The following is a 121,896-nucleotide window of genomic DNA, read 5'->3' on the forward strand; positions in this document are numbered from 1 at the left end:
TTTAGTTTCCATAATAAACCATTTAAAATGAGAGTAATCCATTCCCAGGTCCCCATAAAACATATATTTTTACTTAATATGCCTTAAAAATTGGCGTTTGTGTTTATTACGTTTGTTAAAGTCATTATAAGTGCCTTGCACGCTGGGTCCGAGAGGACGGTAATTTCATCTGTGCTGTATGTCATGCACATTACCATATTTGACACTAAAACTGACTTTGACTTGACTTTTAAAGGACAACAGACACCTCCGACACAAGTTGCATCCATAATTTGTAAAATGACTTCAAATGAATTCCCTTCAAATGAAATCTACTGAGCGCATTTTACAAAGATTCCACCACATATAGCTATATTTTATGTTTTAAGACTCGCGCTGAATATTCAGGAAGTCTTGTTTTCGAGTTGATGACGATATCGGAAGTGACGTCACATTTGGTACACCCCTGACCGAGAAAGCGACACACAATGCATTTTGGGTACTTTTTTTGTCTGAAAACACCGTTTTGATTGCAAAATTAGAAGGAAAACTACATAAATAACGTGATGGTGAATCATTGTGTCGCAGCCAATTGCGGTAACACGCATAAATAAGGTGTAAGTTTACACAAATTACCAGCGGACAAATCAGCCAATTTCCAACAGAGCCTTTTTTTTTTGTTTTGCATCCATCCAAAGGAAGAATGAAAATCAGAGACTGCAAGAGTGAGGCCGTCGTCGTAACCACACATCCATCGTGCTGTCGGTGGTTCCTTTTCTTCCTGCTGGCTTTATTGATTTGTCCCCTTTTTCTTTGCCTTCTTCCTTCCATTTGTTTATTTATTTTTGTTCACATACCTTGTCCCAATTTCCAAAATAAAATATCACCTTTGAAAGCCGCCGCCAATTTAACTCATTTGCTGCCATTCCCGAATTTAATCTGGAATTGAAAAGTGACATACAGTGCCATTCCTGAATTTGTTTGGGTTTTGATTTTTCTTGCGGGAAGGTGGCGATAAGGCGCTGGTCAGACCTCTGGCAATGTTTTCCCTTCCATGAGGGGGCGGCATTTGCCTTTTGTTCATGTTAAAGCTGTGTTACAGCTTCCACTGTTGTTAAAGTGCTATATGATGTATGGATTTTATTTTGTACAGACATTTCAAGCTATGATAACTCCAGAACCATATAATTTAGGAATTAACTCTTTTTTTCTGACGAAAGAAGAGAGGCTAGGGTTTCTTATGCGCATTGAATTTTATAATAATAATAATAATAATAACACATTTAATTTCTAAGCGCCTTTCAAAACTCTCAAGGACACTTTCCAGTCACTGGATTTATCTGTTCGGCTGAGCAGCGGCAGCCATTCGCGCCAGCGTTCACTCTACCCAGAATATAGTCCTAAAACTCAATCTTCTGTGTATCCTGCAATTTGAGTGAACATGACAAAAATGCTGTCACTTGAGTGGTCACGTGACTTGTGGACTCGTGGTTTGAGTTAAGAGACACTGGTGGGTCAAATTTTTGCATACCATTCTGGAAATTTTGAATTAGGAGCTGGCTTTAGGTATAAAAATGTTCGAGTCAGGTGAGAATTTTTTTAAAAAGGGGGTATTAAGCTACTGGAATGCCCTTGCATGTGGGCAAAGCCAGCCAGTAGCACCGCTGCGCTTGTGGCAAAAATAATCACACACACAAATACAAAATGAGAAGACTCACAAGGAGCTGCTGTGGGTCACAATTCGTGGCCAATGGCTCGCAAAATTGTGCTATTTTTGAGTGGAAGGTGGGGCGGGAAGGGTTAATGGCCTTTCAATCCATTTTATTTGAGAAAATTGCTTTGCTTTTTGCAAGCTTGACCACAGAATGAATTTGACCATGGTAGCGCGGTTCGACAATGGCTTTGGAAAGATACACTTGTGTTTGGGATGCTTTAGCTGTCGGTAAAAAAAAAACATGTTTTTTTTTTCGCTGCTTTGAAAAATGAAACACGTTGTATTCAGACCGAGACAATGGCAACTAACGAGCGTGGATACAGGCGGCATCACATTGTCAAAGCCTTGAAACGAAAACAAGGCAGTGGAATGAGGTCTTTGTGTGCTTTTGTCGCCGCCGCGCCGCAGCCGGCCGGCGTAGTCATTTGTCCTTTACTGTCGGCCCACCGTGGCAGGCGAGGTGTTAATTATCTCAGGGACTTCTTAAATCAAGCTGTCACGCGGGTTTGCCGTTTAGGACGATAAGGCCGATCCGTCTTTGTCTGCCGGCTTCCCTCGGAGAGCGCATGATGTTTATCAGCACTCGCACTGATGATTGTTTTCCGTTTTTCTGGCGCGCAAACGCAAGTCTTCAGGCTACTTTGCTCCGGTTTTCGCGCCCGACAGTGTCGATCTTGCTTGATTTGAAACGTTGGCGGCAAAGCCTAGTGTTTTGTTTCTAGTTGGTGCTTTGAGACACGGGATGATTAACTCATTCACAAAAATGTGTCCACTTCAGTGCCAGGGTTTTTGTCATTTTCACTCAAATTCCAGGATCCACAGAATATTGAGTTTTAGGACTACATAAACATTCCATGCAGGGTAAGAAACCTCAGACTCTCTTCTTTCATCAGAAAAAAATAGTTAATTCCGAAGTTTATATGGGTCTGGAGTAATATGAGGTGCAAGTGCGGGAAGCTGTACAAAAGGCAAAGGCTCGTGGAAGGGAGAAAAAACATGGGCAGCGCTTTATCGGCACCTAGACATGAAAAAAAGAAAACATGAACAAATTAAGGAATGGCACTCCGCGTCATATTTTCAATTCCCGAATAAATTCGGGAATGGCAGTGAATGAGTTCATTTGTTCGCTCAGGACTTTCGCTATTGACGAGGAATCAGAATAAGAAATCGTCCCATAATGGGGAAATGAAAAATGCATGAAACGAACACCATCTATGGCTCTAAATTCCTAAACAAGTTATTTTATGTCATATACATAATTTTTTTTCCATTTTGGTCGGACGGAGCCGATTCGTCTTTTGATTTTGACGAAGAACACGCAACTGACATGGTCAAGAGATTTTGAAGTTGACAACGAATGAGGACAGAAGTTCAGACCAGTCGGTCTGAAGGTGAATGAAGGTACAGGAGGATCAGGTGGGAGTTTGTTTTTTTTCACGGTGCCAGGGGCGTCTAATGAGGTCGATGATTAGTGTGGTGACCTCTGAAAGAGGGCGTGAACGAAGGTGATGGGCAAACTTACTGATGAGAACATCTGCTCTCGATTCATTTGAAACGCTCTTACGTTGCACAGCTGTTGCTTTGCCCACATGGCGAACGCGTTTGACGGCGGCCATATTTAAAGGGGAACCACGACATAGCCTGCTTTAGCGTTGCCGCCTTTACCCCAGAGTATTAAGCGCCGACTTGACAGTCCCTCACATGCCATGACATTCCAAGTTAACCTAACTTTTGCTTTTGTTTGTTTCAAATGAGCAAAAATATGTTGTAAATCTTTATATTTTCTCTCCTCAATGCAAAGGATCAGATTCAAGGTGGACGGCTAACGGATCGACGTGAACTCCGACTGAAGACGCCAGCCGACGTCTGCCTGACAGTCAAATCGGATCCCTCACCAGATCGGGCGGCTCACAATTACCCGTCTTGCCGTGTGACCATGACCTCCAGTCGGGTCGGATTAACTTCTGCTTTGAATCTCGCTGCAGCGGAGCACGCCAGGAGGCGAGGGCGCCGCATAATTTACTCTGGATTCAGATGGGGGAGGGCATGTCCAATCACCATCGTGACTTCGATTCGTAAGTGTCTGCTTGATTTCCGTAACTAATAAACCCTAACTAATAAACCGAGACGATATTGGTGCTCGCTTCATTTGTGATATTATCATTTCATGGGTGTAAAAAAATATGTGACTTGAACATATTTTTTGGGGGGGCTATACTGTATAAAGAACAAAACAAAAACTCAAGAAGGGATTTGATGGCAATATAATCTTTGATGAACAGCTATACTACACCCCAATGAAAATGTTTCAATATGTTTAAAGCAGGTGGAAAACTCTAAAAAAAAGACAGCCTCTATAATGTTAATTTTCACCTATTGCATAAAAGATTACATGTTGAGAAGATTAATTCTTTGGTGGACACAAGATTAAAAACAACTATTCTATCTTCTCCGCAGCTTCTAATTTTGTAACATGTTTTTTTCACGTGAAGTTCATACATCAGATTAGCATAAACAGGCTCAGTTGTGACATTGACAAATAACATCTCGTGTCATTTGGCGTCCATCATTGGACTGCCAAGTAACGTCTGCTTCTTGAAATGTATAATAAAAACACACAAATACCCACACGCACCCTGAGAGCATAGCTTAGGCAAACGCCTCGTGCCAGTACATTGAAGCCTATCGAAAGGAGCTTATTATCATTCCGGCGACCTTTGTAGCACTCTTGAAAAGTCTCAGAGCACGAGTATCTGACGGTGTCACGCCTCGGTAAACAGCTCATTTAGGAACCGGCGCATTTGCATCATCCATGAACTATAAATAAATATAATTAATATATTTATGGTGATATTTTGTTTTATTTTTAACATGCTTCAGACCCCAAATCAAAATGTCATTCATATGTCAGGTTTGTGGTGATATCAGTGTCACGGTATCAATGCATGTTTACACAGTTGCAGTGTTTAAAGTCAGACATTGTTTTTCACAATAAAAAATAAATAGTCATAAATATATTAAAAGTCCCTCGATAGTATTACGGAAGTGTTAAGGGTTATTTCTCCTTGGCATTGCAAAAAAATCCTCCACGACACTTACCTGAGCATTTTCCAGAACACTTTTCCGCTTACAATAACCATGTTAATTTGTTGTTGTAACATGAATAGCACGATAGAAATAACAGATGAACTTACACAAAGCAGAATGGTCATTCCTCATTTTTGACTCCAGTAACTGGACGTTCAGAGCTAAAACGGTGCTTGGGCGCCCTCGATTGGACGGCAAGGAAAGTGCATCAGGCAATCAAAATTGGGAGGCTGATGGTGTGGGAGAGGAGGCAGAATGAACGTTCCTGGATTTATTGAATTAAAGAATTACATCTAAAATGTATACTTCATGTTGCTACTTTAGAAACATCACGAAGTCCAGATTACTCACCCAAAATACACCATCGTCGCGTGAACGAGGGTAGCATCATCAGTGTTGCTCATAAAGAACAACCAGGTGAGCGAGGACCCCACTTATTAGGTACCCCAGCGTGTGCCTGATTTAATTGACCAAATAGGTACCCAGCGTGTGCCCGACTTAATTTGTCGGTTACTTGCCACAGCCACAAGGATTTCTACGTTCATTCCCACCACTAATGTTAATATTTGCAACAATGTCTAACAATCCTGGATTGTGGGGATGCCATGAAAATGTTGCTGCAATTAAGTTTACACAAAACAGACAATAAGCCAGTGATTCTTGTACAATTTCCTTTATAGTGCGCATTGTTTTCAACTGATGAATGACATTTAAGCTTTCAGGGCACTTTGCATTTCATTATTGGTGTACTTTGTGTTAAGGGGTCACAAACCCAAAAAATAAAATTAAAAACACACTTCAGTCTATTGAGGTAGTCAACAAACAAACTAAACATGCAACTAACTGTCACGCAAAAAAACATAATTGTACTTGAATTCACTCATTTCAAATTGGGTAGAATGGTCATGATGGAGGTACACAATAATAGTGGAGCACAAACTAAAAAATGTCATCATATTAACTCATGATAGTACAAGTTCGATTTCCCAGTTGCTGCCATAAAAAGGTCAACTCCATGCAAAACAAATTCGTTCACGCAAAGGCAAACACGTTTTTCAGCAACCAAAAAAATAAAGAGCAAAAGTGGTGTCTTGGTGACAAGGAAAATATGTACGAGTTGAAGAATCTCATTCGGATAAAAACAGCAATTTGTTGTCATCTTCTGGCCTGTTAGCTAGCGTGTGCCTTTTTAATCTTTATGGATGTTTGCTATTCGGCGGCGAAGCGCTGCTTTTTTTCCATGGCGAATAGTCATCAGCTGCTCTTCAGTCTCTTGGCGTGAAGTACAACAGAGGCGTCATGCTCTTGGCCGCCGTCGCTTGTCCGTTTCTGCTTGAGCTCCCGTCGCTCTCGTCTCTCCTCCATTTCCTCCAGATCCTCGGCGAACAGTGTTTTGAGTGCCGGGATTAGAGCTGGGAGGACCTTCAAGTCTCCCAGGCGTACCTGACCCATACAAATGGACCAATATCATTATTATAGTGAACCCCCGTTTATGATAGGGACACCCATCCCTGACAGTTGAAACGCGTTGTCACCAAACAATTGAAAGTGGTATTTAAAGACAATGTCGGCGGGCAAACAGTCGCCTCACCCGCATGTGGTCGAAAGAGATGCCCACTCGCTCGGTGAAGTCGTGACTGAAGAGCGGGATCTTGGCGTAGCGCTGGCTGAAATGATTCAGCATGATGAAGTCGGCCTGCATCCTCATGCCCACGTCGATTGCCTGCGATGTCGTGCTATCGGGGCCAGGAAGAATACATTAACAAACACTGAAATAGATACATTTGTAAAAATATTAGCCACTTCAAATAATTCTTTGAGCTGATTACTATGATTTTGGCTCCGGAAAGCCAGCACATTTTAAATTCAAAGATAAGAATATGGTACATTGAAATCAAACCATCATTATTTAATGACGAAAGCCAAAGTGGCAGAGGGATGAAATAGTGTGATGTTATTGTAGTAAATTCAAGCTAATATCTATACGTCTCATATCTATACATCGATAAATTTACATCTATAGATCCATACATCTATATCTAACGATTTATACATGTATAGATCTATATGTCTATACATCTAGATATAATAAAATATTAATAATAATAAAATAATAATAATAATAATAATAATAATAATAATAATAATAATAATAATCATCATCTTCATACATTTCGAAGCACCTTTCAAAACTCTCAAGGTCACTTTACATCCCATCCATCCATTTTCTGTACCGCTTATTCCTCATTAGGGTCGTGGGGGGTGCTGGAGCCTATCTGGTGTCTTCGGGCACGAGACGGGGGACACCCTGAATTGGTTGCCAGCCAATCGCAGGGCACACAAAGGGACACACCTACGGACAATTTGGAGTGGCCAATCTGCCTGCCATGCATGTTTTTGGAGTGTGGGAGGAAACCGGAGGACCCAGAGAAAACCCACGCGGGCCCGGGGAGAACATGCAAACTCCACACGGGGAGGCCGAACCGGGACGTGAACCAGCGACCTCTGCACTGTGAAGCCGGTGCGCTAACCACTCGACTACCGGGCCGCCCTGGTCACTTTACAGTCACAGGATAAGTTTTTCTGTGGGTGAGCAGTGGCAGCCACACGCGCCAGCGTTCACTCAACCCGGAATAACTCAAAAAGATACAAAGCTAGCTAGCGAATATAATGCTCTCTAGCTAGCTAACTAGATAGCTAATATGTTTCCTGACTCAAATACATAGCTAGCTATCCACATTGCTAATAGCTCGCTCTCTAGCTAGCTATATAGTTAATAGACAGCTTGCGAGCTAGATAGCAACCTAACTCGTCGAGTTGCAAATAGCTGAAGAGTTGCTAGCGTGCCCAGATAAAAAAGGCTAATGTCAATCACAAGAGCCGTCTGTTGCCATGGTAATCACTGTCTTCTTTTTGTCACACACACACACACACACACACACACACACACACACACACACACACACACACAATCTATAAATCTATATCTATACATCTATATCTATACACCTACACCTATGCATCTCTATCTATCCATCGATTTTGTTTGCGACGACAGCGTGAAGTTTATCCCAACCTGTGTCGTTTGTCCTCCGCTTCCTCCTCCAAGCCGTCCTCCAGCGTGGCCTCGTGGATCAACAAGGTGGCCTTCTTCCCTAAAAGGCATAAAACAAAATGGTGGCGAAAATGATGAGAGACCTGTACAGGAATATCAATCAGTCAGTCGCCATCGCCTCCGTCTTGGCTTTCTGCTGCCACTTTACTGATGAGGACACCCGAAGGGAAAGGACGGTATCGTCTTCCATTGACAGGAGGAGCATTGTTTGTTTACGTTAGGGCGGTGCGAATGGACTCACCCATGCGCACCAGGGCGTCGCACGGCATGGTGTCTCCGGAGAAGACTGCCTTCCAACCCGACTGGTGAGTGAGGCTGCAGGCGAAGGCGTTTTTACAGTGACGAACTGTGCACGTCTCAAACTGATAAGACAATAAAATGTTGGTGTTAGTGCAGTCAACAGCAAGTGAAAAGAAAAGAAACACGTCACAAAAGAAGAATTACAAAAAAGCAGATGGGTCAGACTTTTTTTTTTTGAAGGATAAAGTGGCAAATGATTTGGGGGGAGGTGAGCTGTGTGTAAACACAACAGCCGTCGGATTGGATTTGGATTGGATTAGCCTTTATTAGTCTCGCAGTGGATACATTTACATTTCACAGTAGCAAAGTTATGAAAGGAATGACAGTAGAAAAACCAAATACAGGACAATATTTTCTTCCTCACAAAAATCTGATTGTAAACCTTTTTTATTCTTTGCTCATCAAAAACGCAAATGAGTCAAATGACGTTTGAGAGAAATTATCCAATTATATTTCTTGAGGCATGTATATTTTTAATTCAGAAACGTTTTAAATGTTCAACAACTTTACATCATCAACTATGCCATCAAACTGACTCGTCAGGTAAAAAAAAAAGATGTGGGTTAAGTGAACGCTGGTGCGTGTGGCTGCCCCTGCTCACCCACAGAAAAACTTATCCTGTGACTGTAAAGTGACCTTGAGAGTTTTGAAAGTCGCTTATAAATGACATATATTATTATTATTATTATAAAGAGAATTTGTTCAACTCTTTATATTCATTTTTTTTTTTGTTTTTAAAGACGTCACCTTTTTCAGGGCGTTGTCCTTCAGTAATGCCTCGATCAATGCTTGCGTCCTTGGTTTGGGAGTCTCAGCATTATGGCGTAGGATATCGTTTGGAATGAAGCTGAAAGAGAATAAGGCTTTTCATAATGGGCGGGTAGATATACAGGTAACATCCGACTTATATATATATATATATATATATATATATATATATATATATATATATATATATATATATATATATATATATATATATATATATATATATATACACACAGTAAAGTCTCATTATAAGCAGTACTATCGATATAACGAGACTTTATTGTGTGTGTATATATATATATATATATACACACAGTAAAGTCTCATTATAAGCAGTACTATCGATATAACGAGACTTTATTGTGTGTATATATGTAACGGAGTTGTGCACTTAGATTATTAAATTATGAAGGAAGTGACGCAACGGCGCACAGTGTGGCACTATGTCCCGCCCATAGTTTCCAGAACAATCTCGAGGAGATTCAGGGTGAGTCGCAATTTTCTGTTGGTCTTGATTAACGCGCATTTTCATGACAATATCTTATTTTGTTTCCCCTTTTTTACTGTCTAGTGTTATCTAATTAGTTCCCTTATTCATTTCGAGTTCAGATTACTTTTTGTGTCATTATTTACTTCACGTTTTGTCGAGTGGAACTTAGGAATATGCGCTTTTCTATCGCAGTTAATCACAAGACGAAACCCATGCGACTTCACCCATCCCTTCTGCCATACTGTGTTGCAGGTAATAATTGTTTCATTTCGTTTTTATTGAACAATATTTAGTTTCTTGTGTCGTGTTTCATTTGCCCGTGAGTGTCCGTGGCTGGTTGAACTGTGCGCCAGCCATTACAAGCGCACCATGTGTTCTGCCGAGTCTCCGCCCATGATGCGTTCAGGGACATCTTGTAAATAACAGTGAACTTGTGTTGTATTCTCTTTTTCTGTAAATAACCACTATACGATCACACGTTGTTAATTCTGTTTTGTTATCTACAATGTTTTGCATTTGAGAACAATCTCGAGGAGATTCAGGTTAATCACAAGACGAAACCCATGCGACTTCACCCATCCCTTCTGCCATACTGTGTTGCAGTGTTGCAGAAATAAAAGAAATAAAAAGACACATCCACGAGTCTCGTCTTCATTAATACGGCAGCATCGTGGGGATGAAGACAGTCACTGTTGTGACACCCGTCACATATATATATATATATATATATATATATATATATATATATATATATATATATATATATATATATATATATATATATATATATATGTCTGTATGTGTGTGTGTGTGTGTGTATGTACACACACACACAATATATATATAAATGCTGCTGAGTTGAAAATATCTCCAGGCAAAGCTACGCTAATGTCGTACTTGATATGATGGAGAATCTCCTCGCAGCCGTCGTGATACTGCCGCAGCCAGCTCAACATGTCCCAAGGAGCAAGCAGTGACACGGGACTCCAGGCCTTCCCTAAAGTCGCCTAAGACACCACCAGTGGGTGCCATCAAACAAACGGCAATATGCAGGGTTTCAAAAAAATAATAATAATAAAATGAAAACAATTTGTCTGGCAAGGTAATATGGTTGCCGAAAGAAAGTATCATGAATTTTTTGGGACGCACCAGGGCACGCTGTCTTTGGTACAGCAGCTTGACCAGACCCTGGCAATGAGGCAAAACCAAACGTTTGTACACTTTTTTGTTTTGTTTTTCCATGACGTGCTTTAGAGCCACCTCACCGTGTGATGGTCGGCGTGCATGTGTGACACAAACACGGCCGAGATGCGCGCGAGAACCTCGTCCACGCCGTCGCCATAGTGTCTGCACAGCTGACCGAAGGTCCCCTCGCCGCAATCCAACAGCAGCGAACGATCCGGACTAAACAGGAAAAACAACGCTTATTATTGAAATTGCTCATTTTGATGCTATAACTTATGTTATAAAGGTCCACGACAATACCACAATACAGTAAAGTCTCGTTATATCGATATTCAAGGGAGTCCGAAAAAATATCGATATAACCGGGACGATCGATATATCCGACCCTGTTTGCATGTAATTTTCTCCGTGCGTGCATAGAAATATTATCGATATAACCGGGACTATCGATATATCCAATATCGATATAACGAGACTTTACTGTATTTCAAGAAATGTTATGATTAATTTCCATGTGATGAAAGCAAGATGGTGCAATGCCCTCAAACGCAGGCAAGGAGAGCCATTTATTAGCAAAAGGCTTTTTTCAGCTTGTGTTTGTTCCCACCAACCTGATGTTGACTAAAGTGCTGCTGACGTTTCGGATTTTCATGGGCAGGGCGGATCCAGTTCCCAGGAAAACAAACTCAGGATATTCTGCTTGTCCTACACAACACATAAAAGACAAAAATACCATCAATACAATAAGATCTTTGAAATGGTTTGATCCCTCCCACGCTAAAACCCATTGAAGACATTTTTAAACTAGTCCTACTTTGGATGAGAAAAATTGAATGAGTAATAAAATTTTCAAGTTGTAGTCCAATGAAAAAGAGACCCATATAACAAAAGACACTGTATATTTTTTTTAAACAAAATGTCAAACAAAAATCATAAAAGGTCAGCTAGCTTCATTCTAGCATTTGAACCAATACACCACAGACAGGCTCACAGAACATTGACGTTGCGGTATAAACCGTGAAACAAGTGCACCTTTGTTTGCAGATGACACATCAACATACTCAACAAGAGATAATTTTGTGTATCTTTGAACAACAACGTCAGCTAATTCTTTTTGCTGCTAACTGCCATTGACGAATTTATTCGTGAATTGAAAGTATGACGTACAATTCCATTCCCAAATTATTATTTTTTTTTTTCTTGCTTGGGTGCCAATAAAGCGCTGGCCAGACTTCTGGCGATGTTTTCCCCTTCCACAAGGGGCAGTATTCCGCCCAGTTTCCCATGTTAGCGCTTTGTTCCAGCTTCAGTTGTTGTAAAAGCGCTATAAAAACCAATATGTATGTATTGCATTGTATTTTGGACAGTTGCCCTCATTTCAAGCTCATATAACTCCGGACCACATAATTTAGGAAATAACTCTTTTTCTCTGATGAAAGAAGAGAGTCTGAGGTTTCTTACGCTGCATGGAATGTTTATGTCGTCCTAAAACTCAATATTCTGTGGGTCCTGGCACTGGATTGCACACATTATTGCACGTCTGGCAGTGAATGAGTTAACAGGTTACAGGGTGCATAAAATAGTGACATTAAAAAAACGTTTTGTTTGTTTGTTTGAGGGGAGTATAAATCAGTCCACCACATGCTCCCATACTGTCGATGGCTCGTGGGCTAATATCATATGATTGACAATCGTGATTTCTTACGCTGCATTCAATGTTTATGTAGTCCTAAAACACAATACTCCGTGGGTCCTGGAATTCGAGTGACAAATGACAAAACTCACCAGCAGGCGCTGCCGACGTACTTGAGCGCAAATGACGACATTTGTCCACTTCCTGCAAAAAGTTGGGGACATCATTGGCCTCTTTGACGAACTCCTCGTGATTGCAAGGAGGGATGGCGTCTCTAAATCAAATAAAACACAAGAAGACATATCCCTTTTTTTAACTTAGCAGTCATTTTTCTCTTTCGCATTGACACAGAACTCAATGAAATGCAACATCGGCAAGTTTGTGTGCACCTTCATTGTCAATTTTTCAAATGGGACAGACATAATTGCTTTTAAAAAAACAGGGCTGGGAGAAGCCAGCGTTGTGCTTCACTGCCCTGTAGTGTCATTCCGCTATTCCCTTTCACATACAAGCGCAGACTGACCTTTGCCACTCGATGACCGGTCGCAGCTGAAACTTCATCAGGCATTCGGCTCTCACCGTGGACGTCTCCAAAGATGCCCGAGGGTCCTGTCGGCATGACGACAAATAAACTATTTGTCACAATGACGCTAGCGGGAATGGTGAACAAAAACGAAGAGAGGTGGACACAAATGTCCAATCGAAAGTCGCGCTTGTTACTTTCGGCGTGTAGGTGGTGAGGTGCGGGAAGACGTCAGGGTGGATCATGTTGAGCTGTGCTTGGATCTTGTAGCTGCGGACGTTGTGGGCGGAGCCAGAGTGCTCGTTCAGGATCAGGTGCTCGGTGCTAGCTGGGAACCTGTGGCAGAGGCAATTCATTTGCAAACTGGTCACTTATCACCATTTTTTGGACTCTGTCTGTGAAAGAAAATGGCTAACAAGAAAATGCACCTTTTCATCCAGTCTTGGTATTGACCCGTTTTCAGCAGCACTTCTGGGGTGATGTGCACAACGAGAGCAGGGGGGTCTTCCGGCCCCCCGTTGTGATACCTGCAGGTGAGGGGAAAGCTTATGTGTCTGGATAATTTTTTTAATATATATATTTTTTAGCTGCTTCAATAGTTGCGAACTCCTTTGCATTGACATGTGCTCCTTCCACTTAGGCTGACCTTGAGAAGTGCGGACTGTCGCAGAGAGGCGTGACAAACTCCTCGGACGGACACTCCGCGATGACAAACACCAGCCCCGGATCGGTGGGCGTGCACACCTGCTCCGGTCGGATCTGACGGAGAGAACAAAGGTTTATTTCAAATCCCCCACATTGTGGTTTGGGAGTTTTGAGTCATTGCTTCCGACAGTCAATGATACGATTGTTTCTTTGCAGATATTCTGGAATGGGCGAATGATTCTGAGGTGATGCAGACACCATTGCAACAACATAATCATGATTTTTTTTTTCCCAAAGTGGACAAGTTGCGAAAAATCCCGTGATGAAAAAACGCACCTCTTTGCCATCATATATGATGCTTTTCCCGCTCTTCAGACTGGCAATAAGTGGACCGATTGCTGCTGTCCCACTATGAGATGAAGAAAAAACTTTTCTTTACTTTACATACAAAAAAAACAACAAATGAGTCAAAGCCAAATACAAGACCACAAATGCACGTCAATCCATCACACATCTTTGAAAATTATCTTGAATGGGGCAGAAAATAAAAAATGTGGAATTGATTTGCTGCATTAAATTTGAATCTGAATCAAATTTGTTCACGGATTCTGATGCAGTATAAACATGTGCTTAAACAGAATAGTACTTGATATGCAACCGTGTTTGTACAGACACTGTCCTACTTACGAACATTCGTGTTGCGAATAACGGTACATAACATTTTTTTGTAGTTACATATGTAGTATTCTCTCCAGTTGTACATGTACATAACTTTATAGATCATATAGTTCATTAAATATTTATTTTTCAGCACAAACCAATACAAGTTACTTATACAAGCCTTAAAGGACAACCGACGTCTCCGGACAAGTTGTGTCCATAATTTGTAAAATGGCTTCAAATGACTTCTACTGAGCGTAATTTACAAATATTCCACCGCATATAGTTATATTTTACATTTTCAAGACTCGCGCTGAATATTCAGGAAGTCTTGTTTTTGAGTTGGTGACGAGTCCGTACGTGACGTCACTAAAGGACCGTCCTTGACCGTAAAAAAGACGCATTCTCGCGGTCCTTCCATCACGTCAATGTATTTTGCTGTACTTGTTTGGTCTGGGGACCTCGTGTTGCACCCAAAAGCCGCCAGAAGGCCAGAAGAGGGCGTCCAAGCGCCATATAAGGAATTTATCAGCCTGTGGAAGCGGAGGTGGCCACTGGAGGTCGGCATTTTGTGCCTCTTTTTTTTGGGGTGAGAGATTTTCCCCCAATGTTGCCTCAAAATGGCACATATAATTATTTCATCGATTGCAAACATGTATGCTTTCCTCTTCAGAACTATTTGAATCATATTCATAACTGGATGTGTAACAAGAAAGCATATTCTCCGAATCTGAAGCCATTGTTTTGATTCTACAGCAATGCAAGACGTCTTGGGGTGACGTCACGAAAGGGGGGCGGGACTTTCTGAAAATGCCCAATTCGCAGCTCAATTTTTTTTGCAGATTTTGGACACTAAGTCATTTTTATTGGTGTTTTGCATTTGACTAAAAATATCATACTGCGTGTTTTGGGTATTTTAGATGCTATAAAACGTTTTTCTGGTGTCAGTTAAAAAACAAAAAAGTGACGTTGGTTGTCCTTTAACACACTTAAACATACATTCCATTCAAAATATAGCACTGAAGCAACTTCTGAATGAATTCACCTTACGAACAACCGTGCGGAACGTATCTCGTTCGTAAATTGGGGAGTGTCTGTATGTGGATATTTATAAAACACACAAATCCATGAAACAAGCTTCCTCCGAGGAGGCCCAAAAGTAACTCACACGGGAAGTCCAAGTTCTTTGGCCTCGAGCACCAAGAAGTTGCCTTTCTTGGGATGAAGCTGGAACACAACACAAAACGGCAGTTGACTTCAAGAGGTGACACACAAACGTGCACACGCAGGCACGCGCACACACACACGAATTTGCCCTACTTTGCATATGAAAGCGACCACCAGCGACGGGTCTCTCGTCACCGTACTTTTGTCGCCTGCAAGAAAAATTACATAGTCGTTAGCAACAAACATCGTCCAAAGTGCAACAGTTCAACAGGAAGTCATTTCAATTATGTTTAATACACGTTATAAATCACCTGCTTTGTTTTTGGCATTATCGGGCTGGCCTCTCCAGTGGGAGGTCGGGCTTGGGGAGCAGCTACGTGCTGGAGAGGGCTCGCTATTCTTATTATTATTATTATTCCCTTCTGAGGCTTTCGACACAAAGGGTGACGAAAGAGAATGAGCGTTAGAAAGGCCAGAAACGTCCTTGATTACTGAAAACACGCATACTGAGTTTAATGGTTCTAACTCACCAAAGATGGGAACTTGCATAACAGTCATGGTGTCATCCGTGTAGGTTTGGTCAGTGTAGGGACGAACGGCTAATGAGGGGAAAAAACAGCAACAGAAAATTCAAGGCAGAAATTAAAGGAGAAACTAGTCCAGATTAGCAAAGGCAGATGACGTACAAAGTTTGATGCTGTGCAGGGGCCCAGAGAAAGTCTTGATGGCCTTCACATAGCTCTCCTTCAAACACAAATGAGGACGGTCAGCAAAACATATGCACTGAACTAATATACTTAACACAAATGCACAAACAGCGCTAACAACAAAAATGGATGTCCAGTATGTTTCTTTTTTGACGTTTTGGCAATGAGTGGAGAAAAATATCACACAGATTCATTAAAATTCCAAGTAGTGGCAAAAATGTGATTTATAAACACACACGCGTGCACACATAAACCACCTCAAACATCGCGTATGCGGTCTTTCCAAAAAAGCAGAAGCAATAGGAGCAGAAAATTCTGAAATTGCAAATTTTCACAAGCACTTGTTAGCGTTCCAATTTTTATTCGAGGGTCTTTTTCACCAGCTGAGGGGGTCCGGAGAGAACGCAGTCAGGGACGCCGGTGTCCTTCAAGGTGAGGATCATTCCAGAAAGCCCGCCCACGTTTTCCCAGCTCATTCGGGTCAAGAAGATATTGTCCAGTCTGGATGCTCGCAGCCTGGAAATGGGAGTGAGAAACAAGACCAAACACTGTCAGTGTACCAAAAATATGAACAAAAATTGACTGGTCGCCCAGCCAAGTCGTTATTACAATAATAAGTAATTATTATAATAGGATAATCGATTTTACTTGTGTTCGTGCATGAGTCTCTGCGTCCCTTCTCCACAGTTGAACAAATACCTGTCGAAGACATCAGACATAATCAATGACACCATAACGCGTGTTCGTGACGGCTCGCACACGCACCCACCTGTTGTATTCCGAGAAGACGTAAAGTGACGCAGCGTTGTCTCGACTTCCAGCGCCGACCACCTGCAGGTACACGGTCGAGGGGCCGTGCACGTCGCCGCGTTTGTTTCGGATCTCTTTGCTCTTCAGCTTCCGTAACGGCTTCGCTTGTTGCTTGGCGGGCCTCTTCTCCATCTTGTTGTTGTTCTTGTTGTCGGCCATGGAGTGACAAGATTTCCAGGCAGGCCGCAGTAGAGGACAACGACGCTGGACGAGGAGAAATTGACGGGCGGTGGCGGACACGCTCAACGTGACCGCACTCAGCACGTTCATAATATTTAGAAACCCGTCAATAGAAAAACGCCGTTATGTGGATTCTTTTAGGTCAAACATTTTGCAGCCTTCATCCAGGGGAAAAATGACCTCATAAAACTTTCCGGGTGGCCGACAAGCACGCTCGAACCATGGACTATTTCAGAGTTGACAGAGGGACATGTGAGGCACATTACTTCCGGAACGTGCTGATGACGTAAAGAGGATTCACCCAATGGCTTCGCGGATTTCCTTCCCCTCTGGGCTAGTCGAACATGAGGGGGAGTGGTTTGACTCAAGGCGATAAAATGTAATGCCATTTGCGGTATGGTGGAAATACCTGTACGACCAAATCGGAAAAAAGTGCTGCATTAAAAAAATATATAGACTATTATTAAATTAACATTAGAAAAGCTCGCTTGTTACTGAACTATTTGTTAAATACGTTAACTAATAAAAGATATATCCATTGGCTAATAATTCTATTACATATGACTAATCCAGTACTGCCGTTGTATTGATGAATACATATCAAGTTACTTTTATAGATTTTAAACATTATACATAAATCGTAAACATCAGACGTTTTGTAAATTGTACACACCAGTCGTGGCCACTGATGCTGTCCTTCCCAACTTGGACTCATTGTACAGGGCAGTACTATGGCATAAAGACTCCTTTGCGCATCACACAAGAATATTTTTACACTGTTATTGCACTGGTCATACATATATTTTATAGGGTGGAAACAATCAACACATAACATGAAACAACACATAACATCAAAGCATATGGTATTGATTATTCTTCTGGTCTTTATTTAGAATTTCTCAGGATATCCTGGTTGACATATTTTACAACTTCAGCCTCTCACTTCAGGCTCGTAAAGGACAACCGACGTCTCCGGACAAGTTATGTCCATAATTTGTAAAATGGCTTCAAATGACTTCTACTGAGCATATTTTACAAAGATTCCGACGCATATAGCTATATTTTACGTTTTAAGACTTGCGCTGAATATTCCGGAAGTCTTGTTTTTGAGTTGATGACGAGTCCTCACCCTACGTCCCTGAAGGAACGCCCCTGACCGAAAAAAGGACACATTGTAGCAGTCCTTCCATCACGTCAATGCATTTTGCTGTACTTTTGTCTGAAAACGTCGTGCAGGACCAAAAAGAGGCAGAAGAGGGCGACAAAGCTCCATGTAAGGAATTAATCAGCCTGTGGAAACGGGCTGATTAATTCCTTACACGGCTTTGTCACCATTTTCTGCCTTTTTTGGGTGCAACATTTCCCACCCCTGATGCCTCAAAATGACACGGAATAAATTCTTTAATCGATTGCAAACATGTATGCTTTCTTCTTCAGAACTATTTGAATCATATTCATAAATGGATGAGTAACAAGAAAGCATATTCTCCGAATCTGAAGCCATTGTCTTGATAATCGAGCAAGGCAAGACGTCTTGCCGTGACACCACGAACATGGGGGTGGGACCTTCTGAAACTGGCCACTTCCGGTTCCAAACTGAAGTACTTTTTAGACACTTTAAGTCATTTTTATTGATGTTTTGCATGTGACTAAAAATATCATATGTTTTGGGTATTGTAGATGCTATAAAACGTTTTTCTGATGTCAGGAAACAAAAAAGTGACGTCGGTTGTCCTTTAACTTACTTCTGACATGACAAGTGTGAGAGGAGACCTAACACTTGATTGCTTTCAAATCACACGAGTACATGCAGTAAGCATGTTTCCAGCAGGAGGCAACATTTACTATTTCTCAATAATAATAATAATAATAATAATAATAATAATAATAATAATAATAATAATAACAATTAGCATTCATCTGGATATAGTCGTTATGTTGTGTCACTGAGACACACGCACATCACAACGATGCGTGTGCGTTCGTATGATGTGAAAGAGATGATCATGTATTCTTTTTATTATTCTTGCAGATTTGCTTTGTTTTGCGTCTATCTTAAAGTCTTTATTGTTGCAATTAGGTGAACGAACGGATGTGTGCACGCATTCATTTTGCTCGTGGTCATCAGTCCATGTACGAAGGAGAGATGGGAGAAGCCGGCATCTGATCCAGAAGTCTGCATACGTAAGCTGCTACGTCCACAGGACGCTCCTCATACATCTGAATAAACGGATCTTTCTGGAAGCAGACACACAAAAACGGGATGTAAGAATGCATGGTGTCACATGTTGATAGCCAAAGTCAACTCACCAGCAGCTCTTTGTATTTTGGCCTTTTGGACTCGTCCTTAGTAAGGCTTTTAAGACAGGAGAAAGTTATCATTATAAAATTGAAGAGTTATGTTTATAGGACACCATTTTAGCATACTGTCTACTCACAAAACCTTTTATTTTTGGAGTAATGATCATGACATTAATAATAGGGACAAAAATAGATCGCCTTCTTACCACACGTTGACAAAAGAGATGAATTTGGGTGAGAAGCGCCTCTCGTCAGAGTTGCTGAGTTGCGGGGGGTCCCCTCGGACCACCTGAGTCAGCTGATCAAACACGCTGTTCCATTTGGGATACGGGAAGCGCCCTGTCGCCAACTCGTACTGCAATGCAAGCACGTGCACGCACATATAAAGAAGAAATACTTCTGGATAGCCATCATGCCGCTCAAGGGTACAAGCTCACCAATGTGATTCCTAAACTCCAAACGTCCGAGCGCACGTCGTAACCTTGCCGTGACGCGCAGGGGTCAATTCGTTCGGGCTGCAAAACAAACAAACACACACACACACACAAACAAACAAACAAACAAACACACACACACAAAAACTTTAATATTGTGATCAGAATGTCCTCTTTTAACAACAAACTAGCTCAATGACTGAACAGCACCTCTATAGGTTGAAGTCAAGTACTGCATGATCACAGAGAAATCCCGTATTTACGTATGTACAGTATAAGGCACACCTAAAAGCCTTAATTTTCTTCAAAAGACAGACTTATACACAGGTGCGCCTTATATGTGAAGTAATATTGAGCCACAGCAGGTCTCGCAACTACTGTCAGTCGCCACTGACTCCATTTCCCCCTGTAGAAGAAATAGTGCTTAGCCCCAGCCTCTACTGTAGCGCCTTATAATGCGGTGTGCCTTATATTTGGAAAATGTATTCATTCATATATTATATTTGGAAAAAATTTTTCATTCATTGAAGGTGCGCCTTATATATGTAAAATGTTTGAAAATACACCATTCATTGGAGGTGCGCCTTATACACCGTAAAATACGGTAATCCATGGAGCAGGGAGAAGCTAGCATACAGCAACAAACACATCCATTCCGGAACCAGCGTGAGACTTACAGCCATATATGGTCGGCATCCGGCATCGCGCGTTTTGGCGATGGAGTCCACCAACTGGCCGCTGATACCGAAGTCGCACAGTTTGATGTTCCCGTTTCTGTCCAGGAGAATGTTTGACGGCTTGATGTCTGAACAATAACATCAAATACATATCGGTTAATTCATACATCTGGACAAAAGGAATAACTTTGAAACCTGCACACGGACGGCTTGGTGCTCGGGCCTCATTAACCCTTTCAGGGACAGCGGTTATGACAGTGGACATCTTATGTTATCAAATTTCAGGTTGAATGAAAGGGTTAATCATCAAAAGGATCCCATTATAATATGTTTGCAAATTTCCCCATTTTGGGACTATTAAAGGCTTTCTGATTCTGAAGGTGTCTTACCTCTATGGATTATTTTCAAGTTTTCTTTAAGATGGTTAAGTGCTTTCACAGTCTGAAAGTAGGAAAAAGGAAGTTATAAAAGTTAGGGCGGAAAGACTGACGATGGTCACGACGGCAAGGTAAATAACTCACGGCTAAAGTAATTTTCCCCAAGATTTCCTCAGGAATGACATCGTCTAGTGAGCAATACACAAACTTGTAGAACTTGTCTAAGGAGGTAGCCATGAGTTCCATGCAGATCCAGCAGTCACCCTACAACACAGGTGTCAAAGTCAAGGCCCGCGGGCCAAATCCGGCCCGCCACATCAATTTTTTCGGCCCGCGAAAGCAAATCAAACTTGTTAAATTCCATGATGATTGCTAAAATCTGAGCCAAAATTTCATATTTTTGGATGTCAACCACAATAAAAGTCATTATTCTTGACTTCAGATTTGAAAACAAGTTATTCATTAATTTGCTGTGTGCTCTATATGTAATATTTGAAGGGATTTAAACATTCTAATGGGTTCCCCAAATTCATAACGGCCCTCGAGAGGAAACCATTACTACAATGTGGCCCGTGGCAAAAAATAACTTTGACACCCCTGCCCGACAACATGAGGAAGATTCCACAACATTTTGGTTCAACAGATGTTGCAACATCACAACCTTCAACGTAGACCACATCTGGAAAATATTCACGGCTCTTAGCCAGGCAAACTTTCTTGGAGTGACAGAAGGCAAGAGACGGTACTAGAAGATAGAAGGGTCCTATTTGTGGGTGTTTACACGAGTCCGTCCAAGACACCGACCTCTCTGAAAAGAGCTCCGTAGAACTGCACAATGTAAGGACAATCGCTGCTGCGCATCACCACGTCCAAGTCCATGAGGAGCTGCTTCTGCTCTTTCTCGTCCACCGTCGAGCGGATCCTCTGGAAAAGAGGGAGATGATTGTCTCGGAATGATAATTTATTTGAGGGCGGAACCAAAGGGAAGACGGGTGCGGCTACCTTAACCGCCATGATTTGGTTGCTGGGCTTGTGCACCATTTTGTTGACAGAGCCGTAAGCCCCGCGACCGATCTCGCCCAAGTCCTTCAGGTCTTCTGCCGTAAAGTCCCAAAGCTGCTCGGGTGACAGCTTCAGCTTGCCAGATGACTCGATGCTGTGTGTTCGCAGCCTCTCGCTAGGGCAGGGAAAAATAACATGTCACATGTATATGTAAAAAAAAATATCATCTTCAAAAGTTGAATGGTAGGTAGGAGGTAACTGAACTGTATTGACTTCCTGTGTGAAGTTTGCATGTTTCATTAATATTTAGAATTTTAAAAAAGGGGCATCGCTGTTCTAAATTTACTCATTCACTGCATTTCACAAATTTATTCGGGAATTGAAAATATGACGCAGAGCGCCATTCCCGAATTGTTTTGGGTTTTGTTTTTTCATGCTTGGGTGCCGATAAAGTTCTGGCCATGGCCTCTGGCAATGTTTTTTTTTCTTTTCCACAAGGGGGAGCATTACCCTTTTTTCCATGTTAGCGCACTGTTCCAGCTTCAGCTGTTGTTAAAGCGCTATAATAAACCAATATGTATGTTAGATATTTTGTACAGCCGCCCCCATTTTAAGCTGAGATAACTCCAGACCTATATAACTTAGGAATTAACTTTTTTTTCTGATGAAAGAAGAGTGTCTAAGGTTTCTTACGCTGCATTGAATGTTTATGTAGTCCAAAAGCTCAATAGTCCGTGGGTCCTGGAATTCGAGTGACTATGACAAAAACCCTGGCACTAGAGTGGTCACATTTTTGCGCATGTGTGGCAGTGAATGAGTTAAATGTTGACGTGAATTATGACTTTTTTTCCAAGGATGACTGAAGAAACAAGGTGTTTGCGTCTCACATGTGCGGGTTCTGGAAGGGTTGTCCTCCCGTGTTCAGTGTGAATCTGGTGTTGGGTTTGACGGGCGGGTTGGCAAAGTTCAGCTTGAGGGCTTTACGTTTACCTGCGGGGTGAAAAAAAAGTCGATCAAAGTCAACAACTGTCACCATGGATCATGAAGGCATGAAGAACATGAGGCAAATAAAGGATGAGTGAGGGATGCTCCATGCCGCACTGACATTAAGTTAGTGACCACGCAATAACACAACAACTTTATTTCAGCCTGCGCTGACACAGGCAAAGGAAACGAGCGCTATCTAAAGGCAGGAAACGTCAAGTCATGCTGCGTTCAGGTTCCAAACTCCCAAAATAACATCAAACCACCATTTCAGTCAGGACCAAAAGAGTTAACTTTGCCACTGTTCTTTGACTTTTTCTTTGGCTTTGGAAGAGAAGAATATAGACAGGAAGTGAACGTTTGTAACACACGAGAGGGGACATTCAACTCATTCACTGCCATTTCCAAATTTATTCGGGAATTGAAAATATGATGTGGAGCGCCATTCCCAAATTTGTTCAGGTTTTGGTTTTCTTGCTGGTGGGTGCCGATTAAGCTGGTCAGACCTCTGGTATTTTTTTTCCCCTTACACGAGGTGGCAGCATTTCTCTTTTGTCCATGTTAGCGCTTTATTACAGCTTCAGATGTTGTTAAAGCGCTATATAAATCAATATGTACGTACATTGTATTGTATTTTGTTCAGCCGCCCCCATTTCAAGCTCATATAACTCCTGAGGCATGTGATTTAGGAATTAACTATTTTTTTCTGATGAAAGAAGAGAGACTAAGGTTTCTAACGCTGTATTTAATGTTGATGTTGTCCTAAAACTCAATATTCTGTGGGTCCTGGAATTTGAGTTAAAATGACAAAAACCCTGGCACTGGAGTGGACACATTTATGCACGTCTGGTAGTGAATGAGTTAATAATCACTGGAATTTTCAATGTGTCTGACACAGATAGTCACTTAGTGTGGCGACCTCATTAATCATGAAATCCAACAAACAGTAAATATTATTTTAAGGAGTTGTGAAAATGGTCTCTGTGAGCAACACATTTTAAATACTGTATTGCCTCTTTACACACCAAAAAAGGTCAAATCCTGCTTTGTGGGGACATCTGCTGGTCATGTTTTCTTCCGTTTAAGTTTCCTCTGCGTTTCTCAGTGAGCAGGGTTTCCTGCTGGCAATCATAATCCACAGTATGTGCCAGGAGTACTTCCCATCTTCCATTTGTTTCCACTAAGTATTACCTTCTGCTGAGCCAAGAAAAATGATGTTCCACATTGCGAAAAATACACATGGCAGGCTAATTAAACACTTTAAATTGTCCCAAAATGTGATTGTGAGCAACAATGGTTGTTCATCTATGTGTGCCTTGTGATTGGCTGGCAACCAGTTCAGAGTGTACCCGCCTACTGATCAAAGACAGCAGGGACAGGTTTTAGCAGATCCAGTGACCCTTGTAAGAAGAACGTCTGTGTAAGCTCTCAGTCGTAGAGGAGTGGTCCATCGATGAAAAGGTTTCTTCAGCCGTCATCTGTACTTCTTTGAAGGTGTCGGACGTTTCACTTCTTATCCAAGAAACTTTGTCATCAAACTAAAGTCTTACTGGTAGTTTAGGCCATATATATATATATATATATATATATATATATATATATATATATATATATATATATATATATATATATATATATATATATATATATATATATATATATATATATATATATATATATATATCCCTACTGTCCAGACATGGCGGTGCCGGACTCCGCTATGATAGGTCCCTGCTCTCAGGTTGGGGGGAGCAGAGGACTACTCCCTGCACCTCCACTGATGACTTGTAAGAAGAAGCAGATTAGAAAATGGATGGCTTAATCTTATTGTGGCAGTCTTTGAAATGGTACATACATTGATGAATTGAGTATAATAGGTGCAGAAAATGAATGGAAATTGTGCATTTCATCTTGTAGGCTTCCAGGAAGCAGACAGGTCCCTTGCACAAGCCTGCTCTCAACATGGATTAGCAGCGAGCAGCAGAACACACACACACCCACACGAATATTAGAAGTTGTGAGCGCTTGCACAGACACACGAAAACCCGTGCACGCACACACACGCACACATACACGCTCACATGTTGGTCTTACTTGGGGGGGCTCCAGACAGGTTAATCTGAAAGCCTGAATGTGAAAACACAACGTTTACTTCCTGCTCAACTATTTCTTGTTTGGATCAACATGCACGTGCAACATCCAACATGCCCAATGTGGAGCGGTATGGTTGAAGCGGGCAAACACAGGTGAAAAAAAGATATATAATTTATCGAAAGTGACCAGAGGGTGTTCTCCTTGTGGCCAGTCTCACCGTTGTTGCGCATTAGCGAGCGTTAGTTAGCAGCATGGAAGAAAAAGTCAAAGTAGGATGAGAAAACATAGAATCATCATATTATACAGGAACACTGAAAGTAGTCTCCGCAAGAAATCATCACCACCAAGAGCTCCACGCCCTTGGGTGGGGGGGAGGACCTCCGACACAAATTTACTTCAACTTGTAAACCAAAGTAGAAAAGTAAAAGGTTGACTGTCATCACCACGTTTGATCAAGAAAATATGCTCACAGCTCGTCGCCCTAAAATCACGATTGTTAATGATATCAGGCTGCGAGCCATCGACAGTATGGGAGCATGTGGTGGACTGATTTATACTCCCCTCAAACAAACAAACAAAACATTTTTAATGTAACTATTTTATGCACCCTGTAACCTGTTAACTCATTCACTGCCAGACATGTGCAATAATGTGTGCACTCCAGTCCTAGGGTTTTTGTCATTGTAACTCAAATTCCAGGACCCACAGAATATTGAGTTTTAGGACGACATCAACATTCAATGCAGCATAAGAAACCTTAGACTCTCTTCTTTCATCAGAAAAATAGAGTTAATTCCTAAATTATATGGGTCTGGAGTTATATGATCGTGAAATGAGTGTGGCTATCCAAAATACAATGCAATATATACATATTGGTTTATATAGTGCTTTAACAACAGGTGAACAAAGCACTAACGTGGAAAAAAAGGAAATACTGCCCCCTTGTGGAAAGGAGAACACATTGCCAGAGGCCATGGCTTTATCAACACCCAAATAAGAAAAAAACAAAACCAGAACAAATTCGGGAATGGCGCTCTACGTCATATTTTCAATTCCCGAATAAATTCGGGAATGGCAGTGAATGAGTTAACATGATAAGCTGTCCACTGGAGTGGGGACCACCGGTGTCGGGGATGAGGCGGCCATTGAATATGATGGCACTGATTGGCAAGGAAAGTAACGATCAAGTCAAATAAACAAGGTTGTTGTTAATAACATTTTTTTTGTTTACGGAAAGCTGGATGAGCATTGTGCAAGTTGTGTTAATTCCCAGTTTTTTTTCTTATCGGCTTATTCAGATCACACGTCAGGGTATTTTCTTCCTTTTATTGTGGAGACAAGATCAACATGCAACTATGTAACCAGAGAAATCAAGTCGCCGTGTCAATAAAGTGAAATTAGTCAAAGATCAGAACGGGGTCAGTAGGAAAGCTCATCTGTTGTTACCTTCTCAAACTTTAAGTCAATTCAATGAAATATGAGTATTACCTGTTTCACTCTGACACCGCCAGCACATGTTGGCATCTGAAAAGGGGAAAATAGTTCATCAGGTTCCTTATTTCACACTGCGGGTTTAAAGATAAATGTTCAACAAAGCTTCAAATCGTATGAAATTTAAAAAGAAGACATTTTAGGATCAATTTATTAATTTCAGATTTAATCAAGGAATATGCGTAAACTATGAAGAGCCACGGTGAGAACTGTCTCACTTCCTATCATATCTGATATGAAATGCTGGCAACCGGTGTGGCCGTGAATTTTTTGGGATGGTTTGGAGTGTCAATAAAATGGACTTGTTGTCCACTCAAGTGCCATTGAGTGTGTTCAAGTGCCTCAAGAATGAAGCCAATTTTAGACACAACCTGAATGTCAAGGGTGTTGCAGTTTAATCGGAAAGGACTGCACAGCAATTGAGGTAGTAAAGACATCAATAGGCATTGTAAACAGATGTTATTTAAAAAAAGACCCCCCCCCCCCCCTTGGACACCACTTTCATTGATGAAGATCTGACATGTCATGAAGAATGAAAGTATCTCAAGGCCCAATAAATGTACAATATACCAGTCATTTAGGGAAATTCATTACATTGTGGCTCCAACAAAAAGAGAAAAATGACCCCAGACACCAGTTAGACGGATGGATGTTCTTTTAAGTAACAAATACAAAGGATGTTCCAGAATGACCACAACGTCGATGGAGTAGCATCGCGTTCAGAAAATATTTGACCACGGATTTGTTTTGGTATCGCGCAATTTTTGAATGGAGTTTAGTAGAATTGTTTTGAACGAACGGGTAATGCGATATATTGTAAATATTTGTTGGTTGGTGATATTTGACCCGACGACCGCTCCTTGTAACGCCCCCTCCCTCCGCGAGAATGTTCTCAGTCCAGGAGAGCAGCCGGTCGGAGCCCCCCGAGGCTAACACCCGAGCTAGAGTTCACCTTCGCCGGCATTCATCCATCCGTCCACTGGCTGACTCACTCGCCCACCCACTCACTCACCCTGCAGGCTGCTCACGCTGCTAATGTGCTGCAAAGGCGGGTGATGGCCAGCAGTGGTGGCGTTCACCGTTCCGCCGTTGTTACTGTTGGCCGCGGAGGTCTTGTTCGGACATGGACTCGTCATTGTCGTATGTTTAAATTCCATCAGCGGCGCCGGGTCGGCTGCGGCGGCTGTCTGGTTGTCAAGCTGCCTGTCTGCGCTCAGACGCCTCTGATGTTTCGGTCCGCAATCAAAAATGTCCGCTCCGCAGCACCATGCAGCCCCCGGGAGGCTGTTGGTGGGTGCGGGAGGCGGCAGAAATGGAGAAATGGTGGTTGAAAAACAGCTTGTGAGGAAGCTAGGTACCTATGAAGCAAGGTGGCGCTCACAACATCAGCGAGGCGAGGCGAAGCTAAACTAAGCTAAAGCTAAGCGAGGAAGCTTGCAGCGATCAGCTGACCAAGTGACATTGACATCTCTTACTCCCCTTTCTCTTTTTTTTTCACACTAACAAATCTTTTTTTCTAACTAAAAGTATTTTTTTCATTCAGTGACACTGTCATGCAACATTGCCCTGGACATTGTTGTATTTTTTCATTCGACACTTTAGAAATATAATTTGCTCAATTTTTTTTACATGCATTGTGTTGATATGTGGTATATTTTTCAATTTTGACTTAAACCGCCCACGCGCACTTGCTTGCTTGAACACATTATTAAAAACGGCCATAATTTTGTTCCTCACTTGGTTTTGAAAACACTTGTTATCCACTTTGTTTACATTGATGTATATTTTTTTAAATTAGAGACGTTGCTTTTTGTTTTTGTGTTTTTTTAATTGTCCGCACATGCCATTTGATCAAAACAAACTCAGAAGTGAGTCTAACAAAACTTTAGAAACGTATTAACGTTTTTCGACAATGGCAAGGCTTTTGCACTGGCTACCTGGTTGACGTTTGACATGTCAACGCCTCACAACACGAGCGAATCACACTCTCGATAACCAAATAACCCGGAAGTAAGGTTAAATATAAACTTTGCACTTCAGACCGATGCCTTGATTCACATCTGCCAAACGTAACTTTAGTATTGGAGGTTACTTAGTTTAAATGATAACAATAAGAACTTTTCGGTTTGCTTTCATGATGATATTTGAATCTGTATTAACTCCACTATCATAAGCTGGTCTCTCCGGTCAAAGGTGATAAATAAAATACAAGATAACGTAATTGTTCAAACGTACTTTATGAAAACAAAGTCCACTATTTTACAAACTAGGTGACAGTACTCTTGAGCGCTCGCGATGATTGAACCAAACGGACATGGACGACAGTGAAACGGCAAATTACAGTCAGATCCCGACCAGAGACTCGGCGGGGACCCTTGAAAAAGGAAGCCAGGACGTCTCGTGCGGGCGGGCGGAGACGAGCATGGCACTCCAAGTCAGCGCTTACACGGCGACCACCTGGATGCTTGTTGTTTGGCGAGCGTGCAATGGGATGATGGCTTTATTCTTTGGTTTGGCGACCTACGTACAGGTGAGCTTTTATACTTGAACAAAGTTACTCAGCGTTCAAACAACAACAGCACCACCGTGAACTTCTGTCTGTGTTGAGCAGATCAACGACCCGGATGCCGCTTTGTGGATGGTAAATAATAAATACATAGAATGAAGCATAAAGGCATAACTTTCAAGTCGAAGTTTTCGTTATAGTGATCACTTTGCGTGATGTTTCTGTTGTAGTTCGGCTATGGCGTTCCTGCCTTCCTCTGTGCCCTCATTGGGCTCAAACCCCACGTGACAGGTACACAAACCTCATTCTGATTGACCCGTTGCTGCCATACGTCGACTCGTTCGCCATGTTGGAAGTGTCATGTCTGTCTCCGCGACTCAACGCAAGAATATGGAATTTAAGAAAAGTCAATCTACAAATTGATGACTCATTGTTGCAGGAATACGATGAGTGTAATTTTTATTGATACAAGTTTTGTGCACAGTACTTAAGAGTGAAGCACAAAAATCAATCTCTGTCTGCAAAATGTTAAAATAGCCAAACACAATGAAAAGTAAATGTTAATTTCAATTAAATCTTAACATTTGATTGCTCTGTGTTGCTGTTTATGGTTTTACAGAGATGCTAGCATGGAGACGTGTGGCTGACTTGCACATGATGCTGTGCACAGGCATGCTCCTCATCATTGGATGGAAGCTTTACAACCACAACACAACAGGCCCGTTTCAAGAAGAGGAGGCCAGGTAGGTGAAGACTATACGATAAACCCCCAGACCTGCTTGGATTATGGGATCATCTACGTTTTCGAGTGATCATGATACAGTATATGTAACTATTTACAGTGTCTGAATCTCATGACAAAAAGTTAGCGGACACGAGGGCAGACAACTCTGAAAAGTTGCCTGCCGGGCCATAAAGTTGTCTGCCCCATTCTTCACAACTTGAAACACAATAAGACGACCAATTGCAAAAGAAGAAGAAGAACAACAACAACATTGTTGCAAAGTAGAAATGATTTTTTTTGTTAAATTAAGGAATTGCTTGCTTAATTTATGGTAAATATCCCTTGGATTGGATTGGATTTGCCTTTATTAGTCTCACAGTGGAGAAATTTACATTTCACAGCAGCAAAGCTTGCTGAAGATTTTAATTCCAGTTGTCGTTTGTCGTCATGGTCCATAATGCAATGTTTGCGTTGCGTTGTCTGCTAAAAGCCATGTGCCAAACGAACATTCGTTTGGCACTTTGCATACTTGGCACGGCAGCCAATCAGAAGCCTGTTTCGTGCTTAGGACTATACCGTGTCTGTAAAGTGTGCTTGAGAGTTTTGAAAGGCGCTTATTAAGAGGAGTCCACGTGGCTTATGGCAATTTGCTTGTAGCTTTTGCTTTATTGAAAAAAACAAACGTTTGATTTGGAATTGTTTTATTTTATTTTATTGTTTTGAAGAAGTTGTCGGCCACCCGGGCCAAGATGTTTTGAAAGTTGTACGCCTGACATAGTAGTTGTACGCCCCGGGCCTCTGGGAAGACGTTATTTCAAACACTGCTATTTATTTAGTATCATGTATAAATGAAATTAAAATACATGTTGAAAACGTTTATGCCTCATATTCATTTTAATGTTTATGTATTTATTTTTAGAGAGTTTGGTGGTGTAGTGTTAACAATTTTGTGGCTTCTGCTGTGTCGTCACTCTGGAAGGTGCAGTCAACATCAATACATTAACATGTCACAGTTTTATTGCAATACATTGACATTTGATTGACATATGTCTACCTTTTGGGGTTCTCCAGGACAGCAGTGGGCAAGTTGAGAGTGTCGGCCGCCATTCTCGTCACACTGTTTCCATTTGTGTGCTGGTTTTACTTCCACGCCCACGAGGAGCTACGTGCCAACTGGCCGTCACACTGCAAGACTGCACTGTAATGGCAACAAAAGGACATTTTATTTGTTGTATGACTGAACATTCTAAACTAATACCATTTTCTAATGAAGCATGATGTTTAATTTTTTTTTCTTTTTTTATTGTATAACTCAATAGATACAAATGCTTTGTTCCAGTGATTTTGTGTTTTCAGTACCGGCATTACATTTAGTAAAAGGGAAAATATTTTTGCACAAATTTGTGTTCAATTATCAAAATGAATATAACATGAAATTGACAGGACATTTAATGTCATTTTGTGTGAAGGACTTTTCATTTCTAGTCTACTTTTTCCTTTTATTTTAAAATAAGCAGTCAACTAAACTCAAGTGTTCAAACAACCAACACTGCTCACATCGTGCTGTACATGGACCAACTTTCATATATACATACTGCAATAAATCAGTCACAAAGACAGTAGAAAGGACAAAGGAGTGAAACTAAGATCAAATATGAGTTACGTTGAGTCTAATGCCAGAGTGTTTTTGGTATCCAATAATTGTGCCACCTCTAAAACATAAAAAAAAATAACAGTGGCAGTTGCGTTTTCATTCTCTAGAGTGCAGCACAGAAACGTAAACTAATGGCAGCCACGAAGAAGACCTTAACTATCCCCCCACCCTCTCTGCAATTCGCTGATCTGAAACCAGCCTATGCATCTTTTTTTACCCCTGTCGCCGAAAAATCTGATCTGAGAGCAGCATGTTGAAAGGGCGAGTTCCGGTTTCCCTTTCGTCACATTTTATAAACTTATAGGTTCGGTAAACGATGTCACAGCGGGTTTTGTTTTACCATGTGGGCTGTAAACGCTTTGGCGGTTATGATAACGTCTTTCAAAGCGTCAAATTCTTCCACCGGCTCATACGAAGGGACCTCGAACCAATACGCACACGGTCACGGCTGCCGACGAGCGTCTGCTGCCGAGTAGGTCATTTGACAATTTGACCACCAAAGTCCTTAGGAAAAGCTCCAATTTAAGTTTGCTCTTGATTGACGGTGCTGGCGAATTTTTGCTGCTAACTTATGTCTAATATTGTAGTTTTACAACGATACGGCACAATGTCCAAAGGTGTTTATTATCTAGTCAGTGCAATTTAAGCGTTTAAAAGCCTCAGTGTCCTTGGTTGAATGTTGACTTGTCCACACTGCTGTAGTGTGGAGAAATAAGAGCACGTGCTCAAAATGTATAATTACGGGATTAATTTGATAGACAGGTGAACATGTCAGATAACTCATCCACAATGTGATTGACAGGTGAATGTGACGCAGCGGCACTCCTGCCTCGCAACACGATGTCAACATCTGCAAAGCGCCAAGTGGTTTTCCACAATTCCTTCACCACCTTCGTCAGGAGGCAAATCCAAAAAGTCTGCGGTGGGTCTTTTCGTTTGTAAATTTTGTAGAGAAAAAGGCACCTTCCATCATTCCTGTGCGTTGTTATTTCTGTCACCACTGAACGCCTGTTTATCACTGTTTAACATCAATATTCTGATTCTGATCGCAGTCAGTAAATTCAGATCACAGCCTGGAAATGATGAAATAATAACATGATTTTTTTCCTGTGAAGCCTGTCACGTGGAAATCTTTAGCAGTAACCTTCGCCATTGGGGGAGCTCTTCTCGTCGGGATGAAATACTTAAAGGGTGAAAAAGAAGAATGTAAGTTACTGTGTACATATTTAACTTGCCTTGGCTTATAAACTTTGGTACAAAACAAATTAAACATCTAAGTCAAGTCCCTAACGACGCAACGGGTTGGCAGTGATGGAAAAAGAACGAAACAAGTCGATGGGTCGACCGGCGCTAGGTGGACCGTTCTTACTGGTGGACCACAACAGGAAGTCGGTGAGCAGCGACGACTTCTTGGGCCAGTGGGTGCTGATCTACTTCGGTTTCACGCACTGTCCTGACATCTGCCCCGACGAGTTGGAGAAGATGATGGAAGTCGTGGACGAAATTGGTAAATAAGATTCCTGTAATTCCGGTCGTGCGCCACCATAGGTTGGTTCATGGTGATGTACTTTTTTAGATTTTATATTTGCGATTTATTTGTTTGTTTTTGTGACAGCGAAACTGATAGAATACTTAACTCGTTCACTGTCATTCCCAAATTTGGGAATTGACAATATGACGGAGAGCACCATTCCCAAATTTGTTTGGGTTTTGTTTTTTCTTGCTGCGGGTACAGATAAAGCCGGTGCAGAGGTCAGATCTCTGGCAATGTTTTGCCTTCCACAAGGGCAGGCATTTCCCTTTTTTTTCCATGTTAGCGCGTTGTTCCAGCTTCAGCTGTTGTTAAAGCGCTATATAAATCCACTCCACTGTGAGACTAATAAAGGCAAATCCAATCCAAATGTATGTATTGCATTGTATTTTGGACAGCCACCCTCATTTCAAGCTCACTCAACTCCCGACTCATAATTTAGGAATTAACTCTTTTTTTTCTGATGAAAGAAGAGAGTCTAAGGTTTCTTACGCTGCAATTAATGTTTATGTAGTCCTAAAAGTCAATATTCTGTGAGTCCTGAAATTTGAGTGAAAATGACAAAAACCCTGGCACTGGAGTGGACACATTTTTTTCCACATCTGGCAGTGAATGACTTAAGGTGCAGTGTACACAAACACAAAAATATACAGTTGTGATCCAATCCTCATGCCTTTGTTTTTTTTTTAAATCCAGACAAAATCAAGTCTCTGCCCAACCTGACGCCCATCCTCATCACCATTGACCCTGACAGGGACACACCGGAGGCCATGGGGGCTTACGTCAAAGGTATGGCATCGTGTGAGAAACCACAGAGAAAAAAAATATTACGGAGTAATCTTTGATATGGACTGAAAGGGGAAAAAAGGAGTAATACACTGTTAATTTGCTGGCACGTGCGCAAGGAGAACCATACTAGTTGTTTATTGATCTTGGAGTCAAATACAAAAATAGAGACTGACACACGCATCCTGCTGTAGACCACAACTCGCGCCCATGATTCTCACATTCAGACCAACCAGCCAAGATGACTTATGTAAATTGTCACAGCGGACTTGACGTCCCTTAAACGGCAATTATGCTAAACCTTTGTGTGAAAGGGGCTTTTCGGGTCAGTCATGCTTATTAATCGTCATCTCTGTGTTTGTCTAGAGTTTTCTCCCAAGTTGATAGGCCTGACGGGGACGACGGCTCAAGTGGAGCAAGTGTCGAGAGCTTACAGAGTTTACTTCAGTCAAGGACCCAAAGATGAAGACAACGACTACATTGTGAGTCAGCGCAAACAATCATGGAATCGTGTCGCTCTCCCTTTTCCATATGTGCCATTGTTTGTCATTTTGTTAGGTGGACCATACCATTATCATGTACTTGGTCGGACCTGACGGACAGTTTTTGGAGTATTTTGGTCAGAACAAAAGAAACACGGAGATCGCCAATGCCATAGCAGCTCAAATGAGGAAGTACAAGACAGAGAAGAGATTGGAGATGAAACAGGACAAATAAAACAAATGATATACACAAGAATGAAAAGTAGCTTTTGTTGTTACTGTAAAAAAACAAAATTTGAGTCAATGTTTCGTGACCTTGACTCATCTGTTTGATGACTGCACCTACAAGGAGACCACTCTCCATCCACGAGTAACTGACGCACTTCCTGAAAATGTTTCATACTTGCTTACTACTACTACTACTAATAATAATAATAATAGCTTCTGTGTTTTGCTTTTCTACTTTCATTTCTTTCACAATTTTGCTAATAAGAATAAATTTCATTTTAAGCGCCTTTCAAAGCTCTCAAGGACACTTTACAGTCACAGACAAGAATAGTTACTATCATAAATAAAATGTCACACATAGAATGCAATAAATAAAATACAATTATAAACAGAAACAAGAGAGAGAGCTACACAGAAAATGCAATTTTAAATAGGTGGGTTTTGAGATGGGACTTGAAGTTGGGAAGAGAATTGCTGTTAGGAATGTTGGGAGGAAGTGAGTTCCAGAGTTTGGGGGCAGAGCAGCTGAAGGCTCTGTCACCCATCGTGCTTAGACAGGGACGGGGCACAGAGGCGGAGGGAGGAAGAGGATCTGAGGGAACGAGAGGGAATAGAAATTTGAAGAAGGTCAGATAGGTATGGGGGGGGGGGGCAAGGTTCTGGATAGCTTTAAATGTATAAAGAAGAATTTTAAAGTTGATTCTATATTTGACCAGGAGCCAGTGGAGCTTTTGGAGGACAGGGGTGATGTGGTGAAAGGATGAGGTTCTAGTGATGATCCGGGCTGAAGTATTCTGGACGAGTTGAAGTTGGTGGAGAAGTTTCTGAGGGACACCAAAGAGAAGTGAATTGAAATAGTCAATCCGGGAGGTGACAAGACTATAAACGAGGATAGCAGTGGTGTGAGGAGTGAGAGACGGGTGAAGACGATTGATATTGCGTCGGTGGAAGCGAGAGCATCAAAATTCCTCAAATCACATCAACGTAGTCGTTAGCCTCAACATGCCACAATATGGTGACAAAATCAGAAAATATCAGAAAACCTTAAATTCGTCCCACAATGGGGAAATTTCCAGTCCACAGCAGCAATTTGAAAGGAGATGGGGTGGGGGTGAAAGGATAGAAAACAAGATATAAGCATAGCAAAATAAAAATGTCAACTGTATACTGTGCAAATGTAAATGTGCAAAACCGTTTCATAAAAAAATTGTACATAGTGCAAGTATCAAGAAAGGCATATTGATATATGTAGCTGTATTGCATCATCCCATATTTACAAGTGTCCAGTTATGTCTTCTTGTGCCGGTCCCACGCCCGGATAAATACAGAGGGTTGTGTCAGGAAGGGCATCAGACATAAAAGCTTGGCCAAAACAAACATGCGGATCAAAACTCTAAAGATGGAGGACATTGATTTGCTGTGGCGACCCCTTGAAGGGAAAAGCCAAAAGGAAAAGAAGAAGAAGATTTGATCATTGAGAATTGCGAAGCCTGACAGCAGTCGGTAGGAACGAGCGGCGGTACCTCTCTTTCTTGCAGCGCGGGTGTAATAGTCTCTGGCTGAAGGAGCTACCCAGTGCTGTCAGGGTGGGCAGGAGGGACTGTCCATCATAGCTTTTAGTTTAGCTAGCGTCTGTCTGTTGCCCACCTCCTCCAGAGAGTCCGTCCAGTGAGCAGCCCAGGACAGAACAGGCCCTCTTGACAAGGCGCTCCAGTCTTTTCCTGCCCCGGGTGATGATGCTGCCTGACCAACAGACAATTCCATCGTGGATGGCTGAAACCAACACAGAGTCATAGAAAGTCTTTAAGAGTGACCCCTCAACCCCAAAAGACCTGTTTCCTGAGTAGGAAGAGGCGACTCTGTCCCTTTTTGATTAGGGCATCCGTATTTGTAGTCCAGTCCAGTTTATTGTTGAGAGTAACACCCAGGTACTTGTAGGAGGTCACCCTCTCAACGTCCCAACCCTGGATGTTCAACGGTGCAGGTGAGGATTGTTACCAGCTCCTTGGTTTTCCCGGTGTTGATCTGGAAGTGATTCTGCTGGCACCAGTCCACAAAGTCATTTGTCAGTATACTTTTATTGATTTGACCTGACCACAAAAACAGTAAAATGTCTATTTCTTTTTCTCAGCGAACGCCAGAGGAGGTCTGCCAATTTCCCTGTGGAACACATCCGAACAGCACATATAATAATACTCAACAGACATCGCAAAAGACGGCTTATAAAGGGGTCACTTCAGGGGAATGTTAGAATATATGCCACCACAGCATTATTAACACAAGTCTCAATTACCAAAATGAAAGTGTGTGAGGAATCCCAGATGAAGGGTGAAAATTACGGCGTAGCGCCTGCGTCTGTCAGCGGGAAGCTGATGAGCGAGTGGTGACTGATGTTAACGTCCGAGATGAACTAGTAGAGGACAGATGCCGTTGAGTGACCTGTCATCGACCTGTCAGCTCACTGATGCCTGTTGGCCAGGATTAAAAACAAGCTGACTCACAAACTTAATGAAGTTTTTGGTTTTGATACTGCTTCAGATACGTTTTTTTTTATCCTGCATATATTCGCGTATTTGGGTTCATTTTTGTGCAGTTTAACAGCTTCTATAATTGCAATGTCATCGTAATGCTCTTAAAGGACAACCGACGTCTCCGGACAAGTCGTGTCCATAATTTGTAAAATCACTTCAAATGACTTATATTGAGCGCATTTTACAAAGATTCCAGCGTGTATAGCTATATTTTACGTTTTAAGACTCGCGCTGAATATTCAGGAAGTTTTGTTTTTGGAACGCCCCTGACCGAGAAAGCGACACACAATGCATTTTGGGTATTTCCGTCTGAAAACATCGTGTTGATGGCAAAATTAGAAGGAGAACTACATAAACAACGCAATGGTGAATCATTGTGTGTTGCAGCCAATTGCGTTAACACGCATAAAGAATGTGTAAATTTACACAGCGGCCATTTCCAACGGAGCTTGTGCACCATCTTGTGCATTTTCCGGGCGCTATATTGGAGTCCAGACGGCTTGAATTGATACGGAAGAACTACTTTAATCGATTGCAAACATTTGTGCTTTCCTCTTCAGAACTATTTGATAACTATTCATAACTAGATGAGTAACAAGAAAGCATCTTCTCCGAATCTGAGCTCTCTGAAGCCATTGTTTTGATTCTGGAGCAAGGCAAGACGTCCTGGCGTGACGTCATGAACTGGGGGTGGACTTTCTGAAAATCCCCAGCTCCGAGGTCATTTTGTGGCAGTTTTGGGACACTTTAAGTCATTTTATTAGTGTTTTGCATTTGACTAAAAATATCAGCCTGCGCCTTTTGGGTATTTTAGATGCTATAAAACGTTTTTCTGATGTCTGTAAGGAAACAAAAAAATGGTGTCGGTTATCATTTAAGAGTTGGATTACGGTGAAGAAGTCCCAGGAACCAAATAGAATGGCCACCACTGTTGTTCACACTCGTGGTTTTCACCTTGTATTCCTCTGCGCCAAAAGATTAAGTTTCCTACACTCTCCCCGGCTAAATGTGGCCCACATGTGTTCTCAGGCGACACACCGTCACCCTCTAACTTGGAGACACGGTGGGCTGCTAACCTTGGCCCGGGGTTGTAACAAGAAATCATTCAATTCCACTATAATCAAGTCTTCCCCTCGATATATTAATCAAACGTGTTCAATCTGACATTGGAAATCTCACAGAGCACAACACCTAAACAAATAACACAAAAAGTATCTTCATAGTTTTTTTAGTAACTCAATTTACTCATACATTGGACATCCCCCACGCATTGGTGGTTTCGCATCCATATACAGTAAAGTCTCGTTATATCGATATTCAAGGGAGTCCGAAAAAATATCGATATAACCGGGACTATCGATATATCCGACCCTGTTTGCATGTAATTTTCTCCGTGCGTGCATAGAAATAGTATCGATATAACCGGGACTATCGATATATCCGATATCGATATAACGAGACTTTACTGTATTTAGCTATTCATAGATGTTTCTTTTTAAACTTTTACCCTAGACTAAAAAAGCTCTTTGCCCGTGTTCTCATTTTGTATTTTTGTGTTCAATGTGGTGCGTAATAGACGTCTGAAAGTGCATCTGCTCTGGTGGTCATCGACCCCTACTCAACATAAATCAATTAAATAGATCAACCAAGCACCAACGATATTTAACTCCTCTAGGGACAGTTTACAAAAGTGGATATCTGTTCAAATGTCTTATATTAATTCATCTTAATATCACAGTTCTTCATCAACCACTACAATGAATGGCCTTATGTGTGTACTGTGTGCACTAGAATCCACTGCCATGATTTTTTTTTCATCCCTAAAGTACAAACTGAAAAAAACTTGGTGTGCATTATTTGTGATTGGAATGTTTTTTTTTTATTGTTAGGTGGTGGTGAGGCCTATCTTGTACTTTGTGGCTGAAGCCACAAAGGGGTCTTGAAATGCCTCTGACCTTGGTTTTTAACCTGGACTCAAGGACCACCTGCTTTCTTGGATTTAAAAGCCTTAGATGCTAAGGCAGTGGTCGCAATGACAGTGATGCGCCCTTTCAAAACGAACACCACAAAGTCAAACTTTGGAACACAACTACTGGCAACTTGCTCAAACACAAAGATCATGATTTAAAGGACAACCGACACCATTTTTTTGTTTCCTAACTGACATCAGAAAAACGTTTTATAGTATCTAAAATACCCAAAACAAACAGGCTGATATTTTTAGTCATATGCAAAACACCAATAAAAATGAGTTAAAGTATCCCAAAACTACTTCAAAATGACCTCGGAGAGGGCGAGTTTCAGAAGGTCCCGTCCCCTTGTTCGTGACGTCACGCCAAGAGGTCTTGCCTTGCTCGAGAATCAAAACAATGGCTTCAGATTCGGAGAAGATGCTTTCTTGTTACTCATCCAGTTATGAATATGATTCAAATAGTTCTGAAGAGAAAAGCATAAATGTTTGCAATCGATTAAAGAAGTCCTTCCGGATCATTTTGAGGAGTCTGGACTCCAATGCAGCGTCCCAGAAAATTATCAAGATGGCGTCCAAGCTCCGTTGGAAGTGGGCTGATTTGTCTGCTGGGAATTTTTGTCAGCTAGTATCAAATAATAGTCTTGTTGCAACACACAACAATTCACCATCGCGTTATTTATGAGTTTTCCTTCTAATTTCGTCATCAACACAGATCAACACAAAGTTTTCAGACCAAACAAAGTACCCAAAATGCATTGTGTCGCTTTCTAGGTCAGTGACGTTCCTGACGTGACATCAGGAATTGTCACCAACTCGAAAACAAAACTTCCTGAATATTCAGCGCGAGTCTAAAAATGTATAATATAGCTATATGCCATGGACTCTTTGTGAAATACATCCAGTAGAAGTCATTTGAAGTGATTTTACAATTTATGGACACAACGTGTCCGGAGGCGTTGGTTGTCCTTTAAGAGGCTATTTTATGACTCTTGTGGCAAACTGGAAAATTGCAATAAACGTTGCGAGGTGAAAGTGCAATTGCGATTTTGCTTTGTGAAGCATGTTTTGGTGCTCATTTTGCTCTAATTATGAGGTAAGTGTTCTACTTTGTATTTGGTGGCTGGGAAGGATTCGAATGGCATTTCAATGGGTAACATGAATTCGATCTAAGTAGTATATTAAAGCCAAGATGTCAATGAAGTAGCCCATGACAGCAGCGGGACGACATAAAAATAGAGGTGAAGGATCATCACCTGTTGCCAAAGATGCCTTGCTGTTAAGATCCCAGAAGAACCATTTTAAGGTGGCTAAGATGGGTAATGCAGACGGATTGACATTAGGAAAGTCACATTGCCAAGTTTGGGATGCCCGCTTTGGCGTGTCCAGCACATGATGCTGATAAAAGAAAGCTCCTGCTTTCCATTCATTGACTCACGCCGAAGCTTCTCATTCAGACCGGTGTCACAAAGTATTGCCGACTGCGCCATTCTGACACTAAGGTGAGTGAAAAAATAGTGCTTTCTGTTTTTATTTTTGGAGGGCAAAAGAGGCCTGTAACCCTTTTTTCAACTTGTGTGGGTGACAACACGAAGTAAACGGTGTTAATTGCAAAGTTAAAGGACAACCGACAAAATTTTTTTGTTTCCTAACTGACATCAGAAAAACGTTTTATATCTATATCTAAAATAGCTTTTATATCTATATCTAAAATACCCAAAAACATGCAGGTTGATGTTTTTATTCAAATGCAAAACACCAATAAAAATGACTTAAAGTGTCCCAAAACTACTTCAAAATGACCTCAGAAAGTTTCAGTTTCAGAAGGTCCCACCCCCTTGTTCGTGACGTCACGCCAGGATGTCTTGCCTTGCTCGAGAATCAAAACAATGGCTTCAGATTCGGAGAAGATGCTTTCTTGTTACTCATCCAGTAATGAATATATATTCAAATAGTTCTGAAGAGGAAAGCACAAATGTTTGCAATCCATTAAAGAAGTACTTCCGTATCAATTCGAGCCGTCTGGACTCCAATATAGCGCCCGGAAAATGCACAAGTTGGCGCAAAAGCTCCGTTGGAAATGGGCTGATTTGTTTGCTGGGAATTTGTGTCAATTAGTATCAAATAGTAGTCTTGGTGCAACACACAACGATTCACCATTGCGTTATTTATGTTTTTTCCTTCTAATTTCGCCATTAACACGGATCAACACGAAGTTTTCAGACCAAACAAAAGTACTCAAAATGCATTATGTGTTGCTTTCTCGGTCAGGGGTGTTCCAGACGTGACGTCATGTCAGGCATCATCATCAACTCGAAAACAAGACTTCCTGAATATTCAGCACGAGTCTTAAAACGTAAAATACAGCGATATGCGGTTGAATCTTTGTAAAATACGCTCAGTAGAAGTCATTTGAAGTGATTTTACAAATTATGGACACAACTTCCCCTTTAAAAAACACGACTGAATATCAAAATTAAACCAAGTGGCCCGTTTTTCAATTTTGTATGAATGAAATCAGCCAGTTGTTTGATATTGTGCACTAGAATTAACAGCAAATACCTCTTACACGGATTAAAGAGAAACAAGGTTGACATCTTTGGGGTCTTAAAATAAATTAAAAAAACACAACAGCAACAAGGAGGAATGTTAGTTCAAGAACACGAATGACCAAAATGCAAAGCTATAATCAAACTAAAGAACTTGAATCAGAATCTTTGCTCGTCTTTTTTTTAAATCAAATAATTTACACTCCAAGCCAAGTGTGTGAAAGCCTTTGCAAAATCTTCTTGTTAATTTCTCGACTGTGATGTGCTTTTGACATTTTCACAAACAGGCGTCGCCATGAGCAGTGATGCCGAGATGGCCCAGTATGGGCCGGCCTCCATCTATCTGCGCAAACCTGAAAAGGAGCGCATTGAGGCACAGAACCGACCATTTGACGCCAGGACCGCCTGCTATGTCCCGGATGCCAAGGACCTGTACATCAAAGGTGTTGTCCAAAAGAAAGAGGGTGGCAAAGCCACTGTGAAGACGGAGTCAAATGAGGTGATGAAAAGGGCCAAAAATATCTGGATGAATTGCATCTAAAAGTGTTGATTATACAACTCACGTATGATTATTTCATATATTTAATACACATCCACCCATTTTCCAATCTGCTTTATCCTCAAAAGAGTTGCTGGGGGTACTGGGGCCTATTCTCGCTGTCCTCAAGCAGTAGGCGGGGTGCATGAACAGGTTGCCAGACAATCGCAGGGCACACACCGACGAACAATCATCCACGCTCAAGCACACCTTGGGGCAATTTAGTGTGTTGAATCAGCCTGCCATGCATGTTTTTGGAATGTGGGAGTAAACCGGAGTACCCGGGACAAACCCACGCAGATACAGGAAGAATAAGCAAACTCCACACAGGAAGGCAGGGGTGGAAATCGAACCTCCAGCACGTCTGCAACCCTCTTGGGGATAAGTGACTAAGAACATTTTGTCATTATATTTCTCCCACTGTAGACTGTAACAGTCAAAGAAGAAGATTGCCACCCCATGAATCCTCCAAAGTACGACAAGATCGAGGACATGGCTATGATGACCCATCTCAACGAGCCGTCTGTGCTGTTTAACCTCAAAGATCGTTATGCGGCGTGGATGATATACGTAAGTTTCGAGATGGGCCTGAGGCCTTTGCAAGATTTCCAACATTTGGCTTGAAACTGACGCACATCGACATCCTCTCCCTAGACCTACTCCGGACTCTTCTGTGTGACTGTGAACCCTTACAAGTGGTTGCCGGTGTATGACCCAAAAGTGGTGTCAGCCTACAGGGGCAAGAAGCGCATGGAGGCACCACCTCACATCTTCTCAGTGTCTGATAACGCCTATCAGAACATGCTCACAGGTGAATGTACAGGATCAGGGAGAAGACAAATACTTTTTCCCAACACTGGATGCTTTGTGTATTGAATGAATTTGTCTTGTGTCCTGCCAGATCGTGAGAACCAGTCTGTCCTTATCACGTGAGTCACTTGCATGAACTGATCTTTGAGCTCATGGAGCACCTGAATCTCTGAGCAAATAAATATGTCATCCTATTTCTACAGTGGAGAATCTGGTGCGGGCAAGACTGTCAACACCAAGAGAGTCATCCAGTACTTTGCGACAATCGCAGTGTCTGGTGGCAGTGAAAAGAAGGAACAGACATCTGGAAAGATACAGGTATGAGAGTCCAATTCTCCAATGCCCAAGGAGGATAGCTAAAGATCTGATTCTTGTGTTTCCTAGGGAACTCTGGAGGATCAAATCATCTCAGCGAACCCTTTGCTTGAGGCATTTGGCAATGCAAAGACTGTGAGGAATGACAACTCTTCCCGTTTTGTAAGTATTTTACTCAACCATAAATGTCACATGTCAACTACATCCTCAGTGACAAGACATCATAGCTCCGAATTAGCAACTTTATATACAATATATGTATACTATGATTACGTTGTTCTTCATCCGCGTATCTTCCTTCGTGAGGTTATTCAACATTTTTCAGGGTAAATTCATCAGAATACACTTTGGAACAACAGGGAAACTGTCTTCTGCTGATATTGAAACATGTAAGTTTATCTTTCCTAATAGATTTGTCTGTCCTATGCAGCATGATCCAATATCATATGTTCTTTTGTCCAGATTTGCTCGAGAAGTCCAGAGTGACGTTCCAGTTGTCGGATGAAAGAAGCTACCACATCTTCTACCAGATAATGACTGGCCACAAACCAGAGCTCATTGGTGCATTAAGATGACAAAGCAAAAAGTGCGGGTGATGGAGGAATTTCATAGAAATGTAATATTCTACTTTTTTGTGTCTTCAGAAATGTTGCTCATAACTACAAACCCATATGACTTCCCCTTGATAAGTCAAGGGCAAATCACCGTGGCCAGCATTGATGACAAAGAAGAGCTTGTGGCAACAGATGTAAGATAGCTTTATTCAATGGTGCACAAAGGCCTTTCACCATCCCCTCTGAACTCCGTCTCTGGTCCAATAGACCGCCACTGACATCCTGGGCTTTACCAATGAAGAAAAAATGTCAATCTACAAATTGACTGGTGCTGTGCTGCATTACGGGAACATGAAGTTCAAGCAGAAGCAGCGAGAGGAACAGGCAGAGCCCGATGGCACAGAGGGTGAGACTCCTTTTTGTTTGTGGCAACAGTGAATAGACAGAGACAGACACATGGTTGCTGTTTGTCATTATGTTTTTCAGTGGCTGACAAAGTGGCCTTTCTCATGGGGCTGAATTCCGCTGACCTGTTGAAAGGCCTCTGCTACCCGCGCGTCAAAGTGGGGAATGAGTACGTCACCAAGGGCCAAACCGTCCCTCAGGTACTGGCTCAAAAACAATCAGTGTCATCATGAATGATTGGCATATGTACGGTCAGTCATCACTGTAGTTATTCATAACTGAAAGCAGTTGATTGAATTCAAAACATAAGCGGATCCAAATTGCCATCTCCGGCTTAATTACTGAAGTAACTGGTTCTTATTTGAGGTGTCCAATTCAGTTGGCGCTCTGGCCAAGTCCGTCTATGAAAAGATGTTCTTGTGGATGGTGATACGCATCAACGAGATGCTGGATACTAAGCAGCCACGCCAGTTCTTCATCGGAGTGTTGGACATCGCAGGATTTGAAATATTTGATGTGAGCTAGGACACTTCGCTCATTTTGGTCTGTTCATGTAATGGTTCCTATGCTCAAGTTAACCTCGACATGTAGTACAACAGCATGGAGCAGCTGTGCATCAACTTCACCAACGAGAAGTTGCAGCAGTTCTTTAACCACCACATGTTTGTGCTGGAGCAAGAAGAGTACAAGAAGGAAGGCATCGACTGGGAGTTCATCGATTTTGGCATGGATCTGGCAGCCTGCATCGAGCTCATTGAAAAGGTGCGATACACCTGCTAATTCCAAGAAATTACTATCAAACACTATCACAATTCTTTCTGTAATCCACAGCCATTGGGCATCTTCTCCATCCTTGAAGAGGAGTGTATGTTCCCCAAAGCATCAGACACTTCCTTCAAGAATAAGCTCTATGACCAACATCTTGGGAAAAATAATGCTTTCCAAAAGCCCAAAGTGGTCAAAGGCAAGCCAGAGGCTCACTTCTCCCTGGTGCACTATGCCGGAACTGTGGACTACAACATTACTGGGTGGCTGGAAAAGAACAAGGACCCACTGAATGAGTCTGTGGTGCAGCTTTACCAGAAGTCTGCTTTGAAACTGCTCTCTTATCTCTATGCCTCCTTTGCTGCGGCTGAAGCAGGTAGAAATCATGTCAGTGATATGCATGTTGCATCTGAGTGTCCCGAAAACAAATGAGAACACTTTCTTTCCATCTCATAGACTCTGGTGGTGACAAAGGAGGGAAGAAGGGTGGAAAGAAAAAGGGTGGTTCCTTCCAGACGGTGTCTGCAGTTTTCAGGGTACCATAAATTTGTGAGCATATCAGACCAGAATATATTTAACATGAACAATCCCCCTCAAGAGGATGTGTACTCTCCTATTTTCAGGAAAATCTCGGAAAGCTGATGACTAACTTGAGGAGCACCCACCCTCACTTTGTACGGTGTCTGATTCCCAATGAGGTTAAAACACCAGGTGCCATTCATGTTATTTTTAGAGTTTTAAGATGAAAAAAATATTCAAGCGTTAGTTCAACAATTCGTTTCTGCAGGTATCATGGACAATCACTTGGTCATCCATCAGCTGCGTTGTAATGGTGTACTGGAGGGAATCCGCATCTGCAGGAAGGGATTTCCCAGCAGGATTCTCTATGCTGATTTCAAGCAGAGGTCATGAATGTGACAAAATTGTGTCATGTTAAATCACTGCATCTTCTAATGGTCTTGATCCAAAATGAACAGATACCGAATTTTGAATGCCAGCGCTATCCCTGAAGGACAGTTCATCGATGGTAAGAAAGCTTCTGAGAAGCTTCTGGGATCCATCGATGTTGATCACACGCAGTATCGCTTTGGCACCACAAAGGTAAGACTTGTGGCATATTGGACTTTGCTTTTCTAAAATAAATTGGTTGTAATAGATTTTTTTGCACAGGTCTTTTTCAAAGCCGGTCTACTGGGGAATCTAGAGGAGCTACGAGATGAAAAACTTGCTTCTCTTGTGACACAGACGCAAGCTGTTTGTCGAGGCTTTCTCATGAGAAAGGAATATACCAACTTAATTGCCCAAAAGTATGTTAATAAATCTCTTTTCAAGAGATAATGAAATTATTTCTGCACAGACCAAATTATGTGATGTGATTATCTGACAGAGATTGTGTGTGGATACTACAATACAATCTGCGCTCCTTCATGAATGTCAAACACTGGCCATGGATGAAGCTTTTCTTCAAAATAAAGCCTCTGCTTAAGAGCGCAGAGACAGAAAAGGAGATGGCCACGATGAAAGAAGATTTCATCAAATGCAAGGAGGACCTGGCCAAGTCAGAGTCCAAGAGGAAGGAGCTGGAGGAGAAAATGGTTTCTCTGCTCCAAGAGAAGAATGACCTTCAACTTCAAGTCCAATCTGTGAGTTTCGCTGTACCAGCTATTTGATTAAAAAGTTTGCGCCCTTTATTGACTTCTCTCGTCCTCATCAGGATGCGGAGAACCTCTGTGATTCTGAGGAACGGTGTGAGGGTTTGATAAAAAGCAAAATCCAGCTGGAGGCCAAACTCAAAGAGGTGACAGAGAGGATGGAAGATGAGGAGGAAATTAATTCGGAGTTAAGTACCAAGAAGCGAAAGCTTGAGGATGAATGCTCTGAACTTAAGAAGGACATTGATGACCTTGAGATCACCTTGGCTAAGGTGGAGAAAGAGAAACACGCCACGGAAAACAAGGTTTGGACATTGGCTTCAATGATCGGTTGATGAGGTTTGTCAAACTAATGATCAGATCGAAAAACTAAAAGTGATCCATTTTGCAGGTTAAAAATTTGGTTGAGGAGCTGGCAGGTCAGGAAGAAGCCATGAGCAAGCTGAGCAAAGAGAAGAAAACCCTTCAAGAAGCACACCAGCAGACCATGGATGACCTTCAAGCTGAAGAAGACAAAGTCAACTCGCTGACGAAGGCCAAGTCAAAGCTAGAGCAACAAGTGGATGATGTGAGTTGTGGTTGAATGTCAATGCCCAAGTGCTCCTAAAAATGCTCATCCGTTTGACTGCTCTTCAGCTTGAAGGGTCCCTTGAGCAAGAAAAGAAGAATCGCATGGACCTGGAAAGGACTAAGCGCAAGCTGGAGGGAGACATTAAACTTGCGCAAGAATCCCTGATGGATTTAGAAAATGACAAACAGCAGTCTGAGGAAAGGGTGAAGAAGTAGGTGAATATAGGGATGGGCCGAGGAGGTTGCACATGACGTGTGACTTTATTTTCTTGTTACCATAGGAAGGAGTTTGAAACCAACCAGCTGGCTGGCAAAGTTGCAGACGAGCAAACAATCAACAACCAGCTTCTGAAGAAACTGAAGGAGCTCCATGTAAGGGTGGTTTTCATCACACATGAACCATATTGACTGTCAATCCTCCTTAATGATCCATCGCTGTGTTACAAGGCTCGAATTGAAGAGCTGGAGGAAGAAGTGGAAGCTGAGCGATCGATGAGGGCCAAGGTAGAGAAGCAGAGATCCGACTTGGCTCGAGAAATTGAAGAGGTCAGCGAGAGGCTAGAGGAGGCCGGAGGAGCCACTGCCTCTCAGATTGAGATGAATAAAAAGCGTGAGGCAGAGTTCCTGAAAATCAGGCGCGACCTGGAGGAAGCCACGCTGCATCACGAGGCCACATCAGCCGCATTGCGCAAGAAGCATGCAGACAGCATGGCTGAACTCGGAGAGCAGATTGACAACCTACAGAGAATCAAGCAGAAACTTGAGAAGGAGAAAAGTGAGTTTAAGATGGAGATTGATGATTTGGCCACCAACATGGAATCTGTGGCGAAAACCAAGGTTAGAGATGTGCAAGATTTCTTAATGTGTAGGCCACTTTGCAACCCCCATGTGTTTATACATTATACATATACATTATACCTGAACAGGTCAACCTGGAAAAGACCTGCCGCTCTCTGGAAGACCAGCTAGTGGAGTTTAAGACCAAAAATGATGAAAACAGTCGGAACATTGCAGATCTCACCAATCAGAGGGCCCGTTTTCAAAATGAGAACGGTATATGAACTTCACTCAGCACCTGAATGAGCTCCATTCTGTCAAAACTACGTCAACATCTGTGTCTTATAGCGGAGTTATCCCGACAACTGGAAGAGCGAGAGAGCGTCATTTCCCAACTGACCAGAGGAAAGCAAGGTTTCAGCTCACAAATTGATGATCTCAAAAGACTCATGGAGGAGGAAACAAAGGTAATCAAAGCTTTGGTGGTTGGGGGAGTTAAAAATACATGAATCGATTTGGAACTTGTCGAACATAAATAGCAAATCAAGATTTTGGGTTAGGGCCACTCTTTCAATGATGATAACAAGTCTTATTGTCTATGTTTTAATAAACCTTTTTTATTTGGAATGTAAATTACAGCCAGAAATAGTTTAGCCTTTCAAATAGGTTAGCGCTGGTTACATTTTCTGCTTGACTTTCACTTCACACATTCACGACAGTTGAGGAGAAGGCTTGTCAACCATGATGTACTAACCCACAAGAAGAACCCCAGTCATTCAGCTCAGTTCTTGTTTTGTTGATAAATGGCACGGTCAAATGACATTGTTTACAAGTGGGCAGAAGAAAGTTTGACACCATGATGAATGGTCAAATACACCAACACAGGCCAAGAATGCTCTGGCACACAGCCTCCAATCATCTCGTCATGATGGTGACCTCCTGCGTGAACAGTACGAGGAAGAGCAGGAGGCCAAGGCAGAGCTGCAGCGTGCTTTGTCTAAAGCTAACACAGAGGTTGCTCTTTGGAGAAACAAATATGAGACGGACGCCATCCAACGCACTGAGGAACTGGAGGAGGCCAAGTAAGATGAGACACACGCTCGAAATAATTCACATAACTGAGTTTCGGCAATGATATCTTGCACAGGAAAAAGCTAGCCCAACGTCTCCAAGAGGCGGAGGAACAAATCGAGGCAGTCAACTCAAAGTGTGCCTCACTGGAGAAAACGAAACAGCGACTTCACAATGAAATGGAGGATCTCATGGTGGACGTAGAAAGGTCCAACAATGTGGCTGCCACATTAGACAAGAAGCAGAGAAACTTTGACAAGGTATGTGGATTGTAAGATAGAGGTCAATCTCTAGACTTGCAGTCCTTAAAGAACAGGACAATCATGTTTTGTTGAGTTCAGATTCTAGCCGAGTGGAAGCAGAAGTATGATGAATCTCAGGCTGAGCTGGAAGGTGCTCAAAAGGAATCTCGATTATTGAGCACGGAGCTCTTCAAACTGAAGAACTCATATGAGGAGGCCCTTGATCACCTGGAGACAATGAAGAGGGAAAACAAGAACCTGCAGCGTAAGCTCGACAAATAAGATTAAACTTTTTGAGATTGCTTCATAAAATATGTCTACTGTCCAAACTCAGAGGAGATCACAGACCTGACAGAGCAGCTAGGAGAAAGTGGGAAAACGATCCACGAATTGGAGAAATTCAAGAAAAATGTTGAAACCGAAAAATACGAGATGACAACTGCGCTGGAAGAAGCTGAAGTAAGCAGCACGGTGTCAAATATTGAAAAGAAGCGAACTATTATGACCATGTTACCTTGTTCAGGCCTCCCTGGAACAAGAGGAATCCAAGATACTCTGTATCCAAATGGAGCTCAACCAAGTCAAAGCGGAGGTAGACCGGAAAGTGGCGGAGAAAGACGAAGAAATTGATCAGCTGAGGAAGAACAACCAACGGGTGATAGAATCCATGCAAGCCACTCTGGACGCCGAGGTCCGTAGCAGGAATGATGCCCTGAGAGTTAAAAAGAAAATGGATGGAGACTTGAATGAGATGGAGATCCAACTCGGCCATGCTAACAGACAGGCCTCTGAAGTTGTGAAGCAGCTGAGGAATGTGCAAGGGCAACTAAAGGTTTGCTCAAACTGGTTTTTTTTCCTGGAAACCAAATTGTGGCAGAGGTAATCCCATTCAGACCTAAAAAAATCCAATGCGTTTTCAGGAAGCCCAACTCCACTTGGATGACTCCCTTCGAGCTCAAGATGACATGAAGGAGCAGGTGGCCATGACAGAACGCAGGACCAACTTGATGCAAGCTGAGATTGAGGAACTTCGAGCTGTTGTGGAACAGACCGAGCGCAGTCGCAAATTGGCAGAACAAGAGCTAATTGATGCCAGCGAGCGTGCAGGACTTCTTCATTCTCAGGTGTTTTTCATCAAGTTTTTCATCACTCAAATGTCGTCTCCCGTGTGTTTTCACCACCAGCCTCTGCTTTGGTTTCGACAGAACACCAGTCTCCTGAACACCAAGAAGAAGCTGGAGACAGATGTTACTCAGCTTCACATCGAGATAGAGGAAGCTAGTCAGGAGGCCAGAAATGCAGAGGAGAAGGCCAAGAAAGCCATCACTGATGTACTTACATATATTATTCATACACAATGATCTTCACTTATTTTTCAGAGTGGTATGATTTAAGTCCGCTGAAAATAAAACCAACCGCTTCGGGTAGCGTTTTAGTAGTTTATTGACATGCTGCATCTCCTGTGGCTCGAGGAGAGATGTAAATCACAACCACTGTAGGATTTCCAGAAATGCCAGTGAAATAAAAAAAAATGTAACTAAAACTACATCCAAAAAAGTAAAATAGAAATGTTATCTTATGTTTGTTGGGATTCATAAATTGAAATCCTGCTGCTGTAATACTTCCAGGCCGCCATGATGGCTGAAGAATTGAGGAAGGAACAAGACACCAGTGCCCACTTGGAAAGGATGAAGAAAAATCTGGAGGTAACGGTCAAGGACCTGCAACACCGCCTGAATGAGGCAGAAAACTTAGCCATGAAAGGCGGGAAGAAACAGATGCAGAAGCTCGAAACCAGGGTATGAACACAAAAGCATTTTTAAGTTAGTTTAACTTTGTCTTCAGTAAAATATACTAAATCAGGTACGTGAGCTGGAGACTGAATTAGAAGCTGAGCAAAAGCGCTCGAGTGAGTCCATCAAGGGAGTCCGTAAATACGAGAGGAAGGTCAAAGAGCTAAGCTACCAGGTATACCAAAATTTTAAGCCTTCTGTTGGCTTTATTCTGCTCATTGAAGGTCTTTGCCAAATGAAATGGTATTTATTTTAGGCTGATGAAGACAAGAAAACCAATGTTCGACTGCAGGACTTGGTGGACAAGTTGCAGATCAAAATGAAGGCGTATAAACGTCATGCTGAAGAAGCTGTAAGTAAACGGCCATTTTACCTCAGCCAAGTAGTTTTTTAAAAATCAAACATGTAACGTTTCTTTTATAGCAGGCTTCACCAAATGAATGGCATTTCAATTTATTTCTCATCAATCCTGTTTTTCATTCTTCAGGAGGAGCAGGCCAACATGCACATGGCCAGGTTCAGGAAGTCTCAGCATGAGTTGGAAGAGGCTGAAGAGAGAGCTGACGTGGCTGAATCACTTGCCAACAAGATGCGAGCCAAGTCCCGTGATATTGGAACAAAGGTAACAGACATGTTTGATATCTCTACACAATCTCTTCGTAGATTTGTGTATCATGTCAGTGGTGGGCTATGTATTTGGTTGATTGGAACAATTAGTAGAGGCTTGCCCGATTTAATCTACTGCTCAATACAACCGCTATCATGCTGCAATTATGGAAACCATCAACACTGTACAAAAAAACAAGGTGGCTGAAAAACACATTTTTGTGTTAGACAAGGCTTTGGATGCGGAAAATGAAGTTCTGCTCTCGCCTCAACATCGTTTCACAAAAACAATGTGTCTCTCTGAGATAACGGTGAAATGCTGTCAAGTGATAGTTACCCCCACTTAGCCCAAAATACTGAAACAGAAAACATGCAAGACTTACCTCACGATGAACTTAGAAGCATCCCTGATCGTGTGAAGAGCATGGACATTTTAGACTGTCATGGCAACACAGATGCTGAAATCTGATTACAGAAATCAATGTAATGTACAAACACGTACGAGAAGTACTGCAGGCAAAACAAATTGGAGAAAATAGACTATTGGTCATAAATGTATAAGATTTCATTAAACAAATACTCTAACTGAACTTTGAATATAGTTTCTAAATGTAAGCCGTTTCTACTTCTTATGTTGTTGTTCCAGGGGCCTGAAGTACAAGGAGAGTAGCTGAATGTGAACCCTGACGCTCACCACAGCCGTCGCCATTTTATCATATTATTGCATGCTTTGTCACTGATAAGTCAATTAAAAATAGCCAATTGATAAAAAATATTCATCTCATGCATTGTCACACGCACAGGGGCGTGCACACACACACACACACACACACACACACACACACACACACACACACACACACACACACACACACACACACACACACACACACACACACACACACACACACACACACACAAAGGCATCAGTCGCAACCGAAGAAAATCTAATTAGTAACGTTTAATACTTACAAACTCTGCTGCGTATTTGAACTTTTCTTTTTTCTTCATTCAGGCAACAGTTTTCTTTTTAAATTTCGGTGCTGATGCTGAAAGTATTTAGTCAACTTCTTGTAAACGTACAGAATACAGATTTGAGCTTGCCAAAATTTCTAACCACTCTAATCATTCAATTGAATGACGCAAAATTTGATTCGCCCATAGGTGTCATCAACCTCAAAATGTGATTGGTCAAATTATCAGGGAGCGTATTTAGTTTGACCTAGCAACACAGTCCTGACATCTGACTGGCCAATCGTTCCACATAACCTGCCTTAATTTCTCTTGTACCGGAAAGAACGATATATTTCAATTACAACATAAAGTATCCCAATATGACAAGAACAATAACCTCAGAGAACTGGAACTGACAATTTCCAAATCAATGAGATTACTTACAATATGTCTATTCTAAACTGCCCACTTTTCATGGACATTTCTGACTGACGCCACCTACACAAGGCTCGCCTTAGCTTAAAGCTCAATGTGATTATTTAAGGTTTCATTTCATCTCGTAGTTTGTTGTTAGTTTTACATGTCTCATCTGTAATTGTGCCTTCATGAAGTTGCTTTTATTGCAAGTTAATAAAAGTAAACCTTGACGAACAGTTTCGTTGTTGTCCTATATCTAATAGTATGGTCATTTCAAAATAAAATACACAATTCACCAAAGGTTTAGGAAGTGGCGTCTTTAGGGTGCAATTTCAACTTCAAAACAGGTGAGTTTGATGTTTAACCTGTTGGCCCTCCTGAACTTTAAGTAATGTGTCACATTCTGAACGTGTTAGTTCTCTCGTGGGAACAATAATGTGTCATTCAATCATCTTAAAGGACAACCGACGTCTCCAGACAAGTTGTGTCCATAATTTGTGAAATGGCTTCAAATGACTTATACTGAGCGTATTTTAATAAGATTCCACCGCATATAGTTATATTTTACGTTTTAAGACCCACGCTGAATATTCAGGAAGTCTTGTTTTTGAGTTGGTGACGAGTCCGTACGTGACGTCACTAAAGGAACGCCCCTGACAAAAAAAAAAAAAAAACCCACATTGTAGCAGTCCTTCCATCATGTCAATGTATTTTGCTGTACTTGTTTGGTCTGACAACCTCGTGTTGCACCCAAAAGCCACCAGGAGAGGGCGTCCAAGCATCATGAAAGGAATTTATCAGCGTGTGGAAACGGGCTGATTCATTCCTCACAGGAGCTGGTTGCTATTTTTCTGCCTCTTTTCTGGGACGCATTGCAGTCCAGATGCCTCAAAATGACACGGAATAAATTCTGTAATCGATTGCAAACATGTATGCTTTCCTCTTCAGAACTATTTGAATCATATTCATAACTGGATGTGTAACAAGAAAGCATATTATCTGAATCTGAAGCCATTGTTTTGATTCTCCAGCAATGCAAGACGTCTTGGCGTGACGTCACGAACTGGGGGCGGGACTTTCTGAAATTGCCCAATTCGCAGCTCAATTTTTTGCAGATTTTGGACACAGTCATTTTTATTGGTGTTTTGCATTTGAATAAAAATATCATACTGCGTGTTTTGGGTATTTTAGACACTATAAAACGTTTTTCTGATGTCAGTTAAGAAACAAAAAAGTGACGTCGGTTGTCATGCCCGAGTTTATCACAAGCCAAAGTTCTAATTACAGTGCATGAAAATTCAAATCAAGGCCTCTGGGCCGAAGAGCAAAGAGAGGGGAAATTTAGAACAAAATGGTCTGGCTTGACAGCCAGCGTATGGGCTGGGGCTTTCGTGTGTCAAATTAACAAGACATGTTCATTTTCATTTGAAAGAATTGCATTTGGAGAAGACAATGCAGTCAAAAAAAAATCAACATTTGGGAAGTTTCATTATATTTGCTTTCACAATAAAATGAAGTCACTTACCCGTGGTCTAAACATGCAAACTAATAGTTGGAGAAAAAAATGTGGTGATGTAAACACAATTGGTCTGCCGAAGAGCCCAGAGGATAATGGAAAACAGCCTGATGAAGCTGTGATTGTATACATTGTAGCAAATTAAAATCTAGTGAGATTTCCAAAGCATAAGTCAATGTTTCCACTGATTATCCCGCAGCAGGGAGGTGTTACTCCACTTGTTTCCTCGGATCAGCCTAACAGCTGATGATCTGAAAAAGATGGAAGATGTTCCCGGTGGGGGGATTAGCGGCAGCAGCTGGCTGGGAAACAAAGGGCAAAAATCAAAGACATACTAGGTTTCAGCAGCCGGCAGTCCGAAGTCAGGAAAAGGCGGCTTTCACTTTGACACTCATTAATCAAGAACAATTCGTTATTGCACACAGGTCGGAAAAAAGATGTTATCTTCATTTTGATTTCCCTCAAAAGTGTTAACTCTTGTGTTCATTGATGATCATATCTTTTGTCGCATTGCTTTGTGTCGCATCCGTGTTTTGTTGTTGAGTTGCATTGTAGCATATTGTGTATCATGTTACGTTGAGTGTTGTGTTGCTGGGGCTGTTTGTGTTTTGGTGCGGGCTGACATGTGAGCAGCAAGCAGATGGTGGGCTGGCTTCAGGCCTGAAGCTGCTGAGAAGCTTCAAGGCATTTTCAACCCAACAAGAGTCATCCTTGTCATCTTTCTCCTCCTCCTCTTTTTTCTTATAGCATTTGCCTTGACTGTTTCAAGTACATCAATGCAGATCTTGTTTTTTTGTTCTAATGAGATACCTGCCTCAATGTGTTCCCATATTACAATAATATAATCTCATAATAATAATAATAATAATAATAATAATAATAATAATAATAATACTCATATTAATGCATTCTATTTCAAGAGCCTTTCAAAGCTCACAAGGACACTTTACAGTCACAGACAAGCATAGATACAATAATCAATAAAATACAACTATAAATAGAATACAATACATAAAATACAATTATAAATAGAAACAAGAGATAGAGATACACAGAAAATGCAATTTTAAATAGGTGGGTTTTGAGATAGGATTTGAAGGTGGGAAGAGAATCGAGGTTACGAATGTTGGGAGGAAGTGAGTTCCAGAGTTTGGGGGGAGAGCAGCTGAAAGCTCTGTCCCCCATCGTGCTGAGGCGGGCAGGGGATGGGGGGGCACACAGAGGTGGAGGGAGGAAGAGGATCTGAGGGAACGAGAGGGAATAAAAATTTGAAGAAGGTCAGATAGCCATGGGGGACAAGGTTATGGAAAGCTTTAAATGTATAAAGAAGAATTTTAAAGTTGATTCTATATTTGACCGGGAGCCAGTGGAGCTCATGGAGGACGGGGGTGATGTGGTGAAAGGATGAGGTTCTGATGATGATCCAGGCTGAAGAATTCTGGACTGGTTGAAGTTTGTGGAGATGTTTCTGAATTGTAATAGTCAATCTGGGAGGTGACAAGACTATGGACAAGGATAGCAGTGGTGTGAGGGGTGAGAGACGGGCGAAGACAATTGATATTGCGTAGGTGGAAGTGAGAGCATCAAAATTCCTCAAATCACATCAACGTAGTCGTCAGCCTCAAGATGCCGTAATATGGTGGAAGTACGCAGATCAGGTTAAGTTATTTATATGGGAGTGGAAAGATAGTGTGCTGTCAAGGATGACACCTAGGCTTTTGACCTGATGGGAGGAAGAAACGGTTGAATTGTCAATAGTGAGAGAGAAACTGTTAGCCTTGCTCAAGGTGGATTTGGTACTTGGTACCAACGAGGATAATTTCGGTTTTTTCGCTGTTAAGTTTGAGGAAGTTATGGGTAAACCAGGATTTAATTTCAGAGAGACAGAGTGAAAGGTAAGAAGGTGGAAGAGAGGCGTCGGGTTTGCTGGAGAGATAGAGCTAGGTGTCATCCGCAAAACAATGAAATTGTATACCAAATTTACGGAGAATATTACCAAGGGGAAGAAGGTAGATGATAAAGAGGAGAGGTCCCATGACAAAGCCTTGGGGCACACCAGAAGATACAGGAGAGGAAGTGAAGGAGTTAATTTGGATGAACTGCGAGCGGCCAGAGAGATCAGAGGCCAAACACTTAGTCGTGTTGCCCTATGAAATGTTAACTAGATTTCCATTCGGGAACACATTTATACAATTTCAGTGAATAAAATTTTGAATTTTGGCTTGTGAATGAATATAAGTTGACGAATGAAAATGAAGGCTAATTAATAAATGTAATTGAACGTCTATTTCTGAAATTAAAAACTCCTAATTTTATGGCTCAATTTTGTAATTGAAACTATTGCAATAAATATTTTTGTTAACATTTCTTTATTGTTTTTAACTTCAAGAGTAGTTAGTGACGAGGGTAGTGTTTTATTATTTATGCAAAACCGAACAAGCTCAACAGGGAAGTTTGTGCCCCACCTTCACCCCCCCAAACGGCCGCTAGTTATTTGATCTATTTAGTGTATTTCCTGCTGTGCTTGTGCAATGTTCTTCACCATGTTTGTGCTCCGCCTTAGTATCTTATCATCTGTAAATCTTGTGGTTGGCAGCAAATATGTTGATGTGATTCGCAGTGAGCGGTCAGCTCATGAATCAACGGCAGCAAGTCAAAAAGGACGGCCACAAAGAAGGATGGAAGGGAACGGATGACTGATGATACCGCTCTCATTGGGTCAAGGCTACGCCCCTTAATCCAAATTTTTAAAAAATGGGATGCAGCACAAAAAAAGGGGGGGGGGGAATAAAACGGTGGAATGTAGGCTCAAGTGAAAACAGGGCAATCTCTTCATGTACCAAAACAATCAAATTAACAAGTCACAAACCTCAACTGAAGTGTCTCATTGGAGCTGTCAATCTTCTCAATGATCGTGTATTCTGATGATGGATGCCAAGATGGACGCCAACATTGACGTGATCGACACCACAAATGTTCTGATAAGGCAAACATGTCAACAATCATGTTAGCTGCGTTGATCTCTCCATACTTTTGTTTTGTGGCACAATATGTTGTTGGACGTCATGTGGAACGGATATGGATTTGTTTTTCAGCATTTTTGGCTATGATATTCATCAAGGAGGAGACTGTGCTGAGCAGTTGCGACTTCATGGCAGCACAAGTGTGCCAGCACCGCTTTTGATTGGGAGGAATGTTGGTGGCATTTGACTGTCATCGCTGGACAGCTGTGGGGCGATTGTGCTTTTTTGCGCCTGTAATGGGCAGCGTTTTTACAGCTTTACAGCTGATGCTGTTGGATAGCCTGCGGCTGGATGGATGCAGGGCTTGAGGATCCCACAATGAGAAAAAAGGAGCGTCAGTGCAGAGTATATGTGGAAGTGTCGCGGCTTGGAATTGAAGCGGATTTACGTGAGACAGGAGATGTGAGACAATCTCTTTCGTTAATCAATGTTACATATTCGTGTTTGCTTTCAATATTTAGCTTGTAGCAGATGCACACATTTCATCATTACATCGCTGATCCACTGGTGAAAAGGATGCTTTGACCCTCCCCTCTTTCATCTAGAACTACTTCATACAACAAAGAAGGTGCAGAAAGTGCTGACAACTGAATGACTGTGTCTTTGTGTTGTCATATTATTTGGTTTTTGTTTTGTTCTTTTGACTTCAAGATGGCGCCGAGAGTGGATGCATTTCCTGCAGCTCATGTATTTTGTTTTTCTACTTCTTCTTTCCTTTCCTTTCCTCTTCCTTCCATAATTTTGGTGCTGTGAAATGTAGATTTCTCCACTGTTTAGACTAATAACGGCTAATCCAATCCAATATCAAACAATTATTATTGATTATTGACTGACTTATTAATTCACTTTGTGCGATGATGCTGCTATCCTTCATTCATCCATTGCAGTTTTTGTGTTCTACGAAAGCGTGGATTCGTCTGGCGCCTGCAAGAATTTTTCCCAAGTATAGGTTATGATAATTCATCATAACTGTCATCACCATGGTTACTCAAATGGAAGCATGCGGCAAAAACACATCGAGCAACCACCCAGCCGCATCTGGACTCCAGTCACTATAGTACTCTCACTCGAGTACCCTATTTGGCTACACTACCTTCATTTAAATGGAGTACAAAATGACCAAGACATGATATAGTGCATTGGTAGTGAATCCCCCGACTCGCCAGAATTTTGCTTGCCCTTCTCTCTTTTCTTTTTCATCACCTTACCAAGCGGAGGCCCTCTCTCATTGGCTGCCTCGACTCACTCACCGGCCCCTCCCGCCTCCCGTTGTAATGAGGCTTTTAAAGACCATCATGCATCATCGCCGCCTCTTTCCGGGGATGGGGGTGTAAATATGCATTACCCCCCCCACTCAATCCATCTATCTCTCCTCCTCCTGCTCGTTTTCCCTTCCTATCGCACAACGTCGTGAGTTGGCTCGTAGCTGATTCTTACAGTCTACGCACCCACCCCCCTCACATACTGCCCCTCCTCGCCGCCTTCACCCTGACAGGGCAGCCAAGTAACCCAAGGCTAGACTTGCTGTCACCCTACCGTACGCCCCCCCCCTCCTTACCTCCACAACCCCCCGCCCCCCTCAATCCTCACATCACAGCCTGGCGACTGAAGCATCAGGAAAGGGAAGCAAGGAGCGGGAGTAAGCGTGAGGGAGCAGCATGGAGGGCAGCTTTGACACTGAGGAGAGTTTTGACGACCCGTCGTGTCTCGCCCCGCAACCTCCTGGATCTGTATCACCCGCCAGGAGGCGAGTCCACGAAGTGAAGGAGACCAAAACCACGGTAGGGTTCATCTTCATCCATCTTCAACTTCAGTGCAATCTGGGTGTCTGTGTGTGTTTGAGTTTCTGTCTGAAAAGAAACCATCCATCCATCGATTTATTTATTTTTTTTGATGGCGCTGATCCTCATTAGGGTTAGCGTGAGCTGGACTCGTTCCCACCTGACAAACAATAGACTCGTCATCAATCAATGTCCTGGCACACTCAAGACTCACAAACTCATGCGCCCAAATGTGCATGTTTTTGAAATGTGGCAGGAAGGAATATGGGAGGGAGATCACATAAACTCAATACGAACCTCAAACCTCAGGCGCGCAAGGCAGACGACTCAATGCTACCCTGTAAACAATCACTAAACAGAAGAAGGTCCCGAGTCCCTTCTTCTTGGTTTCCTACTGTTTATCACGTCCGTTGCTGTTTTCATTTTGTCTGTTCATGATACGTGGAGCAATGGGGACCGTAAAAGGGGGAAACACAGGTTTTGTGACCCGCGGCCATCGTGTGAACGAAGAGATGCAGCAGGTCCAGTTTCCATGGCGACAGCAGTACAGGCTTACAACAAGCAGAAATCATGCTAGGGAAAAAAAAACACAAAATGACTTTGTTTTTGTGGGGCTTGATAACTTAAGTGGTCCACGGTGAAGAAAAAAGGTTATGGCTACAAGTCTGTTAAGTGTGTTTTTTTCCTTTAAAATCGGACCATAAGCGAGCTCGCTAGACCTGATGAACAACACGGACGGAGGCTGGCAAAGATATTTGACAAGAATATGTTCAGTGAACAGGGATTAAAGTCCAATTTAGTTAGTTAAGGACCGTTAAACGATGCTGTCGAACAATCCAGCAGGAGTAGTTTAGGATAGAGGCAACAAGTTCTTAAATGTTTTTTTTCACCAAAAGTCAGACTAGTAGGATGCCAGTTACGCCAGTAGTGGGGAAAAAAATACTACGATTGTCTTAAGCACACACACGCACACACACGCGCACACACGCACGCACACACACAGACACACACACACACACACGCACACACGCACACACACACACAGTTCATTCGTCACTATGACGTCAGGTGTTTTTATGCGCCTCACGTTACACTCTTGCACACACCGTTGCCATGGACACACACACATGGACATGCACACACATGGTCGACCCTCAGATGGAACATGGTTCCTTAACCTTGTATTCACCTTCATAGCGATTTATTTGGGGTTGGTGGGGGGATTCACTTGGACCTTGTTTACATAGAAAAATGAAGTTGGGGGCATTGAATTGTTTTCTTGAGAAGAAAACATGTTAAGTGGGAAAGTCACACGTTGCCTAGCAGCAGATCAGATCGTATCGCAATCGAATAGTCCTGTACTAGTGTGCGATTGGGGTTTGGGGGTGGGGGGTTTCTGCATGGCAACCGTTGTCCTGGCGACTGTCACTTTGATCTACCAGGCAGAAAATTAGCAAAGTGACACTCGCTAAAGCGTCCACTTTTTTTGACGGCGTGTCCTGAAGCCGATTTTGTGTGATGTGTGAGTGTGTGTGTGTGTGTGTGTGTGTGTGTGTGTGTGTGTGTGTGTGTGTGTGTGTGTGTGTGTGTGTGTGTGTGTGTGCAATTATATAAGCAGGTTGTGTTAGTCATCTGTTTGTGGTCCACTGGGACATTATGGGATGGACGCTTGATGTTGGTTAAAGTCAAACAATGCTGAATAAATCTCCCATCGTCACGATGGCTTCTAACAAGGGTTCGCATTGATCACTAGCACAGGATTTGATTGGCAGGTGTCATTTGTTTCCAATAGTAAGCTCATCATATTATTTACACATATATTGTATCAAGTCATTTTTTGCTGCCGACTGAAATGCTATTTTTTTAAACATGTAGACTCCACACAGGAATTCCGGATTCAAACCCAGAACTCCACAGCTGTGAAGCAGACATGCTGCCCACTCAACCGGCAGTTGACCCGCACCTCCCATCATCTATAAATAATAATAATAATAATAATAATAATAATAATAATAATAATAATAATAATAATAATACATTTAATTTCTTAGCGCCTTTCAAAACTCTCAAGGACACTTTACAGTCACTGGATTTTTTTGTGCGGGTGAGCAGCGGCAGCCATTTGCGCCAGCGTTCACGTGTGACAGTTAATCCAACACGCGGAGAATCACCACAGTGTGTGCATTTGTGATTACACAGATGGTGTGTATTGTATGTGTGTGTGTGTTACATAATTTCAACTGTGAGACTAATTAGAGACGTGGACCGGACTGACCGTGTTAAACACCCCCCTGCCACTATTCTCCCTGGAGGTTTCCATGTCACCGTGGCAACCGAGCCTTGGTACTGACTGACCTTTTTCTACCTACGCACCAATGCTTTTGCTCACAAATGTTTTCTCCACATTCGTTATTTCCGATCTAACTTCCTGTCTATTTTTAGTCTGACTTGTATTTTGTTTGGATTTGGCTGACCACTGCACGCAGATCAACGGTGTGACGTTCCCACTTCCCGGAGAAGGACCTGAGCAGCAACTACTCAAACCCAACGAATGGAGCTACTGCGACTACTTTTGGGTCAGTTCCACAAACACCTCACTGAAGCCTCATATGTAGGTACACTGAACCGCTGTTTATCGCGGCAGATATGTTCCGCACCCACCCGCCAAAGTCACTCTCAGTTGAGATTTACCCTGAATTGACTCAAAATACAATTCAACATCATTTATGTAATAATCACATGACTTCCTGTCCTGCAGACAGACAAAAAGGACCCCCAGGGCGCCACGTCGGTAGGCGGCTTTGAAGTTCTTTTGCAGAAGCAACTGAAGGGCAAACAGATGCAGAAGGAGATGGCCGAGTTTGTGCACGAGAGGTACAAAGACCATCTCACAATTACATAATTTGATGTTGTTACTAACAGTGACAAAATAGCGTGATGCAAATATGATCAAATGAATAGCTACATTTATCTCATTCACTGCCATTCCCGAATTTATTCGGGAATTGAAAATATGACATGGAGCGACATTACTTGCCTTTTGTACAGCCACCTCCACTTGCACCTCATATGACTCCAGACTCATATAATTTAAGAATTAACTTTTTTTCTGATGAAAGAAGAGAGCCTAAGGTGTCTAACGCTGTGTTGAATGTTTATGTAGTCCTAAAACTCAATATTCTGAGGGTCCTGGAATTTGAGTGAAAATCACGAAAACTCTGGCATTGGAGTGGACACATATTTGCACATCATCTGGCAGTGAATGACTTCAATGAACATTTTTTTACTGGTTGTGAAAAAGCAAAGCCATAGCCTCCACTCACCACACATTCCAATAGAACTCCAAAATGGCCGACTCACTGCAGGATATACATACAGGTAGTGGCCAGGGACAAATTCCCAGGACAGCTCATTTTCTTCATTCTCATTGTGTTCCAGGATCAAGATTGAGGAGGAATATGCCAAGAACTTGTCCAAACTTTCTCTCAGCACTCTGGCGGCACAGGAAGAAGGGTCAGAGGGGGTCAACTTATTCATTTGTTTATTTTTGGTGGAGAGGGATTGCGTTGGACTCAAATCAGGCCTGGATGATACTTAATTTTTGGTTTCAATCAGCCTCAGATCACACTCAAATCAGTTTCAGATGAGGTTCAAATAAGTCTTACCTCAGGTTCAGATCATGTCAAAGTCAGATCAGTTCAGATCATCTTGATTGACCTTCACTATAAAATCACAAGAAAAAAACAAGTCAAATAATGTTGAAAAGAAATTGAACATCGTATCAAGTGCATTGTGGTGGACCTGTTAAGAATAATTGAAGAGGAACTAGCGTACCTGATGAAGTGACCTGATTAGTTGGTGTACCTAATATAATGTCTGGTGGTTGTGTTCAGCACCCTGGGAGAAGCTTGGACTCAACTAAAGAAAAGTCTGCATGACGAGGCCGAAGTCCACCTGAAATTCTCCAACAAGGTAACATTTTCAAGACTTTCCAAGACATTTTCAAGAAGGTTGAATTTCCCAGGGCTTTTATTTTGAAAAAAAAAGCTACTACTGTGTTTAGCTTCACTCCGAGGTTGAGAAACCTTTGCTGACATTCCGAGCTGACAACTTCAAGAAGGATCTAAAGAAGTACGATCATCACATCGCAGACCTCAGGAAACAACTTGCAAGCCGATATGCTGGCGTCGAGAAGGTACCGTGCTCTTAATTCATCACGCTGCCTTTCATATTGTGGCGCCCCCTTCAGCCAAGAGTATCTTTCAGGCTCGAAAATCTCTGTCCGAGCGTCAGAAGGATCTGGAAGTCAAGACGCAGCAGTTGGAGATTAAACTCAGCAACAAGACAGAAGAAGACATCAAGAAGGCTCGCAGGAAATCCACGCAAGCAGGTTGGGACAAAATGACAACATCAAGTGATTGACCACTTGTCCCTTCTTTATCTATCCGTGCAATGACAGTGATTGGCGACCAATTCATGGATGGATGCTTCATCATAGAATTCAAAGACATTCTCACTTGAACGGATTGTCTTTTGTTGGCTATTAGAAGAAAAACAATCACATTTCTCCTGGCATATAATAGTGTTTCCCTGTGTGCATATTTTTCAGGAGATGACCTGATGCGCTGTGTGGACCTTTACAACCAGGCTCAGTCCAAATGGTTTGAGGAGATGGTGACCACCAGCATGGTAAACCAAGAATAATTATTAATTTGAATGGAAACGAATAGCTTCAGTTCATGAGCAGCATCTTGAACCAGATTCCAGTGTAATGGAAATAAAAAAGAACAGATGATGAGATGTGTTATTGCTGCTGTGGCATCCAATCAGGAGCTGGAAAAGCTGGAGGTGGATCGCATTGAGTGGATCCAGCAACATCTCCGTCAGTACACGACGCTGAGGCACGAGACTGATATGTTCAACCAGGGTGTAAGTTGAAAGTTCTTCAACCTTGTTAACAATTTTGTCTGTCAAGAAATTATATCAGTGAGTTAGTTGGGCCTCGGCAGAGGTCCTTCTATTCTTCATTTTAATGACTGTCAGCGGTTTTATGTGATTGATCCACTGGTTAGAGGTGAATGAGCACATATTAGCTTTTCCATGATTACTCTATTTACAAATACAAAGCCAAACGGGTTGAAGTAATAAGGCTGCACTGCCTTCTTATGTCCAGACGGTAGAGCCAGTGGACCAGCTGCTCCAGAAGGTGGACCCGGGAAAGGACCGAGAGCTTTGGGTCCAAGATAACAAGACTGGTCACGTCAGGCCAGTAGATTTGGACATCTGAAGCATGGGAGACCCAGAATCCGAACCAGCATGTTCCTAATACATGTGTACCCGCTCGCTTCTTCTTCTCCTGCTGTAGTTCCGTCACTCAAATTTTCTTCGACGTTTTGATGTCTTGTTTCAAAAGAAAAAAAAAGTCTTGATAATTCTCTTTTATTTTTGGATATCAAGAGTTACTTGCTGTGGAATATTTTCATATTATCAAAGATCGGTGCCGGACATGCATGCTTCTACGCAAAATAAATCCAGGATGGGAGGCAGGGAAAAAAGTTGGACCGTGTCACATTGGAAAACCTCCACTTGTGCCTCAAGTGCTTGTAAGGAGCACCAAGAGATCACAGGGCTCAATTTTAAGTGTTCATGTTATATGACACTTGCACTTACAAATTAGTACGATATTACAAAGTGTAATGAGTAAAGTAAAGTCGCAGGAGTGACTTGGCCCACTTGACCCTGTTTGATACACACAAGACAAGACGAGCGATTTCGTTGCTTGGGAGATAAATTCATGCGACTGATTGAGTTGCCTTCACGAGTAAATAAGGGACAAGCGTGACTTACCAAGTTCCTTGTGTATCTTGGTAGTATTCATTGTCAATATGAACAAAAAAAACGTTTAATTCCAACTGTTTAAAATAAAATACCTCATGTTGTCACTTCCGGGTTTATTGTTCGCCAACATTTCCGCGGTCTTATTTTGTGTACACAGAAGACAGTCCGGTGGCGGCCCCTGGCGGGTGAACTGTAACTGCATGTGCAGTATGTTTTTATGTGTCGGTCAACATTTTGTTTTATTTGGATTCCATTTTGTGGTCCTTTATGATCACTTGTGTTTTGTTAGTGTTTCATTGTCGTATATTTGACGTTCACAGTTTGCCGCTCTGTGTGTGCTGTCTGTCCCATCTTTTTGAAAATGGTTTTGGAGGGCACACTGTGGAATGCATCTTGTCCGTCATATGTGTAATAAACAATCATAAAAAGAATAATAAAGCTCCTCTTGGAAAAGTCAGCTTGTTTTCTTTGTTATGTAACCACAACATGACGGCGGAACAAATTATTGTGTGTGTGTGTGTGCGTGTGTCTTCTCGTTTATATGTGGTTATGGGGACAAAAACCTGTTTACACAGTCACGTCCTGGGGACCATTTGACGTATGGGGACAAAAAAAACCTGATCCCCATAAAGAAAACATTAAAAAAAAACGTTTCAGAAAGGGTTGTCCCCAGAAGTGATGATCCGAAAAGTGGTCCCCAGAAAGCATAAAAACGCATATATGTGTGTGCGTGTGTCTGTGTGCTTGTGTGTGTGTGTATGTGTTGTGGGGTCCAACCTTTTTGACAAGAGACCAGGTTACCAGTGAGGCAGATAGGATTTTTCAAATAGCTCACAACTATAAAAATGTAACAACGAAGCACAATGATCATGAAAGAGGATGACATTGGTGAAATTATATACATGGGTGAATATTCTAGTCATGTGAATCATTAATATGCTTTATTCATGCACAAGGGAAATTTACAGTTTTAGTGGTAAGTGCAATAATTCACACATTTATTGAGTGTATTTAAAAAAGCCACAGCATTCTATATCAAGAAAATCCACTCATTTGTCTCAAATCCATAATTACTCTTCAATCATGTCTTCTGTCATGCCTTGCTTTTTCCCAGGAAAACACATCCAGCGTGGTTGCCACGGTAACAAAATAGCAAACCGTAAAAAGTCTGCTGACTACCATTACTGTTTCCTCTCCTTGAGCTTGTCTTTAATCTTCTGAGGTTCGTCATACTGGATGAGTCGCAAGATATTGTGATTGTCCATCACGCCATGGATGAACTCGCCCTCCGAGATTTTGTCTGACATACACGAAACAGCATATAACTATAAAAATCAATAAGGCACAAAAATATATAAAAAAGAACACAATTGGGAGCAATTTACCGTTCTCCTTCTTGCCGAAGAAGCACCAGACCTTCTCCGCTCGTTTCTCTGGTGTGTTCTCATCTTCGGCAAGATTTTCCTGGTCGTCAGCTGGGATCATGTTGAAGATGGACTGCATGGAAGTCACATGCTCTTATTAACCTAAATCTAGAAGTGATGATTAAGCACCAGTAGAAGAACCACTCAAGTGCAGGCCTGAAAATTTTGTGAAGTCACACCAAAGATGTAGATGGAAAGTAATAAAGGCTACAATCTTATGATTGTTGTTCTTGCACAATTCATAAATTGCAGGTACTGCTTACTAACAATTTCAGATTTATTCCAACAAATGGATTGGTTCCTAGTTGTAGATGAAATTCTGAGGATTACTGTAGTTTGACTTTATTTAGTTGTTCAGATGAGGTGGCTCTGGCATCTGATTAGAATGCCTCCAAGACACCTCACTGGTGAGGTGTGCCCCACTGGCAGAAGACCCCGGGGACGACACAGAACACGCTGGGGAGACTATGTCACCCAGCTGGCCTGGGAACGCCTCAGCATCTGCCAGGAAGATCTGGAAGAAGTGGCTGAGGGAAGGGAAGTTTGAACTTCCTTATTTAAGCTGCTGCCCTGTGACCCGACCTCGGATAAGCGGCAGATAATGGATAGACGGATGTCAGGTGGTGAAATCGTTCATACCCTGACGATCTCCAGGATCTCATTCTTGCTGATGGTCCCATTGCCATCAACATCATAGAGAGCAAAGGCCCACTCCAGCTTCTGACGGGTCTTTCCCCCCGAGGTGAGGTGAAGTGCCACGATGTACTCCTTAAAATCCAGAGTTCCGTCGGCATTGGTATCAAAACTCCGGAAGACGTGGCGGGCATAGGCGGTGGGGTCGGCATCCGGGAAAAAGCTGGCGTAAATGCCTTCAAACTGCTCTTTACTGATCTTCCCGCTGGGACATTCTCGAATGAAGGACTGATACCACGTGCACAGCTCAGCTTCTGAGTACTTGGTGTTGGATTTCAGCTCTTCCAGAAGTTCCTTGGACAACGTGCTGCTCTTCGTATTCCCCATCGGTGCGTCTCCCTGTTCTTGGCTTGCGCTCGCTCTGGCCTGCTTTCACGGCAGCACAGCAGATTACTGTCACAGTATTTTAAATCCAGACCGCTCTGTGTCAGATTTAGAATGTGGACACGTCACCGTGTTATGACACCTTTGTTTGTGACGGATTAAAACACAGCAGGTACTAAACACCTGGTAAGCTTTGGAGGCTCTTTGCTGAAACAGCAAACCGGTGCCGAACTAAAGAACCATATAGTTTTGGGATTTAGAAATGTAATCCAGATTTCACAATTTAGTTATGGGGTTTTAAGTATTTTGGGGGTGACAGGTAGCATAATGGGATAGTCAATAAATGACGTTGACAATTATGGTGGTTGTGTGGAAGTAATAATCTCAAATTAGATTAGCAGAGTATTTAATGGTTAGTGAATGAGTTGATTAAACGGAGAACAAGTAATTCACTCTTATCTGTCTATCCAAATGCTGAAAAAAACATTACAAAAAGATCACACAACAGTGAATAAACATTGTTATTTTGTTGAAGAAGGTTGTCAAAGCGGGTGCATGTTAAAAAAAATTTTTTTTTGCCCAGTGTAATCCTACTTGTTCATCCTGCCTACTTTCACCAAACCAGATTAATTTAATCTTGAGACACCCAAATGCCATCATGTACTTTTTACATAATCACATTACGCTCTTCTTTTGTCAGAAAATGAGAGTCGGTGCACAGGTGGACTCTGCTTGTTGAAAAGACTCTGACCTAAGAGGACTTTGCAGTATGTTTAACCACCTGAACTCATTTCAACCTTCCTTCGATCAAATCACAGGACTGACATTCACTTGAATGTTTTTGTTGAAATAAAAGAACAATACAGTAAATTCACCTAAATCAAACATACCTTGACAATGAATTCATAGCGAGTCATGAACCACCATACTAGACAAATCCTCAACAGACTCATAAATCTACTTCATTAGCATGTAAAAACACCACAATCCGTTCTACCAGTGGCGCACCGTCAAGGCCTGCAAAGCCTTCTCTGATGGCCTAAAAATATCTAAATCACGGACTGACCTGACGTTAAATATATTTTGTCCATGAATCCATATGAAATAATTCCAAATTGTCTTTCAGTTTCCTTTCATTAGTTTTCCCATTGCGCTGCTTCCAGTTTTTGTATTTAAGCATTACACCGATCACACTTCAGCCATCATTTGTGACCAGGATTAGAAATCTACCTGGACGCCTTCACAATCAGTTCAGAGGGCCCTGTCGCATCAAATGTGTCGATCAAACTGTTGCTCTAACCAATCAGACTTTGAGTTGGCAACCCAAAAGGGGTACCGACGCCTTCTTGAAGGCACTGGTCAACGTCAGAGTTTTCGCAAACTATGATTGGCTAGTACAATCATCACAAGCGACTAGTGACAAGAACATACTGACCAGAGATAGCATACTTTATTGGTAGCGAGCTACATAAGTAAATATATTGTCTTGATTCAATAACAGTTTTGGCAACCCACAATGGCTAGAGGAGGAGAAGACATGTATATGGTTGGAGATTTACTGTTAATGCCATTTTCAAGACAGACTTTTCAAGAAAAAATGGACATCATTAAGAAAGGTTGGTCAATTAATAGATGGCAAAAATTCTATGAATAAATAAACAGTTGAGTGCACTAGTTTAACATCGGTTAAAACAACTTGCCATACATGTTCAAATTCAGAGTTAAGACTAAGGGGCCCATCCAATTTGATTTGCAGCTATGAAGAAGTGAGTATGCCCTCGACTGTCCACCAGTGAAAGGCAGGACACATAAAGAAAAACATGGGACTAGTCACTATCTTGCAGGATATCAAATAAATGCTCCATCTGTGTAAATATTGATGTATGGGTGGAGGAGGATGCGGGGGTTTTCTATGTTTAGGTTTAAAGCGATTGGTTAGTCTTGTGGCTGCTGACAGGCAACGTGTAAGAACCTTTCTGTGGATTATATTGTCAGATGGCTGTAATCTGCGCTTTATAAATATGATGAAAGGAAGTCTGTCCTGTAATTTGCCATTTGTGGCGGACAATACGTCGGGCGAGGGGAGGAGCATGTTGTAGGCACGGATGGGCGAGGATGGGACGATAGGATGAATCCCTAAAGGAAGCTTGGAAACAGTGACGCTTGACATTTCTTGACGGCCACCGAGCATCCACGGCAACGAGATTATGAAGATTTGACGCATCCACCGGGAGGCGAAAGTCGGTGGCCGAGCGTTAAAAGCCGGGATTAGTTTCGCTTGTCGGTTTCCGGCCTGGACCATGAGGCTGGAGCGCGGACGGCGGGCTTCTTTGGCATTGACCCTCAACTTTGTGGCATTCGCTTTCGCCCTGTCTGCTGTCACCACGAGCTATTGGTGCGAAGGCACCCGGAAGGTTGCCAAGCCCTTCTGCACCGGGCCGCCAGTCAAGGTCAAGCAGTTCTTTTGTATCCGCTTCAATAGCTCCAACATCAACGACAGTCGCCTAGTGCAGTACATCTTCGAGACTGGTGAGGAGAAGTTCTTGCTTAAGAAATTCCATACCGGAATCTTCTTCTCCTGCGAGCAGGCTGCCGATATGAACGGTAAGAAAGGGGTAATTGCCCTGTGGAACCAAGCCAGAAGTCCGAAGAGGGAGAGATGAGGGACAATTTACGATACACCACTATTATCTCTTTTTTTGTCGCGCTTATGTTTGTTAGCTTCATGCTAATGGTTTTTGAACTGAGTTGAAGTCCGAGGTGTGATTTTTTTTAACTTGATACTTGAAAATGACTTTAGGACAACTTCCTAATTGACAATGAGTGTGAGACTCGTTCCTGGACTGGGTTTTTGACGAGTCATTGGAGTGTGACTTTTGGATTAGTAATTTAATAATCATATTAAAACTAGCTATGAGCGCAACAAGACAATGATTTCTTAATGGTACTCTCAGTCTAGTCACAAGGACTAATTACGAGAATATGAACACAAGTCGTGACGACAAGATGAAGTCATCTGTAGCCTCCGCTCGTGCTTGAATAGCTTTTCAGGAGCTAGCGTTGTTGGATGTACGACTATGTTTTTGATTTCTGCACTTTAAGGTGACGAACGTGATTTATGAACGAGTTTGATGGCCAGCCTCGTACGCGATCAAGTGGAATACGACTGTACATTCATAATACAGAAAAGTCTCGTTATATCGATATTCAAGGGAGTCCGAAAAAATATCGATATAACCGGGACTATCGATATATCCGATATGTAATTTTCTCGATAGAAATAGTATCGATATAACCGGGACTATCGATATATCCGATATCGATATAACGAGACTTTACTGTAATAATAATAATAATAATAATAATAATAATAATAATAATAATAATAATAATAATAATAATATTCAATTTCTGAGTGCCTTTTTGGAAGGATTTTTTTTGTGCGGGCGAGCAGCGGCAGCCATTCGCGCCATTCAGTTAACTTCTATGTATTTTGGATGTCATTATTTTATTTTATAATTCGCTCATGATTCAATGACAGACCACTTTGAATGGTCATTTCCCAATGTTGTGACCTATGACTCCTGTCGGCAACCGCAATTTATTTATTTCTATTTATGTCATTATTAATACATTTATTTATTTATTTATTTATTTATTTTGTTGTCTGATAAAACATGTGTGAACCATTTTTAATTTGTGTCATGTGAACGCAGGCTTTGACTGTCGGGACTTCTCGGAGATCGCGCCGGAACATGAACGAGGTCGGCCCACAATTTATGTATTTATTTATTTATTCATTTATTTAATAGCTGCTTATTTTCTTCTGCATTGTGTGTGTCTTTTTAGATTTTTGTTGTTGTTTTTATTTCGAATGATTGCTCATTTTAACACACCGCATGTGCAGGGGTGCTGTGGTTGTGCATCGTGGCCGAAACCTTGTACCTGACGCTGCTGTTTGCGGGTGGCGCCCTGATGACTTTGGAGCAGTGTGCTTGCTTCAGTGTCATGAACAAACTCAAGCTGAGTGCCTTTGCCGCCATGTGCACGGCACTGTCAGGTGAGGGATGGAGCTAACGAAAACAAAGGCCCGCGAGCTGCTGGGCGACACTGCCCAATAGTCATTGAGCATTGCATATTTATCAACTTGTTAAGAAAAATCCTTTGACAAGACTATGACTTTGGTACTAGTTACAAAAAGATGACTTCAGTACTAGTTACTAGTTAATAACTAACCCATGACTTTAAGAGTCGTGACTAGGCTACCACTTGAGGACTAGTCAGAAGGCTAACATTAGGATTAGTTGTTGGGCAATGACTTTGGAACACATTTCAAAACTCGAACTTTTAGACTAATTACAAGTGTGTGACGTTGGGTCCAATTACTAGTTATGACTTAAAGATAATTTACTAAATTATGACCTTTGGTGTGCATGTATGACATTGGGACTAATTATTCAAGTATTGTTTTTTGACTGAACAATGACTCTTAACTAACCTATGACATCAGTATCTAGAGTAGACCACTGATGTCAAATTCAAGGCCCGGGGACCAAATATGGCCCCCCACATCATTTTACTCGGCCTGCAAAAGCAAATCAAACTAAGGTCCGAACCAAAATTTAAAATTGTGGTTTTTGTGACCAGTCACTGGCGCATTTCTTGAGGAGAGGTTCTTTTGGATTTGTGACTTGCGTAAGACTTTTAGACTTTTTACTTATATATGACTTTTGGACTTGTTACTCATGTCTGACTTTTGGACTAGATACCAGATGAAGACACCGGCTGACTTGCTGACTCTGAGGATTTGCTTGATGGTTTTGTGCAATAATCCGCTTGGAGGCGGGCGGCTCTTTTTGGGCCGTGACCAAGACCTGCCCAGAGGAGCGCCCCCAACCCCCACTTTCTGCAGTACTGTTGTTAGCAGTTAATCCTTTAGTAAAGCTGCTGTGAGGCAGAGCTCCGCATGAGAGTAAAGGCCAGCAGAGTTCCACTGGGAGGCCGAAACCACCGGACCTCTCTAAGGATCATTGGCGCTAGCTCATAAACAGCCAAAAATATACAAGTGCTGTGATTCTCTGGTGTGTTCACTTGATTAGAGATTACTTCAAAAAAATGCAACGTAATCACCATATTTGAGGTACAGCCAACCAGGCTTCGATTTTCTATACCGTTGATCCTCATTAAGGAGTCTATCCCAGTTATGTTTGGGCGAGAGGCAGGGCTAGGATTAGTGACTGATTTCCACTGAATGCAAACAATCAGTATTGCCACGGATACTTGTATCCCTGAAAGTATCTTCTGTTGCTGTCACTTTTTTTTAATCTCATTTCAGGCCTTTGTGGGATGGTGGCCCACATGATGTTCACCACTATTTTCCAGCTGGCTGTGGCCATGGGTCCGGAAGACTGGAGGCCCAAGACCTGGGACTACAGCTGGTCTTATGTGTGAGAAAACTCAAGTCCTTTTGTTTAGTTTCCGGTCATCTTTATACCAAGATACTGTTTGCATCTTCTACACGTCATATAATTGATAACATGTATATAAGAGCCTTACCGCCAGCTAGAGATAACCCAATGACTGTGAGAGCTAGCTTAACCTCTAACTTGTCCTCCCTTCAGCCTAGCATGGGGGTCATTTGGCACCTGCATGGGATCGGCAGTGACGGCCCTCAACCGTTACACCAAGACCATCATTGAGTTCAAGTTCAAGCGGAGGAACATTGAGAAGAGTCTGCTTGTCAAACAGAAGCTGCTGGAACTGGACCTCCCCGATCAAATGTGGTACCTGACGGCTGATGCAGAGGCGCGGCTGGAACTGCCGCTCAATGGTCATAAGCCACCCACTGGGGCTGCATACGCCTTGGAAGCGGATCACATGGTTGAATTGCAAAATGAAGCCTACTGCTAGAAACAGAATTGAGGAGGCTCTGACTAAAGTTGCCAATTTTTAGGACTTGCTGGGTAAAAATTGATGAAAGACTTGCCGTGGGGCTGTTTTCAGAATCATTCACTCAATATCTCATTGATTAGAATCTACCAAACTTTCAGATGCAGTGATTGGAGACTGCGAAAATGAAAATGTTCATGTTGTGGACTACCTGGAAGTACTTTAGTAACCAATCAAATGAGTAAAAAAATTGCATCAACACCTGCTCGTTGAGCTTCCATCATCAATATTTAAACAATAAATTAATTTTAATTACAGGATATTGTTTTAATATGAATGACTTGGCGGGAGCTGATCTCAGACTGCCCATGCACAAGACAGGCAAGCGTTCCGCGACCCACAAGCCCCTCGGCCAGATATGGCCATATCTGGCCGGCCACATCATTTTATGTGGCCCATGAAAGCAGATCAAACATTTCAACTTCTATGTCACTTTTTTAAATGTCTGCCAACGGAAGATAAAAAAAACAACAAGAGACATTTTCAGATCCATTTGAAGATAACTACCTTTGGGACTTTCTTCAAAATTGAAGGTTTGGACTTGAGTTTCATGCACTCTCATTGGAGACCACCTGTGCCTGGAAGATCAGCCGGTGGCCCACTGGAACACTTTTCGATGGGGCAGATTTTCTCGACCCCAATTGACTGTTGGATTGAAATATCTAATTCAGGGATATATTTGCGTGTATGTGTGTGTACGTGTGTATGATAATGTAACCCGCTCAGCTTTGAGATGACATGCATCTCATCAAATCTTGCCCATGTGATCGCTTAAGAGGCGGCAGGAGGAAAGGCCAGCGGTGTCTTCTTGTTCAGCTACAGCACGCCGCCTCACATTTGGCAGACAAAGACCGTGAGGATGATGATGATAATGATCATGGACCGAATGTGTTTTTTTAGAAGATGGCTACATACTGCCTGTTATATTGAAGGTCATTTGCATTTCCTTCTGTAATACGTCTGTGTAAGCTCTCAGTCGTACAGGAGTGGTCCATCGATGAGAAGGTTTCTTCAGCCGTCATCTGTACAAAAGTGAAGGTTTCGGACGTTTCGCCTCCTATCCAAGAGGCTTCGTCAGCGAACTAAAGTCTGACTGGTCGTATCGGCCCCATTTATATATCCCTAATGTCCAGACCTGGTGGCGCCGGACACAGCTATGATAGGTCCCTACTCTCAGGTTGGGGGGGGGCCGGGGCGTGGGACCCCCCCCCTGTGGCCCCACTGATTGTTCCTACATTCCTGACTAACGATTGGCCTATTACACCCACTCCCCCCGGTATCACCTCATCAGCATAACGACCCTCATCAGCATTGCGAAAGTTGCCTAACCTGTTTTGCCTGAGCAGGCTATTGTATGAACGATCCAAATTGAACCTCACACCATCAGACAGACAGGTTAGGCAACTTTCGCAATGCTGATGAGGGTCGTTATGCTGATGAGGTGATACCGGGGGGAGTGGGTGTAATAGGCCAATCGTTAGTCAGGAATGTAGGAACAATCAGTGGGGCCACAAGGGGGGGGGTCCCACGCCCCCCCCCCAACCTGAGAGTAGGGACCTATCATAGCTGTGTCCGGCGCCACCAGGTCTGGACATTAGGGATATATAAATGGGGCCGATACGACCAGTCAGACTTTAGTTCGCTGACGAAGCCTCTTGGATAGGAGGCGAAACGTCCGAAACCTTCACTTTTGTACAGATGACGGCTGAAGAAACCTTCTCATCGATTTCCTTCTGTAGCTAAAATGTCAAAGATGACACCTGAATGACATTGTGACCTGTGCATCAGGTAAATAAATATAATTTAGGTCTTGTGCTCTGTTTATTTTTATTTTGGGGTGCTTGATCAATGATTTACAAATTAATTAAATAAAAAAATATTTACAATTATTGACAAATTAATACAAAAAAAAAAACAAACGCATGTGCACATTTACTCATATATTAAACTAATGAGATTAAATAAAAATTGTATTGCTCTATTTCTCAGCCCAAAAATACTTGATCACTGTGTCAACTAATTTGAATGTCTTTATAATTGTGATGATGAGGGTGGTCCTCCATGTACTTCTTAATGTACCAGCAGGACACACGAGCCTTCAGTTTCTCCTCCAGCACAAAATCAAGGGCAGCCTGTCAACAAAAAACACAAAACAAGTCAATATCGATGTGATCCCACTGCGTTTTGCCATAATTTGAAATGGAAAACAGTGTTTGTTTTGTGAGTGCTGCTCTGTGACCTTTGACAGTAGCGCGCCCACCCCTTGACCTCTATAAGCCTCCGGGACAAAGGTGGACATTAGATCCACCTCATTCGCAGATGTGAATCGGTAGATGAGTCTGGCACTCCCGTTGACCCCTGGGATCAATGTTCACAACACAATAAAAGTCCAGAAACAAATGCATTCAAAGTTCAATAACTCTTTGGTGTTAAGTATTGACAAACTACTGAAAGACACAACGAAAACCTCTGCAAGAAAAGTGACTTTTCCAACCAAGCAGTCCTATCTCACCATCCCAAACGATTAAATGATTGTGACAGAATTATATTGACAAAAACGAGTTAATACCTGAGTGTTTAATATACTCACTGTCACCTTAAATGGGTGTGGACCTCAGTCAAAGCCTTGTCCTTTAAAAATAATAATTAAAATAACGATGTTTTAATCCAAACATTTCTGAGTCTCCGGTCACCTGACACAGACTAGCTAAAACAAATAAAAATGAAAATATGAAACTTACATGAATAGAGCCCATACCGAACTATTGAACGGATATGACAATTATATATTTTCTCAAATGTGTTCATATGTGACTCGTCAATTTTGATTCAAGCAAATGCATGTTAAATAACAGTACAGGTATTCGAAAGGAAAGCTTGTTTGTGGGCTCGCCTAAGACTACGAGTGCGCCGCTGGTGGACGCCGGGCTCGCGTAGTTCACTCAACCGCACGAAGAAGCTTCAAACACGGCATCAGCACTTACCGGTCGCGCTACACGTGGAAACGATGAAGCGTTGGTTCTGTCGGTCATGTTCCACGGTCAGCACCCCGTTGGAAGTTAACCTGCAGGGCGTCGCTCTCAAAGTTTTGAACCGGGTGAGTCTGGATAATATTTTAAGCCACATTTTAGGGGGATTCGGAACTGACCACTGACGAGTAGAGATGTATCGCTTTCGAGTCGCAACTAGAGGACGCCAAAACCAACCAACAGACATACGGTAAAACTATGATTAAAAACCGTGGTTTTGCACAAATACATACTTCATTTATTGTATATTCCTCATGCAATCCACTGACACTAAACGTACAACTTTTATTTGAATTCAGGACACTGTGAACACTAATAACAAATATACAACATGTGGGATTGCCAATGTTGAAGAAACATTTTTAATGTTGATTAAAATGTACTACAAAGTCTGATGAACAAGTTTGTAAAGTCGTCTGTGTGGATTGAAAGAGTCATTTTAATGTACGTATTTGGCTAAAGATGGCTGAACGTGTTGGAAAAACATTGATGAAATCATAAAAAAAGCATTTTTTTTGCAAAAATACCACAGGGTAGAGTTGTCCATAATACCCTGTAGTTTTAGGCGAACAAATGCTCTCTTTTTTATTGTTTAGTTTGAGGAACTGTATCAATACCTTCAAACAGCTTTAGAAATATCTTCAAAGGACACCTTTGTCAATGCAGTCATATGACATTATCAAGACATTTGAAAGACTGCAGATAGACACAATCCAATCGAAAAGGTTGTGTCATAACAAAACACCTTGATGCAATTACATTTAAAACTCAATTTCTCATCCTTTCCAGAATAGAGCAGAACTACATTTTAGTGTTGGGGGTGTCATTTACTCCGGCTGCCATGACGGCGAAGAAGAAGTTGGGGAAGAAGGAGCGTGCATAGATTGCCACCTTTGGAAGCGAGGGGGCCATCAGTACCTCCCTCCTCTTGTTGCTCAAAGTCTTGGCCACCTCTCTGGCTGCCTCACGTGTAGAAATGCCCGGTGACTTCTTTGTGTACAAATCTGAGCAAGAATTGAACAGCAAGACATGGAGTTGAACTACTCTATAAATGATGACAGAAACGATATTAGCGTTAGTCCTGACCAATGGAACCGCCATAGTTAGGGACCACGGTTGTGTGTCATTTTTCAAACCTGACCTGACCAGAAGGATTTGGCTGCCGTGTTGTTCTGATTCCCAGATGGTTCGTGTGAGTTGAGGAATGTGACATTGATGGTACTGACAGACAACCCTAACTCCTCCACCTCAGAACGAAGGCAGTCGAAGAAGGCCTGAACTGCGTGCTTGGAGGCGGCATCTGCGTGTTTGGATGAGATGTCATTTCGGACATAACGACATTTACCCTTCACACACACAAAATCTCTCTCTCTCACTCTCTCTCGATGTCAACCACTCACAAGAAGTGCGAAAGGGCACCGCCAGTTTTGCCTGAATGCTGTTGACCAGCAGCAGGTGGCCGGAACGCCGGGATATCATGGAGGACAGCACACCTTAGACACACAAACCTCACAATGACACACACTTATCATATGTGTATGTGTGCATGTGAGACATGCTTTTCTGTGACTACCTTTAGTCAAGGTGACCGGGCCAAAGTAATTGTTGTCCATGAGTAGCTTGTCCACCCCCAGAGACAAAGTGTGAGCAGGGCCTTTGAGCTTCATGCTGCTGTTGAGGATGAGCATGTCCAGGTAGCCGTAACACTCCAGGATCTCTGATATTGCGTCGGGAAGCGACTCCATGTCTCCAAAATCGAGAAGCACCAATTTAGGAGGGAACGTCTGTTGACCAAGGCAAACAATGGGGGTTCAGCTGTGTGACTTGACCACCAGAAAGGGGAAACAACATTTGCGACATAGGACAGCCCATAAATACCATACTAAGCCAAACTAGTGTCATGCACTATTAGTCTTCTTATCAAAGCTACCACACTGAGGGTCCATGTGCAAGTACATTGCATTCTGTCTTCACAGATTACACAATTTCAGTGCATTCAAATTCATTTCAGTAAAATGAATTTGTCTTACAAGTCACATTTTTTCCTACCAGTGGTGCTATCGCTAAGCTATTTCTTGTGGAATTGTACCTCATAACGAAGGCATTTTTTTGAATGTCACCAGTTGAATATAGTTATTAACTACTGCAAAAACGATTACTAGTAAGACTGGTTATGGAATAAAAGCTAAAAGAGCATCCATTACTCACCACGCTTGGGTCAGAAGAATTTTGTAACTTGTCCGAGAGTTCCTGGAGTTTCTCCCAGCTTTTGCCACACAGGATCAACCTGGCGCCACCTTTGTGGAAAATGGTGGCGCATTCTTCGAAACAACCCACATGCAAACCAAGAACAAGTTGGAGACAGCAGATTTTCACCTCCTAGGTGTGCCAATCATGAGTCTCAAATTACCGTTCAACTTTTAAGTTACTGAGGAAAAATAAGCAAGCGAGTCAAGTCACGACTGGGTTGTTACCGTTTCCAAGTGTGGACAAAGCGTCACTGAGCAGTAGCACCTTGTTGCGCACGGGGCTTTTGGCCAGCAGGCCAGACACCAGGGAATACACGTGCAACAATCCTGCTGCTAGCATCACCGCGCATGGAACCATCAGGACTGTGGCGATCCACCCGGGCTCCATTCTCATCCCCTTCAGGAATTTCCATAAAAGAAACAAGCGTTGTTTTAGATGTGTCAAATTCTGAGTACAACTTGGAATGAATGGATGACATAAAGCAGTGGTTCCCAACCTTTAGTGACATAAAAAATATGTAGAAATATATATTTTCTGGGGTTTGACATTTACGTCCGTGTTTTTGCTATTTTCTAAAATAGGAATTAGCCCTTATCCCCTGCAAATATCCTTCCATCCGTTTTCTATTCCGCTTAGCTTCTGGTGTGGTGCAGGTGTGCTGTCTTCTGGCAGTAGGTGCTTACACTTTGAACCGGTTGCCAGCCAATCGCAGGGCACACGTAGATAAACAACCATATGCGCTCACAATCACACATAAGGACAATTTAGAGTGTTCCATTAGCCTGAGAGTGTGGCAGAGTAGTTGATATTATACTCAGGTTAATTTACCGTGAGCCTGTAGACGTGAGTTGTGGTCTGCAGCAGCTCCTTGTGAGTGCTTTCGTTTCATTAATGTCAATTACCGTATTTTCACGACCATAAGGCACATATAAACGTCTCAGATTTTTATCAAAATGTGCGGTGCGCCCTGTAGTGCGGACGTGTTAGAGACCACCGTGAGGAGGACGTGTAGAGAAAACGAGGGGGGGGGGGGGTGTGCGGCCGTGGTTTGTGTATGAACGAACAGGTATGTGCTTTATGTAGAACAACCCTGAAAATGGCAAAGAGACATGGTTATGAAGCTCAGTTTATTTAAACTGAAGGCTATCAACTACGCCGAGGAACATGGGATTGGAGCCGCCGTGACATAATACGCGGACATAAGGCAAGGTGGCCAGAGTTGGAGGAAAGCTTCAAGCAATCGATCGGCGAGCTAAGAGCGAGCGGAAGGGGCGTTTCGACTGTCACCGTGCCGCACAGAGCAGTAACGCTAGCGGAGGAAATTAAAAACATGAACTTGAACATTTCCAAGGAGGTCCGTCTTGGTGCTGGCGTTTTATGAAACTGCGATTTTTCCATGCGGACCGGGACTACTGTAGCGACGGCCGGCGAATTATTCTGAAAAGCTGGCGAAAAGGCTGCCATGCTAACGGAGAGAAACTCCCGGCGATTGTGATTTTTTTTTCAAGAAAGACTTTGCCTAAAGAGACATTTCCAGCAGGCGTCATTCTTAAGGCAAACAAAAAGGGCTGGATGTTACGCCACAGTTTGCTAATGGATTGTGGATGCTTGGGCTAACGTGTCTGCTAGCACGGTGGTTTGAGCTTTCGGAAAAGTCGGTACCGGTAATGTGCTCCTTTTTACCATGCCGACGCATATTGAATGATGATTACAAAATGTTATTCCTTTGTAATTAATAAATAAAGCACTACCAAACTCAGTTTTGCTCCCGATCTGTTTTTTTAAATACGCATACTTGTATGCCTGTGTGTTGTTGTGAGGCGGATGTACGTATAGCAGTAGAGGATATGTACCGGTATATAAAACTTGCGTCCTTTCATCCGGTGCGCCCAATGTGTGGGTTAAATACAGAAATGGCACACATAAATGAGACTGCGCCTTTTCACACGGTGCGCCGTTTGGTCGTGAAAATACGGTACTTTAATTATGCCATTCATCATTGGCATAGTTAGAAACTCAAAGGCGGTTGGGAATCACTTGAGGTGGAGGCTACACACTAATTATTAGCTATGACCGACTAGTGATGAAGCTAGCCGAGAAGCTCATCATGACATGAAACGTGAAAGTATGTCTCCAAATCCTTTCCACAGATATGTCATGTTCGTGACAGTGGAGGTGGGATGGCTGATGGAACCCAAATTGCTTGTGGAACCAAATCTGCGGCACACATACTTATGTCTCGGGAAAACGATTGATGGTAGCGTAATCTATTCAAAATAACATTAATACTAATTGTATTAGTGTTTCAAAACCAACAGAAACACAACCTAGGTACTGCTTGGCATTCAATATCAAACACTTACAGACAAACTATGGAAATTTGTCAGCAGATGTAATGAATTTGAAAAGCAAATGTGGTCCAGTTTGCAGATTGGGTAGCCACAATGCTGAATGACGCTAAAGCGTTCCTACCCAATCGTCGTCCACCTCCGTTACATTGGCATCCATTGGGTTTTATTTATTTTTTCATTTATTTTTGGTCACAACTTATATCCCGACACGGCTGAAAAATAAACACACACATTCCAATAAGTTTTGGACAAGAAAATTAAACAAAAGTACTTTATTTTGACATTTTGAATATGAATGCAAAATTTGACCTGCACCCAATCAAAAATCCTCAAACCTAATTGGTTGACCTATTTACTGTCCCACTTTTGGTTGAAAACAAACCAAGATAACTTTCAACTCTTGTTTCCTTTTGATCAAAATGCAATCTTGTCCATCTTGTCAAGTCTTAAAAATGCCCTTGTACACATCAAGCGTCCTTGAAACAAAATTACCAAAAGTCACACAGGACAGTAGAAGTAGAGCAGCTATTTCAAAGACGAAACCGGAAGCACATCAACTCGACTTTCATCCAAAGAGAACAAACTGATAGCTCATACTCACTGTGAGCGTGTGTGTGTGTGAATGTGGAATCCCGGTGTCCTCACTTGAGTTGCTTCACACCGCTAAAATCTGCTTGCCTGCTGCTCACCTCATGCTGCAACTGGTGCTCTTTTAATAGCAGCACAGCTGACACTTTCTTTCCACACGTGATGTCAGGGTGTTATGTTTAGAAGGACCACTCTCAGCTTCTCTGTGTTTCTGTTAGGGCTGTTGTTTTTGGTTATCATACATTTGCTTATGATACATTGAGCATAATCAATGTATCATAAGCAAACTACATAAAACAACCCCAACAGTTTCCATTTCAATATAATCTACCCAGGACCCTCCTCCGACTCAGAGGTGCTGGGTCATGGAACGTCACCCATATATATGAGCGATGTGATGGTTTCTTGAACCAATCATTTTAAAATTGCCTCACATATCACCTACAACAATTTTTTCCATTCCCTGATTGATTGGTCAAACCTCACAACCCAGCAATGAAGTTAGTACGAACAATGTTATTATAGTGAGCGCCCATAGAATTTTCATTACACTCACTGGAGGATGCATAATTTCAAATCACAAAATTCCATAATTAGTGTAAAGTCTGCCATGTGGGCTCCCTGTAGTTTAGTAGTATGTCAATATATGTCTGCTGCTCAGTTGTGCTTAACGTTTAAGTATTTTGAGTTCATCTTCAAGAACGATGCAGTTGCTTGTAGAGCTAATTATGAAATAACACCAAGTACTAACTGTAATATGTTTGGATTGGATTGGATTTGCCTTTATTAGTCTCGCGAGTTGCTTGTTCTGGAGCCACAAAGGGACATACGTCTTCTTGTGCCTGTCCCAAGCCCGGATAAATACAGAGGGTTGTGTCAGGAAGGGCATCCGACGTAAAGCTTGGCCAAAACAAACATGCGGACCAAACCTCTGAAGATGGAGGACACTGATTCGCTGTGGCGACCCCTTGAAGGGAAAAGCCGAAAGGAAAAGAAGAAGTCTTGCAGTGGATACATTTACATTTCACAGCTCTGTACTTTTCAATTGATTTATAATTGGCCAAATACAAATACCTTTGTCGTTGTAATTAACAATTTCCCCACAGTACTATCTGCATTTTTGAATAAACACCACATTTATGAAAGCACCATCATGACCATTTTCAGAATAAAAATGAGCAACGTTCTGTGTTGTATAAATTTCGGATAATTGGATGATTAGCACCAATAATATAATTGAATCTAGTCGCACAATTTTACAATTCAATGTAATATTATATAAACTTGATCCACCCTGTCTTTCGTTTAACCTAATTGTTATTTTGAAGTACATGACCGGAAGTCATGTACAGCTGGAGTTTACCTGGAAGAAAGAATTGATGGTTTTGACATCTCCGGCTGTCATTAATGTTCGCATTACCCCTTCTCATCCGACGAGTGCCGCTAATCAAGCACATCACATCGTGGTAAAATGTCGGATTTTGAAGAATTTGAGAGGCAACTGAGCGCGAACCGTCAAGGTAAAAGGAAAAAACGACACCGATGTTTCATTTTTTTGTTTGGTTTGAGGGGTGTCGATAAGCTCGCGACGTTTGCAGCCTCCTGCATTATTTTATGTTATGAAAGGATGTGCTGGGCTAGCCAAAATTAAGATGATGTGAACTGTGAGTCAGCTTTTTTTGGCTCCGAACGCGACATGCTGGCTTTTTTTTCATATGCTGACGTCGTCAAGCGAGCTCAGCTCCTGAACGCAACACATCCCTTCCACCAACACCGAGACGCCAAACTACATCGAAAAAATGATCTCGTTTTAAACCTATTCATCTCCTGTTACAGTGAAGGCTGATATTTAGGCAACACCTAGAATGCTTTCAGACAACATCGTATCCATCATCAGTTCAGCTCTTACGATGCAATGACATTCAGTTAGCAACTTTTAACATCCATATAGTGTACATACTCGAGACCAAACTTTTAAACATTGGCAGTCACCTCTTCTCTGGAGGACACCGATTAGCTGTGGCGACCCCTTGAAGGGAAAAGCCAAAAGGAAAACAAGAAATCACCTCCTCTCTTAGTCTGTGTAAGCTCTTAGTCGTACAGGAGTGGTCCATCGATGAGAAGGTTTCTTCAGCTGTCATCTGTACAATTTTGGAAATTGTACAGATGACGGCTGAAGAAACCTTCTCCTCTCTTAGTGTCTGATCACATGTATGCATAACATATTTAACATTGTAACTGTCGAATGTTCTAACTTTAATTCTACGCCAGTTAATACTGAAAATTCAGAATGTGCAATTGTAACCATTTGTTCAGTTGTTACTAAATCTGGACACCGACCTCCTCAGGAAAATGGAAAACGAGCTCTATTAAGTATTTTCACCTCTAGGAAGAACACTAATTATTTTGAGAGCTTCAATTCAAATTGAAATGACAAATGTTAATGATGCATTACTATCATTCATTTATTTGACATTTTGTGCAGAAATAATGTATAGTAATTTACAAATTACGATATATAATTTATGATAATACCTACACTACCTCCATAATTCAGTCTGGATTTGCATGTCACTTTGAGAAAGGGTGAGTCAGATCACATGACCTGATGTTTGTTTTGTTTTTCTCAGAGAGGGAAAGAGAAAGACACAAAAAGAGGAGTCGCAGTGGCTCAACTGGTCACCGCAACAAACACTGGAGCAAAGAGCGGAGGGACAAACGGAGTCACGGTCGAGATCGGGACCGGCGCAGCTCCTCGCAGAACCACAAGCAGCACAGGTTTCAATTTGGAATTGTTCAAGTTCCAATCTCATTTCTTCTCATAGGTAAAGCTAAGTGGAAGTGGCTACAGTAGTCTTGTCTGTTTCTTTTCAGTAATTAAAGGCATTAGTTGCTTAACCTAAATTTTAGTTTGGAAAAGGGTTGGTGGTGCGACTCGTATCAACTGAACCTTTTGGCAACTCAATAAATTGAGGAAAGGCATGAGTGGAAAAGACACTGACACTGATGATGATTCTTCCTCTCTTTTGGGCAGACATTCGTCTCCGAGGAGAACAAAGAAGAAAAAGCCGTGCAAGTACTGGGACGTGGCTCCACCGGGCTTTCAACACATTACTCCGCTGCAGTACAAAGCCTTGCAAGGTAGACGCCATGTTGGAGATTATATCACATCTATGGATATTCATTCGTGGCCATGGAAATATGAACATCAATTGTCACCGAAGTATGGATGTCTGCATGCACCAAAATATCCTACCACCGTAGTCGAGAATTCAAATGATTGCGTTTTTCTCCTTTTGCAGCCGCTGGTCACATCTCGAGCATGACCTTGCTGGCGACATCCGACGCTACCCCCACCACAATGTTGCCCAGTGTGTCCACGGCGCCGCCCCCGGTGGTCGTGTTGGGAAATCAAATGACCAGACAAGCCCGTCGCCTCTACGTGGGAAACATTCCCTTTGGGGTCACCGAGGTCGCCCCGATACTCTCATTTGGACGAAATCGTGCCTTGGCAGCCATCTTGATTGTGTCTTTTGTTCCTGCGCAGGAATCCATGGCTGACTTCTTCAATGCTCAGATGAGGTTGGCTGGCCTCTCGCAGGCCTCCACCAATCCTGTCCTTGTTGTGCAGATCAACCAGGACAAGAACTTTGCTTTCCTAGAGGTCTTGTTTGTGGGAGTTTGGGGGGGTTGTTGGGTGTTGACATAGAGAGAGAGAGAGAATATTGGATTGGATTGAATTGGATTAGCCTTTATTCATTTTGCAGTGGAGAAATAAAAAAGCAGTAAAGTTATGAAAGGAAGAGGAAAGGAAAGAAAGAAGTAGAAAAACAAAACACACAAGCTTCTGTAAAAGCAACCGTGGTCGCGCTGCCATCTTGAGGTCAAAACTACAACAAAATTAATAAAAAATAATGTGACACAACACAAAAGACACAAACTCAATATTCAGCAATTTCTGCACCCTTCTTGGTTGTATGAATCAGTTTTAGATGAAAGAGGAGAGGATCAAAGAGTCCTTTTCACCAGTGGATCAGGGACGCCATGGTGAAATGTGCACGTCCGCTACAAACTAAATGTTGATAGCAAATACTGAAGCTGTAGCATCCATTGACGAAAAGAGATTGTCTCTCATCTACTGTCCCACATAAATCCGCTTCAATTCCAAGCCGTGACAATATCATGTACACTGTCTTTGACACTGTCACCGACTTTGGCGGTTGTCCAGAACATGTTTACATTCAATTCTGTTAGCATAAGTTAACACAAGGCCGCTTTCTGCGGGGATTGTTTCGGTTGCAGTTGCGCTCGGTAGATGAAACCACGCAGGCTATGGCCTTTGACGGGATTGTTTTCCAAGGTCAGTCGTTGAAGATTCGCCGGCCTCATGACTACCGGCCGCTCCCTGGCCTCTCAGAGCAGCCTGCCTTCCACGTGCCAGGTGGGTCGCGCTGGACCACATCCGCCAGCATATCGCATGGGTTGCTTGACACTTGCATATTTGTGTCCAGGTGTCGTTTCCACAGTGGTTCCCGATTCTCCTCACAAGCTCTTCATCGGTGGTCTACCCAACTACCTGAACGACGACCAGGTGCATGTGGCAAAAAGTTCTCACAAGTTGTAGACAAAGTACAGATTACTAAGACTTCACATCACATTCACTCAGTCTTGTTTCTTATATTCCCCCAGCCTTTATTTTGGTTGACCGGAATCAATCATCATCATCCTCATCATCATCCTTATTGGCGTCCTCATTATCACCGACCTGTTTATCATCCTCACGTGTCATGTAGAACATCAGCGATAAGTAAGTCATTTCTGGCTCTTCCCATTTTTTAGCACTCCTCTGTCACCTGCGATGCACAGTGAAATGATGAAATGTACTCCAATTAGGATGCTACATAGTAGCCTGAACTACAGTAGATGCACCAAAGTCCCCTTTTGTGTGTGTGTGTGTGTGTGTGTGTGTGTGTGTGTGTGTGTGTGTGTGTGTGTGTGTGTGTGTGTGTGTGTGTGCGTGTGTGCGCGCGTGCGTGCGTGCGTGCGTGTGTGTGTGTGTGTGTGTGTGTGTGTGTGTGTGTGTGTGTGTGTGTGTGTGTGTGTGTGTGTGTGTGTGTGTGTTAGGGTCATTTATTAATGAAGCAGAAATCAAAAGTAAGAACAAAAAGATTCTTTAATCTTTGGGACGGCACATAATGGGGCTGCCTGCACCCACTGGTATAGCGAATTGCTTTAAAGGACAACCGACACCATTTTTTTTTGTTTCCTAACTGACACCAGATAAACGTTTTATAGCATCTAAAATACCCAAAACACGAATCCTGATATTTTTGGTCAAATGAAAAACACCAATAAAAATGACTTAAAGTGTCCCAAACCTACCTCAAGATGACCTCAAAGTTTCAGTTTCAGAAGGTCCCACCCCCTTGTTCGTGACGTCACGCCAGGACGTCTTGCCTTGCTCGAGAATCAAAACAATGGCTTCAGATTCGGAGAAGATGCTTTCTTGTTAGTCATCCAGTTATGAATATGATTCAAGTAAGTAAAGTCTCGTTATATCGATATCGGTTATATCGATGGTACTGCTTATTACGATACTATTTCTCTGAACGCAAGGAGAAAATTTACATGCCGCAGGATCGGATATATCGATAGTCCTGTTATATCGATATTTTTTCCGACGCCCGAGAATATCGATATAACGAGACTTTACTGTAGTTCTGAAGAGGAAAGCATAAATGCTTTCAATCGATTAAAGAAGTCCTTCTGTGTCATTTTGAGGCGTCTGGACTCCTATGTAGCGTCCCAGAAAATGGCGTCCGAGCTCTATTGGAAATGGGCTGATTTGTCTGCTGGGAATTTGTGTCAGTGAATATCAACTAGTAGTCTTGGTGCAACACACAACGATTCACCATCGCGTTAATTATGTGTTTTCCTTCTAATTTCGCCATCAACACAAGGTTTTCAGACCAAACAAAGTACCCAAAATGCATTGTGTGTCGCTTTCTCGGTCAGGGGCGTGACGTGACGTCACGGTAGGCATCGTCATCAACTCCAAAAAAACGGCGCGTGTCTTAAAATGTAAAATATAGCTATATGCGGTGGAATCTTTGTAAAATACGCTCAGTAGATGTCATTTGAAGTGATTTTACAAATTATGGACAACACAAATTGCATGTCTTACCAGACTAGCTTGTCCGGAGGCGTCGGTTGTCCTTTAACAGTGTGTGTTTGTTTGTGAACATTTAATCAAATATTCGTCACACCACTTGATGAAAAGCATCTGGTGCTTTGACGTGAAATGATTATCTCAAAGTAATGACATATTTTTTGTGTGCAGGTGAAGGAGCTGCTGACTTCCTTCGGGCCACTCAAAGCTTTCAACCTGGTGAAGGATAGTGCGACTTCGCTGTCTAAAGGCTATGCCTTCTGCGAGTATGTGGACGTTGGTGCCACGGACCAGGTATGCCTGACGTGACGTGATGTGTCATGCAAAGGGCGGGATGCTAGGCGTGTTCGTCTTGCCAGGCGGTGTCTGGACTCAATGGCATGCAGTTGGGAGACAAGAAGCTCATCGTTCAAAGAGCCAGTGTGGGAGCCAAAAACACTAGCCTGGTAAGACCTTGCAATTTGTGACTCTTTTTTCTCACCATTTGGACATGTGTTTATTACCCTGGAGGGAGAAATAGATAATCATTCCTGCCATTTTGCGCCCCCAGCAGGCGTCCGTCACGGAGACCCCGGTGCTGCTTCAAGTTCCGGGTCTGCAGCGCATGCAGAGTTGCGAGTTTGCGGCCACCCAGGTTCTGTGTTTGCTCAACATGGTGCTGCCTGACGAGCTGGCCGACGATGATGACTATCAGGAAATCCTGGACGACATCCGCCAGGAGTGCTGCAAATATGGCAGCATCCGCTCCATCCAGATACCGAGGCCGCTTCACGGGGCCCACGTACCGGGCTGCGGCAAGGTGTGATGTCTATGATGGGTTAAAAATGATCCTTCCCTCTGGTTCATGGCTCTTCACGGTGTTAGAAGATGGTATTAAAATCAGCAGGAACCAAGGTGTTGAACAAAAAAGCTTATTTTAATCTTGTAGACGGCAGACATTGTGAGTTCGGTTGAGGAGGGCCAGAGAGAGAGATGGGGCGTGTTGGGAGAGCTTTTATAAAGACGGACAGGATGTGACGTCATGTAAAGGCGGGCAGGATGTGACGTGACAGAAAGTCCAAGAAAAATAAAATGATGCGAAAGGAAATAGAAAAGATGTTTAAAATGTATTCGTATAGCGAATTGCCTTAACAGTCTTTGTACCGTGTGTGCTGGAATGGGGCAGGGGGGTGGGGGTGGGGTGGGGAGAGACATTTTCTGTGTGACAATGCCAATGTGTGTCGTGTTCTCTCTCTTGCAGATCTTCGTCGAGTACGAGTCCACGTCCGACTGTCAGAAAGCCATGCAAGCGCTGAGTGGTCGGCAGTTTGCCAACAGGGTGGTGGTAACCAAATACTACGATGCAGATCTGTATCACAGACACGACTTTTAAAACACACACACACACACACACACACACACACACACACACACACACACACACACACACACACACACACACACACACACACACACACACACACACACACACACACACACACACAGACTTACACAATTTCCTTGACTTCCAGTGCTTCTTAGAAGTTCATTTTACTCATTGGCACTGCACTTGCTCTGCAGTCAAATTAATTTTGATATCACATTTATGTACAACTGCAACATAACATAGTGGTGCACAGCAATAAATTTTAATACTGGACCGCCACCAGGCTTGAATTATTATAAGGAATTACGAGCGTCTTTGCCACATGTAAGTGCACGTTTATGGTGCTATTTTTTGAAATGTTATTTTGAAAGTGATGCTTTGAGATGAGTTTTACATTGAACAGGTTTAAGGCTCAGAGTTTGTGGCATATTGATGATTTTTGCTTCCATTATAAGAAAAAAAACTGATTGATTCTTTAAGAACATGACCAACATATTTTTTTGTAATTTCATTCGCACAAAAATATTTGCGGAAACACTGGAAAATAAGAGTGTGGAAAAGCACATTTTCCGTGTCTAAATACTTTTATAGGCTTTGTTGTTGGATAATCATGATTTGATGAATGAAATATATGCAAACTGTTACATTTTCACAGACAAAATGCGGAATGTTAGGAAATATGTACGTATTTGTCTTGTTTGAGTCAATTTCACTCAATTGAAACACCATTTTGGTGTCAATATACAATTAGGATTTCAGAATTAAAGAGAATCTCCCGGTATGCATGTTTGAATTCACCTCATGCTAAGTTCAGTTTGATTTAGATTGGACCAATTCACAACAGAAGTTATCTTAAAACATTTTTTGAATCTGGAAAATCTTCATTTTTAATCCATTAAACAAAATTAAATAATCGCATTCAAATCCAACGGCGTCATCTAGTGGCCATGTCCCTCATCACAAGCCCAAGTCGTTTCCTGTGATGAGGCAACACGCTGCCTCAGCGAGCCTTCACACAAAATATAAACCGTCAATGTAAAAATCACACGTTCTCGATCACAGTCAAAATATGACTACAATAAACTATCAACGTGTATTCTTTTTTTTTTTCAAAAGCGTGTTACGTTACGGCAACAAAGTTGCATTTTTTGTAGACCGGATTTTTTTGTTAAACGCATTTTTTCCCCGGGAGTATTAACAGTAATATCAGAATCAATGTTTTTCTTAAAACTTCGTGATTTTATTTAGTCAAGATTTTAAGGACAAAATTTTTAGAATAAACGTGGACTATTTGAAAAATATTTTCCTTTCGATGATACGCAGTCCAGTAATATCACCCTCAAAACCCATAAAGTAGTCGTGGATTTGTCAAATGAGCTGAGTCGTACATTCCAAGTTGTACACGAGGCTACAGCGTTTATTTGAAAATATGAGTATCAAAGACAAGCCTCCAATAAATACATTTTGTAAAATGAGTACAACAATCTGTTACGAAGAACTATAGGGGCTATACTGGAAAGAAACAAAAGATATATCCTGTGCCGATAGTCATAATCTTTTGAGGAGAAAAAACATTTATTGTGAAATATTTGCACTTTTATATTTCAGTAATTTTTCTTGCAAAAGAGCGAAACACTGCAAATGTGGTAGTTATGTATATGATTTATTCAATTTCATTCCCAAATGGATGGAATATCGAAGCAAAAAAGTGCATAACTGCCAAAATATGATCTTTTTTTAAAGAAAACATTAATTCTCGATTATAATAAGAGTGTTATATTGCAGCTTTTTTTTCAAATATCTGTCTTATGATTCATGGGTTGACTGTTAATGCGAAAAATTACATTTGATACTCCTGATACTCCTTCGTATTTCACATTTAGTTGCTCTAAATGCACATTCTTTTTTTTCTCGAGCTTCTTCGGAACAAAAACAAAAGTCAGTCCATGAGCACCGTAGTTTTCTGCAACTCTGAAACAATGCTGAGATGAATTTTGTATTTTGATCATCTCCAGACTACTGTAGCCTGGTCAACATCATTTTGTTTAAATGAAAAAAAAAAAAAAAAAAAAAACAAAAACAAAAAAACAGCAGCTCAGTTGAACGGATTAGTCTGAAAAGCAGAGTGAAAACACAGAGTGGCCGGACCCTTTTCTCAGGGGGCCTGGCATTGTTTGGTGTGACGTCACACCATTGAAAAGGATCCCAAAGAGATGTCAGCAGCTGCCAGAAAACAAAGCAAAACAGCCCAAGTGGCTCCAGAGACATCTGGTGCTTTATTGTGTAACCGCTTACCCCCATGGGGACCTGCCTAACACAATTTCTGCTGAATATGAAGAAAAAGTGTTATCTGAGAAAGGATCAGACACTTTGTCTGTCTTACCCTACGAAACTGACAGTTGCCTATTTAGTGGTCTGTTCCCATTTCTTCCCACAACTTCAATGAAAGCTTCCAACTTTGAAAATGTTGTCACGCAATTTAGAGAAACAGCACTAAGACTTGCAGACGGTTTCACCTTAGCTTTACATGCATGTAAACAGTAGCCTTATAAAACAGAGGTAGCTCATATAATAAAAATACACTCTAGCCGTATGACTAAACAATTCCAAAGACGAATATGTTGACTATCGATTAAGATGTAAAATGTAGAAGAGGGGAAATTTGTGACAGGTTAAAAGTGCACGGCAAAGGCGTTCCAATGTGCCAAAATCTAGCTGGCTATATATTAGCTATCTAGCTAGCTATTGGCTGTCCACCTGGCTAGCTATCTAGCTGTATATTAGCTAGCTTTGTATCTATTTGAATTACTTCCGGGTTGAGTGAACGCTGGTGCGTGTGGCTGCCGCTGCTCACCCACAGAGAAATTGATCCCGTGACTGTAAAGTGACCTTGAGAGTTTTTAAAGGCGCTTAAATGAAATGTACTGTAATTATTATTATTAAAATCAGGGGGAAAAAGACCGCAAACAGTGCATCACAGCTTGTTCTGGGTACCCTGGAAACGAGTTGTTGGTGATCATTTATCACTTTTGTGCCCGCCAGGCCAGAGAGCTTGAACACCAGAGAACTTTGATCGATGACGACATAAGGGAAGTTGAAATCTTGGAACCTATAAAGCTCCTGGGTAAAATATCTCCAACCTTGTGGTGGTCTTGAGAGCAGAAAGTGATTCACATAATCGGTCACACCAAAAATTTTGCGGCCTACTGTGGATTGCCAAAACCACAAACGGTTGCATTGTTTTCTTTAATCGATGTTGGACTAGAAACTATTGAGGTCAGACTTGTAAAATTGGCCTGGACTGGAATTCTGTGATTTGACATTAAAACGCAGTTGAGTGTCATGATCTCTTCCGTCTGCAGCCGACGGACAGATCCAAAAATGCTTTTTTGGAGTTTGTCTTTGGCTGGAACATTTTGAGGCGGGACCCTGTAAGTTCTAACATAGATATTTCTGGTTTGCCAATGGCCCGAAACATTCACCTACTAACTATTTGTAGTTGTCCTTTTGGGCTGTCTGTAGCCTTGGTCTTCAGATTTTTAATTGGACTACGGTGGAGGCAGATTAAACACACACCTAAGGTAACGTAGCATCAAAAATTAATAAAAGAAATAAATTACAACAATAACGGAGGGTCCTGATGCAACGGTCAGGTGAAGTTTGTGAGGTGTCCAGTCAGTAGTTCCGGATGCTGAAGAATCCCACGCTAGTGGGTGACTCCTTCACCGTGACGGTGACCAGGTTGGCGGTGACATCCGTGACAAACACGTGTTCAATCAGGCTCCGGGTGGGCTTCCAGTCTTGGTTGTGGACCACCGGCAAGGGTTCTCGGCTAGCGTCTGACGAGTCAGGGTCTGAATCGGAGCTGCTCTCGTCCTCGCCTGTGCTCATCTTTCCGTCTTTACAAGCCGCTCTTTCCAGGTGGTTCTCGGATTTATGGACCTCGGCTTTCTCCAGCTTCGCCCTGTAGGTCTGGATCTCCGTCAAGTCTCTGACTGTGGCGGACTTCCGGGTTCCTCCCGGGGAAACGGGACTTTGGGGGTGTTTGTACTCCTGGTTTTTGTTGATTTTGCGGGCAGGTTGTGCGGTGTTTCTCAAAACCGAACCAGGACCAGATGATTTGTTGCCTTGCGTGACTTTGTTGTGAAGGTTGAGAGGCTGATTGCTGGTGATGTTCTTTGCTGCTTGGGCCGCCATGGCTTTGGCGTTTGTTATTCTCTGTAGCACGTGAGCCTTTTGTACACTGGGGGAGTTTGCGGTGCGCTGGGGGGATGCCGGGATGTGCTGTTTGGTTGCGTTGGAGGTGAAAGCCTCTAGGCCTCTCGGTTTGAACGAATCTGGTCTTGGGGTGGGCAGTTTCCCCTCTGCGACATTCTTACCCGGGCTGGATTTCATCAGTGGGACGGGGGATGGAGGGATTGATCTGGCGGATCCTATTGTGCTCAAGGGGTTTCTGGATGTTCCCCCGTGGGTTGGGGGACTGCGGTTGGGAAATCCTGCAGAACCCCGATGGAAACCCATGAAGGCAAAGCTGGCCAAGTGAACCGGTTTCTTGATGGCACCCGGAAGGTCTGAATCCTTCTTGAGGCTTTTCCGAAGACCTTTGCTCAGAGACTTGCGACCACGTTTTTTCGGCGGCTCCTGCTTGGCGACCACAATCTGCGCTTTCTTCTGGGGGACGGGGTTGGAGTGGAGGTCTCGTATTCGGATTCCGGGGGTCTCCTGTTGCTCCCCGTCCTCGTCTTCCGAGGAGGACGAGGACGAGGAGGAACACGAAGACGAGGAATCTGAGGATGAAGAGGAGGTTCCGGAGGAAGAGCTGTTGGACTTTGGAGCCTCGAGAGCAGTTTCCTAAGAAAGAGCAAAACGTGTCAAATGTGTCCCGACGACATCAAGTCAAGTCGTTGAACCTTACGGTTATTTTACGTGGACGTCCTCTTGGCCTTTTACCGCGTTTTCGTATCAAAAGTTCCTTCTCTTGTTCCCTGCAATACATGCAGTTGAAGCAATAACTATCCGGACATTCCAAGAAAAACAAACGTTAAAAGAAACTCACTTCTTGTTGAAGGCCGCCAAAAGTCTGGGATCAAGAATGTTCTCTTGGGGCTCCCAGCTGTTGTGTCTGGAATAAACAAAGAACATTGAAACATCCTTATCGAAGATCTCAGAAGTTCCAGGTATGATATGCCAGCATTGTTTTTGATTGATTGGTACGAATGTTGGTGCAATTTGACTGTCATCGCTGGACACAATTGAATGACTGTTTGTTTCCGATGTGTTGTGTCACATTATTTATTTGTTTTGTTTTTAACTTCAAGATGCCGCCGCCTGAGTGGCTGCATTTACAGCAGCTCCTGTATTTTGTTTTTGCTGCTGTGAAATGTAAATGTCTCCACTGTGAGACAAATAAAGGCTCATCTATGATGTCACAAGGACTGTGTAAAATGTGTGTGAATAGTAGCTGGATTCAAACTCGCTGTTGCTTTGTCCGAATGTACTTATAAATCACCGTTGAAAACAAGACAATAACATTTTCCAAATGGTTCTTCGGTTTGAATCTAAAAATATTTGTACACACCCATTACCACAACCCAATATTATATTTGTGATGAATTTTCTTATGAAATATTTAAAAAGTGAATTTTTGTGTTATCTAATCATAAATAAGTTTGCAAAAGTAGCACAACCGTCTAATTTCAACCAAATATGTCACTTTCCCCATCACGCAGGTGTTTGTTTTGAATCTAAGGTATGAGACAAGCCCCTTTCACACTGCCTACTAATGCCGGAATGTTCCGCCATTTCCTTGTCATTCTGCATGAAAGGCAACCATGTGGAATTGGGGGATGGGTTAAAGTTGGCTTGGAAGATTCTTGGATCAATTTCAACACCCCCTATCATGCACTGGTACCTTAAACATAGATAGCAGACTTGGCTTAGAAGGCGTGTGCCACCCCCCCTCCGGCCAAATTGAAAAAAATGTGAGTGATATGCATTTTTAGTTGCCTTTTTTTTTAGCAAGTGGCCCTTCTGAAATTTGAAACGCCTGGTTGCTATGTTCTAATTTTTCATTTGAGATGCAACAAAATGGATGTGGCACAAAAACAAATTCAACATGTGGTAGAAGCTTGTTGAAGAAAGAGAAAAAGAACCCCCTGATCAGCAGTCAGCCTAACCCCCCACCCTTGACACGCAAACGCACGCACACACAAAGGATGTGTGAGCCTAACAGAAGGCAGGCAACAGTGTGCACCCGCGGAGAATAGGGGACAGCCAAAAAAGGGCGGAGAGGAACTAACATGATCAAAAAGACTATTGTAAATCAACATGGAAATAACACTAATATTAATCAATCCCACTGTACACACTTCTTTTCTGAGTAGCTCTAATGGGATAAATTGAAATAACATAGTAGTAGTAATGTAATTAAAATAAATAAAAATGATCATTTTAACAAAACAAACTTTAGTAATTTTCAATGTGTTATTTAAAGTATTATAACTATAAAAATTTGATTAAAGGCAAAATGTTTTTTTTTTAAAGATGGACAAAAAGTCTTAGTACATGACATAAAAAGCCGTTATGATCATTGAGTAAAAATTTGGAAATAAAGTTGGAAAATAAAGTGAAACCCGTTTTGGTTACGAATTATTGCCATTTAGATGACTAAACTCTCATTTTAATTAGTTTCGTTTAAAAAGTAGCCCTAATAATAACGTAAATTTCTGTTTTAATTTTAAATTATAACGCTATTACATAGAAGTCATTCGACGTTTTCTTTTTTTCGGTTGAACTTTTTTTATTTCGTTTAGCTACGTAGTCTATTAGGCTTTCCGTTTATAAAACAATGTCTTAAGTGGTTCAAAACAAGTCCGGCCGCCCGTACAACCTGATGAATGAAACGCAATGGCTTTATCTCATGAAAACGAACCCTGAAAAATTAAAACAAAAAATGAAAGAATGCTTTTGAAAAAAAAATAAAATAATGCACTTTAAATTGAATCGAATAAGGAGCTTAATTAATTCCAAAGGCAATGTTTGAAACACGAACAAAAGACTTTTAGAGGCAAAAAAGAACAACAAGCACCCAAGATGAAAGCGCACTAAAATTATGCTGAAGAGGAATTGATCAAGAACAAAACAAGGAGGGAATACAGTATTAAGTTTTGCGTGCAATGTTCATTGTTTGGGGTCTTCCTGACTTACTTGGAGGACCACCCTCTCCACTTGACCAGAAACTCCAACTTTCCCTGCACACAAAGAAGCACCAAGAGGTTGTGAGCTCGAAGCCGAGTGAGCCCGAAAAGCAAGGCAGGACGATTGGGAAGTTTTTGCGCTTTTGCAAACCTTTCGCAGTCTTTTGTTGAGGATGCATTCGGCGTCGAAAACCTGCTCGCCGACGGCGCTCAGCTCCTCCATGGTAGACCCGCACGATCACAATAACAACACCAGGAAAAGTAACACTAGACAGCACAGGAAACCAGTTCTAGAATACAACGCTACGCTACACTTCACAATAAAAGTGATGTTGGAGAGAATTATTATTTCAAAATTCTGACTTCGAAATGAGGATGATAATTTGTATTGACTTCTGAGACTGACGTCAGATATTTTAATTTAAATAAAAATGATAATGGAAACAAATACCCCTTTTGCCTTGTGCTTGTTACAATTCTGAGTGAAAATTCTGTTTTTGGATTCTTCCATGAAATGTAACCACGAACGCAGGTTTTTTTTATGAAACCCTAACTCAGATTTTAAGTTACATTTGTAATTCATAACCTTGATTTGATACCATACCCACGTGTTTAAACCCGACGTAAAAATTATGTTTTATATCCCAATTTTGAAACCCTTACTCTGAAAGTGTCTCCCGATTTAGTGTCGAAACTTAACTTTCTAATCTCTCGTTATGTCATTCATTTTGAAAATTTCAAGTGGAAGTACCATGGTGTTTCTTTAACTTGTTGCGAGCAGATGGCGCGGGCATAAAAACGAGCAGTTGAGTTGACCGCCTTTTCAATTTATTTTATCAATTCACTCATCCATTCAGCACATAGAATCACACATAGTTGACCAATCATTCCACTTCCGCCGTTTTTGCTCAAAATGTAGTTTGTTGAATCTTTTCTGCAGGATTTATGAGAGCTGCTGATCTGAAACAAACACACACCAAATAATTTAAAACATGTCTACAACTGAAAAAAACGAACCCATGTAGTCATTGAAATGTCCCATCCTACCTTTTTTGTCGCCTATCGTTGAGCAATTTTCTGGCCACTATTGCGAAAAAAACAATGAGAAGAAATCCAGCTGTTGCAGCCAAGCCAGTGATGGCGTTCTCAACCAAATTTACAGGCTTCACTTCTCCTAAACAAAAACATATCACACATTAAATGAAATATAAACAGCCATACAAATGTATTCACATAAAAACTAAGCTACATTCAAAACGAGGATCACGATATGTGGAAACAATCAATTTGGTGTAAATCCATTTGAATTGAACATAGAGAGTTTAAAACTGATTGTTGAAACCTCGAAAACCTATGACCCTTTGAAACCCTGACCGTCTTATAAAATCCGAACCCAGGCCTGAAAGCGTAATTGCAAAACAATCACGACGTGTAACGTTGACGGCGCAGGCCTCTGACCGTTGTCTTGGGCGGTGCGGGTTTGTAGCATCTCGCTTGTGGCATCCAGGCGGCCGTCGTTGACCTCAGGTTGGATGCTCAGGATGTGGCACATAAGCGGGTAGATGTGTACCGTCTCGAATGGGCCCACTTTTAGACCCTTGCGGAACGCCGGCCCCACCGCCCTGAAGAAAGCCTTCATGTCCATCTCCTGGTTGTCAAAGCCATGCTCGCCTTTGTTGAACTGCACGGGGAAGTACTGAAGACCGAAATACACAACAGAAAAATACACGGGTGAATTTATATTACAGAAATAAGCAACACACAACAAAATGTGTATTGTGGGGTTTACAATACAATACAATACAATACATATTGATTTACAGTATATAGCGCTTTAACAACAGCTGAAGCTGTAACAAAGCACTTTACAATACAATACATATTAATTTATATAGGGTTTTAGGGGGTTTAATGGAACATCTATAAACAAATAAAAACCATGTGTGTGTGTGTGTGTGATTGTGTCTGCCACTGTGCATGTTATTTATATTCTATATTTTCATGTTAGTGCACACTATCCCCACAAGTATCCTTTTGGTTTCTCTTTCACACAAAAATGTATCGAACAAATAAAGTAATGAAACAAAGCAGGCCACCTTTAACCTCGGCATCACGTGACCCATATCACCGGAAGTCGATGGCAGTCAAACGTCTGCACTTGCAATTTCAAACTAGTGAACTGCCATGAATGTTTTTTATTTTTTATTTTATTTTTCTCATTCTAATTTAATGTCATTTACAATTCATCGATGGCAATGGCAAAGAATGAATTTTAAATACAGTACCAGGTAAATATTTTAAAAGGAGACACATCAGCTGCGATAGTGACGTCATTAGATTGAAGACGTTGACAAAATACGTCCGATTCTCCAACTCAGGTAAGGAATGATTCCTTGTTCCAAACTCACAAACGCTTGTATATACGTTTTTAATTTGTTTCCTTCATGTTCTAAATTGTTATGGTTGTTGCTTTTCATGCTTGTATGGGTGTGCGAGCGTTAACGAGTCGATCCCAGGGACGTGTGTGTGTGTGTGTGTGCGTGTGTGTGTGTGTGTGTGTGCGTGTGTGTGCGTGTGCGTGTGTGTGTGTGTGTGTGTGTGCGCGCGCGTGTGTGTGTGTGTGTGTGTGTGCGTGTGTACGTGTGTGTAGTATTGACTGGCACGCAAGAGAGGGCGCTGTTGGATAATTAAAATAAACTAGTATACCAATCTCGACCAAACGCGGACGTCACGGGCCGTTTTTGTGGAGGTTTGAGATGTTTCGACCAAGAAGAATTTGATTATTTAGTGATGGTTGATGTTGTTGACCGAACTGGAAAAAAAAATCAAGAAAAATATTAATTGTTTTTGTAATAATATTAGTGGAGCCTGTACTACTGGACAGATTCCTTGTATGTGTTGCGCTCTCCGTTGTCACATATGTTCTGCATACTTGGCTAAGAAAGATGATTCTGATTCTGGTGACGTTATCCAGAAATTTAGACTGTCACGACACAAAACACCATTAACGGAGTGAACAAAGCTCATTTGCTTCTCATTTTGGAGTTTACTGCTGCAAACCTCGATTGAAAATTGGCTGATACTGGCTCATTTGCATTCCGAAGGGTGATTGGAATTCAGGTCTCCGCTCGCAGTAGACGGCTATCGCTCACACCGAGCCGATACCAGGCCCCCTCTTGCCCCTACCTCAATCTGGCCTTGGCGCTGATCATGACAATCGAGTGTGTGTTTTTGTGTATGTGTGTGTGAGAGACAGAGAGATTGAAACTTAATTCCACATCTTAATTTGGAACACCAACCATTCTTTTAAAACCTAAAGCCATCTTGAAAACATAATGTGAAAGCCTAACTTGAAACGGGCACCCAGCATCCAAACCCCAACCCTTGCCTTGATACCCTAATTTAGAAACTTAGCCATTGTGGCAACCTGAACCTAATCTTTACTTGACACCCTGTTATAGAATGCAATCCGTCAATCGGATATTGCCTGATGTTGTTGTCGAAGCCGTTTTTCGCCTTTGCTTCTTATCTTTGTTGATATTTTCACATCTTATCTTAGTTCTTTTGTTTTCTGTACGCAGTGTGTACGCAGTGTGTACTACATGTATCTCAAAGTACATCTGTGAGTATCTTCTTTTATCAGTAATGACAGTTGCAGTGGTCTTGATGCTGATTGCGTTAGGTTTGGAGATGTGTACTTGGACAGGACCTGACACGCTACCGCGGTCGGGGTCAAGCACTACTCTGGAGTAATGTTCTCATGCCGGCAGGTTGGAGATGTATACAGTACTCTGACTGCTCTCCTCTCTCAGTTTTGATCTCCATTTATATTTGTGATAAAAGCTTTTTTTCCCTCCTCGCTATAAATGTTGACGTTGAGAAATGTGTTTGCTTCGTTAATGTACATTCATGAATATTTGACGACTGAGCGACACGAAACAAATGAAAGAGTTCATTTGGAATGCTGAGAGATGATTGCTGCCAGGTGTGTGTGCCTGTGTGTGTGTTTGTGTTTATGTTATTTCCAGAACGGCCACTTGATGAATGCTCGATTGCGCTAACCTGTAGCATTTAGCGGACTGGTTCTGCTTCAACACACCGAATCTCTCTTTGAGACACAAGCACACAAACAAGACCCAACATTTTGACTCAAAGGACAACTGGTTTTGAAACATGAACCCAAGGGAGACAGATGAAACACCTTTCAGGGTCAGAAACCTAACCTTGTGTCAAAACCTAACCTATCTTAAAACCTAATCCGACCTCGAAACTTGAAAAACCAAGAGAGAGGCAACGGTAATCGTAAAATAGGGTATATACTGTTATTAATCCATCACCTGAACTTCTTTAAATGTCATCTGAGAGTTTTGTTGTCGTTATGAAGTTGCCGAAGCGTGACATATGTATATACGTACCCCATTGATGACATAACCCGCATCGGCTAGCAGAATGATGGGCAGGATACGCTGATTTTTGGCAAAGTGGAGTCTCTCGGGCATTTCCTCCTTCTTGTAGACATGGAGGTGCGGGTGCGCCCCTTTCAGAGCCTGGTACACCTTCTCTAGTTTATCCGGTTTGGGCAGCAGCATCCCTGAAGGCCCATAGTCCACCAGGTGGAAGGACAGGTCCCGAAAGGAGAATCCCGGGATTTTGGAAAGTGTGATTTCCTCGACCAGTCCGTTCCGGTAAACGGTGGTCATGCCGTGGTCCGAGGTGATGATAATGTTCAAGACATCGTTCAGTCCGTGGTTCGCCGCTGATTGTCGGATGTAGCCCACGGTGCGGTCTACTTGCCGGACCATGTCCCGCCGCTGAGGCGAGTCCGGGCCATAGCGGTGCCCTGTGCCGTCCGGTTCGCCGAAGTACAGTGACACGAAGTCCAAATCCTGGTCTCGGAACCACCCCATCACCTTGTCGGCGTTCTGCCGCCAAGCTGTCTCGTTCTTGTAGTTGTAGAGTAGCGGCTCAACCTCGCGCACCATCGCCGTCTGGCCCTGGTAGCTTGACGCCGTGCCAGGGAAGTGAAGAGAACCTGACTTCAAGCCCTACGAAAGTACGGAAACACAATTTGGACTTAGGTACATGCACAGTGTATACAATAATAGTCATATGTGCTGTAGATGTATACATTTTTAACCCTTTCAGGGGTGACGACAGTGGACAGTTCATCAGGTTACAGGGTGCAAGAAAGGCTAACATATTAAGTTATCTTAGCAATACTGTACTGTACTATACTATACCAAACCTGGAGTTGTGTTACATGGATTTCTGGCTGCATTTTGTATGATCTGACTTTTGTCAAGACCGTCAATCTGATTTGACCGTTTTACTTGAATAAAAATAAACATGCAAAGAAGTTTTCAATGTTCCAGTGTTCAATGTGTCTTGCGATTCTCTCACCAGGAGCTGCATGCTCATCAGGTGAAAATATCCACTTTTCTGTGATTCTTCCAGTCTCTCTATTGCAAACAATGTTAGATCCTGTTGATCATGATGAGTTTTGCAGTTTAGCTCCTCATGTCAAAGAGGAATCAAAAATGTTCTGTATTTATTTATTTTTAATTGGATTTTTTTAGCTGTGCTCTTGGCACATGCCAGATTCGCTGCGGACTTTTCGATCGTGCCAAAACAATTTTCCGGATGAGACGAACCTGTTTCTGCGCCGTGATCCAGATGGGCAGCGTGCCGTTGTCCCACCACTCGTTGACAAACTGCGTCTGGTAGTACGGTTTCTTCTCGGTGCTGCTGGTGTTGAACCACATGTTGTGGATCACGCCGTGGTTCTCGATGTAGCGACCTGTCCGGCATAAAAGCTCCCTGAATTCACTCATTAATACTTCGGTGCGTATTTATTCTCATACACTTGCAGCTTTTAAATGCAACTTCACAATACTTTAGCCTCAGAAATTTTCTTCATTCTTGTCAATATACATTTTTTTTCCCATTAATCAAAGTACTCATATATTTTGGGCAAAATTTCATTACATTCACACAAAATCAGTCTGTAGTTTTTGTAAAATGTGACTTGTTTTTTTTTTTTTAAATCCCAACATCGTTGTTCTTACCAAGCTTTTCGTATTTTTTATCTCATATAGATACAGCTCCTCTCTCTCCCGGCAAATTGGTGTTTTCGTGTTTATTATGTTTGTCAAAGTCATTATAAGTACCTTGCACGCTGGATCTGAGACGACAGTAATTTCAACTGTGCTGTATGTCATTCATATTAGCATATTTGACAATAAAGCTGACTTTGACGTTGAGCTTTTTTTGTTGTAATATTTCTTCTAATATAAGAAAACTTAAAAACGTATTTATTTGTTTTTCATTCATTCATTCATGAAAAATGAATAAATTTTAAAATAAATGTTTTATCTGAAAGAAATATTACAAAAATAAAATATGTAACATTCATTCATTCATTCATTCATCCATGAAAAAAGTTGTATTTAAACGAAATATTACAAAAATAAAAACTGTAAAAACAAGTGTTTATTTATTTTTCATGTGTTCATTCATGAAATATAAAAACAAATAAAAATATTTTATTTCAAAAGTGATATTACAAAAATAAAAGGTGTGTCTACAAGAGAAAAAAAACACAAAAACATTTTTTTGGGGAATTTTTTTTTTCTCTATTGTCCTGACCAAATTTTTTTTTGTAGTTGTAAATATTACTTAAGTGTATTTTGTCCCCCCCCCCCCCAATTTAGGACTTTGTTTCCATATGATTTCCCAAACTTGTCTTTTTTCTTGTAACAATGAACATTTTTTGGTACTTCCACAAATGACACCTTTCTCCTCTGACTTTTTAACCAGGCACTTGTCTTGAAGAAAAAAAAACAAACAAAAAACAAAGAAACCACAAAAAATAAAAAAACAAACAAAAAATTAATAATTGCCACAAAAACAGATTTTGACTTTTTATCCCAATAAATTATGTTCCTGTTCTTGCCTAAATGACATTTTGTTTTCTTGCAAATACATAGCTGTTTTCATGCCATTCCATTATTTGTATTTTTTTTCTTGAAAATGTGTCAACTTTGTCTTTTCTCTGCCACTCTGCAGTGCAAATTGAATAATAATAATAATAATAATAATAATACATTACATTTTAAGCGCCTTTCAAAGCTCTCAAGGAAACGTTACAGTCACGGACAAGCATAGGTACTATAATAAATAAAATATAATCACAAATACAGTGAAGTCTCGTTATATCGATATCGGTTATATCGATAGTACTGCTTATTACGATACTATTTCTATGAACGCAAGGAGAAAACATGCCGCAGGATCGGATATATCGATAGTCCCGGTTATATCGATATTTTTTCAGACTCCCGAGAATATCGATATAATGAGACTTTACTGTACAATGCAATTGAAGTTGTGTTTATCCCTGGAAGGGACAGCGGTTATTACAGGGGACAGTTTCTCAGGCTATCATTTACATCAGTTACATGGTGCATGAAAGGGTTAATTGGTGTTTACGTTGGTGTCTTACCGGTGAGTATTGTGAAGTGCGTGGGACTGGTGATGGTGAGGTACGGCGGCGTAACGTATTCGGCTTTGACGCCATCGTTTGCCATGCGGTCCAGATTTGGCGTGTCGACGTCGCGGTCGTAATCCCAACGGAAGCCGTCGAAAGATACCAGCAAGACCTTCTGCCCGGGGGAGATGGCGGGGGTCGGCAAGCTCCAAGTGGCCTCACACAGGAGGCACATGGCGACTGTCCACAGCATGTTCCGGAAAGTTTGCTATCTTGATTGTCGAGTCGGGTTTTTGTAAAATGTCAGACGTTCCTGTAGTGGACAAAGTTTGTCATTTTATCTTATCAGAATGCTTTATCGCAACTTTGTTGCAGGTTATTGCCCCCGAGTTCTGCTCAGTCCTCGCTGGTTTGGCATTGAGTGCTTTCCTCCGTTTATGTACGCCGTCTTTATCTCTGATGTGGGCTTGGCTTAAAACCCTATTTTTAAAACCGTCCCCCCCTGTCTTGCAACCAGACTTAAAAACCCGAGCTTTGCCTTGAAAATGCGACCTCACGCTCAATTTTATCCTTCGTTTGGAATCGCATGACTCGTGCAAGATTTCCAACTTTCAGTTTGTAGCCCTGTATTGAAAACCCAAGGCCATATTTGAAACCGTAACCCTGGTCGATGAAACTATAGCTTGGGGGTGAAAGACCATGTTGATTTCGAAAATGTAAAATCTGGTTGAAGCCCCATTCACGGCATAAAAATCTTAAGTTGAAAATCAAAGTCTGACATGAAATCCAATTTCGAAACTCAATTTTGAAAAAGGGTGTCTTTGTTTTTTTTTTTTGTATTAACTCATTCACTGCCATTCACGAATTTATTCATTAATTGAAAATATGATGTAGAGCGCCATCCGCAAATTTGTTTGGGTTTTGTTTTTTCATGCTTAGTTGTCGATAAAGCACTAGCCATGGCCTCTGACAATGGCCTCTCGCAATGGCCTCTGGCAATGTTTCTTCTTTTCCACAAGGGGGCAGCATTTCCATTTTTTCCATGTTAGCGCTTTGTTCCAGCTTCAGCTGATGTTAAAGCGCCATATAAACCAATATGTATGTATTGCATTGTAGTTTGGGCAGCAACCCTCATTTCAAGCTCATATAACTCCAGACCCATATAATTTTTTTTCTGATGAAAGAAGAGAGTTTAATGTTTCTTACACCGCATTGAATGTTCATATAGTCCCCAAACTCAAAGATCTATGGGTCCTGGAATTTGAGTGAAAATGACAAAACACATTTTTGCACATCTGACAGTAAATGAGGTCAATATATTTGCTCTTAATTGTTGCTTTTTACCTATGGAGAAACATTTATTGAACTTATGTACGAAATCCGCTTTAAAAATGAAGTCGCCATGCCTTGCCTCTCTTGAAACAGTACTTTGATGTCTTTCACCTTGAGTGGCTAAACAGAATTTATCTCGCTATCATGATGGGCCAGTGGGGGGTTGTAGAATGGGGTGGGGGGTCCCTGGGCGATGCCCATGCCTGATAATATCTGAATTAATTTCAATAAGTCTCATGTGTACCCTGTCCAGGGGTTCTTGTTAAAATATCATTTGCCGGGATTGGGCCATGTACCGGGGCAGCCCGGTAGTTGAGTGGTTAGCACATCGGCTTTGCAATGCAAAGGTCGCCGGCTCGCGTCCCGCTCCCTTTGTGGAGTTTGCATGTTCTCCCCGGGCCCGCGTGGGTTTTCTCCGGGTAGCTCCCACATTCCAAAAACATACATGGCAGGCAGATTGAACACTCCAAAATGTCCCGAGGTGTAAGTGTGAGAGTGGCTGTTGTTCGTCTTTGTGTGCCCTGCGATTGGCTGGCAAACAATTCAAGGTGTCCCCCGCCTTGTGCCCGAAAACAGCTGGGATAGGCTCCAGCACCCCCCGCGACCCTGATGAGGAATAAGCAGTACGGACAATGGATGGATAGATGGGCCATGTACATGGGAGATACAAAAGAAAAACGGTCAGGCGTGGAGGCCAGAACATGATCCATCATCTCACAGGAATGTGATGTTATGAGCTGTTGAAAAAGTGTCCTTTTATTGTGCATGTCCTTGGCTGCGATTCAAGGGAATTGTCTAATCTTTATGGAGATAAGGGCAAACATTCATCAGCTTTCATTTGCTTCATTCATATTCATCCCCGCGCACTCATATGAACGCTCGCTTACCAACTCGCCTCGGACACACACACACTCAGGAATACTTTTTTTTCTTCCTCGAGGGTGGACTGCTGACTCAAATCTCTGACATGAGAACTTCCAAGTGCTCAACTGTAGTGGCTAGGGTAAACGTTATCTGACCTCAGAAAAAAAAACTAAACACACTACACTCACCTGGAGGTTGACCCTAGCGCGCCCTGCTGACTGAATGTTAAAACTGCAGTCATCCTAATCGCTCCACAGACACAAACTCACTCGAACTTGGGCGAAAAAAACGAGCCACCAAACTACCGTATTTTCCGCACTTATAAGGCGCACCTATAAGTCTTCAATTTTTTTCCAAAAGCTGACCATGCGCCTTATCTTCCAGTACGCCTTATATGTGGAAAAAGTTTAGAACTGTGTCATTCCTTGAAGGTGCACTTTACAATGTGGCCCACCAAATTGTCCGGAAAATATGATACCTTCCGTGACTGAAAGGAAATTGTTGCACTGGTCAACTGTAACAAGATGCACCAAAAATTTGCTGAATCTTTGTGCGCAAATTGAACTGGAATATCAATTAATTAATAATAATAATAATAATTACATAATAACAACAACAACAACAACATAATAATAATAATAATAATAATGACGAATAAAAATACAAATATAAATAAGGATACAAATAATGATAATAATAATAATGGCAATAAAAAAAACATACAAATAACGATAATAATAATAATGGCAATAAAAAAACATACAAATAACGATACTACTACTATTACTACTACTACTAATTTCAATAAATCTCATGTGTACCCTTACTAATACTAATACTAATACTAATACTAATACTAATACTAATAAATGTAAATTTCTCCACTGTGAGACTAATAAAGGCAAATCCAATCCAATCCTAATACTAATACTAATACTAATACTAATACTAATACTAATAATGATCATGATCATGAGGCTACTACTACTACTACTATTACTACTACTAATAATAATAATTATTATGATCATAATGATCAGAATGATCACAATGATAATAATAATAATAATAATAATAATAATAATAATAATAATATGACTACTACTACTACTACTACTACTACTACTACTACTACTACTACTAATACAGTAAAGTCTCGTTATATCGATATTCAAGGGAGTCCAAAAAAATATCGATATAACCGGGACTATCGATATATCCGACCCTGTTTGCATGTAATTTTCTCCGTGCGTGCATAGAAATAGTATCGATATAACCGGGACTATCGATATATCCGATATCGATATAACGAGACTTTACTGTAATAATAATATGAAATCCTTTATTCGTCTCACAAAGGAGAAATTCCAATTTACAGCAACAAGTTACAACATAAACCGAAGAAAGCTGTAAAGGCAGCCACTCCAGATGAGTCAATTTAATAACTTCCAATTACAGAAGACAGAATTTTTGGGTTCAAGTTGCCATTTTAAGCCAATTCCTTCCATTGTGACCCATGGACAGTTAGAAAAACAAATCAGAGAGACACCAAAATCAGTTTCACTAATAACAGTGACGTGCGGTGAGGTTCATGGCTGGTGAAGCACTGACATCATCACAGTCAGATTTACAAACGTGAACTCTACAGAGTAGCTTATTCACCATTTGATTGGCAACAGTTAACGTGTTTTGTTTAAAATATCACGTCATAGAAAAAAAGAATAAAAAAAACGTGATTATCGTGTTACCTTTACTTATAAATGAAGTCCATGCGCCACTCCGTCTGAAGAAAGGCATCGATAACTTCTTTGTAGAAGCCTTCCTTATCTTTCTTCAGTCTTAAAAGTCTTTCTATTTCTTTCAATTTAGATATGTAATCCTCCATTCTGAAAATAAGGCCAAGCAACACGAAAAAATGACTGGATGGTTGCACTTAACTTGCTAACTGTTTACTGCAGCTTGCTCTCACTAATTCTATTATTCTGCAGCCGAGGAGGCGCAAGAAGAATCTGTAATCACCAGCGCCCCCTGTCATGAGGCAGGAGAACTGTGTGCCTCACCTATGCACACAGTTTTGATCAAAATAAAATACAATAAACACTGTAGTACAGTGTTTGTAATGTAAACTGACTGTACATTATATACACCAGCTAAACTGTAGAAATTTAGTTCATATACTAAGTGTTTGAACACTATAATCGCCATATGCAGAGGGACAGCAATGCGGTCTCACTGCAAAGCAAGCCAGCACAGTTAGCATAGTCATTGCGCAATCTATGGTGAGGCTCAGCCGGCTGCTGCCTCACCGCTCGTCTCTACTTAGTATTTGAACGGTAAATGGGAAAAATCAGGGTTAAATGGAAAAGAACTGAAAAGTACAAATCACTAAATAAATACATATAACAGTTTAATTTATTTTTTCATTTGATATTTCCATGATGAACCGGACACACCAAAAATTTTAAATCAGACATTTTGGCTATGTTCCACTCCTTTCAACTGATTTTTGGTCTTGTTTTGTCTTGTGGATCCTTGAACAATTGCAATCTATTCAAACGTGTTTCTTCTTCAGCTCAACAAAATTAGAAAACGTTGAGTGCAGCCATGAGAGTGTTTTGATGAGTCGAAAGGGGAGTATCAATCGCGGCCGGTATCGTCGAGCAGATCACCACGCGTTGCCTCGCAGAGAAACCTGCTCTGCGCACGATTTTTCCTGGAATAATCTGTGTTGGCGAGCGAGCGTGGAGGCGCAGCGGAGGTTGAGGGTGTGAGTAAGCGCCGCGATCGCCGTAGAGAAGGCCCGCTTGGGGGTGGGGGGCTTCCAAAGCGTAGGCCTTTCAGCCACGGAGTCGTCTCTCGGGTCTTTTTGGTCTCTCAGGCCATATCTCCCTCGCCATCCCCCCTCCCCTCTTTCTCGCCGCGGGGGCTCGGGTAATTGACTTATTTAATTCGCTGGAAAAGAACCTTGTTGTCATCCTTTTTTTCCCAAACCACTTTTAATTAAATGCTGGGTCTTTCTGTGTGATATGAAATTCGTTTGGCTCCTCTGAGCTTCTCTTCTTCTGACAATTCATTAACATTTCCCCATTTTTTTTATTTCTTTCCCTCGTGCAAGCCGCAAAGCTTGTAAAAGGGCTCGGCGCTGACATTTCACTTCTGGTGCTTTACGCGGATGTCTTGACGAGTGTTAAAAGCGCAGATGAATTGCACCGAATGCCTCACTTTAGATAATGGCTCACCTGTGGAGCTTCCAGTTCCTAACAGCGATATGTTTTTTAAAGCTGAAGAGTGAGTCAATATTTATCAACGAGTAAAGGAAAATCACCAGTTGTTCTTATTTCATCCTGAGAATGGGCAGGGGAGCACAGAAAAGGGTGGGTTATTGAGGGTGGGTGACATTTATTTCTTCAACTTATATTGTCAATCATATACTATAAATCACAGGTGTCAAAGTCAAGGCCCGTGGCCAAATCTGGCCCACCACATCATTTTATTCAGCCCATGAAAGCAAATCATACTTGTGAAATTCAATGATGCTTGCTAAAGTCCCAACCAAAATTTCAAATTGTCTTATGTAAACCACGATAGCAGTCATTATTTTTTTACTTCAAATTTAAAAACTAGTTGTTCATTAATTTATTGTGTGCTTTGTATGTAATATGTGGAGGAGATTAAACATTCTAATGGCTTCTACAAATCCATAACGGCCCCCCTGGAAGGAAACCGGAACTACAATGTGGCTCGCGGTAAAAAAATGAGTTACTGTCAATTCTCTAATCACGGACACGGGGCATTTATACGGTTCGCAATCACCTCGCCAATGCCGGATGATGATTGACTCAACTCGCCACCGTACCTGGACCCTTCCTTCGATGTGCGAGTGTATCCGGTCCGAGGTATTTTCCCTGAATCTCGTAAATGTATGTCATCTTCCGGGATTGCGTCATTTTGCACCCTCGTATGCCATTTGCTTTTAGTAAGCGGGTAACAAATCGCTACGAGCCGCGTTGACTCCACTTTCTCAGCGGGTTTCAAAACTCTGAAGTACACTTTTGAGTCAGGGTGTAGTCCGAAGCATGCTTCTGATTGGCTGCCGGTGCCGAGTATGCAAATTGCCAAACGAACGTTCGTTTGGCAATTTGCGAGAGGATTTAACAAACATTATGTGTCATCATTTTTCACGTCTTCGAACGTTCGTTTGGCAATTTGCATACTCGGCACCGGCGGCCAATCAGAAGCCTGCTTCGGACTACACCCTGACTCAAAAGTGTACTTCAGAGTTTTGAAACCCGCTGAGAAAGTGGAGTCCTTGTAGTGTTAAGCAGGCAACACGTTGCACGCCCGCACGCGACAACAGTTGGTCACGGAGACAGTGATACACCCGTGCGCCGCTCAGTTCCCCACCCTCGCGTACGCACTCGCGCGTCGTATTCGAGATCTTCTTGCTTCGGTGTTCGAACATCAATCGGTGTTCCAACACCGACGCTCGAATATTTTGTTCGAACACCGATTTGTTTGAACAGTGAGGCGTTTGAGAACCGAGGTACCACTGTACCTTCCTTTAGTATTTTCAGAACCAAAATATGAGCGTTTGGAGACTTTCCTTTTTGTCTTATGTCTGCATGTTTCACGCGCTGACCCAGCATGTTATTTTAATAAACACTTTCTGTTGCTCCTTTGTTTTTGTTGTTTTTGTTTTTTTGTTGTTTTGTTATTGCACATGCTGTCGTGGGAGCGTAGATGTCGACTTGTATTAATAATAGCAGGCCATCCAGCACGTGGCCCTAATATTATCCTCCCGCCTCTTCATGCTACTGACTCATTCTCCTCCTCCTCCTACTCCTCATCTCTCCGAGATCTTCCACATCAACATCATCCACCATGCTTTCTTCTCCTCCTCCTCCTACCTCCTTTGTCTATCTCTCATCCCTTTTGGCCCCAGTTACTTTCTGTCCCCTGTATATATACGTAATTTCAACAAAATTTCAGAATGTGTTATTTAAAATATGTTCTGATATACTCACCATTAATATGAATGGTTTTCTGTTCATCGTGATTGGTAAAAAGCCAGCCAAACTATCGGATTGAAAGTCAACTTGCCGGGTCCATACGCAAAGTTACTGCTTAGCTACCCTGCACACTGCTCATTACCTTGTACGCTTGCTTTCTGTTGTCTCTCTCAGAAGTATATTGATGCTAATGTTAGCATGGGGCTGGTCTAAGTGCCACTGATATTCAACCGTTTCATTCATTGAATTGTTTCATTGCAAATTAGAATCACGGCAGAACTTTTTCTCTCGTCAAAGGCGAATCCTTCGGTGCATTCAACCTGAAGTGTACAATACTCGTCATTTGTTTTACTCGCTGGGCTTATTCAAAAGTGGGTGTTTACCTTTGTGTGCCATGCGATTGACTGGCAACCATTTTAGGGTGTCCCCCTCCTAGTGCCCGAAGACGGCTGGATAGGCTCCAGCACCCCCCGCGACCCTAATGAGGAATAAGCGGTATGGAAGATGGATGGATGGACATCAACAACCACCTCGGTCACTATCATCCAATCAAAAGTGGTCTTTCAGCCAACTGCAGCTCAAACAGGAAATGTGCACCGAAAAATCGAGAATATTTAGTTTCAACTCTGTGCCAGATGCAATCATGAAAAGAGCCATATATGGCTCGAGAGCCAGAGGTTCCCGACACCTGCTCTACGCCAAGGGAGGACACAAAAAAATGAATGAATAACTAGTTTTCAAATTTGAAGTAAAACATAATGACTGTTGTTTTGGTTTACATATGACAATTTGAAATTTTGGTTCAGACTTTAGCAAACATCATAGAACTTGACAAGTTTGATTTGCTTTCGCGGGCCGAATAAAATAATGTGGCGTACCCGATATTGCCCCCGGGCCTTGACTTTAACACCTGTGCTCTACGCTGACCCCTCTCGCTTTCCTCCTTCCTCATCCTTTTTCTTCCCGCTTTTTCTAACCTCTTTTGACATCTTCAGGCCTTCTCCGAAGTTCTTCTGCCAACCCCTTCCTCCCCAGTCCCCGCGTCGTGCTCTTGCCTCCTCCTGCTTTCTCTGCTATCACGCCACTTTGTGTTCTTCTATCTTTTTCAGTGTTCTAAACGGGGACCACTGTATTCTGAGCTTCGAGGAGATTAAGTCGGGGCAAGCACATTTCACGATCTCCCTGGTTGCAGGTGAAGAGGTTTGGGCTCTATTCTTCATTTTATAATGGCATCTGGAAGCACACAGAGGCTGGTGATTGTGACCAGGAGGGGAGACAATGACGTTAGGAGGATTTGCGCCTGCTGGGGGCGCTGATGTTCAACGGGAGAGCGATCCAACTTGATCCTGAAGGAGGTGTCGGCCATTGTAGTGAAATGTCTTCTTGTCCTGAAAGTTTCAACCAGTTCCGTCTTGAACATTTTAGCTGCAGCCAGCGTTCTCATTTCAATATCCACATGAAATCAATCAGCTCCCAACGCCGCCAAGCCGCGGCGCTTCCCTCGGGTTTGCCTGCGGGATAATTGTGGTGGAATGAAAATAGAGCAGGGACACAATGCCTTCACTCTCTATGGACGCACCTTGGCCGCCTTTGTTGGGAAATTAAGCGGCTAACAGGGCCTCAGACGTGTAGCAAATATCGAGGGGCGGCCGTGCTATTTACCTCATTCGGTCGCCATTACGTTAAATCTGGGGTGGGTTCATTTGGGTGGACGGTTAGCGAATGCGAAGCCAACACCTACGAGACGGTACAAAGAAGAGCTTGTGACATGATCATCACTTCTCTGTAATTAACCAGAAAACAAGAACACGACGATACTGACAAAGATGACAAGAAAGAAAATATTGAAGGTGAAGAACAGAAGAAGGCTGATGATCAAGGCGAGATGATGCGAAGGCGTTGAAGACTACAACAAAGAAGTGAGAGATGACAATGGGAAAAACAAAGAGCACAAAGAAGGAAGAAGGTGAGAAAGACGGCAAGGACGCAAAGCTGGAGGTGAATGACAAAAACGAAGTACAAACAAGGCACCAAAAAAGATGAAATGACAATGATGCCATCCACGTGTGACATTTTGCTTCACTTTGGGAGACGTCTCATCCCATTGGAGGACGTTCCTCTCCACTTTTGAGAACACGCTGTTCCATTTCGGGAGCATTGTTGCATCAAACTGGGTGGGTTTTTTTTCTTCCCTTTTTTTACAATCGATATTTATCCGAATATTAAGTTAAGACTAGCAGGGACATGAACAACAAGAACAGTTTGACTTGACTTCCTCCAGTTGTGCTGATTGAGGACAACCGACATCATTTTCTTGTTTCCTAATTGACATCAGAAAAACGTTTTATAGCATCTAAAATACCCAAAACACGCAAGCTGATATTTTTAATCAAATGCAAAACACCAATAAAAATGAGTTCAAGTATCCCAAAACTACTTCAAAATGACCTCGGAGATGTCGAGTTTCAGAAGGTCCCGCCCCCTTGTTCGTGACGTCACGCCAGGATGTCTTGCCTTGCTCTAGAATCAAAAAAATGGCTTCGGATTTGGAGAAGATGCTTTCTTGTTACTCATCCAGGTATGAATATGATTCAAATAGTTCTGAAGAGGAAAGCATAAATGTTTGCAATCGATTAAAGAAGTCCTTCCGTGTCATTTTGAGGCGTCTGGACTACAATGTAGCACCCAGAAAATGCACAAGATGGCGCCCAAGCTCTGTTGGAAATGGGCTGATTTGTCTGCTGGGAATTTGTATCAACTAGTATCAAGTAGTAGTGTTGGTGCAAGACACAACGATTCACCACCGCGTTATTTATGTTTTCCTTCTAATTTCGCCATCAACACGGATCAACACGAAGTTTTCAGACCAAACAAAGTACCCAAAATGCATTGTGTGTCGCTTTCTTGGTCAGGGTCATTGCTGACGTGATGTCACTTCAGGAATCGTCACCAACTCGAAACAAGGCTTCCTGAAAAATTCAGCGCGAGTCTTAAAACGTAAAATATAGCTCTATGCCGAGGAATCTTTGTAAAATATGCTCAGTCGAAGTCATTTGAATACAGGGGTCAGAAATCTCCCTGGACGCCTTCACAATCAGTTCTGCAGGCCCTGTAGCATAAAATAAGTGTCGATGAAATGTTGCTTTGACTAATCAGATTTCGAGTTAGCGACGCCAAGGCCTTCTCGCAGACGTTATTTCCTGGCTAACGCTACCCTCTAGTGGACTTGTAGTAACTCACAACACACTTTTTATGAGTCTCAGTCGCAGTTGTAGCTGCAATAAAGGTTGTATAGTTATAAAATTGTTTTAAAGGGTTGGATTGATTGAGACATAGCACCAATGAAGGCCTCAGTGTGACATACATGGCTCGACACTGCTAGAACTGTTTTGAAGGTATCCTGGTCCACCTCAAGGGAGCCTCCAAAAGTGTGATTTTGGTGTGTGTGTCTTTGTGTGTTCGGTGCTAATCTCACCTTTCAATTAGCTTTTAATGAGACTGCTAAAGCGGCAGGTTAATGCTGAGGCGTGGTCACGTCTAGATGTGGCTCTGCCGTCGCTGCTGACAACCCCCTGAAAGGCTGGCCCGCCATCGCGCTGTGTTTATGCCAATACAGACGTCTCGGTCCACGTCTCACTGTGAGTGGCGGTGATACGCATGTCACACGCTCATCACCTACTGGGCGGGATCCCGCTGTTACCATCTTGGGGCGATATGGTGACTGGGTGAGAGGGTTGGATTGCTGAGAAGGGAGGAAAAGCATGGGCTTCTTCCTCCAATGGCTAAAGCTAACTTAGCCAAAAAAAACACAATTTCTTGTATCATTGGTTACCAGCATCAAATATTAACTCATTCACTGCCAGACGAAAAAATATTTCCACTGCAGTGCCACAGTTTTGGTCCTTTTCACTCAAATTCCAGGACCCACGGAATATTGAGTTTTAGGACTACATAAACATTCAATTCAGCATAAGAAACATTATACTCTCTTCTTTCATAAAGACAAAGTTCATTCCCAAGTTATATTGGTCTGGAGATATCTGAACTTGAAATGGGGCAGCTGTGCAAAATATAATACATACATATTGATTGATATAGAACTTTAACAACAGCTGAAGCTGTAACAAAGCGCTAACATGGAAAAAGGGAAATGCTGCCTCCTTGTGGATGGGAAAACATTGCTTTATTTGTTTATTTTTAACATAATTAAATGGTAATTTTCATATGCACATAATGCTGTATGTAGTTATTGTTCTGCCCAGCGCTTTATCGGAACCCCCGCAACAAAAGCCAAAACCCGAACAAATTCGTGAAATGCGCTCCACATCATATTCTCAAGTTCCGAATACATTCGGAGATGGCAGTGGATGAGTTATTATCGCTTTCTGTTGCTGTACCAGCACCCCATGCTCGATATCAACGTCGCTGGGAATGGTATCTTTGATGATCATACGGTATCAACGCACCTAGTACAAAATATTATCACGTATCATTTGGTTTATGACAATGCCATTTTGATATTTACCTTTGACTTTTCATGAAAACAACACATTATTGTTGTTTTAGTTCATTTAAATAAGTCAGTTATTATAAAAAATGGAAATTAATATGAAGACAAAAAAATAAGTTGCATCATGACAATAGGAAAAAAAACAGTATACAACAAATAAATAATTACAAGACAGTACCCGAATGACACATTAAAAATGATGTATTAACATATAGAGCTAATAAAATGATTGGAAAAATAATGAAAGAAAGATAAGAAAAATGCATCCATAAAAAAATCAAAGACAATAAATTAATTCTATGGTGGCACGATGCTCTACTGGTTAGCAGTGTTTGATTCAGTCGCTGGCCTTCCTGAGTGGAATTTGCATGTTCTCTCTGTGCCTGCGAGTTTTTTTCAAGGTACTCCGATTTCCTCCCACATTCCAAAAAACATTCATGGCAGGCTAATATGGAAGACACTAAATTGTCTTTCGGTGTGATTGTGACAGCAAATGATTGTCTATGTGTGCCTCGTGATTGCCTGGCAACCAGTTCAAGGTATCCCCCAACGACAGCCAGAAGACAGCTGAGATGGGCTCCAGCATGGCAGCGAGGATAAGCAGATTTAGAAAATGGATGTATGGATATATGTTAATCCTAAATATGACTTATAAAAAAGAACAGATTTATGTAGCATCTGCTTGGAATGAAATCAATAAAAACATGCAAAATATCGAAGAAACGTGTCGTTAACTTGGATAGAATACATTCATACAAAATGGAAAATACGAAACTAACATAAATGTAAAGTAATGCTAAGTAATGCTATATATATATATAAAGTATATCGATATATATATATATATATCGATATATTTCTATGCACGCACGGAGAAAATTATATATATATCGATAGTATATCGATATTTTTTCGGATCCCTTGAATATCTGACTGGACCCTCCGCACCCTGCCCACCACCTTTTCCAGCTACTCCCCTCCGGCAGGCGCTACCGATCCATGCGCACCAAATCCAGCAGACATTTAAACAGCTTCTTCCCCCAAGCCATTAACTCTTTAAACAGTAACCCAAATAGAACTGTAGAGTGCCTCTTTGCAATTTTTTGATGATGATACTAGTGCCCCGTCTTCTACCGGAAACAAATTCCTTGTGTGTTCTACATACTTGGCAATAAAGATAATTCTGATTCCTAATCTGAGAAGTACAGATGACGACTGAAGAAACCTTCTCATCTATGGACCACTCCTGTACGACTGAGAGCTTACACATCCATTATTTTAAGTGGCCCACGAAAGCAGAAGAGATTTCAACTTCCTTTGAAAAATGTCAATCAAAAATTGTAATTGTCATCTGTCGTAAATAAAATATATATTCTAAATGATTTGTGAGGTAGTGATGGTGGTGGACCCCAAAAAAAGCAGGCAGGTGGGAGGAGCAGGGTGTAGATGACAAATTGTATTAAATAAAGTCAGCAGGAACAAAATCTCAAACAAAAAAGTTATCAGAAAAGAAAGGTCCAAAGTGTCAAACAAAACCATGAGTAAAACATCTGATGGTGAAACAAACCTGACAAGGTGAAACAAAGGCAATGACCCGACACTGAATGGTCGTGCCAGGAGTCCTTTTAAGTGCCACTGATTTAAACGACCAACACCTGTACAGGTCTATGCGGGGCTGACAGTGCCACCCGTTGGTCGCCAACCAGAACGTGACAATGATAACAAAAGTTGAATCAAAAGCTATTGTTGATTTCTTCGTATAGTTTTAGTCATTACGGCCACCCCTCAGGGTGAAGCAGGAACCAAACATTTCTTAGATTAGTTTTTTTTTTAAACAAATGATTTCGGTTCCATCCTCATCTTCAACTTCATCCTGATGAACTGCGCAACCCCCCCCCCCCCCATCACAGCCTTTCATTCTAATCTGCCACCGATGATATTTGTACAGAGCGACCTCTGCTTGCACAGTGTAATTACCCTGCGCCTCTCTTATCAGCGTACCTATCGGTAATCAATGTTCCATAAGGAGACGCCGTCCATGCTTATTATGAAGCGTGCCGACCTCGCTCGTTGTCCGAGGCATCATACCCGAGAGACATTGCTTTGGTCTGAATGAATCCCACCTGACCTTAGCTCATGACGCCATTTGGAAACTATGGCCACAATATTCTACTGGTGACAATGGCAGGAATGGGAAGGCAAATCGTTGAATGATCAGATGAGACCGCAAACTATTTTCTACAGTTGCTACCGCTTTGAACGTGACGCAAAATCGGCATTTCTTCTTTGTGGCGACCTTGCCGTTCTCATATTGGCAACCTCGTCAACAAGGGAAAAATGGAATTCATCCGTGAAGGCAGAACAGTCGCAAACTTGCTGCTTTTATACAAGGACCAATCGGTGCTAGGCGATAGGACCTTGACGGCTGCGACCGGTCCATCTCAAGCGCCAGGCGCTTACCTTTTTATTGATTGGACGGCGAGGTGACTTTATGAGCTCTTTTTATGTGAATGGCGTACTCGATGGAGGACGGGGAATGGCCACATGTGACGCATGTGACAAACAACCTCAAAGCCCATTCCATCATTTGTCATTTCAAACCTTCTTTTCAAACTCTGATATCAAACCCTAACTTGAAACCCAAAAATTTACCGTCAAGCACAACTTTGGAAATCGTTGCCTGGGACTCTAATTGCAAACATTAATCCTGGAATTAAGACCAGTACCCAGGTGTCAAACAATCATTTGAAACCATAAGCCTTTGTTGAATTGATTTTAAAACCCGAACCAGAAATCCACAGAAGACTGAAGCCCTCCTGTAGCTTTCAAAGTCAAACCTTAAAGGACAACCGGTGTCACTTTTTTGTTTTTTAACTGATACCAGAAAAACGTGTTATAGCATCTGAAATACCCAAAACACGCAGTATGATATTTTTAGTCAAATGCAAAACACCAATAAAAATGACTTAAAGTGTCCAAAATCTGCAAAAAATTGAGCTGCGAATTGGGCATTTTCAGAAAGTCCCGCCCCCAGTTCGTGACGTCACGCCATGACGTCTTGCATTGCTAGTGAATCAAAACAATGGCTTCAGATTCGGAGAATATGCTTTCTTGTTACACATCCAGTTATGAATATGATTCAAATAGTTCTGAAGAGGAAAGCATACATGTTTGCAATCGATTAAATAATTTATTTTTGCCATTTTGAGGCAACATTGGGGGAAAATCTCTCACCCAAAAAAAGAGGCACAAAGTGGCGACATCCTGTGGCCACTTCCATTTACACAGGCTGATAAATTCCTAATATGGCGCTTGGATGCCCTCTTCTGGCCTTCTGGCGGCTTTTGGCTGCAACACGAGGTCCCCAGACCAAACAAGTACAGCAAAATACATTGACGTGATGGAAGGACCGCGAGAATGTGTCTTTTTTACGGTAAAGGACGGTCCTTTAGTGACGTCTCTTTGTAAAATACGCTCAGTAGAAGTCATTTGAAGCCATTTTACAAATTATGGACACAACTTGTCTGGAGACGTCGGTTGTCCTTTAATGGGAAACCCTAACACTGGCTTGAAACGTGGATATATATTTTTTTAATCACAAACAGCATTGAAACCCTATTGGAATTTAATACCTTACTTTGAAACACAAAGCCAGACTCAAAACCCGAACTTGAAATCCGAGCCTGACTAAAAATTGAAACCCTGACTTGTCTTGAACCCTTAATTTTAATTCCTAACCCTGGCTTCAATGTGAATTTATAACCAAACCCAGACATTGAAACCTTATTTGTACCCTTACCTAGAAAGGAAATCTTGATTTAAAACCCAACAAAGGCTTGGAAACCAAATTGGAACCCTACCTCTAATCGGAAACACTAAGTCCACTCTACAATGCCATTCAAAAAACGTTTTTTTTTTAAATTTACTTGAAACGCACCTTTAAAACTGTAATTTGCTCTTGAAACCGTAACCCTTGTTCGAGACCTCTGATCCAGGATTGAAGCAATCATTTGAAACATAAAGACATACTTGAAACCTTAATTCAGGTTGTTGTGAGAAGGACAGTGAGGGTAGAGGAGGTGATCAATATGTTTGTGATCGATACAGGAAGCCAAGCGGTCCCCCAGGTGCTGTGGGGGTCGGATGTGGGGAGGGGGAAAGTGATAGGTAGGGGGAGGGGGGGTGTTCTGGCCTTTAATTGTTCGTGGGGAAAGCGCCAAAAATTGCTTTTGGCTTACTGCTCTCCTCGCGGATGCAGTCAAGCAGGTCACCTTCCGGTCATGTGACCATTGTGATCCAATGGGAAGCGTCCCATTTTCCCGGTTTGTGTGATACTTAAAGCAAACGACCGAGCGGCATTACAGAAAGTCACGGGCGTTCCCTTGCTCATGCCGTCAGCAAGGGATGGAAACATGGAGGTCAAAGGTCACAAGCTGAAGGTTCATCCCGATAATTGTTTCCTTTCTCAATTCAATGATCACCATCTTGTTGTTTTTTGACAGTAAAGACTTCAAACCCTACTTTGATTGGAACCCAAGCCAGCAGTCATTGGATCGGGCTTGCGGCAAACGCAAAACGATTTGCCCCTCAAGCTCGACCCGTTACATGACCGTCCACTCAAGATTGGCGTCACATGTCGTAGAGGATAAACAAGGCGGCCAGGCTTGGCTTCGCATGAATTCATGAATTTGAAAACGCGAATTCATGAATGTGCAAGCAGACGCTTTTATCGTGGACCTGCCAAAGCAAACAGAAAAGACGAGAGAAAAGATACACCGTTGTTACCCCCTTTTGCGCCCCCACCCGGAACTGTTTTGTCTGTTGAAACTACACATGCCGATGCTTTGCTGAGAATCCTCGGCCACTCGTCTATGTCGATGACCCTCAGCAACAAAAAAAAAGTGAACGAACGTTTAAGGAAAAGAAAAAAAAAAAGTGTCCGAGACAGCTTGCGAAAGTCATCCCGCGCGACATCTCCAGAGATTTGATTTGTATTTTTTTCCGCCCCCTCCAGAGATGGAAAGCGCGCAGTTAGCGGACAGCCGGCTGCTCCATATTAATGGCGACTTTGCCTCACCTCCAACACATTGTCAGGGTCATCGCCCCCCGGTGGCTGCTCGGCACAGTGTCGCCACCCTCCCCCAAACACATGAGGGCCTCAACCACCTCCATGCATACTTGCCACCCACTTTCAGCCTCGCTCAAAGTCAGCGAGAAGCCCGTTTTAAGCGTTTCACAACAATGGTAAAACTCAGGCGCAGCTCGTCACTTACTGCCGACCTTGAATGAACACCATGACAAAGACTCAAAACCTGAATGCTGTCTTAAAACCTTTTTGTGAAACCCTAACCTTGGTTTGAAACCCTAATCTGAAAAGTTAAAACAGTTGTTGAAACCCATCAGAGCTCTTATACCTTGCCATATATTAGGTTTAAAACCCTATATTGAAACCCTCACCTGGGCTCGAAACCAGAAGCAAGATTTAAAACCTTACTTATCATACCATCTTAACTCATTCACTGCCAGTCATGTGCAAAAATAATAATACATTTTATTTCTAAGCTTCTTTCAAAATTCTCAAGGACACTTTTCAGTCACTGGATAATTCAATGCATTGTCAGAAACCTTTGACCAGACATGTCCAGCACCAGGCCTGGAGGGTCACTATCCTGCCTGTTTGCCTGTTGACCCGACTGCAACACACCTGATTCAGATGATCAGCTCATCAGACAGCTGTGAAGAAGCATCAAAACGGTCCTGATGATTTGAATCCGGTGCATTGCTCCAGGGAGAGCTGGAAAACCGCCAGGACAGGGGCCCTTGAGGATCGGCTTTGGACACCCCTGCCTTAGACTCTCTTCTTTCATTAGAAAAAATGAGTTAATTCCTAACTTAGATGGGTCTGGAGTTATCTTAGCTTGAAATGAGGGCGGCTGTCCAAAATACAATGCAATACATACGTATTGGTTTATATCGCGCTCTAACCACAGCTGATGTTGGAACAAAGCGCTAACATGGAAAAAAGTTAAATGCTGCCCCCTTGTGGAAAAGAAAAAAAAAACATTGCCAGAGGCCATGGCCAGTGCATTCAAACAAGAAAAAAACAAAACATGAACAAATTCGGGAATGGCAGAGAATAAGTTAAACACATAATTTGAAGCCATTTAAAACTGTAACCCAGACCTGTAAACCCAATTTAAAACTATAACCCTGGTTGACGAGGGACCGAGGGACCATCCCCTGAAAAAATAATTGGAATAAATCGTTTCATTTCAGAAGTGTGTATGAAACGGAAATGTCTTCGCATCCAACAACCGCACGGATGTAGATGTTCGCATCAAAAAGGTCGTTGGCCCCTGCTAGCATCCGTCACACCCTCTCGTCAACCATTCCAAACGAGACACTAATGCAGGTTGGCCTTATCTCAAGCTTCTAACCAATGTTCC

General features: G+C 42.0%; 13 protein-coding genes and 2 long non-coding RNA genes across 20 annotated transcripts; 7 read left to right on the forward strand and 8 right to left on the reverse strand.

Annotated features, from left to right (window-relative positions):
• Positions 1 to 5,437: 5,437 nt before the first annotated feature.
• Positions 5,438 to 17,248, reverse strand: elac2 (elaC ribonuclease Z 2). The gene is made up of 23 exons (XM_089019232.1): positions 16,743 to 17,248; positions 16,622 to 16,672; positions 16,354 to 16,489; positions 15,953 to 16,010; positions 15,797 to 15,865; positions 15,578 to 15,694; positions 15,420 to 15,475; positions 15,268 to 15,326; positions 13,776 to 13,848; positions 13,441 to 13,553; positions 13,223 to 13,321; positions 12,992 to 13,130; positions 12,795 to 12,880; positions 12,424 to 12,545; positions 11,250 to 11,343; positions 10,719 to 10,857; positions 10,603 to 10,641; positions 10,351 to 10,460; positions 8,943 to 9,042; positions 8,137 to 8,257; positions 7,857 to 7,935; positions 6,372 to 6,516; positions 5,438 to 6,223 (listed from the first exon to the last, which is right to left on the reverse strand). The coding sequence occupies exons 1-23, from the start codon at positions 17,051 to 17,053 to the stop codon at positions 6,035 to 6,037; spliced, it is 2,505 nt and encodes an 834-aa protein (XP_088875358.1). The 5' UTR covers positions 17,054 to 17,248; the 3' UTR covers positions 5,438 to 6,034.
• LOC148885679 (uncharacterized) lies at positions 9,340 to 13,794 on the forward strand. The gene is made up of 3 exons (XR_016118111.1): positions 9,340 to 9,705; positions 13,435 to 13,571; positions 13,656 to 13,794. It is a non-coding gene; the product is annotated as an uncharacterized LOC148885679 (long non-coding RNA).
• A 574-nt stretch (positions 17,249 to 17,822) lies between the features above and the next one.
• On the reverse strand, positions 17,823 to 27,917 carry map2k4a (mitogen-activated protein kinase kinase 4a). 4 transcript variants are annotated; one of them, XM_089018436.1, is made up of 13 exons: positions 27,336 to 27,917; positions 26,321 to 26,356; positions 24,833 to 24,865; positions 22,642 to 22,744; positions 21,755 to 21,929; positions 21,557 to 21,676; positions 20,897 to 21,016; positions 20,765 to 20,816; positions 20,376 to 20,503; positions 19,702 to 19,779; positions 19,471 to 19,619; positions 19,274 to 19,319; positions 17,823 to 19,201 (listed from the first exon to the last, which is right to left on the reverse strand). In XM_089018436.1, the coding sequence occupies exons 1-13, from the start codon at positions 27,478 to 27,480 to the stop codon at positions 19,088 to 19,090; spliced, it is 1,299 nt and encodes a 432-aa protein (XP_088874562.1). In that variant the 5' UTR covers positions 27,481 to 27,917; the 3' UTR covers positions 17,823 to 19,087. The 4 variants fall into 4 exon arrangements, with proteins under 4 accessions (XP_088874562.1, XP_088874565.1, XP_088874564.1 ...); XM_089018439.1 differs by having other exon boundaries at positions 24,820 to 24,865; positions 27,336 to 27,476; XM_089018438.1 differs by lacking the exon at positions 24,833 to 24,865 and having other exon boundaries at positions 22,642 to 22,732; positions 27,336 to 27,915.
• A 439-nt stretch (positions 27,918 to 28,356) lies between these two features.
• tmem220 (transmembrane protein 220) lies at positions 28,357 to 31,010 on the forward strand. 2 transcript variants are annotated; one of them, XM_089018441.1, is made up of 7 exons: positions 28,360 to 28,516; positions 28,594 to 28,853; positions 28,935 to 28,964; positions 29,060 to 29,120; positions 29,449 to 29,572; positions 30,473 to 30,532; positions 30,625 to 31,010. In XM_089018441.1, exons 2-7 carry the CDS (start codon positions 28,638 to 28,640, stop codon positions 30,755 to 30,757), a joined length of 624 nt encoding a protein of 207 aa, XP_088874567.1. In that variant the 5' UTR covers positions 28,360 to 28,516; positions 28,594 to 28,637; the 3' UTR covers positions 30,758 to 31,010. The 2 variants fall into 2 exon arrangements, with proteins under 2 accessions (XP_088874566.1, XP_088874567.1); XM_089018440.1 differs by having other exon boundaries at positions 28,357 to 28,853.
• A 451-nt stretch (positions 31,011 to 31,461) lies between these two features.
• sco1 (synthesis of cytochrome C oxidase 1) lies at positions 31,462 to 34,446 on the forward strand. The gene is made up of 7 exons (XM_089018654.1): positions 31,462 to 31,679; positions 32,010 to 32,129; positions 32,323 to 32,413; positions 32,517 to 32,714; positions 33,435 to 33,527; positions 33,891 to 34,006; positions 34,083 to 34,446. Exons 1-7 carry the CDS (start codon positions 31,524 to 31,526, stop codon positions 34,239 to 34,241), a joined length of 933 nt encoding a protein of 310 aa, XP_088874780.1. The 5' UTR covers positions 31,462 to 31,523; the 3' UTR covers positions 34,242 to 34,446.
• A 5,691-nt stretch (positions 34,447 to 40,137) lies between these two features.
• LOC148885683 (myosin-4-like) lies at positions 40,138 to 52,303 on the forward strand. The gene is made up of 40 exons (XM_089019635.1): positions 40,138 to 40,236; positions 41,571 to 41,782; positions 42,248 to 42,391; positions 42,476 to 42,632; positions 42,723 to 42,750; positions 42,835 to 42,949; positions 43,016 to 43,108; positions 43,272 to 43,335; positions 43,409 to 43,507; positions 43,591 to 43,694; positions 43,768 to 43,906; positions 43,987 to 44,105; positions 44,272 to 44,421; positions 44,497 to 44,667; positions 44,737 to 45,046; positions 45,127 to 45,206; positions 45,294 to 45,381; positions 45,458 to 45,575; positions 45,648 to 45,771; positions 45,841 to 45,977; positions 46,058 to 46,313; positions 46,385 to 46,627; positions 46,714 to 46,890; positions 46,959 to 47,104; positions 47,174 to 47,264; positions 47,340 to 47,729; positions 47,819 to 47,945; positions 48,018 to 48,136; positions 48,555 to 48,751; positions 48,817 to 49,000; positions 49,082 to 49,247; positions 49,317 to 49,441; positions 49,506 to 49,814; positions 49,903 to 50,106; positions 50,188 to 50,313; positions 50,611 to 50,781; positions 50,846 to 50,950; positions 51,032 to 51,127; positions 51,263 to 51,397; positions 52,028 to 52,303. The coding sequence occupies exons 2-40, from the start codon at positions 41,579 to 41,581 to the stop codon at positions 52,049 to 52,051; spliced, it is 5,835 nt and encodes a 1,944-aa protein (XP_088875761.1). The 5' UTR covers positions 40,138 to 40,236; positions 41,571 to 41,578; the 3' UTR covers positions 52,052 to 52,303.
• Positions 52,304 to 53,434: 1,131 nt separating this feature from the next.
• LOC148885684 (uncharacterized) lies at positions 53,435 to 58,642 on the reverse strand. Its single transcript, XR_016118081.1, has 3 exons — positions 58,126 to 58,642; positions 57,138 to 57,246; positions 53,435 to 54,519 (listed from the first exon to the last, which is right to left on the reverse strand). It is a non-coding gene; the product is annotated as an uncharacterized LOC148885684 (long non-coding RNA).
• Positions 58,643 to 58,813: 171 nt separating this feature from the next.
• LOC148885685 (growth arrest-specific protein 7-like) lies at positions 58,814 to 65,691 on the forward strand. The gene is made up of 10 exons (XM_089018908.1): positions 58,814 to 59,072; positions 61,559 to 61,648; positions 61,831 to 61,946; positions 62,511 to 62,585; positions 62,966 to 63,044; positions 63,136 to 63,267; positions 63,339 to 63,462; positions 63,682 to 63,761; positions 63,903 to 64,001; positions 64,246 to 65,691. The coding sequence occupies exons 1-10, from the start codon at positions 58,950 to 58,952 to the stop codon at positions 64,357 to 64,359; spliced, it is 1,032 nt and encodes a 343-aa protein (XP_088875034.1). The 5' UTR covers positions 58,814 to 58,949; the 3' UTR covers positions 64,360 to 65,691.
• A 145-nt stretch (positions 65,692 to 65,836) lies between these two features.
• Positions 65,837 to 67,448, reverse strand: rcvrna (recoverin a). Its single transcript, XM_089018909.1, has 3 exons — positions 66,974 to 67,448; positions 66,296 to 66,407; positions 65,837 to 66,210 (listed from the first exon to the last, which is right to left on the reverse strand). The coding sequence occupies exons 1-3, from the start codon at positions 67,352 to 67,354 to the stop codon at positions 66,092 to 66,094; spliced, it is 612 nt and encodes a 203-aa protein (XP_088875035.1). The 5' UTR covers positions 67,355 to 67,448; the 3' UTR covers positions 65,837 to 66,091.
• Positions 67,449 to 69,308: 1,860 nt separating this feature from the next.
• On the forward strand, positions 69,309 to 73,658 carry LOC148885687 (germ cell-specific gene 1-like protein). The gene is made up of 5 exons (XM_089018506.1): positions 69,309 to 69,955; positions 71,068 to 71,115; positions 71,259 to 71,411; positions 72,687 to 72,798; positions 72,973 to 73,658. The coding sequence occupies exons 1-5, from the start codon at positions 69,652 to 69,654 to the stop codon at positions 73,259 to 73,261; spliced, it is 906 nt and encodes a 301-aa protein (XP_088874632.1). The 5' UTR covers positions 69,309 to 69,651; the 3' UTR covers positions 73,262 to 73,658.
• A 1,425-nt stretch (positions 73,659 to 75,083) lies between these two features.
• Positions 75,084 to 76,490, reverse strand: LOC148885688 (protein NATD1-like). Its single transcript, XM_089018090.1, has 3 exons — positions 76,285 to 76,490; positions 75,540 to 75,658; positions 75,084 to 75,432 (listed from the first exon to the last, which is right to left on the reverse strand). The coding sequence occupies exons 1-3, from the start codon at positions 76,424 to 76,426 to the stop codon at positions 75,313 to 75,315; spliced, it is 381 nt and encodes a 126-aa protein (XP_088874216.1). The 5' UTR covers positions 76,427 to 76,490; the 3' UTR covers positions 75,084 to 75,312.
• A 78-nt stretch (positions 76,491 to 76,568) lies between these two features.
• On the reverse strand, positions 76,569 to 81,154 carry LOC148885689 (dehydrogenase/reductase SDR family member 7C-B-like). Its single transcript, XM_089018089.1, has 7 exons — positions 81,052 to 81,154; positions 78,804 to 78,975; positions 78,538 to 78,650; positions 77,903 to 78,113; positions 77,730 to 77,822; positions 77,471 to 77,629; positions 76,569 to 77,333 (listed from the first exon to the last, which is right to left on the reverse strand). Exons 1-7 carry the CDS (start codon positions 81,085 to 81,087, stop codon positions 77,131 to 77,133), a joined length of 987 nt encoding a protein of 328 aa, XP_088874215.1. The 5' UTR covers positions 81,088 to 81,154; the 3' UTR covers positions 76,569 to 77,130.
• Positions 81,155 to 82,883: 1,729 nt separating this feature from the next.
• LOC148885690 (splicing factor U2AF 65 kDa subunit-like) lies at positions 82,884 to 89,181 on the forward strand. 2 transcript variants are annotated; one of them, XM_089018087.1, is made up of 11 exons: positions 82,884 to 83,038; positions 84,149 to 84,296; positions 84,553 to 84,659; positions 84,821 to 84,990; positions 85,066 to 85,182; positions 85,821 to 85,959; positions 86,030 to 86,109; positions 87,859 to 87,981; positions 88,047 to 88,133; positions 88,238 to 88,486; positions 88,928 to 89,181. In XM_089018087.1, the coding sequence occupies exons 1-11, from the start codon at positions 82,990 to 82,992 to the stop codon at positions 89,057 to 89,059; spliced, it is 1,401 nt and encodes a 466-aa protein (XP_088874213.1). In that variant the 5' UTR covers positions 82,884 to 82,989; the 3' UTR covers positions 89,060 to 89,181. The 2 variants fall into 2 exon arrangements, with proteins under 2 accessions (XP_088874213.1, XP_088874214.1); XM_089018088.1 differs by having other exon boundaries at positions 88,241 to 88,486.
• Positions 89,182 to 91,116: 1,935 nt separating this feature from the next.
• Positions 91,117 to 96,920, reverse strand: cbx2 (chromobox 2). The gene is made up of 5 exons (XM_089018086.1): positions 96,401 to 96,920; positions 96,260 to 96,303; positions 94,110 to 94,175; positions 93,969 to 94,038; positions 91,117 to 93,904 (listed from the first exon to the last, which is right to left on the reverse strand). Exons 1-5 carry the CDS (start codon positions 96,470 to 96,472, stop codon positions 92,729 to 92,731), a joined length of 1,428 nt encoding a protein of 475 aa, XP_088874212.1. The 5' UTR covers positions 96,473 to 96,920; the 3' UTR covers positions 91,117 to 92,728.
• A 135-nt stretch (positions 96,921 to 97,055) lies between these two features.
• LOC148885692 (ectonucleotide pyrophosphatase/phosphodiesterase family member 7-like) lies at positions 97,056 to 104,135 on the reverse strand. The gene is made up of 6 exons (XM_089018085.1): positions 103,751 to 104,135; positions 101,901 to 102,046; positions 100,665 to 101,294; positions 97,708 to 97,945; positions 97,297 to 97,423; positions 97,056 to 97,209 (listed from the first exon to the last, which is right to left on the reverse strand). The coding sequence occupies exons 1-6, from the start codon at positions 103,986 to 103,988 to the stop codon at positions 97,158 to 97,160; spliced, it is 1,431 nt and encodes a 476-aa protein (XP_088874211.1). The 5' UTR covers positions 103,989 to 104,135; the 3' UTR covers positions 97,056 to 97,157.
• Positions 104,136 to 121,896: the final 17,761 nt, after the last annotated feature.

The sequence above is a fragment of the Hippocampus bargibanti genome, linkage group LG17 (genome assembly GCF_051943395.1).
Source record: "Hippocampus bargibanti isolate YZ-2025 linkage group LG17, ASM5194339v1, whole genome shotgun sequence".
Lineage (NCBI taxonomy): Eukaryota > Metazoa > Chordata > Actinopteri > Syngnathiformes > Syngnathidae > Hippocampus > Hippocampus bargibanti.

Excerpts from the sequence above, each read along its gene's own strand:
- LOC148885690 (XM_089018087.1), top strand. The coding sequence starts at position 82,990 with ATGTCGGATTTTGAAGAATTTGAGAGGCAACTGAGCGCGAACCGTCAA. Across the intron at positions 83,039-84,148 it reads ACTGAGCGCGAACCGTCAAG|AGAGGGAAAGAGAAAGACAC; the intron begins GTAAAAGGAAAA and ends TGTTTTTCTCAG. Across the intron at positions 87,982-88,046 it reads ACGTTGGTGCCACGGACCAG|GCGGTGTCTGGACTCAATGG; the intron begins GTATGCCTGACG and ends TCGTCTTGCCAG.
- rcvrna (XM_089018909.1), bottom strand. The coding sequence starts at position 67,354 with ATGGGGAATACGAAGAGCAGCACGTTGTCCAAGGAACTTCTGGAAGAG. Across the intron at positions 66,408-66,973 it reads AGATCCTGGAGATCGTCAGG|TCCATCTTCAACATGATCCC; the intron begins GTATGAACGATT and ends ACTTCCATGCAG. Across the intron at positions 66,211-66,295 it reads CTTCGGCAAGAAGGAGAACG|ACAAAATCTCGGAGGGCGAG; the intron begins GTAAATTGCTCC and ends CGTGTATGTCAG.
- LOC148885687 (XM_089018506.1), top strand. The coding sequence starts at position 69,652 with ATGAGGCTGGAGCGCGGACGGCGGGCTTCTTTGGCATTGACCCTCAAC. Across the intron at positions 69,956-71,067 it reads GCAGGCTGCCGATATGAACG|GCTTTGACTGTCGGGACTTC; the intron begins GTAAGAAAGGGG and ends ATGTGAACGCAG. Across the intron at positions 72,799-72,972 it reads GACTACAGCTGGTCTTATGT|CCTAGCATGGGGGTCATTTG; the intron begins GTGAGAAAACTC and ends TCCTCCCTTCAG.
- LOC148885692 (XM_089018085.1), bottom strand. The coding sequence starts at position 103,988 with ATGCTGTGGACAGTCGCCATGTGCCTCCTGTGTGAGGCCACTTGGAGC. Across the intron at positions 97,946-100,664 it reads CGGGTTATGTCATCAATGGG|TACTTCCCCGTGCAGTTCAA; the intron begins GTACGTATATAC and ends TTCGGTCTTCAG. Across the intron at positions 97,424-97,707 it reads CCGCACCGCCCAAGACAACG|GAGAAGTGAAGCCTGTAAAT; the intron begins GTCAGAGGCCTG and ends GTTTTTGTTTAG.
- tmem220 (XM_089018440.1), top strand. The coding sequence starts at position 28,638 with ATGGACGACAGTGAAACGGCAAATTACAGTCAGATCCCGACCAGAGAC. Across the intron at positions 28,854-28,934 it reads GTTTGGCGACCTACGTACAG|ATCAACGACCCGGATGCCGC; the intron begins GTGAGCTTTTAT and ends TGTGTTGAGCAG. Across the intron at positions 28,965-29,059 it reads CGGATGCCGCTTTGTGGATG|TTCGGCTATGGCGTTCCTGC; the intron begins GTAAATAATAAA and ends TTTCTGTTGTAG.
- LOC148885685 (XM_089018908.1), top strand. The coding sequence starts at position 58,950 with ATGGAGGGCAGCTTTGACACTGAGGAGAGTTTTGACGACCCGTCGTGT. Across the intron at positions 61,649-61,830 it reads GCTACTGCGACTACTTTTGG|ACAGACAAAAAGGACCCCCA; the intron begins GTCAGTTCCACA and ends CCTGTCCTGCAG. Across the intron at positions 63,045-63,135 it reads ACCTGAAATTCTCCAACAAG|CTTCACTCCGAGGTTGAGAA; the intron begins GTAACATTTTCA and ends TACTGTGTTTAG.
- LOC148885689 (XM_089018089.1), bottom strand. The coding sequence starts at position 81,087 with ATGGATGCCAATGTAACGGAGGTGGACGACGATTGG. Across the intron at positions 78,114-78,537 it reads ATTCTTCTGACCCAAGCGTG|ACGTTCCCTCCTAAATTGGT; the intron begins GTGAGTAATGGA and ends CTTGGTCAACAG. Across the intron at positions 77,823-77,902 it reads CCCGGTCACCTTGACTAAAG|GTGTGCTGTCCTCCATGATA; the intron begins GTAGTCACAGAA and ends TGTGTGTCTAAG.
- map2k4a (XM_089018436.1), bottom strand. The coding sequence starts at position 27,480 with ATGGAATTTAAACATACGACAATGACGAGTCCATGTCCGAACAAGACC. Across the intron at positions 20,504-20,764 it reads CTTGAAAATAATCCATAGAG|ACATCAAGCCGTCAAACATT; the intron begins GTAAGACACCTT and ends GTTATTGTTCAG. Across the intron at positions 19,620-19,701 it reads GGAGTTTAGGAATCACATTG|TACGAGTTGGCGACAGGGCG; the intron begins GTGAGCTTGTAC and ends CTTGCATTGCAG.
- cbx2 (XM_089018086.1), bottom strand. The coding sequence starts at position 96,472 with ATGGAGGAGCTGAGCGCCGTCGGCGAGCAGGTTTTCGACGCCGAATGC. Across the intron at positions 94,176-96,259 it reads TGGAGAGGGTGGTCCTCCAA|ACACAACAGCTGGGAGCCCC; the intron begins GTAAGTCAGGAA and ends TGTTTATTCCAG. Across the intron at positions 94,039-94,109 it reads TTGGCGGCCTTCAACAAGAA|GGAACAAGAGAAGGAACTTT; the intron begins GTGAGTTTCTTT and ends CATGTATTGCAG.
- LOC148885688 (XM_089018090.1), bottom strand. The coding sequence starts at position 76,426 with ATGTGGCTTAAAATATTATCCAGACTCACCCGGTTCAAAACTTTGAGA. Across the intron at positions 75,659-76,284 it reads TTCCACGTGTAGCGCGACCG|GGGTCAACGGGAGTGCCAGA; the intron begins GTAAGTGCTGAT and ends CATTGATCCCAG. Across the intron at positions 75,433-75,539 it reads TGGGCGCGCTACTGTCAAAG|GCTGCCCTTGATTTTGTGCT; the intron begins GTCACAGAGCAG and ends TTTTGTTGACAG.
- sco1 (XM_089018654.1), top strand. The coding sequence starts at position 31,524 with ATGTCACAGCGGGTTTTGTTTTACCATGTGGGCTGTAAACGCTTTGGC. Across the intron at positions 31,680-32,009 it reads CGACGAGCGTCTGCTGCCGA|GTGAATGTGACGCAGCGGCA; the intron begins GTAGGTCATTTG and ends TGTGATTGACAG. Across the intron at positions 32,414-32,516 it reads AAAGGGTGAAAAAGAAGAAT|TGATGGAAAAAGAACGAAAC; the intron begins GTAAGTTACTGT and ends ACGGGTTGGCAG.
- elac2 (XM_089019232.1), bottom strand. The coding sequence starts at position 17,053 with ATGAACGTGCTGAGTGCGGTCACGTTGAGCGTGTCCGCCACCGCCCGT. Across the intron at positions 16,011-16,353 it reads TCTCCGGACCCCCTCAGCTG|GAGAGCTATGTGAAGGCCAT; the intron begins GTGAAAAAGACC and ends TTGTGTTTGAAG. Across the intron at positions 8,258-8,942 it reads AGGACAACGCCCTGAAAAAG|TTTGAGACGTGCACAGTTCG; the intron begins GTGACGTCTTTA and ends TTGTCTTATCAG.
- LOC148885683 (XM_089019635.1), top strand. The coding sequence starts at position 41,579 with ATGAGCAGTGATGCCGAGATGGCCCAGTATGGGCCGGCCTCCATCTAT. Across the intron at positions 50,107-50,187 it reads CAGGACTTCTTCATTCTCAG|AACACCAGTCTCCTGAACAC; the intron begins GTGTTTTTCATC and ends TGGTTTCGACAG. Across the intron at positions 51,398-52,027 it reads CCCGTGATATTGGAACAAAG|GGGCCTGAAGTACAAGGAGA; the intron begins GTAACAGACATG and ends TTGTTGTTCCAG.